The sequence below is a fragment of the Myzus persicae genome, unplaced genomic scaffold (genome assembly GCF_001856785.1).
Source record: "Myzus persicae strain clone G006 unplaced genomic scaffold, MPER_G0061.0, whole genome shotgun sequence".
Taxonomy (NCBI): domain Eukaryota; kingdom Metazoa; phylum Arthropoda; class Insecta; order Hemiptera; family Aphididae; genus Myzus; species Myzus persicae.
Genome location: NW_019103489.1, coordinates 5,928 through 150,106, shown reverse-complemented (window position 1 = coordinate 150,106; position 144,179 = coordinate 5,928). Strand labels below are relative to the sequence as shown.

Genomic DNA, 144,179 nt, shown 5'->3' with positions numbered 1-144,179 from the left:
TTAATAAAAATAAATTCGATTCGTCAATCTACATGTTATGATGCCATAATAATAATACATAATACATAGGAAGTGCGTATAACGTGTTATATGTCGTGCTTTAAGCTTTTCACGGCTGCATTTAATTTCCAATCTCTTTGTGGGCGAAAAATGGAGAAAAGGTTCACATTTTCTTCCGTCATCCCGACCCCTACATCGTGACCGTTTACTTTCAATATCATAACAGCTCAGCTGTATAGACATAATATTATACAGTATAAGCATACATTTTTAAATTTCTAACATTATTCTTCCATGTTAACCTCACATTAATACTTAATAGAATAGGTGCATTAAGTCCCCATGAGCTATTATAAATTATAATGCTTCCTACGTCCACGCCTTTATGCACCCGTGAAAAGCGTTTCTTCCGGTTTTTAGGTGATTGTATTTATGTTACTGCGAATGTCCGCAATTGGTGAGTGTTTAGTGCTGACAATCACCTTATGAATGTCGACATACAACTACTAAATTGGTGAATGTTGACAAATTAAAATATTATAGACTTGTACTAGTGTATGTTGACATTTACATTAGGATTTCGGTCAATGTTGACATACACACACGGTTTTGGTAAATATTGACAAAGGTTACTTATTCGCACATAATATTATAATATAATACTATAGACAATAATATAAAATATAAATTATAAGTTTAGTTATAAATATTAACAATTACTTTTATTAATTATAATTATTGAACAATATATTATACCTGTATTATTAAGGGGCAGCATATAGCACGGCGGTTATCCAGGTATAATGAGTCGGAGGGTAAGTTATTAAAACATTTTATCGAAATAAATTATCAACTTGTACAATACCTTGTATATTAGTTAATAGAAGGTACTAGAATATTAGATGAGGTCAGATTAAATAATATCGGCATTACCAACATTCACCAATATCGTTACCATATAAATGTCGACATTCGCTAGAAAATGTTTACAAAGAGTACAAATTTAATCAATATTCCAACATTCACCAATGACTTTGGTGCATTACGACATTAGCCGGTGACTGTCAGCACTCACCAATTGCGGACATTCGCAGTAACATATTATAAAAACCAATGCGATTATTCAGAAAAAATATGACCCACTCGCGGAACGTGCGCTGCGCAATCCTACGGATGTCTCACACGGATTTATCTTTATCGTTTAGCCGCATCCCCATAGTACAATAATGCACAGTGTATGATTTTGTGTAATTGTTGTTTTTATTCGGATAACGGATGATTGTTATTTACTCAAAATTAAAATGTCGCTTTTTACCGTCGGGGTGTACCTAATAGGGTTTGAGCGAGAAATCGGCTGCAAATATTAATATTACATTTAATATTAACACAAAAGAAGCGAAAATCGCATCATTCGACGGTGGCGGCGGTACCAATCTATTTCGTTTTATATTATTTATTATTGCGTGACCGTCGGACGACGACTGACGTGCAGTTATGCGGTGGTATACTGGCAGTACATATTATACATATACACGTGCGCATATACATATAACGATATAACACACTATATAATATAATACCACTGCAACCTGCACTGCGCGTCGAGAGTATTATTGTAAATTGCGTATAGGTACTCGTAAAAAACGGCGCGGCGTGTCCCGGCGGCCGGCCGGCCCAAGGTGAAACGCGATATTATAAACGGATGAATTTTTTTTTTTTTTCCTTTAATTTTATTATCATCGTCGTCACTGCGCGTCGTCGCCGGAGCTTTGTACGACGGTGTTACCCTCCCAGCATAACGACAATACGCCCGACGACGACTATACATGACGCATATGCGATAGGTATGTATATATTATTATTATTATTAATTTCGTATTAATTCAAGCGTATGCTGCAGCACTGTAAATGATGAGCATATAGGGCGCGGGCACAGCTATACAGCGTGTTGCAACAGGGCTATTTTAACACCATCAAAAGTCCGATCATTATTAGAAATTAAAACAAATATGGTGTGCCTTCATAAACATTTTAAATGTTATGACTTAATAAATCTTGTGATTGCAGGCTGTCGTGGTCGTGCGATCCACGTGAGTAACGCTGATAGTACCTGATATATAGAGATATATTCTTGTTAATTGTTTTGACAATTTTTATCATGATTCTGAAAACGCGGTTAAAATGCAAAAATTGTTCTGTTTTTTAGGAGCTAGTGCTCAACCCTAAACACACGATTTTATGAAATGTATTGAAAGTCGTCACTTATTATTTTTACTTTTTTGAAAGCCGACATACAAGAGTTAAGTTCATATTCCGAAACAGAATGTTTATCTGTGTATTTCAATTCTCAGACATCAGATTTCGAATGAGTAATGAGTAATTAGGTACTTACCTATAGGAAGTTATAATTTATATTGTAGCAACAGTACCTGTATGAAGCTTAGACGATCAGAGTAGTGAACCAACATTTTGCAGGGTACAAAGTGTAACTCTTATTAAAAATTAAAAAGTGATGACAATGAAAAATTAGCAAATAATTTTGTTTTATAAATTACTTTTAATTAAACTTACGTAGAGGTACGTCTCACAGTTCTCTGGCACGATATTTGTACATGTACATGTGCAGTTCCCTGATAAGTCTCGAACTCGGTTGGCCCGTAAGGTTTTCGGGGACACCGACGACCGACCGAGTGGTTATAAGGTCGGGCACGGGCGAGGGGCCTGTGGGACACCGCGGTCGTAACTCAATTCATAAACAATAGGTTTCCGTATACACACATATGTATATATATTTGCGTGCGTGTTCGAGTGCGTTCTCCCTCGACCGCGCTCGCCGTCCCTCGCGCGTTCCAAATGACATACCACGCGCAGCTTCTGGTTAGTACGATGATAATAATAATAATAATAATAATAATAATAATAACAACAACAATAATAGTAATAATAATAATAGTAGTAATAGTAATAATAATATATACGTTTTCACCGATCGTTTGCGCAGATTTATAGCGCGAATTTCGAGTAAAAGGTTTTTGTTATTGATGTATATATATATATATATATATACACACAACGCACACACACACACACACACTTAGGTATTGTACATAAACCTATATAATATTGCACGACGCGTTGTTTTCAGTGTAACGATTAGTGCACTACTACACGTATACAATACGCATATACACCTACATTTACAATATATTGTACGCACCTCTATACACACGCAAGCCTATCGAATAATATACACGGGCACGTGTGTCGCATATTTTGGTATATACCTATGTCCTATACGTATTATTGTACTGTTGTAAGCGATTACAGTATAACAAATGTTATTAATATTATTGTCCAATCGCAATATTTCTCCGTCAAAGACCGCCGCGCACAGTAGTGGGACGTGTACTCCAAGTCCTGATAGTGGAGACATATTATATTATATAGAGATCAAACTTATAATAATAAATAATATATAGGTTATGGCAGCCGATCGTTCTCTAAATTCTATTGCGTTTGATACACGATGTATCGACGATAGATCTGGGCACAGTATAATATATATTTTGTGCTCTATGATGTTTGCCAAGTATATATGAAGCCCCTTGAATGCCAGTTACAGTGGTCCGATCCGCAGAGGTACTGAAAACCCCCGAAAAAAAAAGATTATTTAAGATATGATACTGAAATATAACCCATAATGCTATGTAGATAATATTAAATGTAGTTACAAAAAAACAATGCCAGTTATAGCTATAGTACAAGAGTATAAAATAATGAAGCCCATATATATATTTATAGACACTTTTATAATACAGTGCAGCCTTATAGGCATAAAGACGTATAATATAATAGGTAGTCACTAAACTGTTAAATAGTTTCGAAACGCCTTCCCCGAAAAATATCGACAATAATAATTGAAAATACGCCACTGAACGTATAATAACAATAGAGTTGCACACTTATATGATTATTCATTTATATAACTATTATATATTTATATGTAAGTCGCAACGTATACCGTTTTCCCGGAGTGAAAAGAATTGCTGTCTGACTTGAGAGTTGCACTGTCTATACTGTGGAGGGTGGATTAAAATCGTATTACTTATCGACCGAAAATCGAGCCGGTCGGAAAGTACGGGAGGGGGGGGGGGTGTCGTAAAACGGCCTCATACAAAATACGAGGAGCGTCGAAGCGAAGTCGACAAACGAGACGGTGGGACTCTTACAAAGCCATCAGAGCCAATTACGTAAGTACATTTGTCGCCGTCGAAAAGCATGAAATGTGGACGGAGGAGGTGACGACGACGACGCCCGCGGACCGTAACCTAACCCGACGTGACAAGTTCCGCCCGAATCCATTGTCCACGGCCGCCGACTCGGTCGAGACGATAATATCATCGGCACCCCACTGCCTCGCCGTTGCCCACCCGCATATACCGCTCGTCGCTGCAGTACAAACGCGTGGGCCAGTTGGTCGTTTTGATCCGATACGATGCGATGCGACGGCGATATAATGATGCCGACAACGTAGACGACGACGACGACGACGATGATGACAACGGACTCGAGAGCCGTCGCTGATGGAAATTAATTCGCATTCACCATAATATGTATATACGCAGTGTGTCCTGTACAGCGATATTATATTATTAAAAACATCACTCGCTGGTCTCGAATATTTTGCGCGCTGTTGAACTCTGCATCGTGTGTAGTGTTCGACGTCGTTTCGATTAAGACGAGACTGACGGCAAAGTATATATTCATGTGACGATATGTAATGTAAGTGACTTTCCTCATAAACTTTTTACGCATATTATATCCAATTATTACAATCAGTGCAAGCATACCGACACACACAGACATTTCCAATGGTGGGGAAGGGGTTATTGTATTAAAAATATATGCACGTATACGTATTATATTACATGTGAATGTATTTTATAAAAACATTTTAACGTTTTTAAAAACGTAAATACGTATACGTATATAAATAGCGTACAGAAATCCGAGGGGTGGGAGTTAAACAACCCCCCCCCCCCTCGGTCTACGCTACTGATGTTAATCTAAATTTTAAAAAAAATCAAATACATCGCAATAACGTACTTGTATAGAGTTATAGGTAGGTACATCAGTACCAATTGATGGTTAATCATTGAGTAGTTGTAGTATTTGAATTATGTTTAGATGTTCGTAGGTATAATATAATATTTAAAAAAACACAAAAAGCTCAACTCATTGGCATAATAGAAAACATTAACAACAATCCAAAAGCCTGATTCTCCTACCCGTTGCGGTTTGTATTGTGTTATCGTCGGATTATAATATTATGTACGTTATATTATTACCTATACATTTTAAATGTACGATTGTGTACAAATCATTTATAATAAAATATAAGAATTTATTATCATTGACTTTGTGGGCCGCATTAGGTACTTGCATTGATATGCGTTATACAACGTTTGTATATAATCAAACACTGCAGTATACTCGTGGCGTATCTCTATACGACTCCACCATAGAAATACGTATATATTTTACGTAGCACATTATATTATGAAGATTAATTTGAATTTATACTCTGATGATTCAACATTCTACGAGTCAACATTTCGTCGAAATCGTGCATCGCAGTTCAAAGTAAATCACCTGTGGGGCATTGGCGTTAGTTTACGTGGTGCGCAGTATTCTATATCCGTTATAATTATACAGTAACTCCTTTACCAAAGGCGATTTTGAATAGGTCGTACAAAGGATGACTTTTAAAATATCAATACGTAATCTAAACACACCCGCCTTACGGGTGCCGTTGCGTCGGTGTAATACGTAAATAAAATAGGGTCAGTCGAATACATATTATACAAACGAACTTATGAACGGGCCAAACATATAACTGCGCCACGATAGCCGTCAAAAGGACGTGATAGCGAGGCTGAAGTAAACATAACATTAAGGATATCATCGAACCTGCAATTGAAAAGTGTGTAATATTTTAGTCCACATCGTGGGTTGCCCTGAGAGAGTTCATTCGGACTATGCTATAATAATGTAATCGCTCAAAAATTGCGAAATTATGATCGGATCCTTTGATATGTCGCCATTGAAATTATTACGGGGCACTTTAAGTGATTTTGTGAGCCGACCATGAATCTCAAAAAATGTGTGAATTTCGGGGAAAGAGAACTATCAAACTAATTTTCTATCATCGCAAATACATGCTCATTCTATTCCTGCTGATTATACTTATACGAGTATTCATTTATTTCGTACTTATCACTTCAGACTCAACAAGCTTACATGTTTAATACCTATATTAGTACACTTACTGTAAAGATACTGAGGCAGATAACAAAATAACTGTTGAGCTAATATCACCAATGTGGCAATATGTATGTACAAAATATATACTCGAACAATATAAAATGTAAATATGGACATTAAAATGGATAAACACGTATATTCTACCTACTATTTATTTTAATTACAAACCATATAAATCTATATTATATTTCATAAAACGAACTTTTTTTATGTAATTTATAAATTTGTATAGTATATAATTTGTTATTAAATAGTATATTATGTATGTGTTGTTATTTTTAATGTTCAAAAAGGTCGTTTTCCCAACTAAACCACGGGAGGGAAGTTGGGAATATTTGGACTCTGGCCTATACTCAATATTTTCAGGCTAGATCCGCCAATGTTTATTTTATACACTTTTGTACGACGTACAGAATACTATGCAGTTAAGCAGTTCAATACATTGTTAAGTACTTAAGTCTATGGCTAACTGTTGCAGTGGTTTAGTGAACGCTGCAAATCGTTTACACTGTATACAATATTATCGAACATTGTACGTAATTATAATAGGTAATACAGACTCACCAGTTATTGGTTATTTGTACGAAAACAAAATAATATTAAAATGTATTTATACAATTATGAAAATATTACAACGGCACTCGAAAAAAGACGCCAGCTGTAATCTTAACAAATGATTTATAAATTATATTATTATTGTAATATAGGTAAACCGTAACCGTATAATAATTACGACGATATTGTAATGACAGCTCGTCGGATGTTGCCGGAGCGACGACGAGCACTCGAGAGGCAACGCGGACGACAAAGGGATCCCCGCGCCCCGCCTCAATAACGTTTCATTATATAGACGCATGTCCGCCGAAGCAAATGCTCGCTACACGTATACAGCTACTAATAATATTAATAACAATATAATCGTAATCACAATCATATTAATTATTATTACTACGCGCCGTTATATATATATTAAGGCGACGACGACGCCGCGGTGCACTTTTAGAGGAGTCGGTTTTTGAAGTGTTTTAAGTGCGTTTGTGTATAATACCGGTGCCGTTCGACAGTTAGCTGCAGCAGCAGCAGCCGTTCCTATAATATTGTATGTATATCGAGCACGGACGAAGAAAAGTTATGTTCGGAGGCTGTGGCGGGCGGCGGCAAACCGCTTTTGTGCGGCGTATATTTAATTTAATAATTTAATCCTTCGGCGCTGTCTGCAATTACCCCCATTGTTCGCGGCGGGCCACGTCCTCCCCCGTCCGTCGTCCTCGAACCCCCTCCACCCCCTGGCCTAACTAACCGCGAAACTTTCTAATAATAACAACACCATAACGACCCTATATATCTCTTTAACAGTGGCCGCCGCGAAAGTGACTTGATACCTACCGCCCGCCCGCCACCCGACAGCCATGACTCTGTTCTATACGGTCGGGTGGCCGAAAAATGAGGAGGAGGGGTGGGGTGACCCTCCTCTAACCACTACATATCATTCCACTCCGAAGCCAATTCGGCGGTATTTCGTTTTTATTTGAATATACAATATATTATACTTGATGAGAATTAATGAATTTAAAATGTTTCCATAAGGTAACTCTGTGAATTGGTCATTTCAAATTTTTCTTGAAAAAATTTTGAACACTAATTCTAAGATTACGTTTTCTGAGTAATACCATGAATTCTACAATGAATTACTAATAAATCATACAATCATTTATGAAACTTCTCTAATACAGTAGGTACCTAATAATTAATAAGTTATACCTAAGTGATATAGCTACCTATTCAAAAGCAACGAATTTCAAGTAGATATATCAATTTCGAAAAAAGTTATTGACGCAGCAGAAGTCTCAATGTGAAATTATTACGAGCATTTACGAAAAATTACGAGTAATTTTTTACCGCAGCACTGCGTGGCGGTTCGTAACAATTTTCAGTAATATTTTCTTATAATTATATCGATTCAAATTTTCTGTGCCAAAATCGTGATTTATTTTTCCTAACCTCGCAAATACGGAGTATTTGAATCGCACTGATGAATGGGTGACTGGCAATCGACAACGGAAAAATGTTGGTGAACAGATTTTGACACACCGCCGAGATAGGGTAGACGGCTGCGTAGTAACCGGAGGCCTCGACTCGCCACGCCGTTTGGCAGCAGCGACTTGTTGCTATATACTTCTACGTCTGACGATACAATACCGCCACTTTATATTAAGTACATCTAAACTGATATTGTATAATATATAATTTAAAATTTAAAAAAATCTATAATTAAATCGGTTGTAATGCAGATAATAGCGACTCATAGAAATAAGCCCAGGGCTCGGAAATCTAGGGCTTAGTCGTTAATAACCTATAGCAATTCCAATGATAGATAAATCATTTATCCATATTATATTATATGATTCAACTACTATACAAATTATAAATTATATGAATATAATGTAGGTGGGTTAAGTTAGGTTAGACGTAGGCTACGGATGTCCTTTTTTTTCGAATGTTAATTCTATATTTTAAATTTATGTTATTGCTATGTGGAGTTAGCAGTTAGTACCGTAAATTATCCACGTTGTGTGTTATGGGTGGCAGCTAACACGCGAGTGCACCACAACGAATTTATTCGTGTTTTATGATTGATATGAATAATAATTCTATATTATTTATTTCTATCACATACGTTCAAATCGATTTCAACAATATTTTTTGAATCACAAAAATTTGATGCATAAAAATAATAGTTATTAGTACCTATATGTATTACCATATTAGTAACTAGTCAGTGTTTTAAATTGTTTAAACAACTTGGTATAACGTGAAACCACTGTGTAAACTTTAAACGCTTCTTTACCCTCATCTCCGGGAACTACTTTTCGTACAAAAGTAAATATATACTTATACGATAACCGTAAATTTTTTGTGCGGGTTGCAGTACTCACCTATATATACCCTCGCGCACACAGAGCACCCCTCGCCCCTAGGATTTGGCGAACGAGTGGAAAACATTAAAAAACACATATTTTCGACCATATATAGCTCGCCCTCGCCGTCGCTGATTTCCTCACCGGAACAATGGACGGGAGTGAGGCAGGAGAGATGGGCTCGCAGTGAGTGTGTGTGTGTTTTTTTCCCACTGAAGAGTAGGGAAAAAAATATGACCGTTTCATCCCCGTGTACAGTGTCTATGTATATACATACGCGTATATTATAATTTTACACTTCATCTATTTATTTGAAAAAGGGACGTTGCATGCCCTTTTTTTGTACCATCAGTAGCATTGTCGTTTGTCGCCGCCCGTGTTCTCTGGTGCACTATACACCCTTTACCGCTGTACTGTCACACGCTGTAAAAACGTCAACGGTCGGCCGCCGTGTAAGGATAATTACGTAATAAAAAATACAAATATAAAATACAAAAAAAAAATACGTCATATTATACCATAAATAACAATAACAATGTAAGTTATACTATACACATATAATGTTAATAATATTCGACGCGGTGCTCGTCGATAGTATAATATGCTCTACGGCTGCGGATAAAAAACGCGTTACACAGCGAATCCTATCGTTGTAATATTATCATCGCACTGCCTGAGATTGTCATTGCTCATTAGACACGTGAACACGGTACCTATAGACATAATATTTTGTGTTTTACCGGTTCGCTTATTTATATAATTATATTATTATTTACGCTTTGAACCCATGGGCTAAAATGTGTTTTATAGATTTTAAAGAATCAAACGGTTGAAATGTTTACTTATCGATTACAATTACTAAAATTTAAATTTAAAATATTACAAATTGACATAAATTAAATATTGTACAATCTACTTTATGCCATAGAAAATTAATCATCGACAAAGGGAAATCCCCTTAGATACAATGTAAATAACTCAAATACCTACTATACCTTCTATACATATGTATGTAGCTTGTAGCAGACTGCACTTCTGCGAAAAGGCATCACTTCAAAAGTAGATGGCGTTTTTAGTATTAATAACAGTAGAAACTGTGAGATTTTGCTTTGCTAATATTATAGGAAATCGATACTAAGGTCTGACAATTAAACATTTCACAGTGCAAACTCCGGATTACCGTCATTTGAAGAAGTTTACCAGTCTGAAATGTCAAAACTTACTTTTCGTAGAGAATTATATACTTTAAATTTCAAGTAGATACATATACTTTGGTGTAATTGTTTAACGCTGTATCTAGAATATAAAATGACAGCAGCGGTCGCAGAGCATTAAAATATTAAATAATCAGATTACCAACCACCGTATCCGAACATTTTATTTAAATCCGCGACATTGAAGGGTTCTAGACTCTATAGTGCTTTACGTATATTGGTGTACAATATAATGCGTATTACACAAAAAGTAATGTGGCTAATAATTGTACATATATCGTACAATAATAATTAATACAGACATATTTCGTCGTACAAGTGCCTACGATTCATCTATTTGCTTATCGAATAACATCGGTAGGTATATTCGACATGTAATAAATATCATTTAGGAACTTTTGATTTTAACTTGTAATGTATGTAAGTTTTTATCGGGGGGTTTCAGTTTTTTCTACAATAGGTATAGAAAATTAGGTATATTACAGCTTCCTGCGGCGGCATTAAAGGTCGTGTGAGTGTCTCCTTTCCTACGATGTTGAGCCTATTCCGACGAAAACGAATTCGGTCGTGCGACGACGACCGCGCGGGGTGCCCGTGAAACTGTAAGACGATGATGTACGCACAACACACTCGCCCGGTTCTCCGCACGACGTTGCTGCGATGTTACGGGAAACACGTTGTATATCATAACGCGTACAGATACGTTTATAATATAATATTATTACAGTATTACGAAAAAGCAGCTCCCCGAGGTAAAATATGACGTTATAATTTCGTATGCGTCGCCGCGATAGCGATCTGATATAATATAATAATAATAATAATAATAATAATAATAATAATAAGACGTACGCGGTGAGAGACGCGTACAACGACGACGACGATATTATTATAATGTGGCGATTCAAACGTATCCGATTCTTATGTTTTTATTACTCATAGCCACGCACACACTCACACGCACACACACAGTCACTCATCATTATGTGTCGGCCGAACACGGCGAGTCGTACTACGACGACGACGACGACGACGACCAGCCGTCGTTTCCTATGTCATATTATTACTATTATTATTGTACCTATTATACACACTGGCTCGGCGTTTCCGAATCTCGTCTCGAGTAGCTCGCGATAAATCACGTTTTTACTACGCTTCCCGCTATTAGAGATCTCGAGGAGACAAAAACCGTGTACAGATCGGAGATTGGGATGCATACACGACTGCGTGGACCGCGATGGACGACCTGAACACGGTCCGAAAACCCGCGCCAGATAATACGCTGCAGATGGTATCGGAATAATAATAATAATATTATTATCTATGGCCGCCGCGGATATTGTATGACGTGGAAACGGCGTAAGAGTCTTTTTCGGAAACCGCCGACGATAACCCGGTCGTCGTCACGTCGCGTTTTAATATCATAACGAATAGGTGCGTGGCTGTGATTTATCCTCCAGTGTCGGTCACACGTGCTTAACTCGACACGCGCTGTTCGGTATATTATTATTATATTATTTAATGATGCTATATTATAACATGACAAAATAATATTATGTGCGCCGCCGTAAGCTTAGCAGCACGAGCTGCAGTAGCAGTGTATTATATTATTATTATTATTATTATTATTATTATCATCATCATTATATAGCGACATTATAGCCGCAGCAACCGGCAGTCTGTAACTTATTCGATAGGTGTTGTTTATTCGAACCGCTACCGATTCCATAGACTTATCAATATATGAGCTGCGCTTCTGCAATCACTGTTGGGCTATCAATCACAGGTGGGACATTTCAAATTATTCGTTTTGAACCAACGACCACGTCTGTCTTATTCCAACACGCGCATACAACATTCAAATACGTTCTTAATAATAAACTTCGTGCACACAAGTTGAGTGTAAATGAGAACAACGAGCATTTTAAAAAGTAAAATTTGATCTTCGATATGACATAGGTACCTAGTCCTAAACATTGTATAGCCGTACAGGTATATTATAATATAATAACTGAAACGGATACATTTTCCGTCGTCCCGCCGCGTCCATATATAGATATATTATATACTAAATAGACCACTTTAACCACTATCGAAATCGTCATTTTTATTCCCAGTAATAATACAGGCACCTCTGGATTGTGAATAATATGAATACAATTTTAAATTTTACTTACTTGTTTCTTACGTTTAAATCATTAAAAATATTACTAAACCTATGATTTTTAAAATACCTACCATTAACCAGTTTTTTATGAATCAACATTAAAATATAATCCAGAATTGTTGCAACTATTGGTACATAAAAATAATTTAAAAAATTTATTTCTTCTTATACTGCTGGTAGGTACCTATATTTATTTTAATTTTTGAAAATCCAGATTTTATGACTATAACTGGTAATTTTTGATTATAAAAATCAAACCATTACTCAAACAGCGAGACAAAATTTTGCATAAAATAACTATGTATAACATAGGCGACAGTCAAAACAGTGAATGTAAAATTATATATATGATTTATGCAGTAGTTCATAATATTAAATTAAAGATTAAAAGATAAAATCTTATATTATTATACATTAACATGTTACATGTAGACATGTAGTTGGAGAACTAGTAGTTTTGGGCTTTGGGAATAATCGTAGGTGTTTGGGCAAGTTAAGTGAACCGCATAGTGTATAGGAATAATAGCAAACCATGATAAAATTAAAAATTCCACTCGACGAAATCTATATTTTGGATATTTGTATTCTTTATATTTTTACCAGTGAAACAGCAACCGTCTGGACGTCACGGTAAACGACGACAATACTTTTCCCCGCTCCAGCATTAACAGTTTGCATGTTTACGCCGTCTCGGAAGTGTCGGAACAAATGATGAGCTATTATACGTGATTTATGTGAATGTGGGCGCGTGTGCGGCGGTATATGCATAACAAAAATACAAACACGAGCCCAGGTTTTACGGGAAAAATTGAATAAAATCACTCACAGTGGTTAGTTGTGTGTGTCATAATAGAAGGGGGAGACGAAAACGAAAAAGTATAATCCGCCGACGACGTGGGACAGCGATGAGAAACGATACAATCATTTTTCACCAATACCCGTCGCCGAAGCTTTAGTTTTCACGTTATGATTATTATTAGTATTTTTTTTTTATCCCCGGATTTCAATATATATCATACCTCTCATTCCGTCCATTGCCACCGTCGTCATCACATCAACCCTTTCTGCAAACGTTTTCATCATGTATCGGCCGATGGGAAAAATAGTTCGAAAATTGATGTATATTTTATATACTTTATAATTGTATATTATATTATTATATCTATGTATTATAATATTATATACTATTATAGTCTATAACTATATCGATGTACACTTATTAATAATACCAAAATCGGCCAAATCGACAAAACGTGTTGTAGTACGTTTTTCGCTATCAAATCGTCTGCCGATCGATTTATATTTTTACCCGAAAAATTTGTGTACGATTGCTATGGCATGCGTCATAAAAATATATACATGATTCTGGTCGTACACATAATAGCTTTAGTATAAATGGTATTTAGTAATTAATACCACGGAATGAACGAGTTCTTTTATTCAATGTTTTAAACAAAATAATGATGTTTTGATGAACTTGGACTTTATTTTGGTATTTTCATATTCATTTTGCTTCAAAGTTCATATTATGCTCCCCAATAGGATGCATAAATTAAAAAAAATGAATATCAAATATCAACAGATTTTAGTGAAAACATTTTTTGACACATTGACTACCTTTATATTTTTTGGACAACAAAAGGTTAGTAAAAATACGTAATTAAAATTTGAGTTTTAAATATTAAACATATAACAGCTAAAGACTAAAGGCACAGGAATTTTAAACTAATTAGTTAATTATTTCCTTATTGTTGCTGTATATAAGTTTTTAATTAAAACTATTTGATTGGTATAGGTACGTACCTGCAGTACGACGTTTGTTAGAATCATTAAAACGAGGAAAAGGTAAAAATAAAAACTTCACCTTCCATAGTAATAATAGGAAAAAAATAATCCTCTATATTATATTGACTACGATTATGTACATTGGTCTAGACAGATCTAGGCCACTTTTGCAAACATTTGTGCTTCCGTCTAGCTCGTGGCACGTGGACCGATTACGTTGTTGTATAATTATATTAAACCTTGAAAGAGTCATACATAGTTTTTCTCTCTCCGAAGGCGAACGTCCCTTTCTACGTTATAATAATTCGCTTCAACTTACCGTGGACGCGGCGGCGGTATCGTACCCGTACATATATTTAATAGTTTTTTTTTTTTGACCGGCCTCCTGTCGAGTCGTAGTCGTCGGCGTACCGCGTGCACATTTTCCCTACGAATTTTGGGGTGGACTAATGCGGGACAACTTACGAGTGTGTAAACATAACACAACGAACGTATAAGACTCGATTTCACAGCGTCGTTACGCCCTCCGCACCCCCTCGTCTTTGCGACAGCAATAATTAAACTGACGTAAGCGATATTTGCAAATTACTTTGTTCTCCGCCATAAATCATAATACCTGTATCGTTTCCTTATCCTCATAATTTTAGTAATAGAAATACACGTCGAGATGACGTTTTACTGCAGGTATTAGGTATACCACCATTATACCGTATATAATATAGGCACCTATAGATATTATAATTATAGTCATATTAGAGACGAATACGAAATACTTTTGCAACAGTTATTGGTGTTTACACCTAGTTATACGTATGTTTTTGGTTGGCATATATATTGTCTTATTATTTTTATTTTTGTCTACGTTTGCTATTAATGTATATAAATACGTCTGATAGTCATGTCCAAATAAGTGATTGCTAGGACTGGGATATTGATGACATCAAATATGCGATTAAAATGTAAGCTTTTTGATTAGGGCTTTAAAGTTAAAACAATTATAATATCTTCTTAAACATTATCAGTTTCGAGAACATTATATTAATTTTTGTTATTTTAGCAAAAAAACATATTATAGTCGTAATGTGACGTAACGACAGACGTCGACGTCGAGGGTCGTTTATGGATAGTGTGAGTACAATGTAAGAGAGTAGGCTTTCTGTAGTTCTGACGTGCTGTGTACGTATATAGTTTCCAAAACACAAAGCTTATTCAAAATAATATTCGGGATTCATCGATTTCAAAAACGTTTCAAAAAATAAATAAATGCTTTTAGTGATCAATAATAATTATAAGCCATATACCTTCCCTCCCCACCAAACTAAACAAATTTAACTCTTAAAGTTGAAACAACATTAACAAAGTACATAATAATAAAATGATTATTGTTTTTTTGCATTGATTTAGAAACACGTTGTTATATATTATTTACCAAGAATACGATATTTACTAGGTAGTGGTGTTCTGATAATACTATAGGCACCAGAGGCACCTATATACTGCCGATTAGTTCGGTTTCCAATTTCGAATTACGGTTGTAGACTGTCAACCTCAAGATATTTATAGCGCTATAGAACTATAGAAAACAATATAAATTATAACATAAGTGATAAGTTATAACTAAATATTACTATTGACGTTATTATCATAAATATATAAACAGAACAACAAGCTGTTGACATATGTGATACGCGCAGATTGTATTTAAGATATTATATGGAATAATTTTCTTTAGAATTTAGAAAACTAAAAATTCATTTGATTTCATTGAACATCCAACTCCCCTTGGTATTTTTCTCACTGTACGTAATTGCTAAAAAATATTTTTTGAGTCGGCAAATTGCTAGGTCTATCCCCCCTCCCCATGAATTGTAGTTCAGAAAGGTTCTGTGTTAACCCCTTCCATTGAAAATAGCTGTGTATGCCACTATTGATGCAAGTACGTTGGTATATGATGAAAAACTGTATTATAAAATCTAATGTAAACAATTGTTTAGTAATAACAAATTCAAAAATATTAAATCAAGTAAAACATGATAATTATGTATAGTAATAATTTAAAACTTAATGTCACCGTGCAGAGCAGTTGTAGGTACCTATCTAAGTTAATATGTTGTGTCGGAACACGTCTTGTTTGCTACAGCTTCCAGTCGCATAATGTTTGTAAAATTTGAGCTTTAAAATTAAAGCTGATCGATCTCGCTCCTCCCCCCCCCCCTCTAACACAAACATAACCGGCAATTTAATACATTGAATATTGTATTATAATATTATACCCAACCTATGTGTATTATTATTTTATACCGCATAATATAGGTACGCAGCGATCGAACAGTATATGACCGGCATATACATACCCATATTATAATAATACTATTACATACCTACCTACCTATTATACGGTCGCCACGGTATTATAATTTTTTATGTGATATTATATTGTGTAACATGGCTGGAAACGGCGGGCGAGATAAAATAATAGTAATAATAATATTATTTTAATATACGCGCGCAAACGTATCATATAATACGCGAGCTGGCGCGAATGATGTTTGGGTTTCGCGGCCCCGACGTGTTAATAACTCACGCGGCGGGAAGTACATAATAATATAATATTATAATGAAATATATATACGTGCGTGCGCGTGTCTGCGTATTTATTCGATTACACTGCTCGTATATTTATTCTGGTGCGGTTATTTTTCTCTTTCCGTCGTCGTCTTATCCTCGTTGGGTGGGTCGCTGTGGGTGGGGGGAGGTATTGAATACGAGTTTTGCGCGGATGTCTGCGGTGGAGAAAATGTCCGGAAAGTACCTATATATATATATACGTACAACGCCGCGAACGCGTGCAATATATTAATATACATATTATTATTATTTAGGCGGTGCATCAAGTATGTCGTACATAATAATATAATATATATATATATATATATATATACAGGATGTATCACGAGGATTTGACAGTTTCGAGTATATAATATTATAGCAGTGTATGCCTACGTTTTACAACACCTCGAAAATGTCAAATCCTCGTGCGATACACTCCTCTGCATCGTAATAATTGTGTCCCGCGTGACGTTTCGCGACGAACTAGATTATATTATGCACGCGCAGTTTCGACACCATATTATTATATACAAGCGACAAGCCCGACCGTTTTTAATAACCTACGTCATGTACCTACCAGAAATCTCCGACCAGTTACTGAGCGAGATGAAAACTATAGTACCTGTATACTAGCTGTCGTCTTGAAATATAACTCATGAGTTCGATTTCTAAAAATTTGAAAGTTGAAAAATCAATCTGCAACATATTGTCCTCTGTTTACTGTTCGCATAAGCGCAGACGACGTTCGTGTTCGATGCTTTGAAGTTATTCAGTTCGTTCTGTACAACAGCCAAACAATATTAAAATAATAAACAAGAACCATTAACTGTACTTTTTCTTTTTATGTCTATTTACTCATTTGTATCTCAATACTCTTGGCTAACAACCTGTGATGTTGAAACTTGTATGTATTTAATAACAAAATAATAATAATAATATCATATTGTTGTCTACATCTATATATCTGCAATTAGTACTCTACTTTCCACATGGGTATATGTGTATTACAAATAATTATATTCCTTTTTGATATATGTATCTTGGGAAATAGCCAAGAAATAACAATCGTCTTTAACACCCCTAAACACAAGCGAGGTCCACTTTCATTTTTTCAGAGATTTCATCGTCGCCCTTCATTTAATTAGGCGAGAAATGCTAGAAACGCGTCCTCCCCGGAGATGTCTACTTCTGAATGGTGTATTTGAATTTTGTTTTCAATAATTTCGAACAAAGTAGGTACCCTATGGCTATTTTTTTCACAGGAAACGGTTAAAACCATCGACAGTCAATACGGTACCGATAATAGTATAGCTGCATACTTAGTTATTGACTTGTCCAACATACCTATATTATTTTCATAATTTTACTAAAAAAAATTGAAATAGTTAGAATTATTTGAAAAATAGACTATCGTCGATGACGATCAATGATGGTATGAAATATAGCTACACACAGCACTGATATTATTTTGTTTTCATTTTTTTTTTATTATTCGAAGTAATTGCGGAACCAATTTCTCCTGGATTCAGGGGCAACGCATGTCACAATATTACAAACTGCGAGGCACTAACCAATAAAATATAAGATGTGTCTAAATATTAAAATATTGTTGTGTTATCTATTTAATTTACTATAATATGTGTAGTGGGTACGGGGGACGAAGTCCTGGAACGGTGTTTCCAGAACTAAAATCAGCGTATGTCCTCAATTTTTGTTCCAATTCTAGCACTAGATATAGATATTAGCCATTAGGTACACTTGCTTTCAGACTACTATTATGGCGCTTGACATTTGCGGTGTTCGAAATAATTTTTTAATGGCGTTTTGGTGGGCTTCAGAGATGGAGACAATTTAAGACCGAAAACAAAAAATATTCATCAGAGGGTCTGCACGAATAGACCGGGATGGAAAAAAAATAAAAACCCCCTCAGCCCCAGCCGAATTCGAACGTTAGTCGGTGGTTTTAATTTACGCGACACAGCAACTTGACCGGTCCCAACTCACTCACGGGTCGCAACGAACATACCGCGTGCGCCGCATATTATGCAATATTATATGTAAACGCGACGACGGCAAACACAATAATAACGTTTGGAATAAAATAATATTATATGACATTAGTATGCGCGTACGCGACGAAGTAATTCCGTGTACGTATGCATCTGCGGCCGGCCCTCGCGGATTTTAATCCCGAGACCTTTTTCCCGTCCTCCGGTACACCCATATCCTGCTTTTGCTCCTGCTCCTCCTCCTCCTCTTCGTCCTTATCCAGCACGCGGCGCCCGAGCTCCTCCGTCGGCACGCGGTGGATTTTAAATCTGACGGCCCCGGAAACCATTAAAGCAGCCATCACGTATACGATGCGTTTAATAATAATAATAATAGTAATAATAATAAGCGCACACCGACTGTGAAATGTCTCCGTCGCTGCCGAGGACGACTGCAGTGGGGTGTATGTGTGTGTGTGTGTGTGTGTGTGTGTGTGTGTGTGTGTGTGTTTGTGTGGTGAGTGGTGTGTGTACGTCGCGCCGCAAACCCTTTCGCTAATTGCGACCGTTACACGACGGTTTTTCGTTCGGCATCCGTTTAATGATGTCGTATCATAATTATTATATAACGCGTCCCGTCCGTCGCGCCCGACGTTCCTCCTCATCCTTCGGGAACATCTGTGACGAGGACGCCTGTATTTAAACCCGACGCGGTCGTCGCAGTCGTCGTATAGCAGTCGTCGGGGCCGTTCAAATGCGCATTAGCCGGAGCAAGCAGCTACCGCCCGCTGCCAAACTTTGGCCCTATACGTGCGACTGCGGCAAATTACATCACATGCCGCCTCTGATATTGAGATTATGTGTCCTCGAAATTATTATTATTATTATGATTGTGGTTGTTATGCAGTACGGTCGTGCATGAATACGTTACGCTAAATATTACGTATAGGGTTTAGTGGTTGAACGACGTTACGGGTTTTTGCGATTAATATTTTTCGAATTACATCAAAAAACGAAAATCGTATGAGGAGAAATCTCTACATTCGAATAACCAATTTTGTCAACCTTTGCACTTCTGCAACCGCTCTATAAAACGATAATGACATGTAGTGAGGCTACTTTGTTTTTAAATGGTGGTTCGAAAATCTTGTGACTTATGAGTAACCTTGAGTACTGCATATGCTTTTTTTTCAAAGTGTATTTGCATTTATAAATTATGACTAGCAAATATTTTTCAACATTTTGTGGTGTAATCAACTTTCTTCATGATTTCAATTTCAAACGTTAAGTAACTAATACAAATAAATTGAAACTACCCATGTATTTTTTTATATTTTTATTATTTCAGAGATATAACTGCTGTCCACACGACTTATGAGGAACATTTTTCCTTTTAATTTTTCACTTTGAAAAAAATGCATCTAAAAAACTTTAAAATTCCTGTGATAGTGTAAATAGCTCAAAAATAGCCAAAATATTTTTAAAAAATCATAACATGTCTATTGTCTATTAAGAAATAGATTTAAATATTAGGGATTTCCAAAATTTACGGAATTATTTTATTATTATTATACTCGTATTTCAGTATACTTGCTATAGGAACTACAAAAAAAAATCGATTATATCGAAAACTAATTAATGGAGAAGCCGATTATTTTGAACAGTTCTGTGGAATGATCTTTTTTTTGATTCCTTAAAGTACCAATTATATAACTTTTCTCTATCAGGAACCATACCCCCAATGATGACCCATTTTCACTGCGCCAAAGCTCGATGATAGGAAAAAAATTAATTAAAAAACACACATAGGTAATTGTAAAAACAATATAATATTCATAGCTCCTCTAATCCACTCTAAATTTCTTATGAGTACTTACTATTATGCACCTATTGTCTGCAGACATTGTATCTAAAAATGGAGAAACGAATACAAATTATAAATACATTTTTATGAAAAAGTAAATCCAGTGGTTGCATAATAGTGAAATTAAAAAATAGCGATATAACAAATAACACTTACAAAGACGTTAAAAACGGTAACCTAACCGTGTAAAGTATATAAATATAATATATTATTATTCCTAGGTATTCATTCTACACAATAAGGGTAAGGTATGTACAATACGTGTGAGTACATATTGTTCGTGTATATATATATATATATATATATGACACGACAAGTATTATGCCACCGTAGCTCGGGAAATTAAGGTTTCTCCGCAACTTTCAGCTTGCCGGGGGGCGGCGGCGGCGGTGGGTCGGAGCAGGCGCCCCCGACGACGACGCCCACGTAAAACAAAAGCCGTTGGCACATTGGTCGACGCGGCGCGGGAGGGGTGGAACCCGACGCCTCCACCGCTCGCCGTGGGCCGGACGGGCTCAGGTGGCGGTGGAGGAGAGTCCCCATGCGGGTCGCCGCCGAAAACGAATTCGTTTCGATTCGGTCCCCCTCGAGGGTGTGGGTGGGAGGGCGACTCGCGGCAGTCCGCTCCTGGTAGCGACGAGGTGGTTCACTTCCGTTCGCGGCGGTCGAAACGCACCTGCACTGCGCGCACAAGTCCCAGCAGCGACTATATAGGTAGCTATATATATATATATATCTTTGTTTTACGCGCGTTTATGTATTTCAGTATTATATATATATATATATATATGTATTTGATATTGCTCAAGTGCACCCCATTCCTCACCGCCAACCACCCTCAACGAATACCCCCTCACCCCCCACAATGTATATAGATTTGCGAAAACATTTGAAACTGCTCCACGTCTTCCTGCACGCCCACCGGCGTAAGCAGCAATGACGTGTAACATATATGCACACGTGTGTATATATAACATATATATATATATATACAACCCCCTAAGACGTGACGGCTATATACGTATATAATAATATGTATACGTGAGCGAATTTGTTTTTCCGCGATCGGTGCCCGCCGAGCAGGGAAAGTAGACCGGATAAAAGTATAAGACCACATTTTTCCCCATTCCGACATCCACGACGACGTGTAAATCCCTTACTCGTAATAGTTATATGAGGGAGGAAACTTACAGCGCCTCTTCGTCGTTCTTTACTTGTCCGTATAAACTTGTGTGGGTGTACATGTGTGTGGGTTTGTGTGTATAGGAATGGAATAAATTGAAATGCACTCGCCCCCGACCTTATCCACGGCCACCGTCAGAAAATCCCTTTCGGAGGTGGCTGCGGAGGCGGGCATCCCAAATCACCGCAGCCACATCGATTCAAAAGCTATTTTGGAGGACCACAAGTGCTCCGCGTAAACATAGATCCCAGATTGAGAGGCTGCGGGGAACGCCTACGCTCGATCATTATTTAATAGTTTCTCGGATGTATAATATTATAACGAGCCATGATTATACCAAACAAAAGTTGTATGATATATTCGTTGAACGCTTTTCAAGATTAGAAGCCTAGAGAGATTAGTATTTAGAACGACAAACGGTTTTATTGTATTCACTAGTATTTGGTACCTACTAAAAATCTCTCTGGAAGAGATGTGAAGTAATTTGTCACCCATCTAATCTATAGCATCGTGAAATTATTTTATACTGAAGTCAATAGATGCACTGTACGATAGCGGTAAATGCACAGTTTCGGCTGCGCTGACGACTGACTGCTACTTCAACATTTATTTCGGCAACTTAAATAGTTTCCTACATTTTCAATAGTGATAACGGTTACCACACGCTATGTACCAGTGGTGACTGCAGAGTTGCAGGCTTCTTGCTGCTGATATAATTGACACCAACAACCAGCGTTTTCAGTTATGCGATATACCGGATTGTAGAGCTGTAAACTGAATAATAGTGAAAAGGCCTTTAGAGGGAGGGCTAACTAGGGGCTCAGTGATGTGACTAATTTGGCGTGGGCAGCTGTCCGTCCTGTCCATGGGCAACTATTTACAAGACAAGAGCACTCGGTCGATTTCCCGCGCAATGTACCCACACATTTGTGACGTCACTTCTAAAATACAACGGCTTTACGCTGCATGTCTATTCGATCGGGCTAACGCTAAGCGCGTTCTCTCGAAGCAGCTGCTTCATTCCAAAATTGGGGTTCTATGGGTAGGTACCCTTTGGGGTAAATGACTGCGTACGTTGAGTTATTACAATTATTTATTTTCACAATTGTATTCATTCATTTATTTGTTTATTTTTTTTGAACATAATATTTACATAATGTGGGGATAAAATATGTATGCAGTATCCCCGGTCCAAAAATAATAATCACAGACCATGGATGGAGAATAATAATTTACGCCACCACGATGACCACAGTTACAAGTATTAGGTATATCGTATATATTACGTATAATATACTTGCTTGTACAAATTTCTTACTCCACTATATTGCTTCGTCGTCGATCTCAGGATTGCTGAAGCAGGAATAACTTAAAATTGTTGCTTGTAAAAATAAAAAACATATGTTGCCACTATACAAATTAAATAAGACATAACTTACAAAAATAATAATAACATAATATAAAGAATATCATAAAAAAAAAAAGTAAAACACAATAATAATAGTAATAATACACAATTGACATTAAATAATTATAGTGATTTAATTTTTACTACCCCATCACCCTGATAAAATAAACTCTATATCTACGATCATATTACTGGCACATACATTTTTTCAAAACTTTGATACAAAATGTTGGCATTTGACCCGAAAAAGAACACACGAGCTCTGTATTGTATATATTAAGTTACCGCAGTCGTCTATATCATGTACGTATCCGTATGATGTACCTATGTATACTAAATTACACTATTTATAAATTACATAAATGTTTTTTATTTATGCACAATCTAAGCATGATTTTCAATGTTTCGTGTTCCGTTTACCTATATACGCAAGTAACAACAATTCGGTACCATGTTATCTATGCAAAGTATACAAGTTGAGCTATTTTGTATTAAAAATCATCACGACGTCGTTAGCAAAAACCCAGCGCTTTACCACTCACTCATCTGCTTGGACTACTTACTGACTAAGTAATACTTTATATTTAATAAGTTTTAATATATGTCAACACTGAACCGTATTGTTATAACGCGTGCGTAATATATATACTTAAGTTTGGATTGTACATAATATTGTCGGTTGATAATATTATGTAAGTGGACTCGGGATTTGATTTTTGGAGGGGTTCCATAGTCCAATACAATTGTTGAACATTTTAAAATGCCCCCGTGGACTTAATATACCCGAGCGTATCCTACTGTATAACATTGACTTTTCAATATTTCGCGTCTTCCTTTTAAGGGTAAGTCCACGAGGCAAGGACGCTATAGTACTTAACTAGAAATAAATTGTTAAACCGAAAACTGGTTGGGAAATGGGAGGGTTGATTCGCATAATGTATTGGGGGACACTACCCTTATGCCTTACATCCGTGCCCGCCTAATACGATGTTACGTACTTAGATATACCTATATCATTACGCTTACGTGTGTGTGTGTGTGTGTGTGTGTGTGTGTGTGTGTGTGTGAGTTAAATAGAATCGTGTGCACGTATGTGAAACTGCGGCGACAAATGAGATTTACTACTCGAAAAAAATAAAACACTCCCCTGCAATACCGCGTTTAGACCCGACTAGTCGGTGTGACATAGCGGGCCGAGTCGTGTAGGCCATTGTACGATGGGCCCGATCGAAAAGGTCGTTCGAACATTAGTGTCACTGCAGCGACAACCCCCCTCGTTAACGCACAAAACACCTTTGCCCGCTGGTAAATATATTATTATCTACGTGTTCGCGCGCGTGCGTTTCGACGACTCTGCGACGGGGTGCGAGCTGTACGGGCGGCGATTATCATATATATTATTATAATATGCCCGGCGACCGGTTCCGTCTACAGGGTGTATGCGCAGGATTTGACAATTTTTCAAATAACGATCCAACCGACCAGTGATTCATTCAACATACGACCAGATACGACCCAATAGAATATACACACCGCCAATCTATTCCCATAATATACGCACTTAATAATATATTACAGTATGTATAACGAACATGATGATAATGCGATAATATTGTTACAGTCACCACGCCGCGCCGTGCGTGTACCGCCGTATTTCTAACGAACGTTCTTTGGGTATAATATAACTAGGTATGAAATGTACAAAACGACGACAAATTGGAGAAAGAAATCATCGAGTCACGTCATTGTTGACGGAAAAAGGTTGTGAGTGAAATTTTAAGCTGTATAATATTCCGAATTCCGATAGTAGCAAATCCACGTCGTGCGCCTATACGAGGAACTCCTCGTTGTTTACTCCACGAGGGCAAAATATTAATAGCTATGTTCGGATCACTTTTTTGGGTGACGTTTTTCGGCGCACACGATTGTTTTTTCAATGTTTCGAGACGTTTAGTAGTTAAAGAATAATATTAATAATATACGCTTTAATAAAAGTTATTGAGTTCAGACGTGTACCTATATAGTATATATATATATATATTCCAGGTGCCTTATGGGGCTGATGAAATTATATAAATATAAATACCATTAAGCATTAAATATCAGAAAAATGTTTCCTCATGTATTATATTATAATACTTTATCCAAAAAATGTGTATGACTAAACAAACATATAAATAATAAGTAGAATAAGGCAAAGGCGCCTAACTCTTCCCCTGTTAGCAAACGTATTTAAAATAGCATCGTCTGTACCTATTTACTACTTTATATTATAGTATACACCTACTATTCGATATCATACACTATTTTAGTGACACATTTTTATATCGAGACACGCAGGGGGTGAACCGATTATCTGCTAATTCGGAGGCTTTACAAAATCGATAATATTCAAAAAAAAAAGTCAAGTAATCTAATCTATCATATCTACCCTGACTATATAGGTAATACATTTATGGGAATTTCATATAAATACCATAAAAATATTTGTGAGGACTCGCTTTTGAATTCAATTGTATTTTAATACCACAACAATGTTCGCTTAAGTAGAAAAATACATAGACAAGTGATATAGCAGTATAGCACATTATTTTAATATTTTATATATAAGATCATTGTACAGTTGGCCCTTAAAAAATATATCACAGTGTTAAATGTTAAGAGTGTTTGTCCTCAACCGAAAAAACAGAGAGTAAAGCGTCTAGTATTTTCGCGAGTGTACAGTCTGACCAAATGTATATTGAATTGTTTGCAACAGAGCTGAATACCTACGTACTATCACAATATGATATTCTCAATCGTGCCACTGCCATCGTCTCACATTTTTAAACATTTCACGTCCGTCGTTTTTTCATTATGTTTTATATTTTCATCACGACTCACACACCGCGACCTTATAGGTGCTCGCTCCACATGTGCCCACGTGCAGGTGCATACGTCATATTATAATAATACATTGTATGTGATACGATATATTGACATTTTGTAATATAATAGGTACCTATATTATACGTAGTGCGAGTTCAGTTTTCCAGTGGACCACGAAAGTAATAATCCCTTTTCGGAATGTGTCGGAGCGGCGGCCCGTCGTGGGTGGGTGGATGGGTGGGTCCTGTGCGAAGTTTGCGCATCCCGACGACCGCTGAGACAATATTTTTACAACTGCCCCGGTGCAATATAAAAGATCAAATGTGGACCGCGATTACTTTTTCTGTTGTTAACTCGGCCGGGAAGACTTAGGCAATGAAAAAGGTCGATTGCAAAACTCGACTCGATAATTTCCAACAATAAAACATGATAAGTATGATATAATTCAATCTAAAAAAATAATAAATAGCATATAAAACGAATATTATTATATGATTTAATTCTGCTATAACGAATTTGCATACTCTTTTAACATGAACTTGAAAATAAAACGAGAATGCCTTCTCGCGGTGTCCTCTGGGTTATGCCTATATTTTATGGATCTCAAAAATATTATAAGATCAATTATGAATTAAATATAAGGATTTTATTTTTATTCAGGCCGAGTTTATAATACGTCAATAATTTTTATCTGAAACAACAGGGTGGAGTTTACAATATACGTTTTGAACTTTGTTTTCCTTCGATCCGAGTTAAGTTAACTCAGTTAACAATCGTCCATATAATAAAAAATCAGTGCAGTTTTCGTGCCGTGGAACGAAGCCGAACCGAAGTTCCGCCGGGTACCTGCTTCCGATGGCCTACTATAACTATACATTATGTACATTGGCAACACTATATTATTATATATACACAATTCCAATTTACGATAAATATATATATGTATATAACACGGTACACAGTATAAAGGTATGACACCTGGTCGGTTGGCGTCACACCGGCTGGGACGAGGTTTCGGCGGCGACGACGGAATTTCCTCTCGCGCCGAATATGCCCGCGGGCATTGTCCTCCTTTATACAACCCGTCGGATATATATATATATGTGCTCGCGTGTGTGTGTGTGTGTGTGTGTGTGTGTGCGTGTGTCTACCGTATACACTTCGGGATCGTCCTTTGTAGTCATTCATTTCTTATAAAAATGATTGTGTGCGTGCGTTTGTAAAAATACGTATTCTACGACTTACCCATATGCATATATATGATAAATTATGTACATAAAAGGTACTATATATATGCACGTGTATATATGCGCGCGTTCTATAATACACGCGGCCAAACGCGCGTAAGAGTGTGTGTGCGTTATTATAATAATATGGTGTATATAATAGTATAATATGATATTATTATATTATATATTATATTATACAGGACGATAATCGCGCGCGTATACACGACGGGGGGAAGATAAAAACCCAGGATGGAGTTTGACGGCGGACAACAATGGGGATGACGCTGTGTGACTTTCCGACGGGACCACTGGCACCGCCGACGATCCGCCGCGAGGGGGGTAGTGGCGGCGAGGGGGCGGCGGTGAGGTAGGTTAGGTCGCCGCGGGCGCATTGTCGCGAGCACATGATATACGTACAGTGTCGTCCAGAGCGTTTAATGCCCGTCCTCGTAACACATGTATATCGTCGCCGTATGTATGCCTATACAGGGCGGGTTACACTGCAGAGCGGTCATAGATACGCACCTTTATAATATACAGTGCGTTGAAATCTCTTGTCCGCACGGTCGGGCGCGTCTCCGTTGCAGTAGAATACGAAATCGCTGACATATAAACAGATAATTATAATATGAAATACAATTTTAAATTGTATACCTACTGGATATTGGGCCTTTTCGAATGGTTCCACATAGCCGTTGGATATTACCATATAATATTTGCGCCGTTTGCGCACCCCTTCAAACGCACAATATACGACACACAATATGACACGACGGACGGGTTATTGTTCTGGTGGCGATCTAGAACAGTAATAGATAGGTATATATAATACTATGTATAGGTACTTGTGATATACATTTGGGTCTCCACCCCTGCGGCGACTGATCTGCCGCTGTGCACACGCCGACAAGCACTCTGTAGATACGATCGTCGTCGTCAGAGGGTTGTGCGCGATGAGGGTTGGGGTGACGGAGGGTGTGTGGCATGCGTGCGTGCGTGCGCGCGTTACCGCGTTACCGCGTATTGTCGTCGGCGCGCGTCCAGAGTCAGTTAGTCGCCGTCAGTGTCCGCCGCGCGATGACCGATTTCACTAGCTCTCGACAGCAGCAGCCGCAACAGCCGCAACCGCAGCCGCAACCGCTGCGGGTGTTGCCGGCCACCGCGGCCAGACCGCCGTATTTCGATTTTAACGATATTTTTGGGTGCTCCGCAGGGAAAAAACTGTCGCCGCCCATGACGACGGCTCCGACGACGACGCCGGCGGCCAACGGGAGTGGCTCCACGACGGCCACCGCGACGACGGCCGGGGTCAACAACAACAACAACCACAACAATAACAACAACAACGGGTCGTCGATCAAGCAGCAACAGCAGCAGCAGCAGCAGCAGCAGCAGCAATCATCGGCAAGCGGCCAACAGCTGATGTCCGCGGCCGCGGCCGGTTGCTGTCCCGTGTGCGGCACGGCGCTCCGCACGGCCCACGAGCTCGAGTCGCACTTTATATGGGAACTGGAACGGCTGTACAAGCAGGCGGCAGCGGCAGGACGCCGGCACCGGAGAGGCACGCCCGACAAGTTGGGCGACAGCCACCACATGCACGGTCTCATGGTATGCCCCAGAGACGGCGGCCGATTGTCGCCAGTCGCCGGCGGCAGCAGCAGAGACGCGACGCTGCACGGCCGATGGGAGGTACGTGTACTACGTCATTATTGCATTGTATTATATCATAATTTTAAGCATACAACTAATATAATTTAATATGTGGCTGATCCTGCACGGAGCTTCCCGTGACTAAAATTCCCGTGGACTTGCCCCCTCCTTAAATTACTCTAAACATAAACTCCTCAGATTTTTAACACAGTGATTGTGGCGGTTTCGACCAAATTATAAAATACGGCTTGTCTGAAATCATATTCAATCACAATGACAAATTTATTTTCTGTACCTATTCAATAATCTATATTCACAAAAAAAAATATTTGTTCTTCGTAAAAACACGAATCTCACAAAATCGTTTCTCAATGTACCTAAACACATAATGTAGTAATGGCATGGCTACATTCTCTCAAAATCTCAAATTAATCGGTTCGGTTTTTTAGGTTAATATTACTCATCATAATCGTGTTATTAAATGCGCGCATGTCAAAGATCCCGTTAAAAATATTTTATTGATCTTCTGCTTAGCTAACCTCCTCCATCTCTCCTGTCACCAAATTTAAAATTTGAAACCGCTAAAATCCGTTTTAGAGCCTCGTCGTCGGAATGGTTACCGGTGATTTGCTATCTGCCTCCCTTCGACTTCTAATTAATTATATCATTTAATATGAGTGCGTAGAATGGCGCTATGCCTCTGACAATAATATAACTATTATTATTCTTACTTATTATCGTTTCAATCCATACAGACATATCAAAAAGTCAAGGCCAATCGACACAACCGGTTGAGGATCAAAAATCGGAAACGGAAACCCGACGAGATGCTGCTGACGCCAACAACGGCGACCTGCTGCTGTCCCGTTTGCAGCGAGCCCGTGGCCGCGGCCACCCAGGAGCAGATGAACGCTCACGTGGAAATGTGCCTGAGGAACAAAGTACGTAAAAATATTATATTGTTCACTTGTTGTTTGTGAGTAGTGACCTGAGAACTTGCCGGTCCGGAAAGTGATCACAAATCAAATATGTATTAAATCGTAAGTCCCGATGACTAGAGGTTATTTATTTCCTAAACATTATTGTTTTTCCGGGATTTATTTTAGTCCAGTTTACAATTTCAACTTCAAAAACCAAAAAGTTTGATGCTGCAATACCAACACCAATATTAATTATTTATACTTACATTGGTACTAAATATTATTATTATAGGTATTCAATATTGTTTTAAAGTTATTAATTATTTAAAAAAAGAAAAGATGACGTTGATTAAATTGTCGTTAGAGAATTAGAGATTTGACAAACGTTTACCTCTCTGTAGACATCTATAAGGCTGCGTTATGCCTTGATGTGAATTCGAAACGACACTCAGTTGGAAAGCGTAGGTGAATACAATGAATTTAATTTATGTAATACGTCCTACTTAAAGACAAAACGTCATACGACTCACACAAATATTGAGGTAATCGTGTTCGGCATCGTTTTTGAATTCCGTGCGGCAAATTTAACAAATGTCCAACACTCGGTCACCCAATCCCGCTTACCGTCCAGTCTTATTTTCAACCATATTTCTGGTACCATATTAAACCTAGTTACCACGGTAATTCGCTTCAGCGGTTTTCCCGGACGTTTTTACTTATATGTTCGGCACGCCCACTCTATTTTCCAGGGACATCCAGCAGTGGCGACCGCGGGTAACGACGACGAAGACGAAAACGTGGACGTGGAAGGCGACGCCGAGACGACGATGTACGACATCGTGTACGGAGGCGGAAGTAGCGGATGGCACGGCCAACAACCGCACAACAGGATGAGACAGCAACCGATGCTAATGCACGCAGGCGGATACAACAGAGGTAAGACCCGATCAGTGTTTTCAGACTCATGCTATAAGTTTTTCCATAATTTCTCTCATATCTCTCTCTCTATCTATCTCTCTGTCTCTCTGTCTCGGTCTCTCTCTCCCCTCTCTGTGTTAACAGTCGTATATAAGAATTAAACAGTTCCGTATTAAGGTTAAGTCCACCCCTTGGTTGTTATTTAAAAATCGTAACAATTATTATGTGTGTACAACTTATATTAAACAGGCTTACTTTAACACGCACGTGTACCATTTAAGGAAGAATTAATATTTTGTAATTGATCGGCAATTCTTCCTTGAAACGCCTTTACATTCTACCTATTGTACGCTCATTATATTTGTTATTTTTTTTTTTTTACTATTAAAAATGATGCTTTGAATTATTATATCGTTCTTTTGGTTTTAACAAAAAGTTTAATGTAATATTACATTTAATTAATTTTAAATACGTTCTTTTTTACGGTTTCATATAATATGCTACATTAACACAAATGGTCAAATCAATTAGATAATTTATAAATCTTCGATAAGTACTTACAATTAGTTGTATTCTTATTTATATTTGACATAAGTTGTCTATATATGCTTATATAATGGTTGTATTAACCATACAACATATTGAGCTCAATTGCATCAAGTAATTTGATCATAATCTAAATCTGAATTCTAATTGTAAATTATCTGCGAAATAATTTTTTTTTTATTATTTAAGAAAAAGCTTCGATAGCGTCACCATAGGCTTATTTTTTACATGATAATATTATGTTCTTAAATAATTTAAATTAAATTGTACGATTCAATGTCTTTCATAAATCAAATTATATTTTTGATGGATTCTTCGTCGGGGCCCAGTGCGTCGTGAAGGTGTTCCGTTATGTTGTGTTTTTATCGGGCCTCTTTTGTGTCTCCACATTCGGTAAGGATATGTTTGATTGAAGCTGTATATCCGCATGTAAGGCCGAAATAAATTGTTTACAAAACGAGACAAGAAAAATATTTATTTTTTTTTTTGTTATTTTGGTCAAAAATTGACTGCAAATGAAATCAATAAATATTTACAATCAAATAATCTACACGAATGATCAAATACCAACATTTTTTACCTGTTTACAATCATTTTAATTATAACAACTGAATTTAATTTTTACGTAACACGAACAACATTCGAGGATGATATTAAATTTTAAAATGAAATATAAATATCATGCTTTTTTTGTAGAACGTGTTTGCAGATCCCGCAGAATTATATCCCGTTTTATAAACGTATTAAATTCTAAATCCTAGCTAGATCATATCGTAGGCTAACTTAAAATATTTCTACAACTATAGATATAAATCGGTTGGCGACGGTGACGATATCGCTTTTAGAAACCACTTAACTGCCACAACATAAACCTTAGCAGCTACGACCTGCCAGCCACCCACCACAGTTTTACGCGAAATCCTCTGGATAATTTATTCATAGAAAATAAAGCAACGGATAGACGACAACAGTATAAACAAGGGGAGGCTCTAGGGGTGAAACATAAAATAAATATCGTATAGATCGTGTGATTATAATATCTACACAATTATCCACATTATATTTTGTACTTATTTGTTCTTTTTAATGGCTACTTGAATTTTCCTATCAAATATAATATGAATTATTCACAAAAACATAATCAGCTAGACGGCCCATGTGGTTGACAATTTTATACTAGTTAAATGTATGTGATAAGTATATATGATTATTTATGTGAAACAGTGGTGAATTTTTTTTTTTAAACTAGAATTTGGACATTAGGAAATTTTCCTGTCCCATGGTCATGTTTTTTTTACTTCAAATGCAAACTATTTCACATGGAAATGTGGTCAACTCGATTACGTAAGGTCAAAAAAATCGTCGCCACGACCGACATCTGTCTTAATTTATTTTAAAAACAAATTTCAATTCACCATTTTGGTTTTGAATATCAAACAATTTAATAAAATATTACCTAATCATATACATCCCTCTAAACGTAGGTTTATTTCTAAAACATAAAACTGTCCATTAGTTTAGGACACCGTATGCATTTTCGTGGCAATTTCTTTTATAGGCAATTTCTACACTTATTTTCTGCAGTAAAGATTTCTATACTGACCCACAACATGGATATTTTATACCTATATTACGCTATTATTCATAAATGTACGTTAGTATATTGTACATATTATTATATTTCATTAATTCGAATCGAAATCGATGAAATCAGAATAACCAACTAGTGTTACGACATATAAGTAATATATATTTAAAGTTACCTATTTTATTAATATAATCACACATTCATAACTGTATTGTATAAGTTCATAATAAATCAAAATTAGATCGTATTATGACTTTAATTCCTCAATTATTACGTGCAGAACACGTGGTGATTTTCTAACCATACACTCACTGAAATCAGAATTTTTAATTACCAATATAAACATACTTAGGAATCATAATTATAAAAACTTATAATTTTCATACCATTATCATAAAATATTTAAGTTCTTAAACAACTATGTTATACCTCAAAATTCCAAAAGTCATTAAATAAATATTATATTTGCGTTATTATGAGAGTAGGTGAGAAATGCTCGGTGAATCGCCCTGCACAGATTATTATGCGATCTATCTCCGCCCCAAGATCGTTATTAGGGCGGTTGTTTTTATTGGGGAATTTTTTTTGAAAACCTTAACTTTATTATAATTTATATGTAATAATTATTATATGATTGGGTGACACACCCTCTCCTTGAAAAAATAATTTTTCTTAAACAGCGTTCGTTTCTTTTATTTACGTATAGGTTCCGCAGTCTTGGCGATCAACTGTACAGGCCCCGGAAATCCGGCCCAGCAGCCGCCTCCCAGACAGTCGGCGACCGGTGGTGAAGACTCGGCCGGTGGTGCCGAAGACGCGGTGTTGGTGGTCGACGACAACGACAACGAAAACGGCGGTAGCAGCGGCAGCTTATACAACAAGTACGGTCCTAACCAGTACGCCGAACGGGACGTAATCGTCCCTTCACGTCCTCCTACCGCTTCTTCGGAGAGCCGCCGACTTACACCCGCCGAGTAAGCGTCGTCGCTCGAAATTTCCCGAAACCTCCAACGAACAAGTGCCCGTTTAGGTTTTCGTTTTTTTTTATTTTTTTTTTTCCATTCTTGACTCCTCCTGCACCCCCCCCCCCCCAACTAAAATCTGGCCATCCTCTCACACAGCTACCACGCCGACACCCGCCGACTTGTAATGTGTTTTGCCCGGCGTGGCGTCATCACTGAACCGATTTTATGTTCTTATTTCCGATTTTTTTTTTTTATTATTATTTTAAACTATACTGTTCTATTAGGCTCTACCCTCTGAGCCCACCCTCAGCAAAAACTCCCTCAATCACTCGTACATAATCCGCCACGTCCAACCGTACAGCACATCGTCGTAATGACATAATATTATATTATCTTGCCTGCAGAGCCGTACACAAAGTGGTACCTATATATACATATATGGAGGTACCTACTTAATATGATTGTGTTATGCAATAAGGAATAATTGATAGTTATGACGCATAAGATTATTGCGTTACGAGTACGCATTTGTGACGACGCGTCTCGAAAATAACGTGCCTATAAATTATAATCATAAAATATCGTAATAATTGTAATAATTAATAATATTGTGATCGTTGGTTTGTGTTCAGGCTGAACGATCCGAGCGCTATGGAGGCGATGGACTCGTGCGAAAACGTCGGGCCACTGGACGTATCGATCAAGAAGGAAAACACACAAGACGAAGGGACAGTGAAACCGAAAATGGACGTTGACAAGTACTGCGCTCAGTTCAACAACAACGGTCAGGTCGTCGAAGCGCTAAAAGCTCGGATCCGGGAACTGGAGTCGGTGTCCAAGACCGGAAGCGATAAGTTTACTTGTCTATTGTGCAAAGTAAGTACATCCACAGTATACCGAAAAAATCCTTTTCATGACACTAACGGCCCTATCGGCTGTATAACCTCCGATATCCGTATCAATAATATGACGTTTTTTACTTGATGCGGTGGACAACCGTCGTATGGACAATAATTCGGTTCCACTTCTCGAAATTACTGATGCCTATCAAATGCAAAGCCCGCTGCCTTCCACGCCTCTCCAAACTACCATAAAAGGCCATAGGTATCGGATAACTCGCGTTTATTGACCCTTCAGCGCGGATAACATCGAGTTGGGTCCCTACTCCCAAAAATAGCACGAATTGTGTCCAGACGTATTTTACCGAGTACTTGAATTGGGTCCCAATATATTTTATCGAGTACCTACCTACATAAATTTAATCCAGCCAATTAGCGTTACTTGGATGACACCACTTGGAGGTTGACTAGAAAGTCTTCCAAAAATGTTGTTTTTTGTTATGTAAAATTTATTAAAATATTAAAATTATTATTCAATAAGCATTTTTTTTACGTCTGATAAAAAAAAAAGATCGATTTGGTGAAAACACGGTAAATATTTTTGTGTGAGGCACAAATAGGTGGACAATGGGTGTGTAATCTCCGTAGTGTGTGATACGGTAAATCTGTGCCCTCCGAGTGGAGCATTCCAGCTTGAACAAAAAAATGTACAGTGGAAAAACAAACTGTGAACATATAAATACATACTACTAACATTGAAACATTTACCGTGGACCCAATTCGAGTATTATCAAATAATACCGTGGACCCAATTCGAGTATTATTAAAGAATACCTCGGACCCAATTCAAGTTTTCCCCTCAGTGCAGTGGGTGGAGTTTGTACATTCCAAAATTAGTTTTACAAAACCTATATTATAATATGCATATTCAATGTGGTTAACTGAATCGACATAGGGCGAGTCAAGTGTTCAGGTGTTAGATATTATTTGCCTAGTTATCATAATGTATAAGAAATTTAGATAAAGATATCTAGATATTATATAAATATATTGTCCATGGTTAAATATTATTATATTTTCGAACAAAAAATAATACTAATATTGTAATTTTATAATAATATTTTTATACTACACATTTCTGTCTAGATTATTACTTATTTACCTACTTGAATAATATATTTTACTATTTAGTTAATACTTTCATGAAAATATATTTAATTATTATTTATATTATAGTATAATACATACAGTACTAGGTATGGAGTTAGGTAAATTTATATTTAATGAATATCCAATATGATAAACATTAAAAATGTAATGAAAATATAATGAAATATTTGCATTTTTATTTTAAAATAAATATTAATAATACAAGAGGTGGTTTTTACTTATATATTTTAATATTTAGTAAAATAATAACGAATTTATTAATATGTCCGGTATAGGCTCATAAATCATAAATTCATAACTATTACTTCACCGTCCTAAATAATAAATCAATTACATTTCGTTTAAAATAAAACATATTTGTTTGCTTGACTATTTTAATACGTAACAAATGAAGTATTATACTCTAAGTGATTCGTTGGACTATAATTTTAAAATGTACCCAAATATCTTAATTTAAACCTAGGAAATTTGACATTTTTGTATGTAAATAATATTATTACAATATATTTAAGCATATTTTAATATCTGATGAATTAGGCATTGTAACACACTGTTGATAAGAATACCATCTAAAACCTGAACACATTACTAACCCTATCCGCAGTGGTTATACAAATTCCGTTCATTGCGGCTCCACTGAATCGTCCTGGGACGGGAAAATCGGGAAACCCTCGTCATCGTCCTCCCACAGGGACGACCCGTATTCGGATTCCGCGTCTGTACAATATAAGACAGTTCTTAAAAGCGACTTTTCACTTTTCCAGGGAAATTTCAAAGATCCCGTCGTGTCGACGTCGTGCTGGCACGTGTACTGCGAAGTGTGCTGGCTACAGATACTGGTGAGTTTGAGGTGTTCACTGCTCGCCGACATGATATTATAACAACACAGACCCGACCATGGGCGCTGACTTTTATACATTAGCATGGGGGCAAATGAAAACCTTAAGCTATACTGTTCATAGACATTACTCCGATTCTCTGGATATTGGCTTCAGTTGAGATTTAAAACAAAAAAAACATTTTTGTATGAAAATATTGTCTGCAATTATATTCATCTCGGTGTAAGAGTATTTTTTCTCGGCGATCACTCGTCGACAAACATATGTCCTTGAACATCGCATTATAAGTCCAAAGATTCTACAATCGTTTCGTGGCAATATTTTGAACCGCCAAATCATTCTTCGACCTGTCTTGTGTCATAGTATACTTATAGTATAATCTTCTTAACACGGAAAAGTGTACATTTCAGTAGTGCTAGTGTATGTAATAGTACCTTTTGTTTTCAGTTTTTAACCGACGACGCCGCGGGAACTGCTTTCGCATTTCATCCGCGGCGCCGCCATCGTTTATATCGACAATATCAAATATGTATACATACGCGGGGGGTAGACGGGACACCTGCCCGACTTACCCACCGTTCATGCATTTTCAAAAATTAAACATTTTGCGTTAACAGTGTGTAATAGTACCTACAACTGGTACTGTTAATGATGTGACTCAACTGTGAAATCGGCGCCTACGGACCCGACTGATACATCGTGCCCACCAAAATACGCAGATTTATCGTGATACTAATGTCTTCTTCGTGTTTCAGGGTGCTAAAAAGCTGTGTCCGCAGTGTTACGTGATAACGCTTCCGTCCAACTTGCGTCGCGTTTACCTGTAAATCGGCTGAAGCGCAGCTGCAGAACGCGCCGAAAATATATGTCTCGGCGGGACTCGTCTCCTCCGCGTCACCTCCGCGCCGTCGCATATTATTATATTTATTTGTAAATTATTTCATTGTAATTTTTATTTTTCCCGGTTTGCCGCGTGTTCTATTTCCGATTTCGTTTCCAAATTATTGTACAAACATTATCGCAACGTCGTATAGTATACGAACAATCGCCACGTGCAACGTACCCATACCATACACCCACATTATATCCTATGTATTATAAAACATCACGCGCGGCCTTAGGTCGTACGTCGTCGCCGCGCAACGTACGGGGTGCCTTTGTAAATAATATAATATAATAATAATATGTGTGTGTGACATTTACGCGTTTTCCATTTACCGCATCGTGCATTCGTGCCCCTTACCCCCCCCCCAAACCCACCCCGCTACCCCCAGGCCCACCGACGACACTGACGTTCCATGCACCCTCTCTCGGGCCGCCAAACCCATCATAAGCCATGCAATAATATCGACATATCAACAATACATATGCTATATATCGTACGAGACAAGTCGGTCTGGCAAAATCAAATATATGCATAAAATATATACTATTTGTATTTGTACATAGGTATACCTTTATATATGACCTATATATTATATATACTCACGCACCACCATTACTGTCGTGTACACACCACCACTCACTCGATAGATGTATACCACTCGTCATGATCTCGTCGGATGACTTACATAATAATAACATATGTGCCTGTATTAAATTATGTCACTCGCTCGACGTTGTAGATATAATAGGTACCTACCTACTATAAGCGTTGTAAATATATTTTCTGCGTTTACCCAAAAATGTCATACTGTGGCTGCTATAGTCCGATGTCGATGGTCTGAGATCGCAATAAAGCTCTTATATATATATATCAATATATCTGGCCCACCTGTTGCGGAGTTCGGAGATCGAGATCGTAGGGTGCGTAGCCCTTCCTCCCCTGGCCCGGTGACTGTCGCACTGAACTTTACACTCGCCTCGCCATGCGAAGGCATATCGTGGTGTATAGACGAAACATCAAAAAGTCTCAACCCCACTTTTATCGCTGCAGTGTCAACGAGTTTGCACCCTCGAAATATACGCGCGTGTGAGTGTGTGTGGGTGTGTGCGTGCGAGTGTGTAGTTATATATTCTCTGGCATATGAGTGTTAAAAATTATGTACATTAATTATTTAATATTATAACAATAATATACTTACACGTTATGTTTTTTTTTCTTCTTAGTGAAAGTAGATGTTTAACACTATTATAATATAGGGGTAATCGCTTTGTCGTTTGACGTTAGCAAAAAAAAAAAAAGAAAAACGTCATCATAATATGTGTTATGACTGCGAATCTTCATTAGTCTTATTAGAAATAATAAGTTTATATATATATATTATATAATATGAAAATTATTACAATATTACATTATTAGAGTTAAAATTTAAAAATAACATTATTATTATATATAGGTACTGTTAATTTAACAATAATGTTATATATTATTATACCTAAGCCCAATATGATATTACTGAAAACCGTACTGGAACCGGTGCATTTTGTGAAAACCGTTGACGTGACGCGTAAGCTATTGCGAAAATTAAAAAGTAAAATTTTGAAACACTGAAATTATTAGGTAGTTCCACGAGTACAGGATAATGCCCGTCGTTCGCGCGCGTTAAAGTCACAACCGGACAGTTGTTCAAGTAACGGTTCTAAACCACGATAAATAATGATAATAATAATGATAGGAAAAAAAACTGGTAGAAATACTCGAAAATAAATTGCCCAAAATGCAAGTGTGGACGTATCGAACATAGCTGGGGCATAAAAAACACTAAGATCTGACAAATTGTATAAAAAAAATAAAACTGTGATGCTCCAAGAACAGCAAAATGATAACGATAATAGATACACGCGGACATCGCTGCGAATCGTGAAGCGAAACCTTTCTGGTTTTTTTCCTTTTTATTCAAGACCAAGTTTTCCCGAAATTTGATACCCCGTTACCGGCCGTAACAGTACGTTTTGCCAAATTTAATGTGATGGGTGAATATCATTACTATTGAAATTCTGGCTGTAGAGGAGTCTACAGTGAAGACGATTTTTATCTCCGTTTCGATACGTGAGCCGCGTTGTGATGCCAAAACAAATTTTTTTTTATAAACTACCTAATAACTAAACTATCAAAAAATACCTACATACTATTATAACCGATAAAATTATAAATCTTTTATTATATTTCATTATTATATTCATTATTATTCAACTCTGTATATTGTGTTTCGTCTCCTATATAATATATCTGGCGTTTATCATAATGGGAAAAACGTGTTATTATATTATTATTATTATTATTATTATTATTATTATTATTGTAATTATTATTATTACTATTATTATTATTATTATTAATATTATTATTATGATTATTATTATTATTATTATCATCATCATTATTATTATTATTATTATTATTAATTATTAATTAATTATTATACTTGATGTTTCTTCACAAATATTGTGGACTGTTTTTTGTTTAACTCCATTCATTAATCAATCACAAACGGCAATAGCTGGAATTTAAATATATGCATACTCAGTGTGGAGTGTCCAAAATTTTTTTTACGTGGTTACTTCACTGTGTGTACTTGAATTTCTATTTTCTGCTACACTGTGCAGCAGAAACCGAATCTCAAAGCACCTTGTACATTATCGGCGTAATTTTGGAAATTTATATAGGAGGGGGGCTTAATTTACTGACTTAAAGTATATCCACTGATTAGATTTAATAAATCTGAACATAATATCTGAGCTAACTGTTATATAATAAAAGTGTCTATATAATTAGAGGCATCTATATAAAACTCAATAATGCAACTTGATTGAGTATATCATACGAAAACATTCCTACTACTATATTATATCTGTGTATAGAGTGATTCGCCAAACATGATCATGAACGTCTTTCGTCTTATAATGAATTTATTTAAATAATAATTTTTGAAATTTTCATGTATTATACCTATCACTGGCCAGATGTTCAAATACTTCGTTTTTTTTTTTTGAAACCATAAGAGCGTGTCTTATTACGATAAAAACTTATTTCTTTCAGACTAAAATGAACCTATTAAGCTTCCTTTTTTGTATATTGTGAAACAGATGATTTTCTTTTAAAATATAGATGTATCTTCATTGAAATGCGAACTGGTAGTTTCTGAGTTACAAAAATGATACAAATTATACTAAGGACAATATAATATATTATAGATACGTGTCATTTACTCCTTTTATGCGACTTTCACAAAAATGTAAGATGCAAGTATTATTTTTAATCTAGTGTGCATTAATTCATTATGTATTTGTTTTTTTAGTTTTTATGTTTTAATTTTACGGTTTTTACAAATTATCAAATGTTAATAGATTAATATTAATTAATAATTATATGTTATCATTTTTAAGTCATCATATCTTTCAAACCTATAATCATGGGCCTACCCCTACAATCATTGGTACACAAAGTTTAATAATTCAAAAACTACTTATTCGATGATTAAAATATTTTTAAAAAAGTCATCTACTTAAAAATTAACAGGAAAAGGGATGATTATAATTTGAAGAAAAAGAGTGGGTACTACGAGTATACGCAGTCGAAGTAATCTGAGTGGTTGAGTTGATAGAATTTTTAGCTTTAAATACCTCATAAATAACCGGCCAATGAGAACGTTTTGAGTGAATGCTATGAGTCTATGACTTAGGATGATGGTTGATAATATTCTTGAAACTGAAATTGCATTTGGATAGATGTTATGTGGCCCAGCGATTTTTTTCCAGAAAATGTGTATAAAAATAAAATTTTCATTTGTTGATTAAAATATACATAGGTATACACATTTTAATGTAAATTTATATTTATTATAATTCACTCACAATTATACAAACTTTACTAATTGATAACAAAATTAGTGAAGGTGTAAAAAATTTGAATACCAACTCACAATTGGTAAAATTACGAAAAATGTCTTGTTTTAATTTTCTGGCGCAAGAATTCTGTCGGTAGGAAATGTTATGAAGGTAAATTGATTATCTAGTATTTACCTTTAATAAAGACATTTTACTTCTAGAAGCTAGTATGTATTAAGTATTACCTACATTTTTCAGTAGTTAATCGTTTAAAATATTTTACTTTTCTGAGTAAAAACTCCTACATATCTAAAATGCGGTTTTCGATAGTATTTACCTAATTACAAAATATACCGAGGAAGTCTTAATTTTAAGATAAGGATGGTTTCCACTCTCACCACTGTTACGCACGTATATTATACGCCTATGTTAACTACATTCTGCAGCTACTTATCACATGAAATGTTCTTCAAAAATAATTATAACTAGTATATATTTTTAGTGCCTATTTTTTGAACAATATTTCAAAGTAAATACTTCTTAAAGTAAAAGTTTTTTTAAGTATTTCTTAAAATTCACCAAAAGTTTGACCCTCGGAAGTTAGCAGCACAACCATAACAGGTAAACACCTACAATAATGTTAAAATAATAAAATACGCACACATTACAGTTTTAATATTAAACATAATAGTACCTACTAATGAGACTATAATTGTAATTCTTTTCAATGAATTATTCATATGTAATATTCTTGATACAGTTTAAAAGTATCAAAATTAAGTACTTTTTTTTCTGTTTATTTTATTTAAACATGTAATAGAAGTGCCTGTAGACGTTTAATTTTTAAGCGCGGAAAAAAATAATATTAATAATATATTAATAAATATATACGTTCCAAGCTTTAGAAGATAGGTTAATTTTACTCACATCTGAATAGCATCAGTATACATGTCATAATACACATAGCTTAAACAACTAAAGAAGTCGCCTATTCTGTTGCAGATTATACTTTACGTGTAAATACCTCATAATTGAGTACAAAATCGTGTAATTGATTTCTTAAACTTTAATCCAATACAAATAATAATCATCGTATACAAAAAAATGGTTCTCAGTGAAGGAAACGAATAAATTAAACTTTCAAGTTCAAATGCTAATCAAAAAAAAATGTTTAGTTACAATGCAAGGACATCATACGAGGGAGCCATATTAGTCGAAAAAAATTGAGCATTTTCAAATATTAGTATGCAATATACATAAATATTTACGTTTTCCTTTAGCTTTTCCCAATTATAAAGATAAGTACATGACATTTCTTATTGTTGACCTTCAAACAACAAACTAAATCGAAAAATCTAACAGAAACCAACAAGCCAGACTTTATATTGATGATTGTAAATTGAAGCAAATCACTCTGCTCAAAAACGTGCTCCAAACATAAAACTCAAATCATCATCAAAAACAAACATACGACTCGCTCATCAGCTCTGAATCTGTAATAAATCGTAAAAACTCGGTTATTATTTTAAAAGTTAATTTTTATTATCACATTAAAACTGGGATCAAAACGTCAAGTACAGGTATCCGTTTTCATTATTCTGTTGGTTATCACAAATAAATATTTAACAGTTAAATATGTATATAAAAATGTAAAAAACAAACAAACATTTATTTAGGTATAATATATAAGAGTAATATAATAATATAGGAGGTATGTGCAGTTGAACTGCAAAAAAAATAAATAACCAACCGATGGCCACACGCAGTCAGTCACACCTGTGACCTGTCGTGCGTAGGTACACAGCATTACGAGATCACAGACTAGTATCACGTTTCTGCAAAAGTCGGCGGGGCGGCAAACAGTACAATAAAAAAAAACGCTACGTATAAAAGTGAGCGAAAAAAACAAATATTAACAGATAGATGGACCACCGAAAGAGTTACATCCGAAATCCGTCGGCTGCGGGCCGCGGTGATCAACTGAAGTCCAGCGAAGTCTTCACCCTGCCTCGCTTCCGGCGGAACTTGCGTCGTGGGCTTTCGTCGCTGCTGTCCGTACTCCGCGGCGACATTATTATGCGCTTCCGCTTCCGTGACGGCGACGGCTTTGACGGCCGTTCGTCCGACGTTCGATGCTCGCTCGTGTTGGTCGTCGAAAACGTGCTGTTCAGGTCCGACGCGTCGTCCACACAAAACGAATCCTGTCGACCGAGAATAAGGAATATTGATTACCACGATTACCATACTATAATTATTAGGTTAAGTAGTTACACCAATGACAGGTCACCAAAGCCAACGTAATATTATATATTTTAATGAATGATGGTCCATTAATATTTATCATTTATTATCACCATTGACATTATTTTATGTCCATTAAATTAATAAATAGTTATGTAACTATAACTTATACTTAATGATATTATTATATATTTATACACGACTGTGCGATGGAACAGTACATAAGTCCCGATCGTGGGAAATGGGCGCCGTTAAGCTAATCGAAAAAGCCAATTCATAACAAAAAGTGTCAAAATTTACTATAGATCTATGTATAAATTATATTATAATAACGTAACATACTAGTTAATTATAATATTAATGAACGCTTCAAAGATTAAATTAGTGTTTTGATTTACAGCAAAAACAATTAAAATTTAAAATACAATTTTTAATACGGAAAAATAAATCTTTTTAAACAAATAAAACTAAGTAATTTTAAGTGGGTAGGTAATCAGAATATTATTACATAGTTTTATGTGTAAAATTATATACGTAAGCAATATACTTCGTTAATTCTAAACTGTTACCTCTTCGTAGTTATCATCCATGATCCTATCGCCCATCTGTGAGTAAACGTCAATGTTGAAATGCTGTCTTGTTAGCTGAGGTATCTTGAAAACTCCGAGAGTGGCGGCCTGGCTCCTAAACGAGAAATTTTCAATTTATTATATAAAAATTATTACCAATTTCTAATCGTTCAACAGTAAGGTCTATTCGTTGTATTTAATCAGCGCATTCTAACCGATTTATTAATGTATGCGATTTCAACCTAACTAACACTAGCGTAAATTTGGAAGACTAAACTCCATAAAAATTATTATAAGCTTTCTCAAAAAGAAAAAATATTAACTTAAAACAATGAATTTTATAAGAAAAATTGTACAACATGTATATGAAAAAGACAAGACACTAGTCAAACATTTTAAATCTTTAAAAATAACTAGAAAATAGCCAAAATATTATGAAAATTATAACATGTTAAGAAAATGTTAGTATTGTAGTGCGATAAGGTGATAAAAACTAGTGCTGCGTCGCGCGTCGGCCTGCATTACCTCTACTTTTAGTCTTGTCGTTACATTATAACGATAGGTTATTTGTAATTTAATTAATTTAAATGGTTTCGATAAGTGAAAAAGCCCGTGTGTACTTGTGTACTATCCTAGACGTCAAGGCCCAAGAGCCACCTACAGTTCAGAAGTATAACAAGAAACAGAACAACTTATGTCATTTTTCTATGGACACACAGGACATATATTTACAAGACGATTATCATATATACCATGTAAATATGATAACCACGAAATGGTTGTCATTAAATGAATACCATGCGATTCTTTTCCAGGCGGTGCAATTCTTATCCAGTTAATAGTTTGTGTAAAACACAGCATAGGGTTTTTAGTGATGTAAACAGCACATCTTACAACATCCATTGAGTTGTACAACCCCAATTCATAAACAGTAATAGCATATGACATAAATAAATCTTATTCTCAAATTACAGACATATTAGGGAAGATTTTAGCAAAGTGATTTTAAACCATTTACAGGATATAATAATAAATTATCCAGTCATTTCTCGTAATTCGGGGAATGATAACGATTCATAACTTGTTTCATTTGCATTGTCAATTAAAACTATTTGAAGGAACCCTTGAATAACTCTACAATCTTGAAGAGCATTTAGATTCTCAGCTTTATTTCGAATATCTTCATTCTTTACTTTGATATATTCTCCCAGTTGAGAAGTGCACTCCACTATTATTTGTAGGTTGTGTGACTAGTGGAGTTAAACTTGTAATTTGTGTCTGGTGTTCAGCAGATACTTGACTGACACTAAAAATAGCAACGCACCATAGGACTATACAAGTTACTTGACAAGTACCTAAAATTATTCATAAATCACCATTTCTACAACCTCAGCACTAGGTTAGCTATAGGTACACTATATTTTATCTTTATTAGTGCGAACACCCTAAAAACGGCTTAAAATAATACTAAATATTATTACACTGCGTGACACATACTTCACCGATTGCAAATATTGTTTAGTCATACTCTTCGACGGATCGGACTTTTCATGATCATCATCGATGAAACTGGAATCGAAATCGTTTTCGTCTTCGTCGCCTTCGTCGTTGTCGGAGCTAGTCTCACTGAGGTTGGTACCGTCGCCGTAGCAATTGCTGACATCAGCTTCGTCATCGATGAACAAGAGTTTCTACGTCAAATAAGATAACAAAAATGGACAGTCAATAACATGATATTATACTATACATATTTGCTATATTCAACAGGAGAAAGATAGGGAGTAGGGTAGCAGTAGACAATAAAATTAAATGCAAAAATAAGGGTAAAAAATTATAAATATAATATATCCAGTAGAAACCTTAAGTCCCAGCTGAATTTTCTGTATTTTTTGTGTTTAGTTTTATAGAACCTATCAACCTACCTACGTTAGAAGCATAATCATAAATTGTAAAATGTACGCAATAAAGAATTATTGTTATTATTATTACAATTACCTATAACTATTAATACAACCAAACTACGTGGTCCCTTTGATGTCGCGTTAACCAACTTCTACTGAATATAGAAATTGATATTTAATAAATATTGTTTCTGAGTTACCTACCAAGTTAGAATATAATAAAATATTACTTTTAAAAATCGACAAAAGTTTAGAATAATGAGAATACTAAGAATAATGTTCAAAATCTTCAAATATAATCCTTACACCCGTAACATTGAACTCATAGAAAATAATTGAACAAATTTATTTTTTGTTTGAAGAACAACTTATGAGTACTTATGTATATATTATCTTATATTTTGTATTCAAGTATTTGAACAGAAAAATAAACATTTTATCTACATAAATCAGAGGAGAAAAAAGCGGGTAAGTGGATGTCGCTCTGTTGTTACAAGTGGGTCACTGCAGTAAAGGATAGCTTTAAATTTGAATTCGATGATAAAACCATTGTATACATAAACAATTCTGAACGAAGACAGTCTGTCAGCCTATAATATCACTTAGTATATTTGATGATAATTAATTGATTTGATTGAAGTCATTTATTTTACTATTAGGCATTAATATGGTAGATAAAATTCGTTTTTACCAAAAAAATTAGATTTGGAAAGTCATTGCAAGTGTATAAAATATAATAATTACTACAAAAGTTTCAAGTATCCACGAATAATATTTTTAAATTATAACAAAATAAATAAGTAAAGGGTTAGATTTGGTACAAATATGTCGAAATAACGTAAAAAATTGAACTTAAAATAACTATACAAAACTACAAATTTTTTTTCTACAAAATTAACTACTTAAATGTAACCTTATTTTAAATTTTCAATCCATAGCAGTAGAAATTTAAAATTTAAAAAAATTTAAACTACAAAAAATAATATGCACATTTTGAATTTAATAAATGTTGTCAAAATTTTAACTTTAAATGCTTAAAGTTGAAAATGTTGCTTAAAATGAAAAAATTGTTCATATGTACTTTTAATGTTTTTCAATTTTTATTGTAACAATATAACAGGACCATTGTATTAAATTCGCAAGCTATTTGACCTAACGAACAAAATTGTATTGACATATAAAGAAAAAAAAACCAAAATAATTGAAAATTAAAAATGTCCGTAAACAGGTCAAGACAAGTCAAAATATTTTTTAACTTTTCAAGTATAGAATAAATAATAAAACAAACATTTAGTGTAAATTTCAAACATCTATGGTTATTCGTTTTTTAATTACAACAAAATAAGATAATCGTTTAATGAAAAATCGAATGAATATCCTATGTTATAAAAATTTAAACTTCAAACGCTCATAAAAATTGAATTTGATTTCCGGTAGAAATTTTGTTTTGATAAAGGAAGAGAAACTTCTGAAAAAGCTTGTATTAAATTTTGAAATCTTATATTTAAAAAGAAAAATTTTTACGAATTTCTAACTCAAAATAATTTGCAAACTTTCGTAATTTTTAAGTATTTTGTCAAAATTTGAAATTCAGACGCTTGTGAAAAAATATTGTGGATTAAAGCTCAACTTTTTTTTTAATTTACACTAATACAAACTTACAAGAGACCTTGTATTATAATTTCAAATTTTTTGACAGAGTAAAAATTTGATCATCAATATTAATTTTAAAAAATAAATAATAATTCAAAATTTCACATTCCTACAAATAGCACAACATGAATTAAAATATTTTGAAATTGTATGGTGTATAGAAAATGATAATTTACACATTCAGTGAAAGTTTCGTGTATGTGCGTTCATTTGTTTTAAAGGTGCACCAAACATTAAAATCGATTTTGTGTAAATCTCCCGTTTTTTCTTAATTTTTTGTTCGTTTTTCCCGGCACTTTTGAAAACTACTGTGAACTTTAAATTTTGACTTCCCGAATCCACCAACTAGATTCACTTTCCACCGTAAAAGACATACTTAAGTTGAAAATCGAAGCATTATTTCGACTACTCATCGTGTACATAGACACAATTTAAAAAAAAACACATCATTACATCAAAAATCAAAATCAATACATTTATCGCTTTCGTTTAAAATTTAAATGTCAACAATTAAAAATTATGTCTATTATGAAAAGCTAAAATTTAGTCTAAATATTTTCAAAATTTGACTAAGTAAAGAAAATGATATATAAAATGTAACTTATAAGTAATACTGAAATGTTAAAGATTTTAACATAAATATATTTGAATTACATTAGAAACATCGTTAGTTTAGTTTGAATTTGAATATCTTATTTTTTCAAACTTTGAATCGTCCAAAGTTAAAGATGAAATCAACACTTCTGCTATAAAACGTGATGATGGATACACAAAAAACACTTAATAATTATAAAATCTATAAATATGTACACATATAATACGTATAGTACGTTACACCGGTAAGACGTGAGTAGCTCATATTAGTTTATCTTATTGTCTTAGTTTTATTACCTACTTCTATTTGTTTATACGGTAGGTATTCTGTAATCTAATGTAATCAATGGTATCAAAACTGAAACTGATACTCCAATTAAAAAAGTTAAAAACATCAATTCTTTACTTTAGTATATATTATAGTAGTACTACAAACGTCTAGACTTTTTTTTGTTAGTAATTATTGTCTTTTAAAACAATGCAAGAAAAACTTACTGGAAATGATAGATGTTTTAGTAACTTGAATTATTTAATAAATTATTTTTAGTAAATAAAATATACTTATAATACCTCCGAAAAATAATAATAATTCTGAGATCATTATTATTATCAAAGACATTATTTCATAAATGGGTCTAAACATGACTTTAAGTAATTTTTATTAAAAATGTGTATTAGCGAAGAGCAAATATTATATATAATAGATAAATATATTTATTTTGTACATATCATTAATAGGGCTCGGATTTGAATTTTTTGGGAAGTCCAATGCACAAAAGAATGACATTCAAGAACAAAATTTGTTTTTACATCCAAGTGTTTAAAACTTAAACTTACATTTTGCATTTTTTTATAATTTTTAGATTATTTTTATAATTGTTAGTGCATATTCATACATTACATGCATTTTATTGCGGTTAAATTACACTTTTTGCTATTTTTAGAGAATTTTTAGATAGCATTTAAATCCAGGCCCTATATAATATATACTTAGCCTTATGCGGGAATCTTGTAATTAAATCATAGCTACTGCAAACGTTGAAGCTAGTCGAATAATAATCATCACTTATTAGTGAACTGACCTTTTTCGGTCTCCTTCGGCGTTTTTTCTTGACTCGGCGGCAAGTGCTGGTCGTCTTTTCTGTGCACCCGTAGCCGATGAAAGCGTCAGAGTCGCTACTGGACGTCAACAGAGAGTTTACCTTTTTGGAGGTGGGGACTGTGGTGGCAGCGGTGGTGACGGTTTCTCGTTGTCGTTGTTTCGAGTGCACGGGAACTTTAGGAGTAGACTGTGAAAACTGAGGACGCCGCCGTTGGCCGTTCGGAGGACGTATGGGCGACATGTCGTCGGCTGGACTTCGGCAGTTGGCGACTTTTCTTTTCAACATCAACGCTGCCATCGAGCCGTTGTCGAACTGTTGTTTGATCCCAGCCACCGGTGAGCAGTTTTCAACCTGTCGTTTGGACATGGACACCGGTGAGGCATTATTGACTTGTCGTTTGAACGCCCCCGACGAAGAGCCTTTGTCGACTTGTCGTCTAAGCGTAGCCACCGGCGAGGAGTTGTCGACTTGTCGTTTTAGCGCAGACACCGGCGAGGAGTTATTGACTTGTCGTTTGAACGCCCCCGATGAGGAGCCTTTGTCTACTTGTCCTTTCAGCGTAGCCACCGGCAAGCTGTTGTCGACTTTTCGTTTAGATACCGCCGTCATGTTCCTCTTCATGCTCAAGCCCGGCTTCAGCAAATCAACAAGACGTGCAGCTTTCATGATGTTGAATGGCATCATACCGTTGTCGTATGATTGTGTGGGGTTGCAGGCACGCTTCGCCACGTCACCCTTAAGCGATGATTTCGCTGCAGAAGCGACAGGGGATAACGGTAGACTGACCGCCGCCTTCGTTTCGCTGCCGCCCTGTTTCTTCCGAGTGAAAAAGTCCTCATCACCACTGTCCCGGCATTTTTGCGTAAAAACATCTGCATCACAGCAATCCGGCTGTTTCTGCGTGAAAACGTCTGAATCACAGCCGTCCCGGTCTTTCTGCGTAAAAACATCAACAGCAGCATCACCGTCACTATTGTAATCGATGAACATAAAATCCATGTCATCATCGTCGTATGTCTGCAACAGACCACTGCCGCCAACATGTGAGGCCGAGACACTGCCGGTCGGAATTCTGTCTTCTACAATCGGCAGACTGATGGCGGATGTGGCCGCGACCGCGGTACATGACGATTTTGGTGGCGGCGATGATAAGTCGATGATATCGATGGGGCGGTCGGCACGAACATGATCCGTCAGTTTCGTCTGGGTGGTCTTCTTTGGCAGTCTGCAACTGAAAAATTCTTGAGAACTGTTTATGGAAATAACGTCGTCGTCATCGTCGTCGTTAACCCTAACATCCCAGCTCGGCAAACCATCCGCCACCCCGACCTTTTCTGCTAAGGTCTTATCCGCGTAGTCTTCTGTGTACTCGTACGCCCGTTGGCTCTTGATCAGTTTCTCCGACGCTCCACCACATACGATGGGACTTCTCCGTCCACCCTTTACAATCGATCGACTGACGTTCGATTGTTTGGCGGATATTTTGTCACTTTCATTCTTTTTCATACACTTGGCAGCCCTTTGACCTTTGAAAAGTTTTTTGGAATCAATATTTCCCATCACTTCGTCGCTTTTATTCTGGTCTTCATCGATGTGGAGTAAGACGCGATCGACTGCATTCAACTGACCGGCTCGGGGTCCAGCGTTTCTCACCATGAAGTCTTCAATGTACCCATCGGACCTTTGGTTCTTGTACAATGCACTGAAGTCCATCTTTCCGATCGACAGGTGGCCGGATGTCAATACCTTTTTCCCACCACCACACATGACAGGACTCTTCCGACCACCATTGGCGATCGATCGATTGATGTTTTGTAATCCGGTTTCTTTTTCTATACAGTTATCGGATCTCGGAATCTTGTACAGTTTTTCGAAATCAATTTTTCCCATGATTTCGTCGTTGTCCTGGTCATCGTCGTCGTTATCGTCGGGTATAACGTAGTTACCTGCATTCGACGGCCGAACTCGGGATCCCGTGTCGCTTACCAAGTCTTCGATAGACCCGTCGGATTTTTGACTACTCTCGAACAATACTTCGTTGTTCATTTTTCCCTCATGGCACATTTCGGCTTTTTTGCCACCACCATTACAAACGACCGCTAGATCAACTTTGGGTCGTTCAGCTGCAATTTCTTCGCTGTACTTCTCGATTAACCTGTCGGCTCTCTGGCTCTTGAATAGTTCTTCGAAATCAAGATTTCGTATGACTTCATCGTCTTCGTCTTGGTCGTCGTCCCGTTCTATAGCTCCGGCCATGATATCAGCTGGAGAACTGTGGTCGTCGTCGCCGACATTGAAGTCATCTACAGAGGATGGGCGTACAGGGAAACTCGTATTCCTATCCATGAAATCATTGGTGTACTCGTCAGCCAGTGGGCTTTTGAACAGGTCGTTGAAATTACATTTTCCCGTACGGCTGTTTTGTTCGAGTTTCGTTTCGTGACTGCCACCACAAATTGCAGACGTTCGTATACCGATCGGTCGCATGAAAGTCGAGTAGTCAGTGTGCCCATCGAACATATCTTCGGGGTTTGAATTGTCCGTGAAGTCATTGATTTCATGAGCTGTAGATGTGCTTGCCACTTGTGAACCACCTAGTCGTACATCATCGCGTAATCGGAACAAATTATTGGCATTTCTCATCGGCTGATCGTTCGTGTGGACCGTGCACCCTTCACTAACCGACGGACCTTCAAGTATTTTACCAACGTCAGTCTGCCCAATAAACATGCCATCCATCGGTTTGCCATTGAAAAATTCAGTATCACATGGGCCACTATCAGTAAAAAAATTTAACAGTTCCGTAAACTTGCTGTTCAACACTACGGTATTGGCCCTCATACATGACTGAAGCCATTCGTTAAACACTTTTTCCTCGTCGACGAAGTGGTCCAAAGTCCTTTCGGTTACATCATGTGCATTGATTTCAGATGCATCATAATAGTTATCATTTAAATTATGTTCGCAATCTAGGTCGGTATTTTTTTGTTTGGACGGTCCGATTTCTGAACAGTCATTTTCGTTTGTATCAAATTCAACGGTTTTTCGTTTTTTTGATCTTTTTTTCGGTTTATCTGAAACAAATTTTAAACTTTATATAAATCTATATTTTTTTATTTTAAATTACTCATTTTACTAGAAGAATCATCAACTAGTATAAGATATAACTTGAATCTGATGCTTAAAGTCTAACCATGGATCATACGATAGAGTCAACTGCAACGGATGGTGAACCAATATTACATCAGTGTACAAAAATACATCAAACTATACAACACTATCAATTACTAAACTACCTATAACTGAATACCACCTATCAAAATAACACTAAAGTAGAACAAATACAAATTATTCATTAAAATATATACCTATTAGATGTTTAATACCATCCACACATATAACAATTTACATATATGTATCTCATATACAAAAAAATTAATTAAAGGTGAACATCAATTAACATTACAATACCCAGGACATACTACCTTTATTTATTGTTGTTTTATGTATAAATTGTACTATGTACTAGGTATCAATAACTATTTGGAGGTATACGTTATGCTGTTATTATATTATTATATTAATATGAACATGTTTAATGTCACTACAAGTTGTTAATACTATTGATTTATAGAATGAATTGTAATATTCTTGTAATTATAATATTGTATAGTAATTAAACACACAAAGTATTCGAAAAATTTGATTACGCTTTGATAAACTAGATAGTTGGTATTGAAGGGTGAAGAAATATAAAAATGTATAATGTAATATAAATATGTATAATATAAATTGCTAATAACTGTTGTAGTGAAATGAGTCGTTTAAAATAATAATTACAGTGAGTTCTTAATGAGATCACATTGGTTCACATAATTTTGATTCTATTAAACGGTTGTTTCCATAAGACATTTTTTTTTTTAATGATTCATGTTTATACGTATACTTAAAATAAAATTAAAATAAAATAAAGTAAAAAAACTATATATTTTTGATTGTCTTTAGAATCTACTAATTTCATTTTCATATGAGCCTAAGATTTCCTTATGATTTTTCAAAATATTGTTTAACGTAGGCTCTAGAATTTTCAGAGCTTATGTGGAATTTTTTGAGAACATTTCTCTAATTTATCAAAACAAATCAAGTACATATTTTTTCTTTTATTGTTAAGTTTTAACGTCTGCTCAACATTTAAGAAAAATGTTTGATCACAAACTACATATAATAAACTAAACGACACAATTACACAACGTACAAAGATAACTGAACAACGTGATGTACAACAATACACTATCTTACTTTTACAAATTCAAAAATAAAATTAGTATTATAAATTAATCAGTTTGAAATACAATAGAAACGATAAGAATGTTCACAACAGTGATTAAATTATCCTGTACTTGGTGATTCTAATAAAAGGTTAATTTAACATTAGTAACATAAGATTTGGTTTGGGATTTTCAATTTTTATTCCAATATGTGGTTGATTTTATTAACCAGCGATCATATTAAGCAGAACTCACTATATCAAAGCAATAATACTAGTTACTGTAGGTCTATACTATTAAATAATAATCTTGCAATTATTCTATTATTTATAACTAGTATATTCAAGAAGTAATAACAATTTTATAAAATAAGTAATAACTAATGATTTAGAACTTATGCTATGCTCTCTAAGACTTATACCTATATTATTTTGGAAAACATCGAGTCCGTCTTCTCCATCTTCATCTACTTCATTTTGGCCATCATTAGGTTCTACATATCGCATGATATTATCAATTGCTTTTCTCTTGCCTTTTGGTTTTTTCTTTTCCGGAAAAAGTTTTTCTGGTGCTTTTACATGAATCATTAAACGTTGTGGATGGATATCTAAAATATTGAACATTTTTTTTATTTTATTGTAAAATATACCAGAGTGCACTTATTTCTAGGTTAAAAAGTTAATTTTACTAATTTTAATTCATTTTTTAAACATATATTATTTATAATATAAGACACTCACGTTTTGGCACCAACCTTGGTCCTTCAGGAGCCAACTTAGAAAGTATTGTTTTGTTTTTTAACATTTTCATTACAAGTGTTTTACTCGAAGAAACACTAGAATTGTATTTCTAAACAAAAATAAAATATATTTATTTAGATAATCATTCTTTAACATATTTTAATTGTATAGGTCAGGTGAAGCTGTGAAGCCGAGTGGTAAAAATTGATATTTTTTAATCAACAATAATTTTGTTGAAACGTCTTAACTATTCTAAATAAATATTTCACTATGTCAGTATTACTTTAAGTCTCATTATACAATAATATACTTAATTCGGGGATTTCTGTAATAGTTATTTATTTTTTTAATTTTTAGTGTGGCATGAACTAAAAAGTAAAAACATTTGGGAACCGCTGGTATAGGTTAAATTCAGTATGGTAATATTTTAGCGCAAATGATAGAATACTACTGGTTTCTAACATCTACCAATTTGGTTTTACATGTCATTAATATTCAATAACTGCACACACAAAGTTAAAATTAATCAATAACATAAACATAATTTTGTACAATATATTTACAATTTGTTCTTTTCCTTCAGTCAGTAAAGTAATACATTTGCCTGAACGTTTACGTCCAGTTCGACCCAGTCGTTGTACAAATTTTATTGGAGATTTGTTGGCTTCCAAGCATATGATCAGGTCAACATCTCCAATATCTAGGCCTTCTTCAGCTACACTTGTAGCAATTAATACATTGAAATCTCCACTCTTAAACCGACTCATCACCTGTTCCAAAATATTTGAATGATCGACATTTTATAAATAGCTATAAATGATATTATGATGAAATAACTTTTTATTCTCATTCACCTCCAATTGTTTTTTTTGCGGCAGACCACCTTTTACTTTATCGGATTGCCCAACAAACATGACCGGTTTTACAGATGAACCAAATGTTTTTAAAAGTTCAAATACTTCTACTACAACCAACCGATACTATTAACATAATAATTTTAAAGTATTTTAATAGGTAACACATCAATGCAATCTCATGTATAGCATCTTATATCAAATTCCCACTGTATAATCAAATTTGAAATTTAAACACTTTACCTGGCAGAATATTATTATCTTACTACTTGCTTCTACATTTTCATTACCAAAATAGTTTTGAACAATTTTTTTCAATTCAAATAGTTTGGGGTGACTCCAAGTCAAGTCCTATAAAATAATTTTAATTTAAAAACATTCCACACAATTTAAATGATTTATTATAACTAAATTACCTGAGAATTTAATTCTTTGTTAATACCATTCAAGAGATTTTGAAAATCAGCATCATTTGATAAACATTTATGATTTTCTTTCATTTCTAAATAAAAACCAAAAACCAAACATTAAATGTGATCAAAACTTATTATGTAACATCCAATGCTTTAAATACCTAATGATTGTAAATAAAATACTTTGACACCATAAATTGTCAATAACTCTAAAGCATATGCCAGCGACATGCATATGGTAAAATCATTTATTAAACTTCCAATAAGAGATTTGGGCATATCACGGGCATTATTACTGGTTAAAAATTTTTGTTTGGCGGTGAATATCTGAAAAAATTACAACTTTCATTGAACTAAAAAAATATTAAAAATACTACTTATAAATATTAAATATCTTTTGATTTTAATGCTATAATTATTTAAACACTACACTCACTTGAAATTTTGTTAGATTAGCCACGTTTCCATTAAGGGCATGGTACTGTTTTAAACGTCTTAAGTATTTATCATAAATCTGAAATAAATTGTATTAAAATAACTACAATATAAGTGGTTTTATAAATTAAAAAATAATGACCAACTGTAACATTTTTTTTTTTAGATTTCTGTATATATTTTGTATAATATTATTATAAAATAAATAATAATAGACTACACTAACCATTAAAAATTGAGTGCGTATATTCAAAATAGTATTTGTAAGTTTCACTGGTATGCATTCAACATCCTTTTTATTTGTATATTTTACCACATCAGGAGATTCATTAGTTCTGAACTCTAACTTTGATATGCTTAGATTTTGTATGACCTCAGTTACCGCTTCTATATTAGTTCCAGGAGTAGCTGATAATCCAACAATTCTTATAACTCGGTTTTCTTCAGCTAAACGCTTTAAGACCTATAAGAATACAAAACAATTATCAAACTAATATTTCTCAAACTTGTATGATAATTTGTTTGTAATATTTATTATGTAATATTTAATAACCTGAACATAAGCATAATCTTTGGTAGCTCGATGTGCTTCATCTACAATAATACATCTGAATGTATCTGATGGACATTTATTTAGGCTCAAATCATTGGCCAGAACTTGAGGTGTAAGAAAAAAGACTCTGTATTTATTCCAAGCTAAATATCTTTGTTCTGGTGCAATACTACCTAGAATTTAATTAAGTATTAGGAAATATTTTAATACTTTCATAAAAATATAAAACACAGATAGGAAAATGTGTGAAATAAGATTTTAATCAACTCAATAATATCATGAATACCCAAAACAAATAATCTCTAGAAATTCTTAAAAATGTTTTGATCCCATATAAATGAATCATTAAACTGTATAGTTAATAATAAAATACTCTCTTCCTCTCTCTTTATAACTAACCAGTCATTTCAAATGTCATTTCTCTAGGAATACCCATTATCGAGTGACAAGCTTCAATTTGTTGAGCAACTAATGGTCTTGTTGGAGCCATAAATATAATTTTACCCATTGGATACCATCGGTAAAAGTTGTACATGACTACAGCAGCTATGAATGTTTTTCCCATGCCTATAATAATATAAGAAAAAATTAAAACTCAGTAATTTAATGATTTACAAAATAAAAAAATTGTACACATAGAAAAATACCTGTAGGCAAGCTGACAAGAGTATTATGAAATAAAGCTGTTTTGATGATTCCCATTTGATATTCTCTGACTGGAAAATTTGAGGGGTACACATAATGTGAACCAGATGATAAATGAAACCCATTTGCATCCGGTTCTTTATAGAAAATTGCTGGTCTAAAGAATGAATCAAGTTGTCACAGCAATATATTGATAATGAAATAGATTTGATTAAAAAGGAGCATGTTTTTTCGTAACTTACGAACTGCTAATGCTGACATTATTCTGTACTGGTGATGAATTCATTTCAATACATAATTCGTCAGTTTGATTTTCTAGTTCACTATTAGTTTCTTCCTTATTACATATTTTATCACTTTTAGGTCTTGTAAAAAAATGTGATAATCTACTTTGAACAGTTGTACATTTTTTGGGTGATTGGCACAGGTCTATTACTACTGGTGGTGCATCCCTGCTTAATTTAGGTACAGAATTCGAGCCATTAGACTGCTGTGGTGCTTCGTACTGTAAAGGCGGTAGTTCATCCTCAATAATAGACTTTGCAGGAGATACTTCATTAGCAACAATAGACCGTAACGGTACTTCCACTTCATTGTAATGTCTATAAGATAAATATGTGTTGATATTGATTAAAAAAACAAATTTGTTTATTTATTTTAATATTTAAGTATTTAATGGGTGTTGGCCCAATAGTACAATGCATGACATAAACTATGCTATAAATTAGAAATAATTTATATTTTATGATATGGAATAAATGTAATTAATAATACAATTTCACAAAATAGACTTGTAAACCTAATATAATTCTATAATATTCATTATTAATAACCACTAAGATAAATGGGATGCTCATTACCACAAATACAGCCAATTGTTTGGTTCCTTCTGTAGTTAGTGATATAGATGGGGACAATAAAAGAAACATTGTGCTTTGTTGAATGAGAAGAAACTTTCAACCTACACAGGAATACTAGGTTAGTTGTAACACACTTGTTGGAGCTGATAGTTATGTGGAGTATGGTCTACATTTTTTAATGCTTTGTTAAAATTTGTGAAAATCGAGTCAACTGAGATAGATTTTTTACAGCCACAAGGACAATATTATTAAAAACAATTAGGTTCATGACAAAGAATCTAACAGGTCTATAGTTGTTTAATAACAATGGCTATGATAAACAAACTAATTTAAGACTAATTATCCATTATAATCTGTACCCAAACGCAGTAATTGCTATTGATGATGTGTTTAAAACAAGATAAAATAATTTTGTGAATAAAACACTGACAATATTAACTTAGAACCCCTTAAAAATAAAAACAAATTAAAAAATAAATAATTTGTTTACATTTTAATTTAAGAAGGAGCTATGAACATATTATTTTTAAATTCTAACAAATGTATTGATTTTACAATGATGTGTGTTTATTTATGTATCTGTGTACACGGATAAATAATCAAAATAATACTTTGATTTTCAACTTCAGTATCATTTCTGATGGGTAAATGAATCTATTTTGTTTAATTGAAAGGTTAAATTTTAAAATTGTCAGTAATTTTCAAAAGAGCCGGGAAAAACAAAAAAAAATTTAGGAAAAACGGGAATTTTCAAGAAAAATCGGTTTTTGACATAATCGAATTTGGTTTTTGGTATAACTCTAAAATAATTACCACAAATACATGACATTTTGAATGTTGTAATTAACGTTTTCTATACACCATTCAATTTTCATAATATTTTGACTCATGTTGAGCTGTTTATAAGCGTATGAAATTTTCGATCATTCTTAGTTTTTTTTTTAATTAATGTCGAAAAAAATATTTGCAATCTATAAAAAAGCTTGAAATTTTAATAAAGGTTTCTCACAAGTTGCTGCTAATGGAAATTTAAAAAAAAGTTGAGTGTAAATCCACAATATTTTTTTATGCGCGTCTGAAGTTCAATTGTTTCAACCAAAGCAATTCCCTGCTCAGAATCGTGTATTCATATACAGTGATATTATATCATTGAATTCAAATTTAACACCATACATTACAATGACCTACTTGTTCCTACTATACAGTAGAGGAACATCAACTTACCCAGTTTTTTTGGTGTTGTTATTTTCATTAGGAACATTATGGAGCAGTAAAAATGTATAATTTTAAAGTGGTTTCTACAGTAACAAATTGGATCTAGTTGGTATTTTGATAGGTCAAAAGTAAAAACTTCAATAGCCTTATGATGAGGAACACTCAAAAGCTAGGACCTACAACCTATTCAGCAGAGCAAGTATTCCAATATTTGTATACATGCAATTTGAGTATATGTTAACTGCTTTGTGAAATAATATACTAATATGTCATATGTGAATATGTAATACATTGCAAAAAAAATATATACGCACCTACTTAATAAAAGAAGCTTAATCAACTAACTAGTGCTTGAATTATTAGTGTAACAATAAAAACTATTTTATTTGTATTTATTTAAAGATGACATTCAAATTCACCTTAAACTTTCTTCTAATATAGCCGCTAATATTTCATCATCTTCAACTAAAAATTGGTCATTTGTGTCAGTCATATCAATGTTCAAGAACCTGCAACAAAAAAAATATTTTAAATTTTAAACTTACATTTATTTTTAATAATTTATAAAAACTAAATTCTAAATCCACATAAGTCTAAAAAGAAAATCACCAATTTGACCATTAATCAAAAAATATAATCATTTATGTTTTTTTTTTTAATTTTTATATAACGTATAGACTATAGATCGTACATAAAAAAATTGTACACATAATTATGATGCCAATACTTTTCAAAAACAGGTAAATATTGTATAGAGGTAAACCCAGGAAAGGAGGAGGCCACTTGTATTTTAATGCACAGGTGTAGACACGGAGAAGATATGGGTGACGGATCATCCCATAACTTTTTTTTACATTCTGAGTGTATTGATCTTACAATGATGTGTGTATTTTCTTGTCATCGCCTTTTCATCAGTAAAAGTTCTTTTATTTTCTACTTCAGCATATTTTCTGATAGGAAAGTAAATCTAATTGGTGCATTTAGGAAGTTTTCGTGTAACTCTAAGAAGCTCAAAATAGTTTGTCTCATGTTGAGCTATTTAGAAGCATATGATATACAAATTTTGGCACAGGTCCAATGTGCGACCTACACATACATTTTCGGTCCAGTGTGCGACCTACATATACGTATTGACCTATACTGCATTTGTAATAGTTATTATAGTTATTAATTAATTAGTTATTTTATCCTTTAAATTTATCCATATTAATAGTTATTATAGTTATTAATTCATTTATAATTATTATCTTTCTTGTCTGATAAGAATTCATCGTAATTTTATATATAATTTATGTCATAAAAGCATCTTTCATGTCTGATAAAAATTCGTCAAATATAGTTTGCTTGTTTGGGTGAAGAGATCTCCACCACTCCTCTTTAAGTTGTCTCGGTAATAATGGTGATGCGCCGTTTACTCTTATTTCATATCGCTTTTTCACTATTTTCCACACACATTCTATGGTTTGAGTATTGGCATTTGTATCAGGATCAATAAACCATTTTTGATGATTCACAGTACTGTGTATGTACCCTTCATTGTTTAATGACGAATAAGCTCTCCATTCATCACTATGGATTATACTTCCTAGTTCTACTTCATTTTTAATTATAGGAAGTAATGTTGCTTTGTCACGTTTTTCTACGATGAATAAACGTCGTTCCAAAATATCATTTTTTTTGCAACAAAGTCCAAAAACCCACGGTCCAGATACACGCGTTCCATAATTTTTTGCACCCACTGTGTTATTACTATTGTTATCTTCTTCTGTATCATCACTATCGTCACTATCATTTTCATTTACCTCATTTGGTCTAATATCACCACATTGAAGACGACCACGGTTGTATTTGCGTTTTCCTTTGAATAATGATTCATCGATTTGAACTATCACATCTTTTCCACCTAATTTTGATCGCTTGTCAAATTTATAAATAGCCACATCGCGACATAAATTAAACCAATCGACAACTGTATTCTTACTTCGACCAGTAAATTGTACAACTTGATGAACTGGTACCAAATGTGTCCAATGCCATACTAATTCCATGATCTCGGTTAATGATAAATTACTGTGACATCTATTATTTAAATCTAAGTAAGAAAAAAATTGATTTTGTTTTCGAATTGAACAATAAGTTTGGCAACCTCTTTTTGAACACTTAAAAGAAATGTATTTTTTAAAGGTACCATCTGAGTTTCGTTTTTTACTCGTTCTCTCACATTCCTTTAATATTCCACCACACTCTTCGTTGTTTCTCACTTTGGTACAACGATTATTATTTTCATTTAGAGATGGTAATAATTCTCGGTCTTGCAAGAATTGTACACACATTTTTTCATCGTGTATAATATGTCGATATAGGTATCCTAATGTAGCACTCATAATAAAAAACACAAATTTACTAAAATCACTATAACGCTGTATTTAAAATTACTAAAACTCACAATAACGTAATTCGACAAAGACAGTGAGACCGTTACTGAATGCCGAACGGTTTACAATTATCACGTTTGTATCTCTATTCTCTTCACAAAAATAAATATATTTCCCCATGTTATATAGGAAAAAACACACATTGGACGTAGGTCGCACATTAGCCCGGCAAAGATAAGGACAGGTCAATTATCAGTTGTAGGTCGCACATTGGACCTGTGCCCAAATTTTTTCGCTTTATCAAAAAACTTGAAGATTGAATACAAAGTTTATCATAACTTATTATTATTGGAAGTTAAAAAAAAATTTGAGCAAAAATCCACTATGCTTTCCATCTATGCCACTGTTTGAATGTACATAAACATGACATGTAAAAAGTATATATTATTTGGCATTAAAGTAAATTATAATCATATTTAACTGTGGTATATAACTGTGGATTATGTACAAACTGAATATAGAAATAAATATTATTGATCCCAGCCCAGCGTCAAAATGGAGGATGGGAAAAGGCCACAGGGAAATTTCTCCCCCTCAAGAGATTTTTTTACATTACTATATAAACACACACAACTTTTTTAAGTCATATACAAGTATTATATGAATCTAATGAATAACATTAAATAAACATTTTTCTTTCCCCCCCTCCCCCTCTAAAAAAAAAAAAGAAATTTGTACCCGAATTTGTTACAAATAATCCCTACCTCTCAAGAAAATTGACTGGTAGCACACCAATGTTGTATAAGCTTATCAGAAATAATATAAATGTTTATCACGGTTTAAAGAAATAAAAAAAAAACAATAATGTAACAACCAGTTGTTACAATAGTACTAATAATAAATTAATAAATAAACAATGGAATTCACAAAATTAAATATAAGAATACAAGTAATGGGCCTAAGATATAAACGTTTCTATGTAGTAAGTACAATATGTACATTTATGACATAGTGTACTAATGTCACATACACTTGTTGTTTCAACAGGAGAATCCTCCTATTCTATAATTTAAAATCTAAAATGATTTAGATTGACACAAAATAAAATGTAAATTTATAAATACCAAAAAAAAAATGTAATTTATTATGTCAATAATATTATTTTAACTATTATATTAATTTGTCAATATAAATTCTAAAATGTGCTTAAATAAGTATTTAAATTCTAAAAATCCAAAAATATGCATTGTATAGTATCGAAACCATGACATATAAAGTAATACACAATATAAAAATAAAACAAAATTTACATCTAGATTAACATGAATTTAATGAATTTGAAAACAATTTCATGAAATTCCAACCTCCATAATGAATAATTTTGACTGGAATAAAGAAACTATTTATAATATTAAACATATAGGAATAAATATTAATCAGAAAAATATTCTTCTATTGTAGGTAGATAGTTTTAAACAGTAACAGTAATTAAGCATCTAAGCTTTTACTTTAGTAAATATTATTTTGTTTGGTACCCGTCATGCAGAGACTGTAAAAGCAGGTAGTGCAAATACATTATTATCATTGGCCTTCTAGTCAACAATGTCTCATAAATAACTTTTAAAAGTCCTGCAATATATAGGCACACAATATTAAACTACAGAGTACACATAGTGAATCATTCAATTTTTTCCAAACTCGGTTTAAAAATATTATCTAATATTGAATTTGGTAATTTAAGCATATTTATTACAATGATATGGGAATATGATTGAGGCATAGAGTTTGGCCCATAAAAAATTATAGGGCGTGTCTGGGCACAACCCACATACCCTGTGCGCATGCCAATGGTTGGTACCTACTTTACCTTCATAGTGAATCATTCAATTTTTTCCAAACTCGGTTTAAAAATATTATCTAATATTGAATTTGGTAATTTAAGCATATTTATTACAATGATATGGGAATATGATTGAGGCATAGAGTTTGGCCCATAAAAAATTATAGGGCGTGTCTGGGCACAACCCACATACCCTGTGCACATGCCAATGGTTAGTACCTACTTTACCTTCAATGGTTATAGACTATAACTTATAGTAATTATATAAGGATTGATTCATAGTATATGGAAGACATCCACTTACTCGCTTTTTGTTTTGTGCGTAATTTTCATTAGGGACCTTATGGAATAGCAAAATGTCTACTTTTATAGTGGTTCTAGTAACAAATTGGTTCTAGTTGGTATTTTGGTAGGCTAAAAGTAAAAACTTCAATAGCCTTTTGATGAGGAATATTTGATAAGTATGAAATTCTACCTATTCTGAAGAGCACATAAACAGGTAAATATTTCTTTTACTAGATAGTAAATAAATTGAACAAAAATAATTCTTAATAAATATGCATTGGTATTCTTAATATAAGATTCAGCCACACGATTTAAGAATAACTGCAGTTAATTTTGAATGGATATTCAAAATGTAAGCTAATATAATTTTTTCTCAATTTTTAGTTCTTAATTTCAGTATATAATGTAACTGTAGGTATACATAATGTAACATTTTATACACAAATATACAATCATGCAAATGTTATGTTCAACAAATTTAATTAATCTGTTATAGAAATATGATTTATAAGATATTCCAATTTCATGTTCATAATAACAAATTAAAGTTTTTTTATATGATTTAAATATATTTAATACATTGTCTTAACAACATGTACTAGCTTAATTATATAATAAAAAAATTTTGAAATTAGTGAGAGGTTTCTTAAGGATTTCCACTTTTTTTTCTGATAATATTGCTTATTACAGGAGAAGTAGAATTGGTCAATGGGACTTGCTTTAATCCATACTTGGAGATTCCATCACGGATTTCATACTCGTTTAGGTCATTTGTTGTAGTGTCCTATAAGCAATGTATATTACATAACAGTGAATATAAAAATTAATAATTATTAACCACATTCTTAAATTTCAAATATTAAAGTTAATTTTAAACGGATTAAAATGTCATTAATAACACACTTAGCTGCCTTCCAATACGGTCTACTAATATTTGGAATTCTAACTATATATTATACATTATATATGACTATGTGAACATATGATTGAACAATGTATTGTGTTCTTCTATAGATGGGATATATACATCATTATGATCACCCAGTGTTAATGTAATAAATTTAATGCTATTAGAGAGTATTAGGGTACCTATAGGTAACAAAAGCTAATCGGTTTGGTGCCATTGGTGGTGTATGCAAATTATTCCAACTAGTTTGACTACCACAGTCCATTGGCAAACCTTGAGTCACATTTTCTTATTATATTTCATTGGTTTTTTTGATCTTATTTCTAAAATGTACTTAAACCTTTCACATGACTCCAAATCTTGTAAGTAATAAATATAATTAGATATCAATATTATTACATTTTGATTTTTCTCTGAATATTAATTAAATTACTTTTTGAACTACATGTTCATTAAATTTATAAAACATGAATATCAAATGATTTTTTTAGTAACAATAGTTTAGCAAAACATACTTTCATTAGACAAAATTTAGTTTTTATAAAAGCTTAGTCATTCCTTTTACACCAAAGCCATAAAACCAATTAATTAAACATTAATACTTAAATAATATACTGCACTATTATAATAGTACAGCAATGTGAGTTGCCGCCATCTCTGACTGAGCTGAATGTACAAAAGACAGGTCTAGTAGCATAAGGTCTATCCATATTATTATTTAAAATATACGCAATACGTCATCACTCATATTATTTCAACCACAGACCTCAAATGTATAGTTAGTGCATAAAAACCCTAGCGCATATAGGCAAATAGGCAACAATACTAATGACATAAGTAACTCATGTTTTGAAAACATTCAAAAATGGCATTTAAGTCATATTCACACAATATCTGTGTATATTCCATTTCGTATAAAATTAAGTAAATAATAAATTTTAATATAATTAAAATTTTTAAATTATTAATAAGTACCTATTGAAATATATTTACCATTGATTCGCAGCCAAGTTTAATCGATTCATTCTTTTGCTCCTTTTTAGAATCCATTTCTAATTTTAAAAGTTTTTTATGCAGAACAGCTCTAGTTGTCTTTGTAATTGGACTATGTATACCAAATTGTGCCAGTCTAGATTTTAAATCTGCATCATTATTGCTTGATGACATAGTTGTATATTTCTTTGTCTGTTAATATTAAAATGAATACATTAATGATAAATTATAATTGTATAAATTAAATATTTAGTTACTTACATAACTTTGTTCATTATAATTAATTACATTTTTTGAATATATCAAACAAACAAAAATTTCTGAGATGATGAATACCTTTTTCCGTGGAAAAAAAACACACAATATTTTGACAATGAAAGAATACAAAATACTGATAGTTATCACAAACCAAATTATGATGAATAACTATATTAATTTAATCTGCTTAATGCTTAGTAGACACCTAAATATTTCAGATGAACAGCAATACATTTTGCGATACAGAAATTAGTTTAACACAACCATTTGTCACTGATTATAAGAATGAATAATTTTTTGTTCACTCACTTAAAACTTAATCTCATTTCTATTCAGAACACAAATTAGTTCAAAAGAATCAATCACAAAAAAAAAAACCTGAATAAACAATTTTGGATTAACTCTAAAAATATTACCTCTAAAATGTAAAATTGTAATTTATTTTTATATTTTTAGAAGTATTAAGAAGATAATTTTTGATAGTTAAATGAGGGGTAATTGGAAAGGATAACATTCTTGAAAATTCATAATATTACACAGCGCAATGCACTAATAAGACATGTCTCACTGTTGTCACTTTGCAGTCCACACTCATATACAAAAACTGTTGCTTAAAACTATTCACTTATTGATTTCAATAAAAAATATTATTTTATATTTATTATATACTGCAGATACAGGTTTTTACTTATATGCTCTCATAATAACATGAAAATAACTTCTAAGAATGGACAAAAAGAGTCCTGTTTGAAGTTTATACAATTTATTAATATCAAAATATCAATGTCAAAAATCCCGGGAAATACTAGTGATAAGTACATTTCAAGCTTTGATTATTAAAATATATACATATACCTACACCAGACATTATTACAGTTTTTTATAATTCCATTAAATCCAAATTCCTATTTAAACTACAATTCATAAATATTATGAACTTGCAATACAAAAATTATTAGATGTATTGACGTAGATATGACATAGTGACATGTGCACAAACACATGAGATTTTAATACGTAATGATTCCATTAAACGCTATTGAGTGATTAAACGTTTAAATAGCAAGCATGCATGCAATTATGATTTTAAGTCAAAATAACTTACTTTCTACGGAGCGAAATTGACGGAAAAAAATTCAATAAAACATGGTCTAAGATAAACCAGAGTTACTTATCAACATAATATTGAATACACAATTATAAATGTAACTATCTAATGCATATTTTATACAATCCGATTGCGTAAAGTGAACAGAAACAACGATGAGCAGACTTCAAAGTAAAAATCAAAAATGTAATTTTACAATTAATGTTATCACCACCGCGGTTTCAAACATTTAAAGCCCGAGTCCCAACGTAACGAAAGATAAACAATTATTTCTTATCAGTTATCACACAATGATGTTCTATGGTTCGATCACGACAGAATAGAACCACAGTGGAACAGTAACGAAATTCTCCCGTAAACATTTTCAAGGAAGAAATTGGAGTGTTTCGATACGTATCTGTTCAATTTTGAGCGTTCAAGAAGTTACACTTGCAATATCAATCGAAACGCACCTACCCGTATCGGACTCAGACTTCGATACGAGTAGGTACGTAACTATTCACTATTCAGTGTTTCCCTATTGATACGTACAGAATTTTTCTTCTTGAAAATCTTGATTCTGCCGTCAACTACATCGTGCTACGTAGTTTATGTATGAGCATAGAACAGTGTATTGTGTTCTACTATAGCTAAGATATATACATTAATTACAATTACAATTACATTACAATAAGTTTTTGTGAAAGCATAGCCATTCATTTTTAACCTAAGCCTTAAAACCAATTCATTAAACATCAGTACATCAGGTCTCACTCGTCCCAGGGATCAAAATAACTTAAGCTACCCAGCATTTTTTTTTTTTTTTGAAACATACATATTTCAAAAATTTAAAAACAAAAAATAAAAATTGTGCAAATCATTATTTCGGTAGTTATATTCTTACAAAGTTTGAGATTGTACGCTTCCGCAGTTCCGCCCAACATAGTACTTTACTACAATACTACAGCGCGTAGAGCCTGAAACGAATTTTGATTTTTCTTCACTGTTTTCATTGAGTCAAGAATGATGGTAAATTGAGGTATATTTCTGATTTACGGGACATCCTTTTTTTTCAATTTATTTGTTTTAACGTATGTAGTGAAACGTGCTGAAAATATAAGGTGGCGTTCGGCATCGACGGAATCAGTGAAAGCTTTTGATAAAAATAAGTGTTTCTGTTTTTAAAAATGTTTAAATAAAACCGGACCAATCATAACAAATGCACAATTAATCTCCGGGACACCTAGTTTATTAGTATAATTTCAAATATGCGCAAGGTGACAGTGATGTGAGTTGGCTGTTTATTTTAAAACTAAATAATAATTTTAAATATTGTTGAAAATCTGTTTGTGATTGATTTATAAATATAATAAGCATTAATATGCTCAAAATCTTTAAATATATATAATCACATATAATTATTAAAATATTCAAAAATATTATGAAATATAAATTTTTGTATTTCGTGCCTGTCATAAAACAAATTTCCATCAAATAATATTTTGAATATGAAAAACTAAACTAAAGATATAAGGAGCACACACAAAACAAAAAGATGTTTTTTCAAATTGTTATATAATTTTATAAATTGTTGTATAATATTGAACTATTGTAATAAGAAGTATAAAAAAAAATTTAGTCAAAATTCAATGAAAAAAAATATTAGAAAATTCATGAAGTTCGGAGCCCTGCTCAAAACATTTAAAAAATATTGAGCGCCGTAGTTACTAGTTAGTGCCGGTTACCAAAGTATGCATATTTAGCTGCCATACACATACCATTTAAGGGGAGCTGCAAAATGTATCAATAATTAAAATTTAAAGTTGGTTCTAACTGCAATCTATTACACTCCATATTCCGTATAAAAGTGTGATTTTTAGAATTTTTTTGTTAGTTGTAACTCAACATATTAATATTGTTTGCGACAAACGACTTCACTAGTCATTAATAACCCCATCTAACCCACTTTACTCACTTCAGAGTAGTTAAATATATTCAACTATTATTATGGTATATTGTGTTATTTAGGTAACGGGCTAAGGGAATCTAAGCATACCTATTTTTATATGTGTTTCATACCTTTTAGACCAATAAACGGTGTTAAATTACACAATACACATACTTCGGAATGTCTGGTTTCAATGTTTAATTGGTATAAATATTATTCAGAAAATTATTTGGAAAATGTAGGTACTTTTAAACAGTTACAGTAATTAAGCGTCTAAGGCTTAGACTCTAAGCTTTTATTTTAGTATATATTATTGTGTATCTGTATTAAATACACATTTTAAATTCATCTGTGGGTTTATATTCTGTAAAATAAGCAAACAAATTACATCTGTAAAATTTTTTATAAAGAGTTAACAACTGAAGACATGGTTACCACATTATTATTATTAAAAATTAAAAAACTAAAATAAGGGTAAACTGATCAATAAACACGCATCTGTAAATATGCATAGAAAATGTGTTTTGCAACTGAATATGTAATTTAAATGCATAATTACCAAAAATATACAAGCCAAGCTATGTGCATTAAATCGTTGAACGAAGTTTGTTTTGAACCATTCATATTTAATTCACTTAAATTAATGAAAAATCCTATCCCATCATCACAGATCACAATTAATTTAACAATTAATAATTTGCCCTTAAATCAGTCATTTTGCGACGGTACATACAACATACCTTATCAATTTCAGGGAAAAGTATCCGAAGAAATTTCACGAAATTAATTTTATTTAAAAATCAATAATACACATAACACATTATAATATTATATCAATTAGTTTTAAAACATTACACTTACTATTCTTTTTGTTGGTACAAACCTTCACAAATAATATCATATTCGATATAACTATAGACAATATTATGTTGTATAATATATTAATATACATTTATACTATTTCTTTTTATAAATATGGATAGTCACGACTATTACAGATATTATTATTTATTATTAATTATCAATTATTGTATTAATGGTGTCTCCTTTTTACATTAGTATTTTGTAAATAACAGTCAAATAATTTTAATATATTGTATAATATTATATTAGAATATTGCTCGATACTTACATCCTACATGGATTTTATTGAATAAAATGTTAAAACTGCTACTGAAATTGTAAGCTACATTGTAATTGTATACATTTTATTTTAAATTATTACTATTTAGCGCCATCACTCCAATTAGCTTGTTCCTATTCGCATGAGTACTAGAAGTTTGCTCGCAGTAACTGATCAAAGGAGCTTCATCCGTTATAATATGATTTAAGGTTAATTTACTACCACTCACGCATCGACGCAGCCCAAAAATGTATATTCATGTGAATTGCCTAAATATTACTCCTTAATACATGATACGCTCTAGCCCACAGCTTACATTTTTCGGTTGATCATGGTTAGTGAATGATAACTATGATTGCAACTGCCAATTATTGAAATATAATGTATTATTGTAAATTAATGGTCAATATCAAACGTCAATAAAATATAATAATAACACGCTCCCATAAGTATTATGTATAAGTGAATAACTATTTATCATTTTATTTATTCTTCAATATCTGAACCCAAAAGTCCTAAATGTATTGTTCTTGTTTGATACCAATATCAAGTCTAGGAATTCACATTATGTTAACGTCTACTTTACCCTAATTTTTTAGAAATGTTTTATTTGTGCATTAATATGCCTAAAGATAAGTGTCAGTGTCACTCACTCCCACTGTTTACACACCCGAAAAGACGAAATATATTAAATTCGAAAAATAGTTTAAAATATATTATGATTAAAGAATAATAATTTTCAACCGAATGATAAAATCAACCTTTTTCTCTCTTTTTTATCAATGGTTTTAATCCACAACAATATAATTTGGACAGGCGTCCAAGATAACAAAACAAGTGACAACATCGGTTTTTACAACGTGTTTTTAATTTGTATTAAGTTTCAACAAAGTTGCTAAATGTTTCAATATGTCCTGTTCATATAAGTCGCAAGAACCAACAGTTATTATTTGTTTCCATTTTAATTGAAAAGCTTCAACATGTCACAACGAAAACATGCGTTTCTTGTACTTAGTAAATAAGCAAATATTGTTTCTTGTGTTCAACACTTGGTGGCAAGAAACACTGTGAGCAACAAGCAAATGGTTGCTATACATTTGTTGATAATGACGTCACTATTAAGAAAACCAAGACAGGAGTCAACATCTGTCATCAATTCATGTGTTACTTAGTGGCGTCATTTGTGGCCTTGCAGTATGGGGGGGGGGGACATGTCATGCATTTTCCCAAGTCTAATTATCAGCTTAACCTCAAGTCATCACATATTCACATTTAAATACCTACTAAAAACATATTTTTTTAAGTAATTGGCGTAATTGTTAGACAGAACAATTTGTAATTGGGTACTAAATTAAAAAAATTCTGTTAACTGATAATTATTGTGTTTGATTATTTTAACGTGTGAAATTATTTTTCGTATTTGAGTTACCACACATCTTTTCTAATAACACTGGCCCACTACCGTCACACAGCAAATGTAAATATAGACGAATAGTATCTGATCATTAATATTGTAAAATTAAATATAATTAATAATAATATATTATTGTATTGTCATTTTTAATTTATAATTTACTGTGCTGTCGTATATTCGTAAAATATACCTACTATACTCTATATTTATATAATACTAGAGAATAATAAATTATATTTTTTAATGCATTTTAATGTAAGACGGCAATTTTTATCTATAAATACAGCAGTTTCTTTATATTATTATAAAAATAAAATTGTATTTTACTTTTGGTTGCGTGGCGCGCACATCGATTGTCGATTGACGAGGACGAAGATGTTGGGGAATGGGAATAAGTACAATAACACCGATAACGATAAATATTATTGAGTATATAACATTATTAATATTAGATTATCATAGAATGTCTTAACTTTAACATATTAAAATATTTTTATTTTATTTTTATTTTTACATATTAACGCAATATTGTATATATTTTATATTAATTGTGTACTTATATTTAGCACGAATAATTTGTACGTATAATAAGGACGAATACGTGCTTATAATAAGCGTTATTATAAACCTAGTTATGATTTTCAGTCGGCACATTCGCTGACTGCCAGACTGCCATTTGACGATAATCGTAAATCGTAATAAAGTAAACAATCATATTATGTCATAATCGTTGTTTTAATAAATTATTACAATATTATTATGACCTTGCTAGTTTCTACAACATAATATTATTCAGTTTTCATTTTCAGGAACAGTTCCAAAGACTGCATTATCGGTACAGACATTGTTAATAAAATATTATTGATTTATTATTGACTTAGCGCCACAGTTTTGACTTTCATGATACATATAATAATTATACTCATAAGATATTAATAGTATAAAGTATACAGTCTATACCTAATAAAAACCATTTTTTGTACATTAATAAGTAGATAGTAAGTTATAACTAATTAGTGATAAGTTTTGTAAAACATATTATAATTAAATCAAATTAAATAATTATTATATTTATATTTGTTTGATAAAAAAATAGTATTGCCACAGGGTTGTATTTTGAATTCACGCTTTCTATTTACTACCTTAAATTGGTGTACTTATAAAAGGATTAAGTAAATTATCCATGGGCGCTAAGAACTTAACAAATGTGAACTGAAAGTCTGAAACGCGAGGCTATATTTTTGACGGCCTCCGAACGGAAAAAACGACGCTCGCTTCGCTTGCAATATAATATATTTATTTATAATTTAATTTAGTAAAAGTCTATATAATTGTATTGAAATCAATCGACCGTGGGTGATTATAAATTAAAAAGTTCGTATTTCAGCTATTCTGTACGGGTAATATGCCATTATAAAATAATATATTATATTATTATGCGTGACAAGCGTACTGATGTCTGTAGGTGATGGACGATGGTACGTTCATAAATCTTATTTTTTATAAACGTGGATACAATAAGTTTTTACCACTAACTGTAGATACACTTCCCCACGCGCACGATGGAATGGATACGATAATAGACAACAAAAATACAATAATAATACTTGCATTAAAAGTAGATACTAGATACCTAATAATATCCGACTTGGGTTTTTCGTATCAGAATTTGACCGTTTGATGTACACTGTAGGCCGGCGATCGGTCTGATATTTCGGTCTTCCATCAACAACAATTATTTTTGTTTTATTTTTATTAGCTTTTAGTTTTACCATTACAGCTCAACAATGATATAAAACAACATTACTGATAACAATAAAATAAACTACAATTATTTATAATATTTTAACTTAATTATTATTCTTAGATATTATTTTAAATCTGTTCAAAGAGTAAACACTTGATGTGGTAGGTGGAACCTACTCCACTTATTATCAAAAACAACAATAATTTTTAATTTTAATTTTATCTTTATGGTTAAATTATTTTATTTTGTAAAAAATGTGTGGGGAACCAACGAGGGGCCTACGAACATAAATCTAAACAAGGACCTACAAGGGATATCCCTCTTTCCACCCCTACATAGGGGTATACCTCCGTGTCTTCCTACAGAAATTTGAAAAATGAAAAATCAACGTAGATAAACTATAAGCATTATATTATAACTGTCGATTTTTATTGGATAAGTGCACCATCACAAGTATGTATTAAAATGTAATAATATATGTATGTATACTTTAAGCATAAAAAGGGCAAGACTGGGTGTGCAAAAATCGCCGTGTGTGACAGTGGAACGTGAGTTGCTATATAAAAATGTATCATAATTATTAATTGGGACCTTGAATTTTGAAAGTGTACATACAAGTATACTTATTACTTATATAACACACTAGTACACTACAGAGACATATTATAGTGCACTGTATGTCTGTATACGTTAATGAAAAAACATCATGCCTGCAGGCTAAAGTAACCATTAGGCACAGTGCATCAATCGCTACCGGAAAATAACTTATTTATTACCGATGTCAATTTCCAATTTACTATGCCACTATGAACTAGGACACTATATGTGGTGGTGGTCGGTATTACTATTGTCTATTAAGTATATTACTATATTGTATATATTATATATTTATACTCAATGGTAGTACACTATTACTCATAATTTATGGACATTATACACTAATTATACAGTATTAAATATTTAGGTCTATGTCTCGTGGTATCGCATTATCTCTGCTGTACATCTATTCTGTGGTAAAAAAGTGTATTTTAACACAAATATCTACGTAAATTATACCAGCGAAGCCAGTGCTCTATTATTAATTGCAATAAATATACACATTTGCAAACGTTGAAAGCTACAATATTTTTTTTTTTATATACACTTTAATCATACTATACAGCCCCTACTTTTTTAGTGAACCCCGAAAAGTGCGTAGTCCAAAATTGTAAATGTGCACTAAGGATTCAAGAAGCGTGTATTAATAAATAAGACTACCTACTGTTTACTGACCTATAGTTTACCTATTACCTACACTATTCACAACAATTGAACTTTTTTTATTTTTAAAAAATAAAATTTCCTATGGTAACAAAAATAGTTTTCAGATAAATTTTTCCAAACAGATCTTTAATTCTCTACTGTTCATTGAAAATAGTGAGCACGTCGGATATAAATACCAGATATATTTAGTATTAGTATTGTGAAGGAAATTCCTCGTCATAATTTTTTTTCAATGTTATCTATATATAATGTAGCCTGTAGGTAAGTACGTTGCCAAGGTACAAAATAATATAATATTACTAACTGATTATCACTATTAAAATAGGTAAAAACTCAAAATAATAAATCATTGATGTATTTACTTTATTTGTTGAAAATACGGGCTGGTAGCATAGTGATTACAATATGACAAGATACATTCAAAGACATAGTTGAAATATTAGCATCTAATAAAAGATAATAATTAATGAGAAACAAAAAACACCAAAAATGAATAATGAAGAACAATTATATTATGTTATACTAATAAATACTACGAGGAATCAAATATTATATTAACTAAATTTTAAATTAAATATCTTTCATAAAATAATGTATTTATTCAATGTTAATAGTGCCATTTGTTTTTAGATTTATATTTTATAAGTATATTATTTTAGTTTGTAAAATAAAAATAGCTCGGTAGTTAGTAATTACCAATCAATAATGTATCATATGATTGCAGGTACATAAAAAAATGTGCAGTTCAATTTTTATGAAAAATAGGGACTGATACCGCTATACATAATAAATAAATATTTCAGCATTATTTTGTTTTAAAACTTTAGTGGAACACGTCTTGCTTATTTTATTCTCCAGCTCCGCGGCATGAAATCTGAAGAGCATTCCCCGCATTTTGCAATATTTCGTATTTCCGTGCTCTACGTATCTACACAATGTTGGCACATAACACATAAGTGCATAACAACATCGATTATTGATTGTTAATAGATTTATTATAATATAATATACCTAACCCTATACGGTGATACTCGTTTCCACCAAATTAATTTCTATATTAAATATTAAAATGAATTAATTGAACGGACCACTTAATAAATAATAATTAGGGGACCATTAGCTCATTATTAATATTTAATACAATAAATGTTTAGTGATTGTTTATAGGTAGGAATAGATACAATAAAATATTTTTGTCAAAATTCTAAGTTTAAACGCTCATAAAAAATTACTGTGGATTTAAGCTCAACTTCTTTTTAATTTGCACTAACAACAACTTAAGAGGAACCTTGTATTACATTTACAAGTTTTTTGACGAAAAAATGTTTTCGAATCATTCGTCTAAATTATGTTTAATAAAGCCTTACACAATAGTATATTATTTCATTAAAGTGAACTACTTCAGTCGTGGCCGATGGATGTGCCTTGGGGTACGAGCCTCATTCGACGACCACATTTCGCCCAAGACTGAAAATGCCTTCCCGCACGAACCACACATACTATTTCTTGTCACACCTCTGAGTTCATAGATCTCGACAAAGGTAATACATATAAGATGTAACCAAAAGTTTATGTCTTGTTAGGATCGTGGTATAGATTTTAGTGTCTGGTTCAGCAAGGAATACGCCCAAACTTTTGGAGGTTTCCAGTTTTCCGCCCAGCACTTTTAGAGATTCTAAAATAATTTATTGCCCGCTGAGGTCACTTTCCAATTGTTCAACCGAATCGAAAACTAAACTTTTGGTGCAGGTGTGACAAAAAAATATTTTCAGCAGTGACTCAGTGGTGATTCGGTATTAAATATTTTAAACCATAAATTATGATTCCAATAAAAACATCAAGATATTAGGTAAATTATACGTTTGTATCTGGATTCTGGACTGCATGTCTGACATTAGACTATCATAATATCCATAATCATTGTATATAATTGTTGATGTACTTACCTATTGATGCATAATGCATATAGACGTATTTATGATTTGTTTTTTCTACGGATTGTGGTTTCTTAAATTTACGTAATAGCGTGGAGAAATATAGACATAATTATAGACGCTATTACTGTGTATAACTACTATAATCTGAATTACTGAAACGAAATACGAAATTACGTCAATACCTACCCAGTACCTAGGTACTAAACCTACGTTGATCAATGTACACTTCTTGTTCGTAAACTATTCTTAACAGATAAGCTCTAAAGTAATTTTATAATGAGGTATTAATGAAATATAAATATACATTATATACCTATAATATATTATAAATTAGGTAATAGAAACAAGCGTTCGGAATTTGAGGCAATATAAATAATAAAATAAATCGTAAAATCTGAAAAAAGGCAACAATTATGATTTAGGAATTCATTATTCATTAGTATAGTTAAAAATTAAATCAAACTCATTTTGATAAAACAATTATCTTTTTATTATTTTCCAAAATAGTATTTGTTTTCCAATCCGAACTCCAGCTATAACTTATAATATGTATTTATGTTGTAAATTGACTAACACATTACACAATTCCTATGAATTGTATCTATTTAGTAGGCTTTGCCTACTAATTTATTTCTACAATTTGTAAATTAAACCCAATAAAAATCATTGAAAAAAAAAAAATTTTAAATATTTTGTTTTGTGGACTGTGGTACAGTATTACAGATAACTGGTAAAATAATAATACATTCCAGCCATATAATATTTTACCACACATATATCATATGTGTATTTGTGAACTTATGATATTGTTATTGAATGTAATTCAACGAATTCATAACGTAGTTATTATGAGTATAATAATTTGTACTTGTATGTCTAACTATAATTGGCCAATTGGGGACTATGCCCTACGTTTTTTTTTATCAATATTACTGGAGACTTACATTCCACCAAATAATTTGGAATATTTGCGCCTATATGAATTGATTGAATTTTAAATTTTACAATCCACCATATTGTGACATATACATTGATTAGTAGTGCATTTAATGATGCATGAAAATATTTTAAAATATCTACCACATGTATTATCATTATTATAGGTATATAATTTAGCTTAAATAAAAAAAAAAGGTATATAGGTAATTGGTAATACAAAATACAACAATTAATGTACAGTCTATAGACGGTAAGACCATAAGCACGAAACATATTTATCGAAAATTATAAAAGGTTCATGGGAGTAGGTATTATGGCATACAAGACTCAATCTCCATTTAAATGAAATTGTATATAAATACCCACACAGTAAAACTAAAAAATTAAGAACATCTTATATACAATTTTATATTATATGTCTTATCGGTTTTATTCAGATAGAGATTTAATAGTAGGTATAAAGTTTTACGTTAACTGGACAACTGGTCACTGACGGATAGGTATACTGACATACCTACTTTATATTATACTAATATACTAAACATATATTTCCATTATTGTTCACTTCACACAACCACACTCCATAGACCATAGGGAACAGCAATAAAATTCAAATAAAGGACAAAGGTGTTAGGTATTATTTAAGTTAATATAATCAAATATTTTATATAATTTAACATAGGAAATTTTTACAGTGTAAATATTAAATACTAGTATTTATAATCAATGATTGAATAGTAGGTGAGTATATATACTATTACTATACAATATTATGGTATAAAGAGAGTGGATACCACTTAGAATCTTGGCTCAAGGAGAGAGGTGACTAGTGAGGCGTCTTGTCCGGGTTATTGTGACAACAGGAAGAAAACTTTTTCAATGATAATATTTGAAAATACTGAACGTACATTTTTTAAAATTATGGTAAGTATAAGCCATGGGTGCATCGTCAATGAACAATTTAAATGAAATACAAAATTGTTGTCACATGTTATTGATTCGGCTGTATAACTTAATCACACGGGCGAAACTGTAGAAAGAAGAGGTTTTGGTCGTTGCTTACTGAGGCTGACATATCAATGAAAACAGTATGATAAATATGATTTAAATCAAATTAATATTCGAAACCTGTACCTGTGTGAGTGTGAACTGGGAAACACCGAACACTAAATACACGTTACGTCAAGGCTATTCGTAATATCCCCACATCTCATCAAATAACAATTTCCGTTTAACTAGGAATGTCGGATGGCAGATAAATTAAGTAATTATTTAATTATTAGTGGTGTTTTATTAACAGCCGTGCGTCGGACGTACTTAGTCAAAATTTTAAAATTAAAGCGATGTTTTCGAACTTGTGATTTTCATACCTAGGTAACGATAATCGCTTCGAGATAATGTTGTGAAAAAACACTTTAAATTGAAAATGCGTATTTTAAATGGTTAGGTACACTGGCACCGTAATTTGAACAATCGTTGAATCGTGTGCAATGATGAAATGCGTAGATGGTAGATCACATTACTGCCTCCAACAAAAATTACTTATTAGGTAGGTACAAGTGTACAACTTAAGAACTTGTGGTCTTGTGACCGTGAGACAGCCTATTTCATATAGATTTATAGGCTGTCCAAGTGTACAGCCATTGTTCATTATATTGGTATAGGATATTATGCGCTATACGTAGAGTTTAAAATGCATTGAAACCAATGAACCGTTTGTACATATTTGTATTTTTTTTATGTATATTACTATATTTGTATGATATATTATATAACATTATAATATCATTAATATCGGTGTATTAATAAAATAATATTATAATATGATTGTATCCATATCGAATATGTCGAATATGATAACAACCATAGTGATAGTAAAACGTAAGCAAACAACACTGCGTTTGATAATGGTTATTGTTTTTTTAAGGCATTATTTTCTTTCATTACCATAGTTTTCACTTTTCATTATTATTTATTATTGCCAAATGGCGATGCTATGATAACATTATTATTTTTCAGATAATAGATATAGTAATACTGTTATATAGTAATAATACACAAATTACATGTCTCTATGTTAGATCAATGTGATGATGTTCATGCATTGTTACCTACAGTAAAATTATTTTATATTGTTTTATTACTCTAAGATTATTCACAAAAATTAATTAATTAGTCACGAATGTTTAGATTATTGTGTAGATTTGCACTATTGTATTGCGATTTAGTACTTTTACTTAATGCAAAATGAACAACACTACCAAGGGTGGGAAAAATAACAACGATTACACAAAGTATGTCTTCAATAATTCTTCAAATGGTAACAAAACGTGTGTTTTTTATCCATCGGCGTTGGATCAACCATTAGATGATGTCCCTTGGAAATTGGTCAATATGTCATTTAAATTATTAAATGTTGACTCAAAATTGGTGTTAACTTTACTCGCAAACCATGGATTTCGTGAGGTGAGAAACTAAAACCATAATATTCAGTTTGTGTAAAGTATTAAGAAATTAAAAACAAATTGCACACATTTTTCAATACAAATTTAAAAATATGTATTATAATCTCAAAAACATTATTTTGTGTGATTACAGCAGTAGGGCCTGTAATGCCTACCTAATATGTATTATAATGGTGGTTTTTTTAGTTATAATAATTGTAGTTAAACCTGTGGTAATATTTAGTAGAGGTTTGTATACAGAAATGCAGGATGTGTCTGTATATTTTGGTCTTGTACATCATATTACATACATTTTTCTATCTGAACTTAAGTAAATTGATTAATTATATGCTGCATTAAAACTTAGATTTTACTTATAAAATGTTCCCCTAAATTGGATCTTACATTAAAAAATACCATTGTTTATAATCATACTGTGGATTTCTGTAGAGTAAACATTTTAAAATGTTGGAAAAAGATACTTAACAAGAAGCAAGTTACTAGTTAGTGAAACATCATAAATAATATCATTAAGTATATGAATACAATATAATATATTCAATGTACAATTTAATATTGATACTTGAAATTGACTATTAAGTATTAATATACATTATATAATAATAACAAATATATCATTAACTTAAAAACCTTGATAACTTTTTTTTTGTCCCTTGAAGTTGTGTAAGTTTTATCATATAAGTTATATAAGAGTTATAAACTTCCAAAAATATGTTAGTCAAATTTATTAATATCCTTCTAGAAATTTATGTTATCGAGACTATTGAATTAACTTTACTTGAAAAATATTATAAGCTAGGAACAAATGTTTTTATCAGTATAATAATATTATACTACCTATTTATAATCATTGTATAATTTCATTAAACCAAACTATTTTACCCACATAGGCAGAACTACGGGTCAGGCCAGTCAGGCCATAGCCAGACCTAATACTGACTATATACCTAACATATTAACTTAATACAACTAAAAATTTAAATTAAAAACTTATTTTATAATTAGAATTTTTTTTCATATTTATCATTTGGCCTATCCTAATAAAAGTTTTAAGTTTCACTTATGTTTACCCACAAGATATACATATATTATATATATATACAGGGTGATTTTTGAAGCATGCTTACCCCATTTTGATAATTATTATTCGGTTAGGTAGTAATTATTGACAAATATCTTATATTGCATACCGAATTATAATTATTGAGCTTATTTTACAAAAGATTTTAGTATAATAGTCTATTGTCCTTATTCCTTAGTATGTAAAGAAGAATAACTAAGGAAGTTTTTGTTCAAATTTCGACTACAAAACGTCAACATTTTTAGAAAAATTATCTGAATCACATTTTCCTTTGGAACATATAGGTTGTCATTTGAAAAACAAAAGTTGGTATTGCCACAGGATAATCCTTAAATGTTGTGAAAAATCTAAGTACACAAAAATATTGTATTTACCTAACTACACTTAAAAATTCAAAAAATCAGAATTTGAGTATATGCATAATTTAAGCATAAAAATGGGATGAGCATGCTTAAAAAATCACTCTGTATATGTTAATTAAAAAGCTCTTGTTTAGTATCTAGTTAATTAATGTTTTTTATAAGTGTTTGTCGTCATCTTCAATAGGTATCTATCATTCTATCCATAGACCATAAGTGCCTAAATTTAAAAAAAAATGTTGGATGCTCTATGTGAAAAGCTTTCCCTTCCCCATTAAAAAAGTGTGTAAAGGATTTAACCATCCATTCTAAAGTGAAAACATATTAATACTTGCTAATATGAATTGTATGTTTTTCATTTATAATAATATTATCTATCAATTTATTAAATTTATTTGTTAAATAAAAAAACTTTTTCATAATAATTTTTTTTTTACAAAATTGTCTTTATTTTTGAAGGAGTATATTTATTGTTTTTAGAAGATATATTTTTATTTTTTTTTTTTTTTACAATACAGGACGAACCCTTTAATACATGAATATAATAGTATAATAATAATAGTTTTAATAGTTTATGGAAACGTGGCTCAATATTAGAGAGAGAATGAAGGGTCAGTGTTGGCAATGCGCATAAGACGGATGATCAGTGAGTTAAGATAGTAGTTTGAGGAAGAGAAAGGTATATGAAATGGAACAGATGATCGTGTACAGCGAGAGGCGACCTTAAATGAGACAATATTCAATTAGTACTGACCACAATAAGAATATGTGGTGGATTTGTGAATATATATTACAGTATAAATTGCTTGATCGATGAATCCACCCAATTTATATCACGATTCCTATTTGTTTTTAGTTTTGAAGAAATTTAAAAAAAATTGCTGAACATAATATACAATTATGATAAATAATGAATCCTGAATCAAAATGTGCTCATTAATCAAACTATCTAATAAAAATAAAGTTTCTCAATTTTAGTACAGATTTCATAACTGTTAATTGTTAATTTAAAATAGCTATTACTTATTACCAAATAAGTATTATTATGACAATAATAAAATTTATATTATTTTATGTTTAAAAATAATTGTATTTGATTAGATAGACTTCTCTGTTGTTGACTGTGTTTCTTTTATTATTTTAATTTTCTCATTTTGCTAAAATCTATTACATTCTAAAATATTGATGACATCTCACCCTTAGTATTGTCTCCGTCTTAAAAGTGTAAAACATTTTTGTTGAACTTTTAAATGTACGTATAACAGTTCTTATTTAGCTTCGAAGCTTTGTTAGTTTTAATTTGAGTAATTTAACATATTAGCAGGTTTATAGGTAGCATCATATTCTGTGGTGTATTGGGAGTTTTTTTGATATTTTAATTTTGAAGCGAGTTATGAGGATTTTTATACTGTAGTAATGTTTTACGCACTTATAACTTGTTTCAAAATTAAAATTTCAAAATAATATTTCCAACAAGCCACATGGTATGTAGTTGTATTTGAGTTTAATAATGGGTAAATTCACTGGAAATGTAAAACGAACAAAGCTAAATGAGAATTCTAAAAATTAATTTGAATTGCTTTATTGCTACACACTTGCTATACAGAGACAACACATGCAAGTGAGACAGTGAGACTTTCTCTTACAGAAAAATCATAATACACATTTGTATACAAATATCTAATATACTATTGTCTATTAGTCATATATTATGAATTAATATTTGTTTTATAATAATATTCTTATAAAATATTATAAAATAATAACCGTACAGCTATTGTCTATATTCCACAACTAAAATGAGATATTTTGTCAGTAGAATCATTTTTACCCACTACTGCCCTTCCAATAACTGCTTTTGACATTCAGTGCAACAAACTATACTATCATTTTTATTTTTTCATAGAAGTATTTTTTATGAGTAATATTAATGATTTAATTTATGATTCATTGCAAAATAAATTGTGTATAATATGATATAACATACCTTATTGGGTTACATTGTGTAAGTAGGTAAATATTCAAATACTTTTGGTGATGTTTGTTTTGTATCTTAGGCGTGTAAAACAAAAATAATATTAAATAATATTTTGTGTACATAAAATGATACTGTTGGAAACGTGACAAATATGTAAATACCTTTTACTTACTATGATGTATCGCATGGTAAAAGAAGGTTAAAAAACAGATTACTGCATAATGTATGTACTAGGTACTAGTAGGTGACTCATAGCATAACATTTTTGATCAAACAAATAAAATAGTAACATTACTTTCACAGAAAACAATAAATAGCTATTGTTGCTTTTTAAGTATGTGCACAAACAATACATTTTTTTAATGTCTTGCAAAGCTGTATATTATTTTAAATTACCATTGTAATTGTTTTCACACTTTGATAATTTGTTTTGAAGTAAAATAAAATTGTTGATTAAAGGTAGACGATACTTTATTAATTGATATATATTTTTTCCATTTTATGTTACAGTAAATTAAAGTTTATTTATTTAGATATTTTTATTTACTTGCTCCTAGTCCAGCATTTTGTTTATATGTTATTACCAAGGTTATTGGGCCTCAAATATATATATTTTTAAAGAATATCAGAAATTCAGTCACTTGTATATAATTATTAATATTAAATATGAACAAAACACAATTTTTTTCAAAAATAAAATATAAAACTATAATATAGTTATAGTAAATTTTTAATAAAGTCACATAATTATCAATTATTAGTCAAAAACAATTGTTTTTTTTCATAATGTGATACAGATTTTACAAATCTGTTTTGTCTCCTTCATTGTAATCTATTATATATTAATAGTTATCATTACATATCTATATGACTATAATTATTAATTACTATGTAGTATGTATTATGTATATATAATATGCATGATACAATTTTCAATATAACTGCCTAATAGTTTTCACAATGTCTAATATATTTATACATATAAAACAACATTTAAATATTTAATAAATTATTATTTTATGAAATATCATAAAATAGGAAAACATTCTGAACAGAACCAATGAGAATTTGCATGTAGTTCTAATTTAAAATTATTTTGTTGTTTCCACATATTCAACTCTTTTATCTCTTCTTGACTAATGTCCCAATTACTAATATTACCAATTTTATTTATTTCTGGACACAAATCTATGATATATTTAACTGTATTAATATTTCCATGTGGCAAATCATTAATATACAGGCAGTTTAAACTTTTTGAAACTTGTTTTGCTGGAATTGTATCTTTAGAATTAAGTAATTCTATGAAATTTAAGCTGTTTAATCCCAAACAAGTATAGACATGTAATACTTTCAGTTCTGGTGTATATTCTATTAATCGTTGCAGAGTATTTGGATGGTCGACTTTACTGAGTTGGATTTTTTCAAGTTTTCTTAATGTGATATTTGATGAACTTGAATATAATGATGATTCCACTCCATCAATTGATAATGTTTCGAGATTGGCCAATTGAGGTAAGAAAATACTCAAGTCAATTGTTAGTGAAACTTCATCTCTTCGAAATTTTAAAAACAATTCTTTTAGAATTTTGGATTGTGGCCCTACAAGAAATGTGTACAAGCCATCTAACCATGCTTGCTTAGTAGGAACGTTTTGTAAATTTATAATTGTTAGTGTTTTTGGGAGTTGACTTAGCATGAGTGGTGAATGCAATGGCTCAGTGATAGTCAGTCTGTTTAGTTTTGTACATGTGTTGCAAAGTACTTGAAGTCTTGAGGAAGTTGTACGACATGCATTCGCCATTGTCAGTTGAAGTTTAGTTGATGGTATTGTGGATTTATCCAATAATTCTAAAGCTTTTCCAATATGGCAGTATTCACCTAAGGTTTCTAAATTTGGTATATTCTGTAAAGCTATTAAAATGCCATTACTAGTGACACTAGTGTTGGCAATATTTAATGTGTTTAATGTGGAGCACAGCTTCGTTGATTTTTGACAATATTCCAGGAGAAACGAAAAATCGTTTAATTTATTTCGTCGACCAGTCTTAACTTTAATTTTTCTGAAAACATAATAACATTAATTATTTATAAAAATTAGATAATAGATTTGAATAAATTAAACTGGTATCTAATTACTTTGATAGTGTTTTTAAAACGTGCCACCAAGATATCTTTGTTGTTGAATGACTGTTACGTTTATTGAAATTGTTTGATTTGTCTTTAATCTCAATTTGTAGTAAAAGGTGTTTAATACCGTTATCTGTTACTTGACTTGAATGAGATATATCTAGTACTTCTAGCTGAGAACACGATTGTCCAATTGTTTTAAGAATTTTATCGCAAGCTATATTTTTTAAAACTAAACGTTTCAAATTACTCATTGATAACAATACCGACTGAAATAATTGTGTATCTGAAAAATACCAACAATAATTGATTTAAAATATATGCACATAATGTTTTGACATGCATTATTATTTAATCTATTTTGTTGTTTTCGAAAAAATCAGTCCACCTTTTTGTTTCCATCAATAACTTTTTATAAACTTAATATTAGAGATTCTAAGCGGAGAGACGAAAGTATTGATTTTACAATGTGTGTTTTTTAATTTTTATTCGTTTTGAGTCTGTCATCACGTTCTGGGACAGTAAAAGTGCTTCGATTTACTTCGACAGCATTTTTTCTGGTAGGAAAGTGAATCTAGTTTGGCACTTTAGGAGATCAAAAGTAAAAAATTCCCAATAGTTTTCATAAGCGGCCGGAAAAACAAACAAATATTTAAGAAAAAACGGGAATTTTTACTGAAACCCGGTTTTTGATTAAATCTATTTGGGTTTTTGACATAACTCAAAAAAAAAATATTGTAGATACACGAAATTTTCCCTGAATGTTTATATCGTAAATTGTTGTTAATGGAAATTAAAACAAAAAATTGAGCGTAAATCCACAATAATTTTTTATGAGCGTTTAAATTCAGAATTTTGACGAAATTTGTAAAAATCACGAAAATGTGCAAATTATTTTGAGTTAGAAATTCATAAAAAAATCTATTTTTATACCCAAGATTTTAAAATTTAATACAAGATTCCTAATGTGTTTACCTTTATCAAAAACAAAAAAAATACTTCTGGAAAGTCAAATTAAATTTTTATGAGCATTTGAAGTTGACATTTTTGTAACATTGGATATTCATTCAATTTCTCATACAGCGATTTTCTTATTTTATTGTAATTGAAAAAGGATTAATTGCAGATACTTCAAATTTACACCATACGTTTATATTATTAATTCATTTACATATATATACACATATCATTTATATAATTTTCAAAATATTCTGATTAGTTTTGAACTGTTTACGGACATTTAAATTTTTTTTCTATAGTTGTCGATACAATTTTATTTGGTGGGTTAAAAAGCTTGAAAATGTAATACAAGGCTTCTAAATCTGTTCAGAATCGTTTTTAGTATACAATGATAGTATATCATTAAATTCAAATTTAATACCACCCATTACAGCGACCTTCTAGACACCTAATGTACAGCAGAGAGAAATCCACTTACCCGCTTCTCTTTATGGTCAAATGTGGATGAAATTACATATTTAAATACCAAGAATGATGTTTTATGTTACTTTGTTGTAAATTAAAAATATAACTCGCGGGAACTTGAAACTTTTAAAGTATATATATATGTTTTATACACAAAATGACTTTTCAAATGTATTTTTTTTCGGCAAAAATGAATTTGATCTACTGCGTAGTACTAATGCTTACTAGTAAAATAAATTACTTAAATCACAATAATATCGTAAATTGTAAAAAATTACCAAGAAATATTATAGACTAACAGAACGTCTGCTCTCAGAATCGTTTTTCGTATAGGTACAATGATTTTATATCATTGATGAATTCAAATTTAACACCATCCATTACAGTGACCCGCCGCACCCACTTGTAACCTACCGAGCAGCATAATGACATCCACTTACCCGCATTGTGGTAGTATGATTTGTGAAGTTCATTAATCAAGCATAAATATTAATGTACTTAAAATACCTTATAAATTATAATCTATAGACTATAATACACCATGAAAAAAGACATCAATGAGTTTATGAGTTATGACCTTAAGAGGACGGCAGCGCACCGTATTTTGTTTCCTCTCTCTCAACCATGTGCAACATAGCGAATTTATGTTTGTCAGAACCCACCCTGTGCTATATTACTTTTAATATTAGAGTGAATTATCAAACTTTAAGCTAAGAACATAACCTGTGTGCTGTGTCCCTACGTTGGATTTTTTACGATATTTTTATTCAATCTATATATTTTATAATTTATAAGTATTTTTCAAACTTATATATAAAATAAAATATCATAAATACCCAACTCAAGGATACAGGTTATATTCTTAATTTCAAATTTGATATTGAATACACTCTAATATTAAAAGTAATAAGACTAATAACACTGGGTTGGTTCTACTAAATTCAAATTTGCTATGAGTCAGAGAGAGAAAACAAATAGTACCTACGCTGACATCCTCTTAAAAAGTTAATGTTACATTTTACAGGGTCGAACGTCGACACATAATATTGCATTAGGGTGTTATCGTGTAAAAGTCCACAGACACCGTTATTGTCAACCATTTTTAATTTAATAAATAATCGGCCGCTATTTAGAAATCCAGAACTTAAGTCAAATAAAATCTTTTAGTCCAAAATCCCTAAGAAAAATTTAAAATGTAAAAGTATTATAAACGACCAAAAATACATTTATAAAGTTATTAAGAGGGCGCCACACCCGCATGCGTTGTCTCCGTCTTACAAACGAGTAACATACCAAATTTACGCTCAGCAGTTCAAGTTTTATGCCGTTAGCTTATAAATTAGAGTGAATTAACCTATTATGAAACTTGATGGTAAGAACTTTATCCGTGTTTTGTTGGAAGCTTTTTTTACGATACTTCAGTTTTTAAGCGAGGTATGCTTGTATAATAAATGTAAATTAAAAATGCTCATAACTCACTTAAAAACTGAATTATTGTAAAAAAACTTCCAACAAAACACAGATAAAGTTCTCACCATCAAGTTTCATAATAGGTTAATTCACTCTAATTTTTATGTTAACGGCATATAACTTGAACTGCTGAGCGTAAATTTGGTATGTTACTCGTTTGTAAGACGGAGACAACGCATGCGGGTGTGGCGCCCTCTTAATACAGCTGCAATTATAAATCTACACTACTTAAAACACATTTTGGTGATGTGCAAGTATTCTGTGGAAAAAAATCCATTTAAAAACCGTACTCTTTACAATTAATATTATAGTATTAGTAGGTGACTATTATTAAAATAATTTATTATATTTATTGCCTTGTTGGTTGACTGATAGTCAATTTATGTAAATATTTTCGAAGTTTAATTAATGATTTGAAATTTCCATAAAATATTCAAACAGTTATCAACGTTTTAAAGTTTACACTTAATACAAATACACATAATAATATACAATAACTATAAGGAATGCACTTATGTACTGCTATAATGCTGTGCACTGTCTATTGTTCTCAGTTGGGTTATATACGTATATAATCGATAACGAGACGATCGACGTCGTTGATCACCGCCCCGTAATAACAACAATAACAATTAATAGTTGGTCGCCGTGGGCATTGGGCTTTGGGCATGTAAAATACACTTAGAGCTCGGATGTTTATGAAATAGTATGTTTTCTTCTCTTCGTCCAATTAAATGCTAACTTATAGTCTATATAGATACACATTTGATTTATGTTCTGCTAAATCAAATTATATCATTTTTATTTTGCGTCTAACTACATATTTTTTGATTTTCGGATTATAAATATACATTTTCGGTATTTTAGAATTGAAGTGCAAATAGCATGTTACTAAATTAGTGTAATATATTTACGTTTTAGTATTTTCTACTTTAAAATGTCAATGTAATATTGCTATGCCTAGCTAAATAATTAACATTTTTAAACGATTTTTTGTGTGCACATTTTGGGGTTTTTTTCAGTAAAAGTTTATTTGGTAATTTTAAGTTCATAAGCATCCGAACCTTTATAAAATAGTATGGGCGGTACGTAATATTATAATATATCAATATACCTAGACGTAATAGCGTCGGCCTAACTAGCTCCAGAGACGCCAGGCCTCGTGCCTCTTGCGCCAGCAGTTTGAGCAAAGCGGTCTGGTGACTACACCCGTAGTAACAGCACAGTTGGACCCGCAGTTCCCTGACGTCGCCGTCCAGCATGACGCCAAGCAGGTACAACGGTACGTTATCCGCCGCTGCGCTGACGGAGTGGCCCTCGCGGATTGCATCCGCCAGCACGGCCATGCACTTGGTCAACAACTGGCGGCGGACGAGCGCGGGGACGGCCTCGGTCCAAAACGGCCGGATCCGGTGTCTGGCGAACTCGAACGTCTGCGACGGCGACGCGAACCCGTTGCGTCGGGCCAGCTCGTGCATCTGGTAGCATGTCTGCACCAGATCGGACACGACTCTGTCCTCCGATAGGCTCAGCAGGCTTCCCGGCTGATAACGACAAGGCATTTTTCTTTTCGCTGTTCGATCACTGAATTTTTGACCTGTAAGCACACGTCATCATTATTATTATAATAGTATCTGTTGATTGTTATCAGCCCACGCTATTCAATTTTTCCGAGGCGAAAAAGTGTTTGTAATTTGCATCGAGTAGAACAACAAGCTTTAATTAATTTGTCGAATTGAAACATTTAAAATATATTAAAATTATAACAATACATTAGTACATTGCTACACAAATAATAAATTAATAATTATAATTATAAGTGGTGTATCGTAATTCATAGTCATTGCAGAGAAAGCAATAATTCTCCGTTTTTGATGGCTAACCCTAGTAGTAGTCTGTAAAATGTCGTGGCGTTTGGTTCGTAAATTGAAATAATTACATTTATTGAAGAACGGTACTACAGTAGTACGATATTAGTTTGTCATTATTAAGGTTTAAATGTTGTTTGAAGCAACTGTAGGAATAGGAAACCAATAAATATTATACCAATGAATATTAAACATCGGCGACCGACATTCGGTGACTATCCTACAGAAAAGTGGAGAATTGATTGTCTATATTTATGCGTATTATTAGTAGTATAAAATCAATGCTACTAACTAGCTCGGAATATATCGTAACAAAAAATTTAAAATACCAATCAAATCCAATGTTTAAATATTTGTCAAAAATAGATATTGTAAATTTGAAATATCGTACCTGTATGGCTAAAATAATAATACTGTATTATATCATTATAATTCTTGTTATTTACAGTAATTATGTTCTTAAAGCTTTTGTTAAAATATTAAGTTTGTTAAAAAAAAATAACTAGTTTTTGATTAAATAGTTACCTATATATCACGGTTTTATGTTGTTGGTATTTTTAAAATGTTTATTTACTGCCATATGATACGATACAACGACAACGTACACTTTTCGAATGACAATTATTATTTTCATATAAAACGTAAATATTTATACTTAGGTTAAGTAAATGACGTAATTATATTTATTATACCAATAAATAATGTGAGATATGTGAGTTTTGTGAACTGTTGATTAAATTGTTTTTTATTTTTTATAATTAATGATTACCTAAATAGTAAATAGGTACTTAATAGATTCCTAATAATTTTAAATAAAACACGCTCGTTCTGATGCGTAATATAGATAATATACGATCTCTGGAATTGTTGTTTTACCCAAAATCAATCAAAATAATTGACAAATTAAAATTTGAACTGTAAATAAAAAGCGAACCAATATGCGAGTCCTGCTGTAGAAAATTCGTTACCAGTTACGTGTCTTATATGGCCATATACCTAAATTTAATTTGGTGACTAGGCCAAATGTAGTGGGATAACAGAGATCACAATATATTTCTAAATACGAGACAAGTAAACTTCAAATCCTTCTCTCCGGTGGTAATTGCGATCTCGGAAACTAGTATATTGCTTACATTTTCACAGCCGTCGAAATCTATTAAGCTCTATATACTTTTTACAAGTCTTGTAAAATTAGATGTTTAGTAAAAACTGTGAACACAATCGACCGTTCACTCGTTCACACTTGCGCTACATTAATTTATGTAATTGAAAAAATATTATAATATATCGTGTGCAGGAGTTAGCTGGCTGTGTGCAACAGCTGTAGGTGCAAGAGCTCAAAAAAAAAAATATTAAATGCGTACATGGATGTACACTAAAATGTATACACGGTGTCACGGTACACCTATTATATTATTATAAATTAAAATATCGTCGAACACCGTATCGTATTTTTCTACCTCTACATTCTACATAATAATATAATAGGCGCCTACAGGAAAAATGTTAAATCTATAAGCTCAATGTAACAATACAAATGCTAAAATGTCTGTGAAATTTTATTGTTTATTAATAAGCACGCGGCATACACATTTTAGCGTACGTGTGCATCATAGTAATTTACAGGGCATTACAGACAAACACATCATCTCCTTTATCGTAATACGCATATCGCGTGCAATGCACGCATAATAATATTATAATATTAGTAAGGCGGACATAATATTTTATTATCATTTTACGTAGGCTATATAGTCAACGCCGAAACAATAAAAGCTAATTTGCACAAAAAATACTTCCGTGATATTTATTTATCATTTTAATACGATTCCGGATATGTGTTCAGACTTCTAAATTTATTAGTTATTACTGTGAATAGATGTTGTACTTTTGTATATTATGTTGTGTTCCGCGAAGACATATTGTAATCATTTATCATCACAGGTCAGGTTCACGAGTTGTCCGCTCAATGTTAATAATTCTGAGCTCAGTGACGCCGTTTAATGTTTTATTACAGATAACGTCCAAGGTTTATTGATATACTTTGACGGCCCACACTCGTGGTATTATATTTTTATGTTTCAAAATTGTAAAATATGCTTAATGCGTGCTATATTTTTAAATATGTTAAAACTTGCTGGCCTCGTCATACCAATGTTACGTTTATTTATTATTGTGTTTTTATTTAATAGTAAGTACGCATCGCTATTATCCGCCTAAATGGTTAATGCAATTTTTTTTTTTACTTTCTTGAAATCGAATCAAAATTATATCTCCATAATATAATATAAATAATATTACTAGTCGATGCTTGTGCCATAGTAAAATCTTCAACTATAGCTGCTTACACGGAAAACATTACTGTCCGATCTATTTTTAGATACTGGTGACTCGTATTCATAATTTCATATTATTATATTTATAGAAAAGGCAAATGACAATTATTTTACACAAATATTTAGTGAAGAAATAAAAATATTAAGATAACACATTCAAATAAAAATATGATATAAAGTGATTTTATTCATTAGTCGTAATGTTATTTCTTGTGCTACTTTTCTTGCCTGTTCGTATTATTTTACGTTTGTCAATAAAATAAAACCATAAACATCTTTCATATAGATATTTTAAAATCAAAAAATTAGTTTATTAATGAAATAAATTATAGTTTGAAGCTAAATTTTTAGTTTATACTCGTATTATACGTAAATTCAAACTTTTATTTTATTTAATAACAATAATATTATTGTAGTTTTATAAATTACGTTTTATGGTATTTCTGATAAACAAGAAAAATTAAAACATATTTTATTGTAATACATATTTTAAATTAAATGCATAGAATTGTCTACAGAATAGAGTATTATAAATTTTGATTTTTAACGGCTAGTCCGTATATCTTTATACTTTGAAGCGTTTATGATTTTGAACCTAAAAATTAAATATAGTTAACATAAAATATGTTTCCACAATTAATTTAAAAAAAAATAACTATTAAAATCATTCAGATATTTAAATTACGGTATACTTTATCAATTGTAAACATATTTTTATACTTTTTATTGGTACTTATCAGGCATCTTATTACTTAATAATATGATTAATATCGCTATCAACAATAATGCAATACAGAGTAGAGTATCAACGTACACGAAAGTCAAGGTTCCTTTATTATAATATAATTTTAATTCATATTATTTCAATAGTGTACACTATTGTAATGTTCTTATTTTCATATTTTCAGTTATAGAAAACTACACAATGATGCACTTGATTTAGCATGCGATAAGCATATGATTATATAAATAACTGGTTTAAATTAAATACGGTTTATTTTAATATAAACCTCTATTTCGTAATATTTTTAATTATTTATGTTGTAAAATTTAAATTTAAAATACATTGTTATAGACTTTTAGACATTTGGTTTATTAATATTAGTCATTAATTTCTTAGGATGTTATTAGATGTTTAGATTTGAAAAAGAAACAAGTTTACAACTGGTTTGTTGACTTATGTCCATTGTACGGCCCCGGCAAAACGTACAAATGAAAATAAATTATATAATACGTCATATAGAATGTAATAAAAATACCTAACCAAAAATAATTGATATCAGTTTAAAAGATGTATGATTAAAATGAAGAAAATTATATGGATAGTATATACTTTAAGAAATACACTTATCATGAAATTTACAAAAAAATATTTTGAAAAAATGATTACATTTCAAATTAATTTACTCGAAAAATATTCATATTTAAAAAAAAAATTGTAAAATATAAACGAATTGATTTAAATAAATGTTTTTACCATCAACATTTGTCTGAAAATTATATTTACTAGTTGTCAGATCTTGCCGTATAAATAATAAATATCTATTATGGTAATATAATATAATTTGTCAATTACAATAACACGAATTATTCGATCGACTAATTTTAATTTAGAACAAGTGAATTATATTTATTTAATTAATAACTTTTACACTGATTCGTACCCATTTATAAACACGCATCTAATAAATTACTAATGTAGGCAGACCAAAATATAAGACTGATTTTTACATTTATAATATATTTTGCTAAAAATATTCATTCATGTCATTTGCCATCTTAATTTTTATAAAAACACGTCTTGTTAAACAACGAACATTACGAACAAGTTCAAGTTTAAAAATACAAGGTGCTCTGGTTAGGTGGCCACTGTCTCTAATTTATAAAGAAATGATAAACTACTGCATTAAGAAATGATTCAAACAAAAAGTGATGAAAAATAATCAGCATTTCAAGCATATATTCAGTTTTAAAAACATTGTAAAATCCGAAAATTATTTAATTATTTCTATTAACCACTATTCGTTTCCAGTGAACATAATGCATGACAACTTTAAGTGCTCCAAAAAATGATGAATGAAAAAAAAAATCTAAAATCTGTATAATATTATTATTTGATATTTTTAATGTTCCAAATACAGCTTATAAATTGTAATAGTAATTTTGACAAGTATTTATTGCATTCACATTTTGTTTTTGTCACTAGGAACTACTGATGATTTATTAAAAATATTAAAATATGTTCATATTATGTGTTATACTTGCAGTAGATACCTATATTATTTTACTGCAATAAAGCTAGTTTTGATTTGTATTTCGTAGGTTTGGTATGATTGTATATTTATTGCGATTCTTGTTTATTTTGTTTATTTCAAATTTAAAACACGTGTTATTAGTATTTTATTTGTTCTATTATTTCTGCTTTATTTAATGCATCCTTATTTGGTTTATAATCGCAACAAATTACCAAGTACATTATGTTGATATCATTATCATTGATATCTATTTAAAAAATGTTAGAATTTTTAATTATTAAATATGCTTATAACAGTTACAACTAATAATGATTATTGAGTAATTGTTATGTTTTCAATTGATAAATATTCAATTTAGCTAATTTTGATAATTATTGTATAAAAACAAAAAAAAAATCGATTTAAAGATTGATTTTTTCGTTAATACAATAATACGTTAAGTATAATTTTATCTCGAGTGTTCAACTACTCTGATAGTTACTTAATTTGTTCCTTTTCGTGTAGAGCATTTTTTTATTATTAGAATAATATGATTTCGGGAATTATGGTGACATTTTATATAGGATTTGTGTACCATTGATATTAGTGATATTACACTACAATATGGTATTCTATATTATGGAACATTAATCAAACGTGTATTAATTATCTGTTATAAATGAATTCTGTATTAATTATCAGATGTCGTTAACTAACCTACAATAAGGTACCCGGTGTCTCCCTCGACCATGTTGCGTTCGTATTTATTATTATTATTAGTTATTTTGAATTAACAATGATTTATTAAATGATAACTATGGTGGTATTGTACTAGATACTAAGTATTTGCCAGTTATTACCCAAACTAAGACCAACACTAGACTATACCCCTGACTACAATACAACTAAACTTCTAAATTATTGTTGAAAAAAGTTTTTAATTTATTTAAATGTTCTAGTTCTTTATAAATTAAGTAAGGCCAGTAGGAGACCCTGTAAAATATCAATATTATTTCTATACACCATCTAATTAAAACTGTTTAATAAAAATTAAAAATAAACTAGTTAAATTTTACTTAGATATCCTTACTTTTGAACATCGAATTTATAACGTCAGTATCCGGTATTCATTATTAAAACTAAAAAATAGTATTTATTTGTTACTATATGACGTATCTGGAGAGAGTAATAATAATAATAATAATAACAATTATTATAACTTAAAATAATATTTTTTTTAATCGTACAATATAATATAATATAAATAAATAATGTAAACTTACTAATGAAATAACCGTCATGTATTGATTCTGATTTAACAATACAAAACGTTAACACAGATTTTATTAATCTTCCTGACTTCCAACAAATTAAAAGAAACTACCAAGTTATTTACGAATTCGACGCACAGACATATTCACGGGACCACCTTATTGACTAATACTAGTGTCAGTTGAACCTATGTTTAATTCAAGTTCATGATTGTTGTACGTATTACCACTACTCTTTAAAAAGTACGTTGCACGTAACAAATAACAAATTGAACGATTATAGTGGGTAATAATAAATATCGGGCCGAGCGAATCGTAATTTCGTTTTACTTCGGATAAATTGGTATATATAAAAATAATGAAAAAATCAATCTTTAAACAAAGTTCAACGAATTCCAATTTAAAATGAATTATTATATGTGAAGCAAAATAATATTTCACTTAATTTAAATGAATACTTAAAAGGAATTGGTCCCGTGATTAGTGATAATAAACGTTAATTACATTGTTGCTTTCAACAAATAAAATATGCAGTCCCGAAAACGGATAAACATGATTAATAATAATATTTTAATACACACATGGATAGGGAAATGAAGCCTTTCTAATTTATAAATCGGCATACTCTATTTACAATTTTTAACTCTTTCGGAATTTCAACGAGCAGCCTTTTGTACAATCAAATCGACAATAGTTTATATAATATCTACCAATTATTAATTATTAGTATGGTTTATTGTTTGCGTGTCGTAGCTCGTACGACAGTACCTAATGTATTGAATATGTGTAATAATATTGTCTTCTATAATATTATGTTCATTGGTAATATTATTATTCATTGAGTAAAACAACATTATCATTTACGGATTTCCCGGTTTCGGCACTGAAATCATTTATATTGTTAAAAATAGAATATGGTGTGAAATGCGTATTTACTATATTAGTCATAGTACCTATATGTCAAAGTATGGTATATACTGCATAATTAGTTATACTATTAGTTATACTTATTATTTATGTGTACAGTGTACACGAATGTGAAATTGTTTAGGCGTGTAACATACCAATATATTTTGTTTGGTTTTTTTAATGTGTAAATTATTTTGTTAAAAGTTCTCCAAAAATATGACATTTTTAAATTTCAATTTTTTTAATTAATTAACCATACAATTTTAATAGAAGCAAAAATCAAGAATCTTAGAATGAAGTCAATCTTAAGAACTGAGAATGCTTGACGACAGATTTAATATGTTTTCATAATTCTTAATATAGCTTCACTTGTCAATTCATGTATGCAGGCCACAAACCCTGTCTAGAATATATCCATTTTGCAGGCCAACCAATTTAATCACAACAATACTTGATTTTAAATACCCAAATGTATACACTGTGCGGCCCAAATGACGGGAATGGTAAACATTATTTAATATGTAGGATAATACATTAATACTATGTTAAATTATAATTTATACCCAACTAGAGTATAAGAATTGTAGGCAATTCGCAGTTGAGGCTAAAAAATATCACAAAATATGCAAAATTAAATGCTATAAGTTCATCTAAATATAAAACGTGTTTGTTTCGTACTCTACATTTTTGTTATTGAGTAAAATATGCAATCAAAATTCTACAAATCCTCTACCTAATTATTAGTTATTATTTTAATATTGTTGATTTTTTTAATTAAGAGGATGTCAACGTTCTGTTTGTTTTCCCACGTGCAACCAAGACTAAACGCGTTTTCGCAGAATTTTTTTTTTATGTTTTTGAGTAACCTTAGTGTAAAATTACCCATTAGAAACACGATAGCGAATAATATTTTTGTGGATATGACATAGATTTGTCTAAATATTGTCTCAAAACCATTTGAATTTACAACATTTTTATTTTATTTTGAAAGTTGAATACAAAGTTAAATAATAATAGCATATAAAACCGTCACACCGTCAAAAGTATTATCCTCTATAATTTTTGTAATAGGTTATTTCACTCTAAGTTCCTCAAAAATCATAAAAACGATTTTAGGGAAAAGAGTTTAATTTATGTTGCTCGTGTGTCTGAGAAAGAAAACAAATATTGCGCCGACATCCTGTTAACATATTGAATAATACTACAACTATTAAGCGTTTATCATAATATATTAATAATCAATGGTTATTACTTTATTAGTTACTAATCTTATTAGTTTATTACTCTGTACTCATAAAGTTGTACAATATCAAATATTATGAATAACAAAACATTTTAAAATTAGAAGTAGAACATAATATTTACTTATACATTATTTTTGTATTATTACAGGTCAATTCTGATTCAAATGATTTCAATTTATTATGGTCAAATAACCATGTTAATACAAAAATCATTAGTTCATTGAGGTCTTATCAACGTATCAATCACTTCCCTAGGTAATTATTAATTTAACTGGATATGCGTTAATAATTAAATTATATTTTATTATCAGTACGAAAACAAATTTGGATAAAATATAAAATAAAATGTAGAGAGAAAAAAAGAAATCTTTTCGTTTTTATAAGAATAGTACGGCTATTTCATGAATTTATGTTACACAATCAAATAATCAGACATTGGCTCACCTTCGTATAATACAATTTTCAATTGAAATTGAACCAGAACAAGTGCATAACTGCTTCCTTAAGTAATAACCAAGTGACCTTATGTCAACATTTAATTTTAAAACAAGTTAATATTTATATATATTTTTTTTTTATTAGGTTAAAGGGCTTCAACAATTTATATTTTGTTGAACCTATATGATCTATTACAATTATAGTATGTAGTTTTAGTTATTAGTGTTGACATAAAACAATTATTCGATCGTCATAATAAGGCAAAAATAATATGATTAGGTACATAGTCATAATGTCATAATATACAATCAAGTGAATATGTTTTACCTACTGAACAATTATTTTAATAGTAAACACTCGTTATCTCGACATATTGTAATACCCGTTTTTAAAAATATTTTTAATTTATTACTGAATTATATTTATTACTATTTTACTATCATTTTAGATTCTGAGCGGAGCGATAAATTATTAATTTTACAATGATAATTGTATAATGATTTCTTAGATATTTTAAAATTCAAAACTTCCTTTAATTGTTTCATAGTAATCATTATAGTTTAAAGTAAGTACAAAATACCAGTTTTCATTATTTTATTTTTAAAATCAGCCATCAGTCCAACAACTCCAACGGTTATTTTTTGATTTTCCGATATTATACAACCTTCAAAACTTGTATTACTTATATCAATTGTACATATTATTATGTAATAATATTATATGCACACTAGTATTTTATATTATAAATATCACTGATTACAATATTGTTTCCGTCTCGGTTTGGTCGGTCTATAGTTGCCCCGCTCGTTTTTAAAATGACTGCTTAGTGTATAGTGCATAGTGTGTAACAATAAAAAAATATTTAAACAAATATAATATTAATTAATTCATTGAATTATAATAAATGTCCAATGTCCATGAAATCCCATAAAACAAGATTTTACCATTAAGTAGCGTTAAAATAATATTCGTACTGTATAACAATAAAATGTGGTTTCTTATAATTTAAAAAATAAAAATTCTATTACTCGCTTCTCATGCTATGTACAATATTAAAATTTTAATTATAATTCAAAATGTTAAATGTTTTCTATTAGATCATGTGAATTGACTCGTAAAGATAAATTATACAAAAATATTGAAACTATGAGTCATCGCAATGGAATTAAAAAGTTCTCTTTTGTTCCTGAAACATACATCATGCCGAAAGATTACAATAGATTTATTTCGAACCAATATCGACATCGAGGTTTATGGATTGTAAAGCCTTTTGATTTATCTCGCGGAAGAGGAATAACAATAATTGATTATGTAATTTCTAAAAACCGTTTGCTGTTATTGTATCATTAGTTTTATTATTACACACCTAAATAATAATATTTTGATATTGTTTGCAGTCATTTAAGGACACTCAATCGGCGTTGAAGGAAAATGTCGTTGTTGCCAAGTATATTGACAATCCGCTGTTGGTGAATGGATATAAGTGGGATTTACGTTTATACGTATTAGTTACATCATTCAATCCACTTGTTGTATACCTGTACGAAGAAGGTTTAGTTAGATTTGCAACTGTTAAATATGTATGTGATAGAAGTCGAATTAATAATCGACGAATGCATCTTTGCAACTATAGCGTCAACAAAAGCAGTCCAAGCTATATTAGGTAGGTCACCTTCTATAATGCACGGTATTATATTTTTATCTTGAGCGTTATTACTCTTTTTAATTTTAAGGTCTAAACTAATTAATTTATGTTTTGCTTTTGTTGTTAAGAGGACGTCGTATTAGCATGTGCTCTGTCACACGCGGAAAGCCACGACTCGTGTACTCCGGCGACATCATAAATCATAATCGTGATGGTCGGGTATTATATTTTGATTTCACGATTATGTCGTTCCTACAACCCACGCCACTCGTATACTCGTTTAATTATTTCTTTGACTCGTACTACGTTTAACGACAACCACGAGTGACTTGGCAACTGGCAAGTAAAAATAATCGATATGTCCTACGATTAAATACCTCCCATATGACGATTGACGAATATTCGCTGAACGTCGGCTTAAACCTACACTGGAGGCGATTTAACGCTTCTACGATTCCAGCGTTTCCGCGATTTTTAATAAATACATCATGTTCTTCGAGGCGGTTTTGATTGGTTTGTTTGATAGAAAATTACCGAATTCTGACTGCAATTTTTACTTCAATCATAATCAATATTCAAATATTTAAACTTATTATTAATATTATCTTATAGTAATTTAAGTACTTAAATACATGTAACTTGTTTTAAAATAAATAGATAAATTAAAAAAAATTCCACTCGACTAGACTACAGTTTATATCTTCTCTATAAAAATTCGATTGTAACTTATAAGTTATAAGTAAATTTGTATTAATATTAACAATAAATAAACCGAACTATGAAATTTTAACACATGTGGGTACGACGTCTTTGTGTTTTTCTGAACAATAATTATAATTAGTCAAATTTAATAAGTTTAAAAATAAGACTACACATTTTAACATTTGTACATATTTTGTACATTATAATTTACAGTATTAATTTATTACATATTATTTTATACATTTTATGATTCAAGATGATTTTTTTGTAAGTAAACACTCATTTTCTGAAAACATTAATACTTTTGGACATAATTTGGAATAATGAGTAATCAGCATTTTTTAACAAAAAATTCAATTATTTACCATTTTTATCGTTTTAGTTTTCAATGTCATTATTTTTGACAATGAACATTTTTTTATTTAACTTTCCTGAGCAAAATATTTTTTATTATTGAAGTTCAAAATAATATTATACAATTATCTACAGTTAAACAACAATAATAAGTCGCTGTAGGTAATCCCTAGTATAACTACTATAACTATATAGTTGGTGGTACAAGCCACAAGGTACCGGCGGTGAAGCGTAGATAAACTGTAATAGCCAAATTAAAAAAAAAAAAGAAAACCCGTCCATTATAATTAAATAAATAATTAAATAGTTGTAAAGGGGTGTTGGTCTTTTATTTGTAACCTCTAATTTGTTTACGTCATAATAATAGATCAGAAAATGTTGGTCGACGGATGACAAACCATAATATACAAGTAAATTAAAAATGACCATCGATAAGCGCGAGACATGCTGGGGACTGAGATTATGATATAAAATATAAGATATGGTATAAAATAATAGTATAATATCACGTATTGTACATAACATAATAGCAACCAAGTGAACCGTTAAAATAATAACCGTGTATAATATTATTATTATTACGACGTATTCCGCCTGTTAAATTATATACAAATTACGGTATAAATGCAGCGTTTTCCGTTACCGCCTCACTGGTGTAATAGCACATTCCAATTTAAAAACGTGTAATAATTGAGTAATTTTAATTACTTCAGCGTTTTGATGGTAAAACGCGGTAGATCACATTAGTCGCATGTATCCACTCAAATATAAAAAACAATGAATTAACAGCGAATCTGTCGGAAAATGCTGTGAAATACATTTTGGTGCGTATTCCGAAACCGTATATGGGCCGATACCGCGGCGGTCGATCTAAGACTGCCCACAACAAAGCTATTTTCTCTGTCCATAAAAATTCTCCGAACGTTTCCAATTTCAAAATTATTTACAATATTGCACGAACTAGAAGAACTAAAATATAATCGTAGTATCAAAAGTGAAACGTAAAAACTAATGAAAATAAATTATCTTGCCACTTGACTTTTAAACTCAAACATGACCAGCCCATGAATAACATAAAATAACATTATGTTTCTCATTACCCATTACTACCACTACAAAATATCTTAGGGTAAATTTAGACAAAAAATTAACATAGGCCTACAATGCCTAAGTTTTTAGCTCAACCTTCACGGCCGTGTTGGGTAGTTGGCTGGCTCTCACACATACAAACACAACTATACACTGTGAATGCAATAAACTTCGCTATGAGAGTGTGCGACATGTATTGAAAATATGAATCATAATATTTTAAGACTGTACTGAGACTTTACAAACCTATTCCCTATGTGTATACTGTGTTTGATTGTTTTTTATTTTTGACTATAGGGCACACACACATTTTGTATTTTTGTTACTGATAATTGATATTGAATTTTGTTTTCGTTAATAATATTTTCGATATACCTAAATAGTAAATATACATCCACCACGTCCTAAATCTACTATGTATAGGTGACGGGTATCATGTAAGTCCGAATTCTGGAGCCAGCGTAAATAAAAATTTTATTTAGAAAAATAATATGAAGTTGCCCTAATCTAGCAAAAACTGAAATTACGCCATTGCACAGGCACGAGTAACAACTTATTAATTATAAATTATACAAAAATTTAATTAAATTACCACCTAGCTTATATAGGTTGAAATCGTAAATGAAATCGAATACTAAATTATTTCTCCACTAAAATACTAAAACACTTTTCAAAAAAATGAGAGTTTACCTTTAAAAGAACAACATTATAATATTTTATAATTATTTAAAAAATATATTATTGTTCATTACTAACTATTATGGTTTAGGAATTCGGATCCTGAACGAGAAAATGTAGGCCATAAATGGTCCATGAGTGCTCTTTTGAACCATCTCCGAGAAGAGTATCTCATTAATACTGAAACTTTGATGGCTGAAATCGAAGACATTGTAGTTAAGACAATAATGAGTGCAACTGCTCAAATGTTACCAGCAATCAATTGCTTTGTACCTCACAATCAAAATTGTTTTGGTAATTATTTTTTTTTATAGTTATTTACCTATTTACATAGTAGGTAATCGACTTATTTTTTATAATGCATTTTTATGCATGACCATTGATTATTCAATTTTATTATAGAATTATACGGGTTTGATATTTTGGTGGACGATAAGTTAAAACCATGGCTGCTTGAAGTTAACCTATCTCCATCATTAGGGATAGATTCTGGACTTGATTCTCGTATTAAGAGTTCAATGCTATGCGATTTATTTACTTTAATTGGTATCCCAATCGTTGACCCTACTGTCTTCAACTTTAACAGGTAGTATTTAAATACCTGGGTTTTTAATTATAGACATTTGCTATTATGTGATGGTTCAATGATTTTTGTAGAAATGTCCGAAGACCGAAATCTGATATTCCGAGAAACAGAAATTCAAATATTAATATTAATAACCTTAGTAGTGATGAAAAACGGTTATTGAAAAACACGATGGATCAAAATCAAAGGAGCAGAGGGTTCATACGGATTTTTCCTACATACCTATCATGGAAAAAATATTCCTCTTACTTAGGTATGAATGTTTTATTTTAATTTAAAATAAATGCCATCCCAATCAATTTAATGTTTTATTTGCAGATAATATCAATGGCATTCCTAGAGGATCCACTATACCACCATTTTATGTAAAACTAATAAGGAATTATAATTATTTTTTAAACGACCATTTATTCAGCGAAAACTCCTCATTTTATATGGATATAAGCAGACAGGATCGTTATGAAAGGTCTTTAAAAGATTATAAGCAGAGTTTAAATGGTTATAAGAATATACAATTAATTATATTACCCCTTACAAGAGAGAAAAAAAGTTAATTAAAATAACATTTGTATTTCAGATAATAAAGATGCAGATCAAACAACTGATATGTTAAAGTTAAAAAAAGCAATCGTAAAATATTTAAACGATGGATATGTATTCAGGTAAACAATTAAATAAAAACTATTGCTGTATAAATTGTACAGATTATATTTGGATACGCACATGTTATACTAATGAATTAACTATTAATTATTGTATGCTACTTACTAACCATAATATTTAATTGTATTTTATAATTATACAAATACAGAGTGATCATTTTACAATAATAGATTAGGTACATTATTTAGTCTATAAGTCTAGAGACCTATTATTTCCTATATACCTATTAATTTGTTTTATATTTACATATTAGTTCAATAGTACTACTGTTTGTTAACAATAATATAATATATAATAATGGTCATTTATCTTATCATATTTTTAAAAGCATCTTTCTTGATTTTTAAGTGTTTATATATAGCTGATCCCTTTTAAGTACATGTACTATAAATTATAAATTATAAATTATACATATAAATATATAAAACTATATAGTTTAAAGATTGTAAAAATTCAATTATTTTTAAAAAATGTTACCTACATTGTAATGATTCAAATTATGTGAATTTGAGAAAATTAATTAAAAGATTCACCCTGTATAAAATGTATTATTAATTAATTATTACTACACTTATTTATTTAAAGAAAAATAGTGTTAGGAAAATTATATTTGCTTTAGAAATGTTTTTTAGTGCAGTATACTATTTTTAACAGTATTTAAAAAACATACGTATTTTATTCTATTTTAAATTAAAATATATGTGTTAAATATTTTGAAACTATGAATAATATTAAGTAAAGCATTTACAGTAGATATACATTATATATTAAATTAATACAACATACTTAATAAATAGATGATCTAAATAAAAAAATAACTAATATTATATTATGATGCTTAAAAATGATCACTCTGGTTAAATATTTTTTTCTGAATATTTCCATGTAATAATACTAAATTTGTTAACCCATCTGTAATATTGTATATTTCAATTTCATATTAGTTATTACCCAGACGTTGTCAACCTTTCTTTGCTTACATTTCAGTAATCTACAGGCTCGGCAAACCTTTGCTCTATACTTGACTTACATTTCTGCTTTATTAAAAAAATGTGCTTTGGAGAAAAATTTTGACAATCCATCAAGTAATCTTGTTTTGATGTTTTTAATAAAAGCTTCAAAAAACCTCAGTGTTCCTTTAAAAATTGAGGTTAGTTATTTAGTATAATAATTAAAATGTCGTGTTGTATATGTTATTATAATGTGTTGTAAAGTTGTAAACTAGAGGAACTTAAAAAATATTGGTTCTTTTAAATAGTAGTTATTGTTGAATGATGAAAATTAGTGCTTAATATGTAGTACTTAAAAAATAATACTTTGTAGTAATTCAGATACCTATAATCTGAATATTTTATTTTTTAAACATAATTTAGCTTTAGGTATGTTAAACTATATATGAACATTTTAATTTATATTGTCATTACTCATTACACACAAACACACAATTAAAAAGATATAGTGTCTTTTATAATATTTGTATAATTTATAGATACCTACATGTAATTAATGCTTATCAAAATATTTGAAATATATTAAAGTAGAACAACATTGGAATTTTATAATAACATAATTATGTCTGTTAATCGTAAATGTATTATAGATTATAATGTATTAACTTATGGTAGGTATTCAAAATTATTTTAATAATCTAATATTATTTAAGCTTATAACCGTTGTTGATAGATCGTAACCCATAGTATTTGTTTTTTAATTAATTGATAATTTTTTATTCACTTCATTCTACAACATTTAAAGTGTTACTATTTTTATCTTCAAAGTTAATATATATTGGTAAATATGCAAAAATAGATGTCTTAAAACTAATGTCAAACGTCAATTCTGCCAAAACTAATGTTATTTTAATTATCCAACCGAAATAAAAACCTACATATATGTGTTAATTGTAAACAAAAAGTATAAACATGTATGAAAAATTGAATGCTTCTCTTTTTAATAAATATAATGCAGATTTGTATGTAATACACTAACAAGTAACAAGTATTAAAATATGACACATAAATATATACCAAACATGCAGTCAAAATGTGAAAATATGCAATAAATATGTAAGAAAAAAAAATTGGGTAATGTGGTAAAAAAGTGCACAATTTGTATTAGATATTTATTATTAATAGTTTATACATTTATAAAGTAGGTAGGAACCAAATAATTTAATACAAATCAAACAAATTATAATTAACAAACTTATCTTTATTTAAATTACTACTAAGTGCCTATAAAATTTATTTTTGAATTTTCTACTTGACAAAATATATTTTTCTTTTCTTTTTTTTTAAAATGTTCACTTTAATATGCAATGAATTTTGAACTTTATCAAAGTATGCAGTTATGTGCAAAAAAATTTTTCCATGTGTTTCAAACCATTATTATTCGTAAAAATACTAGTGAAAATCTAAAAAAGTCGGTACAATTGCATACAAATCCGCTCTCTAATTATAAGTTAGAAGTGTCTTATTACAATTACACATTACACTTGTCACCTACACTTAAACCAACCAACTTAATTGAAATAATAGCTATGGAATGTAAATCAATATACATTTGACTAGTTAAATTATTTTAAATGTGAATTAATATTACTATTATTTGAAAATAATTGTTTTAATCAGTCATAAGTAGTCGTTACTGGCATACTCTGCCATATTCGTTTATTTTAATAACTTGTTTGAGAATTTATGGATTAATGGGGGGTTTGGTGGCCACAAGGTTGGTTGAGTCCAATATTTTTAAGTAATTCTTATTCTTTTAAGTCACCCTTTTTTATTTTTCCAATTTGAGCACTGTATAGATTAAACATTTTTTACATTTTAAAAGAAAATGTGGTAAGTTTTTCTTTATAACTTAAATCAAACAATACGTAAAATGCATACAAATGCCTCTGAAAATTACGTAAATAGAATTTTTTATTTCTTATGTTTGTATGATTTTCCATCACTTATTCAACTTAATCCAATTAACCAATTTGTCATAAATTAGTATAAAATATTCATGAAAAATTATTCTGAATGGAAGCATATAAAATACAAATTACATAATACACACTTTTATATTTTATAGGTTTCTAAATCTTCGCTATCAAACAAAAAAGCAATGGAAATACTGCAATTATTGGAAAGCTTTTTATTGAAATACAACTATGATACTGTAATGTATTTAACCCCAGAAACTACAAAAAATTGTTTGCCACATAAGTTGTTTAATTTATTTCTCACGCATGCCAGGTAATTTTTAAATTTTTACAATCAAATAATTTATTTATTTGTGTATAAACAGTAAACACGTATTATTTGAAAGGCTACATGTTTATTTTTGTGAAGTTTATGAGAATTGTGCAAGTCTAACTATTTATACTATCAGTGGCATAGCCCGGGGAGGTTTGGGTGTTTGTACACTGTACACGATAAGTACGATAAGTAGTCGAATTAATACTTCGGTATTTAACAACAGTATATTTTGTGGTGGGAAAGTGAATCTAGTTGATGCTTTGTGGAGGTTAAAATTGAAAATATCCAGTAGTTTTTAAAAGCGCCGGAAAAAATATTGAGAACGGACATTTTTACGCAAAATCAATTTTCTTTTTCGGAGTAAGTAAAATGCTTATAACTAAAGGTACTTTAAATTTTCGCTAAATGTTTATATGACAATGGTCCATACATAATAAAATTTAAAAAATATTTTGATTAGATTTTTGAGCTATTTATATTTTTCAAGCGTAAAAAAATGTCTAACACAGTAGTTTTTTTTTTTTTATTTAATTATTATCGATGTGGAAATCAGAAAAAAGAATTGATCGTAAATCCATAATCATTTTTTATGAGTATCTAAAATTTATTAAAATCACGAAAATTAGCAAATTATTTTGAGTTAGAATTTCATAAAATGTGTTCTATTTATATCTGAGATTTGAAAATTGTTTACAAGATTTAAATTAATTTGATTTAATTACCTTAAACTAACAAAAACTGTTAAATTATTGCAAACCCAAATTAATATTTTATTAGCGTATGAAATTCAAATTTTTTCGACGTTGGAGGATAATTCACCCAAAAATTAATGAATTCTCATCGAATGATTTACTTATTTTGTTATTACTCTAAAATGAATAACCTTAGTTATCTAAGATACGATAGTCACAAAATGTTTATTTTATTATTTTCTGTACGTGATTTAAAATTCTAAATATTTTGACTCTTTTTTATCTTTATACTACGCACCATTGTACGGCTCATCGGTAATGAATAATAACTTAAAAGTTACATGGGTTATTTCTTCAAAAATTAAGGCACCTAATCTACCGAAAATACTTGAGTGTATAATATGTTATATTATGTTTTATGCATTGATAATGGATATTATTTTAATGCTTAAATTAAGACGAGGCAAGTAAGTTGTAATGCACTAAAAATTATTACGCTGGGTATCATTTCCATTTGTCATTTCACTTATCTAATTTTATGTATTATGTATATTAATTATATAATTTACTTCCATCAATAGTGTATCTAGGATATTTACTTATATAATATATTTTATATGCTTATTTTATAGGAAAGAAGATATCGAAGAAATAATTAATGACTCGAAACACAATTGTTTGTCGTCTGCAATACACCCGGTGAATGATATTAAAAATTCTAAAGTAATAGAATCAAAAGTTTGGAAATAATATCTACAATGCTGTCGACGCGTTGACATTTATAAGAACTTTTTTTTATTAATGTCATAGAACTACTATTGAGTGTGGCCTATTAGGTATTCATACTCGTATAGTTGATTACATCTGTCTCCTTATATTTGCTTTTAACTATTAGTGCGTAATTACTAATTAATAATTAGTCTTAGATGTAGTAAATATAGTACATCTCTAGATGAACTTGTCATTATTTTTTATTGTTAGCATAGATCATATAAAATGTAAGCACTACCTATGCGTTTTGGTAGGACCGAGTAAAACGAATTAAAAGCAAATTACATTGGTTTTAATCGTGTTTGTCATATTATGTCACAGTGTCACACTAGTGGTTACACAGCGGGGTGATGGGGGGGGGGGATGGGGCGATTCGAACGCACGGATACCACTTTAAAATCGCTGTCGCGCTATGATTACACACCAGCGTTTTAATCACATCTTCACCAATTTCTCATACGTCTGTATAGATCATTGTTAACGTTTAGTGTGATTGTGCAAATGTATCGCGTGAATTGGAAATACATGGTATAATTTTAGCTTCTGAACGCACTAAACATAAACAGCCCACGATTTGTTGCGTACGATTGCGACGTTTATTCCCGGTTTTAATGACAAAATCCAGTTACCGACGTGTAGTATTTTGGGCGATTTAAAAATATCGATAGCGTGTGTACTATGGAGCCACGAACAGGTCAATTCCTGCCGCTGATCGATCGCAACACGATATTATGATCGGTCGGGAGCGCGGGACATCCGTTTTACTCGAACCTACCAAAACGCACTCAAGTCTCTATTAATAAGTGTAATATTCATTAAATTATTTGTGAAATATTATAATTTATAATCGATGTTGTTAAATATTAGCTATATTCGTATTTTATTAAGAAGACTGTACAAATTAAAAAGGCCAATTTCAAAATAATATTGTGATGAAAATATATTCTAATAATATCTTTAAGAACCATTGGTCATTAACTGTTAAAAGCTATTGCTTGTTTCAAACCCAAAAATCAAACAAATAATTTATAAATATGTTTTCTTCCATTCAGTTTACAATAGCTATGGTGACCAGACGCACTTTTTTATTGCGTTGTTCTAGAGTCCTCAACACAACAATAGTGTTGAGTAATTTATATTTTATGATTCAACCTTATCTAATGCACTTATGCATATTACTACATTATTAATAATATAATATGAGTATTAGTACTTAGTACAGATCGTACAGTATTTAGTAGTACACTAGTACGAGTAGTACCACATAATATTTTTCCTCTATGATGAATGAATCACTACAGTAGTTGTACATTTTATAATACGTGAACATAATATATTACATACCTAATATTTGTAGGAGGGATGAGATGTTTTTTAGATTTTCATATCTGGTCACCATAACTAGAGTAAACTTATACTGATATTGAGATATATTTATCAATTTAATTTAAGACATTGTGTATTTTGTGTACTGTGTAGTCTTAAGTCTATAATATAATCTACATTTTACAGGCATATTAATATGTTATAATTTTTTAAAATTTTAATGTATAAGTTATTCACTAATACACCACGAGTAAAACTAAAACTGAATGTTCATGATGTAGGTTCATTGTAAATAAACATAACATAACATTCCTAGCAAAACTATAATATAATATTATTATAAAGTTATGCCTAATAATTTTCAAATTATGAGATGCCAACATTTTCAATGTTCCTAAAATACAAAATAATTTGATTTGTATTTGCTAATATTACACCAAGTCACCAAACATATTTGCCAAAGAATTTAATCTAATAAATTATATTTCATAATTATAACATTTTATTTTTATGATAATATTTAATATATAATAAATGTAGGTATTTTATAAAATATAAATTATAATCTAGTAATAATACTAGCTTCAGTACTCAGTACTAAGTAAATTAACAACTTAATTTAAATTTGGTACATATTTTATATCTGTTACTAGTATTACTATATTATTTTGATATGATGACGCGGAGTTTAATTTACCCATATTTAATAAAAATTGGCCATTTTATAAAAAAAACCGTTTATAATAATAGAAATCACAATATATATTTACTAAAATATGTATTAAATGAAATTCGTTCATTAATTTTAGGAATCGTTCAAATATTTTTGATAGATAATTAAAACTATTTTTACCTAGATTGAGGTTTTCTGTGCAATTACTGTTTAACTGAATGCATTTACTGAAAGGTATTTATACCTTATAATGTACTAATGTCTAATATATATTTTTATTTATTTTAGTTTGTGTATAATATTGTGTGTTTATTCATAATTCATATAATTCAATTTTTAATAAAATTATAAAGTAAAATTTTTTTTATACACAACACATGTACTTATTACTGAGAATATTGAAAACTAATTAGCAGTAAGCATTGTGATATAATTAATTATATAAATGTACCTAGTTTAACCTTAACGTCCTTAATATAATATTAATAATGTTTGTTTAAATTTATAATTCCGACCACAAAAATATATTTTATTGAAAATAGTTAGTAATATGTATAACGTTTAATTTTTTATTTACTATTCAGGCAAGTTAATTGCAATCATAATCTCTGCTTAATTATTTATTTCGTATGCAGCATAAAATATTTTTTTCATTTCAAATGTTGCTCAAATAATGACCAATTAATATACATATTTTATTTTAATAATTAATAGGTAGGTATTGTAATTCACGTCGACTATTAAATTATCTTAAATTATTATTATTAAAAAAATGATAATTCAATTAAATAGGCATAGTTATAAGGATAACTCATAATCATAAATATTATGATGAATAATGATAATCAAAAACCCTCAATAATATATTGTATTTTCATTGTAATAGGTATTTATGAATACCATATGTATTTATGTCATATATTTGTGTTTAAATAATATTCTTCTAGTCTAATTTCTGTGATTCTAAATACATTAACATTTTTCGCACATTCTTAATTTTTCATATTTAATGCGTAACCATATCTACACAAATTGACACATTTAAAAGATTTGTAATTTGTAATTAGAAATTATGAAGTATAGTTTAAAATGTCTTACGAGAAATATCACCGTGACTTTATTGTATGCCCATAACGCCTAGTCAACAATATTCACAAATTAATTAAAACATGTTAATACCAGCTATTGTTTGAATGTTTCACTTTTCGAGTCTAGTAAATCAATTATATTATAATTTTTAATTTTATACAAATGGTGTTATATATACATAATTAAACTACACTAGGTAAATCACTACATAGTATGTCACATTTTCATTCATGCATTTTAGAACGTATGCAACGTTATTTATCATTATACTATTATAGTATTATTATATTTATTTATGTTATACACTCTAGAATTCTAAATATTTTATTATTTGTATTATATTACTCATTAAGCAATAAAGTTTTTTTTTAATTAATACTAGTTTCAGAATACTTTTTAAATGTTATTTATAAATTATCAAAATTTATGTATTATGATTTAACCATGTAATGGTTTTATGTTTTTAATATTGGTGCCTGATGATTGTTCATAATTGTTAGTAAAGATAAAATTACTAAATTATAGTGTAAAAAACGTCCTTTATTTTTAAATTTAAAGTGTAGGGTATTTTTGGTATTTAAAATAATCTAATTAGGTTAAAATTAAGAAATTAGTGATAATTTTTATTTCATTATTATTGTGTATCGCTTTTATTTATACCTATTATACATAATTTGTTTAAAATCATCACGTAGTACCTATTTTGTTTATTTAAATTTTGTGCAATATTTTTTTTTAAACACATTATTAAGTCAAATATATTATGTTTCAATTTTATTGTGTTGTTGATTTTTATTGCCTATTTGTTTTTTAAAATTAAAATACTCAACTGTGTAACAAATTACTGCTAAGGTATATTGCTTGTGACTGCAATATTACCACCGTATAACGTAACTATGAATTATATTATAATCGATTACAACTATTTTATGTAGGTAACTCTAGTCATTACATTATTATTATCACTATAACTATTTATTTATTTTTACGTTAATAGTGAACAAATTACAAAATAATAAAAAATTAAAAAAATTAATAAAATATGAAAAATACTAAATTTATTATCAATTATATTAACCGCAGTAATTGTCATATCTTGTGCAGATTTCGTTATCAACAGTTAAAAACTTATGAACGAAAATGAATAAGTTCATACCTATAGTAAATTCTCGTAAATTATTGTTGTTAATATGAATACCACATATTTTGAAATTAGTTGATAATTCCAAGGACATTTATTTAAAAATTTAATTTTTATTCAAAATCCCCTAAAAATAAATCCATTTATTTTGCTCCAATGGGAATATAATACGATTATGAAAATAAATAATAATTATACACTTATTTCATATCTGAAGCTATTTTGAGTTGTTATTTGTTTTCTTGTTAACGACGGCTGGCTGGTAGTTTATTCACAATAATATTATTTTTATCGTTTATTCGCCGTATCGTTGTATGTTATAGCTACATATAAATCGTATTCCATGTTGTAGTAGTAGTGTACAAGCGCAATATGAAACTATTATTAATATCTACGAAAAATAATGTTATTGTCCGACCACGATCGGCCGTATTATCGAAAACAAAAATACCGACAAATATTTACTGATATTATTACTTATTTATAATTTATCATATTATTATGCGTGACTGTTTCAGTTACATAGTTCGTGTAATCGTATCTCTCGTAAACTTGTTTTTAGTTTTTTTCGATTCATTTTGATTAAATTTTTATTGCCAAGATAAACACTGAACATATTATAAACAACGTTCCTCGCTGGTCTTTCCTACAATAACTAAAAAACTATTGAAAATACATTGACAAGTTTAAAATACAAACATTTCAAATTCAAATTTTAACGAAATGCATTTAATCACTTAATGTCTTAATCACGAACATTTTTAAATAATTAAAACTTTATTTTAATATAATAGTTTGTACTTGAAAATTCAAAAAATTACAATACTATCTGCAAAAAAAAATTAATATTTTTTTCTATACACAGACAAATTATTAAAACATTTAGTCGAATTTTAAGTCATGTGTTAATTCGTTACATTGTATACCACAAATTGTGTGAATCGTTTTACGTCGCCACGGACGTATTGACTTAAAAGATACATGATAATACCTTAGTTACCAATAGTATACTGTATACAATATTACAATATTAATTTAATGGTACTCTGATACACAATCCACCAAAATTTGACTATTGTACCTCGGTTTATTTTATGTAAGACCTTAGACTTCAGTGAGAATAACACAAATATATGAAAATACTAAGGGCCCAGCCGATTGCGTATAATCGAACCACGACACATAATAATATTTTATATATTTCCAGTTAGTCTAATCATATTTCGAATTATTTTTATCAAAAAGATGTAATCCTACCAACACTGTAGTAAAGCCTATCCTTTGGAATGGTTTGCATATTCCAATACTATAATAAAGAAAAAATAAATTCAAAAGTAATAATTGACACAACTTAGAAAACATTTTTAACTGTAATAAATTGTATACGAAACGTGATAAACAAAACAAAATCAAATTAAACACAGACGAATAATAATCAAATAACGTGATGTAAATATAATAATATGTTATATGAATTAAATAGATTATCGAATTTGACGGTCTTCAAATGGTCATGGGCGGATAGGTAATTTTTTTACCGTGAGATATTTGGCCACGTTCAACTAGGTCCTCTGTGTACAAAACCAGTGTGTGTGTTACCAGTACGCGCGCGGGAAGTTAAACTTCTTTTGAACGGTACACGTGAGTGAGTGAAAAAGAAAGAAAGGCATGGATAGACTGGAGTAATGAAGATAATAAAGAAAAGAAACAATGTAAATTATAATTTTTATATTTTTTTTTATTATTTTTTATGCTAATTATTGATTATCATTTTGCTCAATCTGTATAGTAGTTATGATTGGCATATGATGACTGAAATACGAAACGTACATTTGCGACTGAACATTATCCATATATCGCGTAAAAAATGCATCGATTGTTGTGCCAGATTAAGTAGTCGATATTGTTGAATCATTATGCAGTTCACAGTTGCAAACTGAATTTGTCTCGCAATAAAGTTACGAGAGGTGCTAACCGACCAACATTATAATTTTTAATACGTAATAACTAATACTATGTACATGACGAACTGATACGCTTTGCACTGCCGCCCCGACGACCGTATGAATGATCCCGGACGATCATTCCGTTTTTATCTAAATATTTATCTCATTAATATTATTGTTGAGTATTCTTTGTTTAATATCCCAACCAAAAACCCATAGCCGTTTACAATATACAGCTACGACAATCCGCGGCTGCGCACAACGCATGTCCGTGTTCGCTTTTTTTTCCTCACTGCCCTGCGTAAAGAAGTTTAACTTCAAAAACCCACATTTTTTAAGTCACATCTTAATTACACGATTACAGCCGGGATTTTGATGCACTTTGCATTGTTTTCCAAAGCCAGCTACGCTATGCTTGTTTTATAATATACAAGTTTCATATTGTGTTATTGAATCAGAATGAGAATAGTTTTTTGACAATTTTTAATCTTAAAGGAATTCCACACTACCGTTTTTTTACCTATTAGCCATAATTGCTCATAATGAATCAGTGCTAGTGTCGGTGTGTCAGAGAAAATTTTGATTCTCCAATAATTATAACATGGCAAACAAAAACGTTCAAATACTTTTAATTGTTTGTGTAATCTATGGGTAAATCTACTTTTGTCACTAAATTTACCATAATAATTTAATATGTATGTGTGTATGTGTGACGCGTGTCATCAGTATACGTATAATATGAATATTAATGGCATATTAATAGCACATACGTTCTGAGCTATTTTCGGGATTAGCGATAACGACGGACGACGCGGTAGCAAAACGGATAGAACGGTCGATCGACGACAGTCTCTATTCCAATATTTTAAATGGTTAATAAAAGTACGGAAGGAGGGGCGCGGCTATAATGGTTATCGTATGGAGTTCGTCAGACTTGTCTCCCCTTTGAAAATTGTGTTTACCGCCACTGACTGTAGTGTGATGGACTTGTTTTTTTTGACCGACCAGTAAACAGTGATAAAACTGACGTGCGTTTTCCCCACAACGTCTAGCCCGCGGTCTTAGAATAGTCTAGCCTCACTACGGCCGGTCCGGGCATAGGTCTGACGCGGCCTCGCTGTTTGACGGTCACGTGCCTACGCGCGTACTTCGACTTCCATTATCTAAGTCGACGGCTACGACACGCATGCGCGACCGTGAATTCTATTCTGACCATGCTGTTCCAAACCCGGCGAAGTACACACTGTTTCGTTTTTCGCCGCGTTCACACGGGACACGGCGTAAGACGAATATACTGTGTGGTTATTTCCAAACTTATTTTATAATTTATTAATATTTCAGTGACCGGTATCGCTCACGGTTACTGATACGTTTCTTTGACGGTGAATGCATGTCCACCGGAAACGTAGTAGTGCTTTTGAAGTAGTGGGGGGGGGGGGGTTAATAATCAAATCATATATATTCGTAATTTAAAAAAAAATGTTTTTATTAATGGCTTTGGAACTAATACTCCTGGTTTTTGATGTGTACCTTTACGGTGTAAAATTTTGACAAGATATAGTACAATAATTACATACCTATCGCTCCAGAATGTGGCATATTAATGTAACATACCAAAGGGAACCGTTTAATTAAATTTTATTTTTATTTCAGATTATGAGCGGAGCCATGAATTTATTGATTTTACAATGAATATGTGTTTCTATATTTATTTATTTTTTGTGTGTGTCTGTCATCACGGTTTCTTGCAGAAAAAGTGCTTAGGTTTTCTTCAACAGCAACTTTTCTGGTAAGAAAGTGAGCAAATTATATTTAGTTAGAAATTCATAAATTTTTTTCTACATGTATGTAAGATTTAGACCGTAATATCAAATTCAATTTTTATGAGCGTTTGAAGTTGAAATTTTTATAAAATAGGATATTCCCTCCATTTCTCATATAGCGATTTTCTTATTTTATTGTAATTGATAAACGAATTACTGTACACTTGAAATTTACACCAAATTTTTATTTCATCAATTATATGAATTGATAAAATTTTCATAATATTTTGACTCATTTTAAGCAGTTGACGGACATTTTCAATTTTTATTTTTTTTCATTTTTTTTTTCTATAAATATCAATCAAATTTTATTGGTTGGGTCAAAAAGCATGCAAAATTTAATACAAGACTTCATAACTTGTTACAATAGTAGTTGACAAATATTAAAAATACATAGGCACGATTTTTTTTTATAAGCATTTAAAGTTCAAAATTTGACAAGTTCAAATTGAAAATTGAAAATGATTTAATAGTTAAAGATGTATACAAATTTTAATTTTTATAGACAAGGATTGAAAATTTAAAACAAGGTTCCGCTTAAGTAGTTTTTTCCGTAACTTAGAAATCTAAAAAATATATGAATACAGTTATTTTTTACAGACATTTTAAGTTCAAATTTGTACAAAATTGCATATTAACACTAAGAATAACGTTTATCATTTTGTTGTGATTCGGATCCAAAATAGCCCAATTTTACATAGGTATATTTGATATTTTTCCAGCAACACTAATTGAAGAATAATATTAATTCAACTTACCGGCTACCATATTAATAATAAATAATGACAATATAAAATATTCTAAACTGACATACCGTCTCCGTTCAGAATCATTTTTTGTATACTATGATATGATATCATTGAATTCAAATGTAATACCATCCATTACAGTGACCTCCTAGACACCTAATGAAGAGCGGAGCGACTTCTACTTACCCCTTTTTATTTCCCTTACTCCCAGTATGGACAATTTAACATTTTCATCAGTCGCCTTGACATTATAGTAAGTAATTTTTACCTACTTTAATTCATCACTGGTTTTTGATAAAAACATCAACCAATATCGGCAATATCATTCATAGCATTTTCTGTTATAATCCGTCTAATTGCAGTCGATACACGATATAGAACTTGCAGTAGGTACTTGCTTCATTTGCATCATGAGTTGTTTATTCTTCATTAAAACAGTTACTATATTAGCATTTAGCACAACTCCTCTTACGAGTTGACATTATGATAGTATATTACATTTAAATTAATATATTACAATATTAATGTAAATTAGTGAATAATGAATAATATTGTTGGTGAGTACCTCGCTGAGTGAGTCACGAATGCACCAGAACTGAGACTAAATAATCCGTAAAAAAAATACATACACATTTATCTTTTTATCGGTAAAGTAAACAGTAATAATAAAAAGTAATAACAAATAACTTTGTTCATAGTTCTTGAGCAGGCGACACGATTACATGAACATACTAATCGATATCTGTGTAATACTGTCGTGTAATAAATAATAGTTGACAATATTGTGAGTACACACTACACAGCAAAGATAGTAGCATGTCATATTTCGGGTAAAAATAGCAATAAGGGTATCGAGGTATAGTGTTCAATAAATTATCGTCATCCTTCGAATTGTTTGTGACATATTTATTATACAAAGCAAATACCAACGAAATTCAAACTGACATGCGTATTTAATATTTAAAACATTTATATATTATTATAATATAATAGGTTGAAGGTATAATAATACAAATAATATAATAATATACTAAATAGTTTTCATATTATTAATATGGAGAGTGGTAAATTATTTTAATTAATTTAGAAAATAAATATTTCATTAGGTAGGTACTTTAAATAATATTTTATGGCTTTATGCTATAACTATTTATAGTCCATGGATTTTAAACAAACATTAGTATTTAATATTTATAAAATGACGACGCCGAAGAAAAACCACAATCCATTCCATTAAACATAATAATATATTAATGTCTTTAAATACTTTACAAAATAGGAACCAATTATTTATAAAACTATTAAAACTACAGAATAATTAAAAATTCGTTTTTCCATTTTAATTTTGTTAGAGCAGTAAAAGTGTAAAAGTATTCTTCGAGATCTATTTTTGAGTTCTGTACAAAATTATAATATAGGTTTTTTCGTTTACTAGAATTTAGAATTTTAAAATTATATTTTGAATAATAATTCCGATGTTTTATTTCTTGAACAAATAGTTATTAATTATTTACAGTTAATGAATATTGAATATCAATAATTTAGTATTTACAATATAACATGTAAGAGATAAGAGAAAACTTAACTACCTAAGTACAATAATATAATACAATAATTTGTCTTACTACAGTCAACAGACTTAAATAATAATAATAATAAAAATAATACCTATAACTATAAATTATTGAGTATTTCATTAAATTCTCAATCTGATTTAGTAAAAAGTAGAGATTAGCGTGACGAAATATGCAATTTTCCTATGAAAAGTGTAGTGCTGGGAATTTGAGATTGCGTCTCCGCTTAGAAAAATAAACCAGTTACGTCTTATAAATAATAATAAATTCAAAATAAAAATGTATAGAAGTATTTATATCTGAATTTAAAATATATTATATCGTCTATTTTTTCCTTTATAATTATTATCGAAGGCTATAAAATCTAAAATCTATAAATACCTACCTAGTTGTTTGGATGGAAATATTATTTTAGTAATTTGAACGACGGTCGTCGATTCAGATACAATCGTAACATATTGTAATATTATAGCCGGGTGGACGGAGGGGGCCGGGGAGAATTACGTCGTGTAATACGTGAATGCTGTAAGCGCGTGCGAATTCTTTTCTGGACATGCTGTTCCGCCGCTTGCCACGGGTCCGATGTACCTACAAACTGTTTTGTTTTTCGTCGCACGCGCACTCATCGGATTAAAGCAGAACACTGCTTTATAGGCGCTATTGTAACTGGGTTCCCGAAAATATAATACTCTATCGATAGTCACTGTTCGCGGTCACAATTTATTACATTTAATTTACATTTAATAATTCATTGTATGAAAAAATGATGGCTCTATAGAAACGAATTAAAGTCTCTCCAAAATATTCATTCACGAACCGCTACTGGTGGAGTGTTATGTCCGAGCTGAGCGTCATGTCCTGAGCTCTATGTCCTGCGTGACGCGAGCGACTCAGTGAAAAACAAAATAGCTGGTATTTTGTCGCTCGCTCGAGCGACGAACAGCATGGTCAGAATAGAATTCGCTTGCGTTCGCCGCGTTCACATAGGACATGGCGTTTTAGTGTGTTGCGTACTAGTGTGTTACCGTGTAATTGCTAAAACAATGCTGTTACGCTGTATCCAACGAGAAACGCAGTGAACGCGGCGAACGCGAGCGATTTCTATTCCGACCATGCTGTTCGTCGCGAGAGCGAGTGACGAAATACAAGCCGTTTTGTTTTTCGCTGCGTCGCCCAAGTCACGTTGAACACAGCGTTAAGCTATGTCACTATACCAGTATTTTGTCGTATTGCAACTTACAAACACTGAATACTGATCACGATTTTCAAACTTTCAAACTCAAGATCCCCATAGGAATATAGGATTACTGCTGGAGTAAGCTCTTACAGATTTTGTAACAATTTTTTATATAAATAGGTAAATAAAAATATCAATTATTTTACTATTGCCTAGTACAATCCCGGGTATATTATGAGTGGTCGTGAAAAAAATAATGATCAACAATCGATTTGTACTATAAAAAAAGCGAGAACCCCTCTGCTGTACTGTGTGTATCTAGATGGGTCGCTGTAACGGATAGGTTAAATTTGATGATATAAAAATTATACAAAATCATTGTACGAGTATACGAAAAACGATTCTGAATGAAAATTGTTAGTCAGTGTATAATACTACAAAGTATATTATTTTATAATATTATTGTTATTAGAGTGATTTATTTTACTATTACACATTAGTAATAGGTACATTAGGTAGAATTAGTTTTTGCCAAAAAAATTGCATTTGTATACAATATAATAATATACTTTAAAAGTTTCAAGTGCCCACGAATAATATTTTAAATTACAACAAAATAACTAAAATAATTATTTTTCGTTTAAATTTAAACTTCAAATATCTATGAAAAAAACAGTGTTTATGTATACATTTTAGATTTCTTAGTTGCAGTATAAACTATTCATGAGAGACCATACTTTACAATAAAAACTTTTGAGCCAACAAAAATAATTTTAAGTAATACATTTTAAATGTTAATATAATTCCATTTCTTACATAAATAAACGACGTATACGTTTCGAATAAAATAATTCAAGCGTAACTGGTACGTCGTGCATAACATTTCGTATTAAATAATAATAATAATATATTATTATTATTAGCATCGAAAATATTTAATTTGGATGGGATTTACACAGGGAACAACTGAGCCACGCCACAAGAGGTTTGATGGAAAATCCCTCGGTCGTCGTTATCGATATTCTTACTGTGCAAACGTGTGTTCTAAATACTCCGTTTCGCATGAACGCGTATCATACGTGACGTTTTTACCGCGCGCGTTTTTAGTTTACATTGGTTAAATTCACTCCGACGGTGGCGCGTTTCTTCGTTTCCTTCGCGTGTATGGCGCTTATGAACTTAATCTATGTAAACTAAAAACGCTCGATACGTCCCGTATGATACGCGTCCACGCGTCACATGTGAAAAGGTCCTTATCCGTCCTCGTGGCTTTTAGCAGTATTGTAGTATTATTATACCAAAAAATATTTTTATATTTTATAATTTATATGCTGCTATTTTCTATCAACGATTTTATAGTAAATTAGTAAACCATGCAAAATCCTCTAATAAAAGGATTACATATTCCGTCACTTCCTGGAAATCCCCGTCGCAGGCTGAAAAGGAAATGATGGAGGAATCATCTAACTTAATTCTAACAAGTTATAAGTAATTACATAATAAACAAGCTAAGTGCTACTGATGGGTGGCTTCTTATTCACGTTACTCCATAATGTTTTGTTACCCTAATCTCACATATACTTATTGTGCTTAATAGCTTAATAGTATAGATTGCATATTTCTCATTAAAAAAAAAAAAATTTTATAATTTAGTTGTACCAAACATTTATTAATAAAAACGGGACATTGTATTTCAGTTGGAGATTAGAAAATATGATACAATGATACCTAGTAAAAACTCTCAAAATAAATAAACACTATAAAGTTTATTTATTTATTTTTTATTTGTCACATTTTCAATTTTTATTTTAAATATATCATTTATCATCAAATATAGTCTAAAAATGGTAAATTTGAGAAAAATACTTTTTTAATTATAAAATCACTAAATATGAATAAATATGTACTTTAAACTTAAAAAATTTTTTTCTTAGTGCCATGTAAATAAGTTTAAGCTTACTTAGCACTTAAGAAGTAAACTAATTGTCGACAAAAACATGCAAATGCAACAACTCCCGATACCTATATTTATAATGGACATTTCTATATTATTGTAATAGTTAATTTTGATTTTCTGAGTCTTCAGTCGTCCGCAAGAGCGCTGATGACCGATTCACATATCTCTCACTACATATAGATATAACTTACCAATGTTCTCTCCTGGTCTCCCTGGTGGCTCATGCCACAGCCACTGTCGGTTCACGGATTCACGCTTCAGTGTTCATTCTGTCTGTCGACACTATAGTCTAGAGGTCGCCGGACGCTACGCGTCACTGTTTTGGTGGTTTCTCGTCCTTTTTGGCTGCCGCCTGCCCGTCTTCTTAGTCTCGTGCTGTTTTCAGTTCATAACACTTTCGTCTAATAGGTAGGTACTTAGTGTTTTAAACATTTAATTAAAATTATTAGTTATTAATAAAACATTCGTCCGAATCGTAATTAGTAGGTCGTGCAAGAGCCGTAAAGCAATTGACAAAATTTTTCAAAAACAATAAATTGTCTAGTACATAATTATATTTTGTAAATTGGCCCTTACCTTTATTTTGCAGGTTGGACTAGACAGGAAAATGATAATCGACGCAGAAAAACAGCAAGGCCAGATCGTTTGGGCCAAAATACACAAAAAGTCCAGTATGTGGGCTGGTATGTTATTTTATTATTTTTCTAACGTTCATAATAATATATGGTAATAATTGTTTTAAATCAACGCGTATTACGCACATATAGGTATTATACAGTGGCGTATATACGAATTATTTTCACTATGGGCCGATTTATCAATTATCACTATTCAAGCATCATAGCCATAATTATACATTTTTAAGGGAGCAGCTGTTATATAATTATGAATTATGACGTATTATACAGTTCAAATAAAAATTGCGCAATTCAATTTTATAATTATTATGTAAAATTAATTTTTTGTTTCTTTTTTTAAAAATATTGACAGTGTCGTTTGTATATTTTAATGTTATCTTACTATGAATTTAACATCAAAGTCAATAAGTCATTAAAGCAAGTCCCGTCAATATATCTAACATTTCCTTGTAGATTACTCAAAAATGATTTTAATCAACCGGCTAACTTAATCATGGTGAAAAACTGTTAACAGTGTAAATATACATTTAATGCTTTAATTGATCCTGCAATTTCACTATGGGCTCTGGCCTAGGGGGCCTCCCCCTATATACGCCACTGGTATTATATTATTATTTTTAATACCCAAACTATGTCCAAATAGTACCTATCAATAATACCGGTTTGACATATTGGGGAAAACGTTCATTCGCTAATTACCTACGCCATGCAGTGTCTTGTATGGATTTTGATCACATATGGGCAATTTTTATTTGGTGCCAGCTTAGCAGTGGCGTGCTTAGCGTTTTTGAAAAAGAGAGAGGAGAGGTGAGGTTAGGTTATGAATTGTTGTTAACCATTTTTGTTAGAGTATTATATTTTTCATAAACTCCTTTTTTAAAAAAAAGGTTCTGCACATTGGAAGTCTTTTTTTATAGCTTTTAGTTATACTTAAACAGCTCAACAATTATATGTATTACATAACTAATTTACACTAAAATATGAAACTAGAAAAATACAAAACATTTTAAAACAGCAATCATAAAATTATATTATAAAACCAGCTTCTTAGATAAAATTGATAACTATATTAGCGAATTTTTCAGAATTGGTGTTGAGATTGTAGGAAAGATAGAGGAGATATTCATGGATTTTAGGGAATTAAACAAAATCACTCGTTTTGCGTGCAGAGAAGGTGAAAGAACTTTCACAAACTGTTTTTACCATGGGTTCTTCAAAGATATGTTCACTCTAAATAACTTAATATAATTTGTAATCTAAAATATCCTGTTAATACTATTGCCCTCTTCAAAATGACATTGTAATATGGATATGAAATATTTAATAAATATGTCTTGAATACAAATGATATTTCATGTGTTACATATACTAAGATTGATGGATAGTATAGAACTATAGAAACCTAAAACTAATGCTAATATTATTTTAAAGGGATGATATCCTTGTCACCTGTATTTTTTGTCTCTATCTTAAAGATGCATACCCTACCAAATTTTTATTAAGCATTTTATAATATTTATTTTAATATAAGAGTGAATCTATCTATTTTAAAATATATTAGTCTAATAAATTTTATATTGATAAAACACCACCAACAAAACTGACGAGTTTTTTATCTTGCATAGTTGTGTAATATGTGAGTAATGTTGAGCACTTGGTCAAATGTAGGTATTATGTTTTCCAATTCTTATGTAAGTACCTATTCAAAATTATTTTACATTTTGGTATGCTTTTATTAATATCTAGCGATGATTCTTTCTGTGAAGAAAATGAATTTGGCATATTTTGAAGATCAGCCTGGAAAAACATGCGTTTGGTGGTTGAGTGCTAATAGTATGTCACAGGTAATGATAACTTATATATTTACAGAGTAGTGGAATTCATAAGACTTGAGATATTTAAAAGACCACCAAACGAAATCATTCAACAATATTTCACTAAATAAATGGTTTCTCTAAATTTAAAACTATATACCTAACCTTATACAATTTTAGTTGAACAATGATTTAATATTTGAATTCACAACTCATATTAAATATGGTCTGGCCAGTTTAAGCGTATCGCGTAAGAAAAGTGTTGAACAAGCAATTTGTGTAATTACTTTTTTTTATTACACTATATTTATTATATTTTATTTAAAACTATTATAATTTGTATTAATATAATTTATAGATATTATCCGCTCAGTACAACTTTGTGGCCCCTCAACATAAAAAGATTGATTGGGCATTTGTGAATTTGCCTATTCTTGTGAACGGTAGGTTTAACTAACATGTTATATTAATTATGATTATTAATTATTTTATTGTACTTTAATAATATTGTGGTTATAAAATGATTAAACTGATACTTTTATTTTTACTTTTACTGTTAAATTATCTTACAATTACAGTGATCATAGTTCATATTTAATTCTTTTGTTAGCATCAGAAACTAATTTTGAGTAAAAAATGTAGTATGTTATAAATCTTAAAGTAAATACAATTGTATATATATTATTTTATGTGATAAAGTTAATAATTGCTGCCTCAATTATTTGCAATGTGGGAATTCTTAAAATGTACCAATTTTAAAATATTTACAATGATAAATTTCATTTGTGTTTTACATACTATGTTGTTAATATCTTTTTTTGTCCAACTTAACTTAGGCCAATAATTAAAATACAAAAAATTGCACTAAAAAAAAAAGAAGCAGTTATTACTTAACCATTAACACCTTGGATCTATACTCTGTTTAAAATAAGATGAAGACCAGGTGGCCGAGTTGTGCTGATGGGCGTGGCTTTGTTTATGTTCCATGGCAGCGACCTACATACTGCCATAGTAGGGACGGAATCTAACTGCTGCGGTACAAAAACTGGTCGCCATCTGGTCATCATCTTATTTTGAGCAGAGTATAGTTATCTATTTGATTACAAATCAATGATTTTACAAGTTATACTTCTTCAGTTGTGGTATTAACAAATATATACTAAACCAAAATTAAATTAAGAGGACACTACACACACACACATGTGCTGTCTCTGACTGTAGAACAGCAAGTTTTACATTCACAATCCATTTTCCTCAGTTATTTTTAAAATTAGAATGAATTAGTGTAGTATAGCGTTTGAAGGAAAGATTATTAATAAATTATTTTAAAGCAAGTTATTTGGTCAAGTATTGTAAGACTAACTTTTTTGTAAATTTTTATATGATCATAACTTGCTTTAGAAATTAAAATTTAATTAAAAGCTTTAAAGATGATCTAGATAATATTCATACCTTTATATTTTACATTAGGTTAAGAAAAGTCATAGGACTAATTCACTATAATTGTACGACTAGTTGAGTAGATTGGATTGTTATAATGATTGGATATTTGGTATGCCATACCTACAATTTAAGACAGTCAACATGTGTGTCCCTCTTAAGAATTATTTTCAAACATTTCTGAATATTAATACATTTTTTAATACATTTTAAAAATGTTATAAAAATACACTGAAAGTTGGAACTTACTTTTAAATTAAATGATATACAAAATAGTGGTTTAATAACAATACAACATGTAACTTTCTAACAGGAAAACGTAGACGAAAAGAAGAGTATATTATTCCAGATGAATTCTTACAAAAAATCATAATGTTAAATAACAACATTAGAAGAAGTATTGAGGAAAAGAAAAGAAAAAGTGTTAAAAAACCACGTGGAGTAAAAAGAAAAATTGATGGATCTCAAATTTGTAAGTGATGATTCTAATTTTTAAACTTATTGATTTTTTTAAATTACTGAAATATAAGAGTTATTATTATTCACTGGTGATATTTTGGAACTGTTGTAGGTGCTGCTTATGCTTACTACTATTATTTATTCTTTGATAAACAAAACAGCATTTTCATTATTCATTAACTGTTTCATATGTTTATTATTGTAATATTATTTTATAACTCGAGCTACATTATCTGGTGTTGCTGAGGAATAATTTAAAAAATGTTGAATTTTTTTGCTATACATAAGAAGTGCCCTGTGACAATACAAACTTAACCTTTTCACATGAACCCCTCTCCCCCCCCCTTTACTGTAAATTATTAAGTTGATAATTGTGATGAAACAATTTTAAAATTTGAACTGTTTATTTCTCAGATATTAAAATGTTTGCACTAAGGATAATAATCTTTAAAAATGGTTTTTCCAAAAATGTAAAATAAATGTAATATTGGATCTAGTATTTATAATAGGTACTTGAAATATTTATTTAAACTATTAATAACTAAAATGTTAAAATCTTCATAACTCCCATATCTTAAAAACGTGTTATCATGGACCTTATCTTAAATAAAGTTAAATAACTCAAAAGCTATTCATACAAATATTGATTTTAATACATCAACATTTTATGATAAGACTCTTACCCCTTAAAACATTTTCGAGTACCTCCAAGGGGCAAGCGTATCATAGTTTGAGAATCCCTGGCTTAGGTAACTAAAAAAGAAATAAACCTTAATTTTTATATATGCACACATAACACATAGGCATGTAATAAATGTGTATGTCTATTGTTAAAACATTTGAACTACCTACATTATTTCTGAGCCAAAGTTATTTATGATTTAGACACCAAAAAAAAACTCATTTTAATTATATTTTTATAATATCTTGAATGTACGTTATTTCATTGTTTTGACTAATTTGAATTACCTATTATAATTTAATTGTTCATAGCAAAAATGGAATACCGATATTGCATGGCATGCCGAATACCTGCAGATAAACTAAAGATTCAACACCCCATATTTAAAGGTTTTCTGTGTAATAATTGTTTTGTAAGTAGAAATTCTTATGGTATTATATTTCTGTGTATAATCAATGTATATTTAATATTTAGTACCATGTATTATTCAATGTTCAAACATTATACATATTCGTTTTTTGTTAGTGTTTTTTTTAAAGATAATATAATAGTTTTACCCACAACTAAATATACCATAGCAAGTAATGCATTTAAAGATAATATTTTGTGCAAATTAATTTTATCAAAAACTAAAGAGTGAAAAGGTTTGTTTTGCAATATGCTATTGATGTAATTTCTATTACTTATTAGTACGATATTCAGATGGTTTATTTAGAATATTATTAGCAAATATATTTCTAAAATTACTAATAATCGTGGATCTCCGAGTTACCTACATATATTATTTATGTGACTTCCAAATATATATTATTATTTACATTTTAATTTTTTTACTTTATTACTTTGTTAATTTAACATAGGTATTCAAACATTTTTTAAATTTTTTTAGACAAACGGGAAAGATATTATTTTATCAATAGCAAAGGACAAATCAAATGCAAGTATAGATCATAAATGGTTCATTTTTGTTGATTAAATATCATTAAATATTTTTTTGAGACTATTTTGATTATTTTTATCAAATTAAATTTTATAATATATAATATATATAATTATTTTAATATATTTTAACAGGATGGCTGTTGTGTTTGTCTTACTCAAAAAGACACATTGGTATTGTGTAGTTTTTGTATAAGGTAAAAAAATTTAATTCTGCAGTGTTTTAATCTACTATTTATATTCATTTTATGTTATTTAGAGCTTATTGTAACGAATGCTTAGAATTTTATTGTGGACAGAAAACTTTAGAAAAAATTCTTAATGTCATTACATGGACTTGTTTTGCATGTAATAGTACCACTTTAAGGACCAATAAACTAGTTCCAAGGAGTACAAATGAACAACTACGAAATGTAATCATTAAATTTTGTTTTTGTTTTGTTAAAAATCATAAACATCACACACACTATTACAGATTTTTAACTTGTATCCAGCTAACGCTGAAAAAAACTATGCCAGGGAACAAATTCAAGAGTTACATGTTATGAATTTAAAAGATATTCAAAACAATGGTAAATAATATTTAGATGACTGTTATTTCTTTCTCACATACTCACACATATACAATTTGGTTCAACTTAGCCCACCAAAGTTTTATTTGATTTTTCAAACACCTTCATCAATTTCAAATAATTGTTTAAAAAATTGCTGGATATTGTTAAATATTTTTTTGAAATATTTGTTTTGTTGGTAGTTTTAATCATTGAGGAAAAAATTAATTCCCTGGGAGAACTGTTTATAGCTATGAGTATATCTATTAATTTATATTGATATTAATCGAAATTATAAAAATATAGATTTTTTTCTTTGTACAATAGTAATTTTAATAATATCAAAAAAAAAAAAACACCGAAATATGTAATTATAATAGTAATATAAAAAAAATGAGTTAATGTTGAAAAATGCAAAATATGAGCGTGAGACAAATTATGTGCTCACTTAGAATATCATATGATTATTCAGAATAAATACACAAGTGCATAGAAATCTGCCCTCTTTGTAATATCTAACTTACCAACTAAAAATGTAAAATGTGTTTTCAAATTGTTTAGAATTGCAGAAAATTGGTTAAACCAGCTCTGAGACACCCTTATTGAAAAATATGTTTGTAAGCCCGAGTTTTTAACTGATTGATAATGTTAATATAATTTGTTTGTTTTATAGTACCAAAGGCTTTACAAAACCTAGGATTTCCATTTAAAATTCTGGAAACTACTTACTTAAATGATAACATCGAAGACAACAATGAGAATATTGCCAAGTTAGTCATTCAATATTATCCAAACAAGGAGAATTATAACGAAGAGAAATTTTTTGGTAAGTGAATTAAAAGATAAGTTGATTTATTAATGGTGATTAACTTGTTCAATGGCTATAATTTTTTTTTTTTTATTGTTTTTTTGGGTTTATTAATTTTAATTAATTTTATATACAGATCTGAACGATTGCATAAAAAAATTTTTCTCATTTTTGCAAATAAAAAACAAAATGGAAGCAATGCAAAAAGATGGTAAGCCTATTTTTTGGGCTTTTGAAACAAGTGCTGCAATCAAAATTGTAGAACAGAAAACAATTTCAAGGTAAAATTTAGTAACTATGTAACCATATAATATTATATTTTCAACTATTACATGTTGTTGTGTAGATAACATACTTGAGACCTGAAGAACATTTTTATGAATCATTATATTTTATGTCTATTACACCTTCAGATTAGTAACTTCTGACTAAACTTATAAAACAAATGAAAGAAATTGTTTTTTCTTGATAGATCCTGTACAAGTATTTTTTAAAACTTATATAATATATTAATATAATATTAACATAATATAATATAATATATTTACTAATAAGTTATTACTATTGCCAAAAATAATTTTAATGAATAATTAACATACAGAATATTAGTTTCAAGGGTGAGGTAACAATCACCTTTATTGGTTGCCCAAAACCACTATTGAGTATGCCTAGAATGCAATAACTCAATAGTTGAATTATAAAGGTCATAAGTTTTTGAATTTGTTTTGTTGTAATTTTAATTTGAAGTAAATCATTTGTTTATTTCTTAACTAGGTTTCTTAACACTCAACCAATAATCATAGGTATGGAGACAGATGATGTCCAACAAAGAAGCAGGTTAATTTGGACCAACATCACCATACTCAACAAAAACATCAAACAATTAACAAGTCAACACATTTATCTTCATAAAGTACCAAAATATGTTGGAAGAAGATCACAATTTTATAAGGATAATATAGGTAAAAACAATTATGTCTTTTAACATTCAGAAATAAAATGAATTATTGACCAACTATCCATAGCACTGTTAAAAATTAAACATTTAATTAATATCTAATTAGTAATTTTATTTTGCAGATATGCCTTGGTGTTACACTTCCATTTATGCTATTTTAAGTAGTTTCATAAAAAATGATATAGTATTTTGAATACATAAAATGTGTCCAATTACTGATGCCTATTGATCTATGATTTTATTTGTCCAATTTTATTTTCAAATCTTGATTTTAATTATATTGAAATTTTTTTTTAAATATATGCGAAGAAAGCATTTTTTTTTTATGTCGTTTGTTAAATTGTTAAAATACTGTATTAGCAAAGACCTGTTATTTTTATGTTAATTTTTATAATAATAGAAAGAGTTACATTTTTTTTTTAACATTTGCGAGAAAAGTTTTTATATAAATAAAAGGTTATTAAGTAATCCCTCTTGTATTTAATTAATTTATTATTATTAATGACTGCAAGGATGGCTGAACGATCGATCACAGAAGATTTAACCTTTTTACTGCTACACTATTTATGTTCTGCAACCTGTGTACGCTACCTAATGTTAATTTTTTTAATTTTTTGATATAAATTTTGAGATCTATAAGATCTAAATATTTAAGTTAAAAACATTGCGAAAATTGTATGGTTGCTGGCAAATGATATTAGTATAAAATACAGAAACTTAATGGTATGTCTGGAGCTGTGAAAGAGGTTAAAAAGTTGTCTCTCTTAGTTAGAATTGACTATATTATATTAGTAGCAGCCCTGTTATAAAAAAAGTATGAAATAGATGATGCATGCTACTGATGTAATATCATTTCTGTTGACTGGTGCTAGATACATCAGTCTTTCCTAACTATGAGATTTGACTAATCTGTGTGACATGAAATTTACTTATGTGGTTTGTTTCCCAATATTCTACATTGTATGATATTGAATGTATTACATACCAATATAATGTATATATTGATTAATTAAATCGTTTGGCTGATTGTACTTCAACATAGTCCTCTTGATATGTCAGTTATGTAAGGTACATTTAAATATGAAAATTATTTAAAATTTCACACAGGTGCTTACTACAAGATGTATAGAGTAGAGTTGTTGAATTTCAAAACATCTAAGTCAATACTACCCCAAAATATCCTATACTGAGAAATTAAGTTTGAGCTACTATACTACAGAGATCTACATTATGAGCAAATAATTCTTGAAAAATTGTTATTATTTGAAGTTATATTAAAAATAACTTTATCTTAGATACTAATAAAATTGTACATAATGAAAAAGTTAGTAAATGGATATTTTTTTCTGGAAGTAATTAAATACAATAATTTAAAGTTATTGTTTGAAACACCAATTTTGTCTAGTGATCAGGGCTCATTTGTACTGTTATAGAATATCTGTATCAAAATCTTTTGTAATAAATTTAACACCATTAAAATAAAAATGAATTTGTATTCCCATTATTTTTTATGAAAAGGCGGTTGCATCATTACTACTCCTTCACACATAAGTTATTTTGTATAGAATCTATCAGGACAAAAACACTTCGTCGAACTACTTGTAAGGAAGTAGAAAAAAAAAACAGATTTTTAAGCGCTTTAAATATGTGATACAAATAAATACTGAGTAAATTGAATTAAAGAACACTTATTTTGTTTCGGTAATTAATTTACTAGGCGAGAAATTATATGCTGTAGGCATAAGAAGTGGCTCACGAAATAACGTAAATAAATTCAACAAATGGCATTGGAAGTTCATTATAATTTAAAATATTTTAATAGACATTTCTTCTCTAAATAAGTACTTCAATTCAATGTACTTAGCATTTATTTATTTACAGTTTTTTGAGGGAATTTATTTTATCATTACGCTTATTTTTTTTATTCTGTAAGTACTTTTTTTTATTTTTCATTCTTTGTTGATAAACTTTGGTTTGCATATTTTTAATTTCGAAATACTGTTTAGTATACAATAGAGCCTAATTAATATATTGTAATTTTAAATGTATAAAATATAATTCAACTTCATAAGCGATAATCGTCAATTGATAACAACTTGAAACAAATAATAAATAGTAAATATGCGAATGTGAGATAGCAATAATTTTGTGCTGCGTACACGAAATAGAGTGGAGGAACCGGTCGGCACGATGATTCCAGATTTCATTATAATTTCCATTAAAAAGTTCGCACGTTTTCTTTAATAACTTAATTTATAACCCCACAATTTTGATGATTTTTGCTAAAGGATTTTAAGCAATTTGTCTGGTTTTTCAAGTTTATTAGGTATTAACTGATACTGTAGTCTGCAGTTAATTAGTTGGGTCTGGTTAAAAAAAGTACCAACATTTACATTGTTTAAGTAGGCAGCTTCTGCTTCGAGATAATATTATACACTGTCGTAGTGTCGTGCGGCTGTTATATATTTTTTACTTAGCTCGCTGGATACCTATTAAAAGCACTATATTTTTTTTGTCATCGCCGTCGGTCGGAATTTTTTTAGCTATTATTATAAGTAAATATCGAACTCTTCGCGTTGTAAACAGAAAATCCCAGGTCGCCGCCGAAAATGTACAAGAATTATCCCACCATGATAATATACTATAGTCTTGCACTCTTGCCACGCCGCAAATTGCGTACTGTTCAATTATTGTGCACAAGTCGCCGCCGAAAATGTGCTACGAGAAATTATCGCACAACAATAATATTAGGTATAGTCATGGCGTAACTAGGGGGTACTAGGGGTAGGGGACGTAGCCCCTCGATGTGTGTATTTAGCTACCTATAATATATAATGTACTTATTTTATTATTTACATTTTGTTTTTAATGATGAGTTTGTATTTTCATTTTATTGTTTATTTTTAATTTTGATTTTCGAGGGCAGTTACGCTTACTGTGGTGGAGATGTGGGGCCCCCAAATTTATTTTGAACATACATTTTCTAGGACTCTAGCCCCCGTTACTACTAAATCATAGTTACACCTATGGTGATCACTCAAGCGCACCTGTACCGTGTGTCATAACGTTATGTGGTTTGTATTACCTTAGTATATCTAGTGTTTGGAATTAGTATTATTATTTTGGAGCTACCTATATCTGTATAGTTGTTGTGTTGTGTATTATTACTTATTAATTTATTATACCTTGTAGGCGCATGCGTCTTATATACCCGTACGTTATTACACTGCGACTGCGAGGTAACACGTGAGTCCTAAACACCCCGCAAATCGTTTCCGCAAACCGAACTATTTGCAGGAGCGGCTTAACACTGGTTTTTACACATTTTTTAATAAATTATTTGTTTAACAATTTGTTTTCACATATTTAGACAATTTTACCGTTTTTATGAGTTTTCTTCAGAGTTCAGAGTGATTTATGTAAATAGTTCTGTAATACATACTTTTTTATGTTATATCATGGGCGTAGGTAGGAAATATTTTTGGAGGGGTTTTTTGTCTAAATCCTAAATAATATGCGAGTTAATAATACCTCGAACAAATTCACAAAAAGCTCAAGATTGTTTTATTTAATTTCGGGGGGTGTTTGAACACCCCCCCCCCTTACCTACGCCCATGTGTTATATAAATGCATATAAATCCGAGCCTTAGTTATTATGCGTTTAAATATAATTATGTTATTATCTGCGTTTAATTATATTTTTAGGTACCCATAACAGTCAAAAAATACAAGTTATTAATATAATATTTATTCAACAATTTGGTGTAATAAGCTATTGCCTATTTATCTATTGTATGATATTTGTTTATATTTTTTTATTATAAATAATAAATATTATCAAATAAAATAAAATTATGCAAAACTATTTAGAAGATAAAAACCGTTCCAATAATAACACTGATTATAAATAGTACAATATATATTTTATTAGTAGGTATATTATCTAATGCATTGTTTTTATTTTTACTAAAAATACAATCAAGGTATTTGTCTCCCATAATAATATAAAATGCTATTAAGATACCAAATACACGTTTTATTACTTTAGTAAACTGATAGTTAGATAAAGTACAGATTATTATGGCTGTATAACATTACATCTGTGTATAAGTGTACAACAGAAGCCCAAACGTATAATATTATGATAATCATTATTTATTGAAATTTATTAAAAATTAAATACAACATTTAAATGTTATAGGTTTTTTAATTATTGACACATAATTTTAAACGATACCACAAAATTCTTTAAAAAATAAATCATATATGAATCATATTTCAAAAATATAGGTTCCCATTTAAATTTTAAAAGTTACCCCTTAATCTCCACTTTTTAATTAATAAAAAAAATAATTGATATCAAATTAATTTTTATTATATGATTCAAAACCGTTTTCGCACCGGTCATTTTTTCCTAATTTCAATATATCATGCTGAAATCTGCTGTCACATGAAATGTGGAACACCCTGTATATTATAACACAGTTTGTAAATATTTATTTAACAATAAGTACAGGTGATGGATTTACTATTTTAATAAAATATGTTTTAAAATGTATAAGATAAATATATGTGTGGCATTGCCATAGGTAGGTACATTCGAATGCAATGGCAAGGCTCTCTTCACATCTTTACACCAAATCCGTCCGTATATTGATGTATACAAATACAATATATTTTAAACAATTAATAAGTTAAATAAATATTCGTTATCTGAATCTCAATCATAAGACATAAGTTAATTATGATAAAGTTGACTCGTTCCATATTTTAGTAATTGTTTAGCAAATCCTACTGGTATATAACTTCAGTATTTCGCAAGAATGTGATCTACGTTCTAGAGAACGTTTTACGTTGCCTATAGCCTATAGGATGTATTTAATAATGCATGCATAACAATTTAACTGACAATGTGTTATGGGTAAAATATATATGCATTAAGTGTTAAAATAAAATAAAAAAAAACAAGTATGGAATAATATCGAAATAGGTAATTAGGTATTGGTAATATTTAGACATTTAGTATAAGTATATAAGGTTAGGAATTAGGTGGGCACTGCAAACATTCACAATAAAATACTAAAAATATGAAATGTAGGTACCTACCACCTACCTATGTAATGCAATTATTAATGAATAAGTTATAATAAGTACCTAAAATCTGTTGGTTCTGGTCTGGATGGCTGCCATGGTTGGGGTTAAGTAGCAATAGCCTATAGGTAGGTACATAAGACGTATTGTGTAGTACACGTACACACTCTATATTGAGCATTATTACAGGGTGGTCACGTAAACATTCATATGAGTAGGTATTCATTACCTGGTCATTACTAAATAATTATCCACGGATTTCTAGTTGTTAGGTATAGGTAGGTCCTATATACATTAAACCAATAATCTTTACTAGATATTGCTATGAGCTGGCGTCCCGCGTTAGACCTTGATAGAGATAATCACGGAGTAATATAGACTAACGTCGCGCATTAGAGGTAATTACGGGGTAACAACGGCGTGTAGATCAGGTACAGGTTATACACAATGTATGAGGGATGCGACGCGTTTAAAAATAATAAGCATGATGATAAGTAAAGAAAAGGGTTAGTATATTTTAACCGAATCTGTTGTTTCTTGGAAATATTATAATAATACAAAATCACGCATATGACTAATAATTTGTTGGAGCATAGTAATCACGAATACCACTACCACATAATAGATATTCGACTATACACATTGCGACGCCTAGGATGCGCACTCAGGAAAGTCGTATCGAGGTGTGGGCCGCGGCCGTTAGTATTTCCCAGAACGATAGCTGGCGGACACAGCATCCGTGGGAATGATACTCGTATCAAGATGGCTAGGATAAGTATAGGTAGGCCTATATAGGAGACCCCCAAACAGACCATATTCAGATGTGATTTGACCAGACGAGCTAGAGCACCTTCACGCCAGTCAGTCTTTTGATTGTATTGTTTTGGACTTAGAATAATTTTCAGACAGTTAATTATTTGGACTTAGAAAATATTCGATTCAAACTGATATTTTCTGAACACTCTGAATAATTATCTGCGACGAATATTCTAGCACAGATTATTCAATCCACAGTTAAAATTACATTTGTTTTTATTAAATAATATTAAACTCACAGTACGTGTGTTACAGCCGACCGATACACACGTGTATTACCGTCTGTCGCTTATCGTATTCATTAGCTCTCGAATCCACCTAACTTCTCCCAACACAACAATAATAATTTCCAAGTATTGTATACTTAGCATTTTAAATAAAGTATGCTATTATGAAGAACCTGAATATAGTACAATGGAATATAAATAGCTTCATTAAAAAATGCCCCGATCTACAGTTAATAATACAAAAATGTGATAATAATAATAATAATAATAATACAATAATACACCCATGCGTATCAGCCTCCAAGAAACAAATCTAAAAAACAATTTCATACCCAATATAAAAAACTACAATATATTTTACACCAATCGACAAAACTGTATTGGGGATAGCGGCGGTGTCGCTTCTGTAATACACATTGACTATCTCTGCGAACAGATTCCAATCTATTCTAATATAGAAGTCATCGTGGTTCAGATAACACTAGAATCAAACATTTCAATATGTAACAAATACATCCCAAACCAAACATCTTTCAACACATTTGATGAAGACAACATCATCAAGCAACTCCCCAAACCATTTATTTTACTAGGATACTTCAATAGCCATAGCGAATATTGGGGCTCAGACATAACAGACGCCCGAGGCAAATCAATTGCAAAAATCCTAGATAATGACTCGATTACATTACTCAACAGCAGCGAACCTACCAGACTTAATCCGTCAAACGGTCATTTTTCCAATATTGACCTCTATCCCTCTCAAGTGTGTCGCTAGACCAAAGAATATCTTGGTCAATTCTACATGAGATATACGACAGTGACCACTTACCTATTCTAATGACACTCCTATACACCAAAACACTGTCATCCCCTCCCTCATACAGATGGAAGTTAAAAAACCCGGACTGGGTTTTTTTAATACCCTAGTTGATTCTTTTATGCAAGAAACTCCCCAATCTGATACCAGCACAATACAGGACGATACCACTTTCATTTCAGAGTCCATTATCAGAGCTGCAGAAATCGCCATAAGAACAAAATTTAACTCAATTAAAAGAAACCTAGTCCCTTGGTGGAATGACCAAATAAGAGAGTCAATCAAACAAAAAAACAAAGCACTCAAAACATTCCAAAGCTCAAAAAACATGTCTGACCTCATAAAACTTACACAACTCAGAGCGAAAACTCGATACCTAGTTAAAAGAAGTAAGACTGACTCTTGGAAAACTTTCACTTCCAGTTTGGGACCTAAAGCTGACTCAGCTCTGATATGTCGCAGAGTTGGGTCACTCCGAGGCTTCTCTAAGAACCACCACATTTACATCATGAAAGACACAAAATTATGCACCTATCCCGACGAAATATCCAATCTCTTAGGAGACTTCTTCTACCATAACAGTTCGGATGAAAACTACAATACAACTTTCTTTGAAAATAACGTACATATGAGGAACCAACATTTAATTTCTTACATCAACCCACACCTTAATGAACAGACAAAACTCAACTCCCCAATTCAGTTAGCTGATATGTACAGAGTCTTATCAAAATGTAATAGTCTTGCCCCAGGACCAGATGGGATTCCTTATACATTTATCCACAACCTCCCTATGACCACCTTAAATTCAACTATTCAAGTGTACAACAAAATATGGTCATCCAGACACATACCACGAAATTGGAAGCACTCCATAATCATTCCAATTCTCAAACCGGAAAAAACAAATTCGAAACTAAATCATACAGACCAATATCCCTCTTGAATACCATGGCAAAGATATTGGAAAAAATTATAGATTCCAGACTTAATCGGTTTCTCGAAAAAAACAATTTTTTGGACGCTCGTCAGAACGGGTTTCGAAGACATAGAAGTACCACTAACACATTACATGACATCCAAGAGGAAATACATTCAACACTCGAAGCAAAACAAATGATGGGCCTCATAGCCCTTGGCATATCAAAAACGTATGATACTGCATGGCGCCCTTGTATTGTAAAAATATTGTCAAACATTATCTGTAAAGGTAATTTATTTAAATTTATACAGAATTTCCTTACCAAAAGAACCTTCCAGGTGAGGTGCAATGAAAAACTGTCAAAAATATAAGTTCAAAACAACGGCGTACCTCAAGGATCTACACTTTCGGTATCGCTATTCCTATTAGCAATTAATGTTATACAACCTCCTGTTAAGTGCATACTATTTGCCGACGACTTCAATATATTCTGCAGAGGCATCAATACAAATAGAACTATAAAATACCTGCAGAATGCAATAACTGCACTACAAGACTGGTCACTTGTCTCAGGTTTCTCTTGAAAAATCACAATGTACCTTCTTCACTAATAAAAGAAATATTGGTAACACCACTATATCTATGAACAATATCCCCTTACCAATAAAAAAACTCCATCAAAATATTAGGCATACTGTTTGATTCAAGAAACACGTGGATACCGCATCTCAAGACTATCCGAAAGGACTCACTACTAAGAATGAATACGCTAAAATGGCTCACCCACAAGTCGCGGGGAAGTCACTCATCTAGTCAATTACAAATTTATAAAGCACTCATTCTATCCAAACTCGAATACAACTCATATCTGTTCATAAAAGCTAGGGCAACAGCACTTAAAATGATTGATACCATTCACAACACAGGGTTAAGACTCGTTACTGGGGCCTTTCGCTCCAGCCCGATTCCCAGCGTGCTTAATACAGCCGGAGTAGCTCCACTCGACATCAGGAGAGTACATACCGCAGCCAAGTTTTTATCCTTTTAAGGGCGGAAAAACTCCTCTCTGCCGAAGCTTTACTAATTGGAAAACTAGCTAAAATCTTTAAAAGTATATGTATTGTTGGGAACATATTTTTATCACAATGTTTTAATGATTTTAGAGCTGTATTAGGAATATCACTTTTTTCTCTATTCCAATATTCTTTCCACCAAATCATTTCTCCTTGCAACTTCCCAATAAAAGCTTCTCTATTTGCAAATCTGCCATTCAATCCATGTATATTTAGAAACTGGTTCCAAATAGATTCAAATATTTTTACTGTGTTTTATTGTATTTTAGAAATTAATATTTTTGGCACAAATATTCCAAGATTATACACGCCCAATGTTTCTTCTGTGAATCTGGATTTCATATCAGTTATCATAAAATCTAAAAACGGAATGTATACTGTTACATGGAAATAGTCTTCTACATTTGTAATCTCTGGATTCTGTCTGTGATGCTGTATTGATAATGTTCTTGGCTTTTTTACAGTAATCTCTAATTTATCCATTTGTTCCACAGCCTTGAAGTACAAATCTTTAAACTCTGTTTTGCCGTCTAATCTAAGTTTATTTAAAATTTCAATAGTTTTATTTATGTAGTTAACTGCAGACTGTTAATCAACATTTTTTTTTTGCAAAATTACGCTTAATGGTTGTGTAATTGAAAATATATGTGAAGCTACATAAAGAGTGATGACGAATTCGCAGTCAATTGAATTCAATAAGACCTTGGATTTACTAGACGATTCTCGATCATTTTATGAAGAGAATCCATAATTTCCGAAATTTCAGTCAAAAATTGCGTCACTGCTGTATGCCTCTCAATCCACCTAGTTTCACAAATTGACTGTAATGAGGAATGTAGAACAGATTGTAGTATAAAATTTCGTTTCGAACTTCCATGAAAAAATGAAATAATTTCCTTAATTTGTCCAAAACTATTCCGAATGGACTGACTTTGATAACCTTTAGAAATTGGAAGATTCAAGCCATGGTTAAAACATGGACATCTGACAGCACTGGGTATCTTTTCCAGAATACTTTTTAATGCACCACACACCTTTGAAGCCATAACACTACAGCCGTCAGTAGCAATACCAACGCAGTTATTCAAATCCAAATTTAAGTTGTTTATTAATTTTAAAACGGGTTTTCAATACTTTACTATTTAATTTTGATTCAAATTCAGAATTTTCGAAATTATAACTGTGTGGATCCATAAAACCAAGGAAATTTTCTTGAACAGTGTGATCCTCATTAATATACCGTATGACAAAACATAATTGAGATGTATGTGACATATCGGTTGTTTCGTCGAACATAATACTATAATATGGAGACCACTTTACTTTGTTTAAAATATTATCAATAATTAATTTACTGCATATTAAAATAATTTTATTTTGAGTAGTTTTACTTATATAAGTAGCTTTGGAACTTGTATTTTTTAAATGGTTTTCTAATTCCATATAACCAGACTCAATTCGAAATTTTAATATTTCTCGAAACTTTCCTTCGTTCAGTTTTGGAGATAATTCATTATTTTTCAACAAAGGTCCGTCATCCCGATGACCTCGAAAAGGTATATTCTGGCGAGCTAAAAATAATACAGACTTAATAATGTGGCGCAACCTATTTCTATTTTCTGTTATTTGTTTCAAATGGTTAGAATCTATCTGACTAACAACTTCAAGAGAAGGGTTTTCGTATGTCCTTATAAAATCCTGCGCTCTCAAAACTGATTCAATATGATATTTAGTTATTTCGTGGGAGTGATGATCTCCTGTGTTTCCCATTAAATGTTTAAAATTTTGTAATGGTTTATTTACTAGTAAACCAAGATTCATATAATTTTTTTTCCAGTATCATGACCACCAGAGTAAAAAAAGTACAATTTTTACAATATAGTCAATTTTTGCTTTCTGAATATATAACCCATGGATACATATCCAAATGTTTTTGTTGTAAATGTCGATGTATTTCTTTTCCTTTCAAATTTTGTAAAGAAAATGGATACACATAACTCTTTGGTGCAACCCAATGGTTTTTTAATAAATTATATCGAGTGTGATCATCTATAATTTGCTGTATGTATAAGCCAATTTCATATGTTTTAATTATTATTTCAGTATCATTATTAGAAGCTAGATGAGTCAAATTTGTAGAACTTGACGGTTCTAAACTACCAGTTAAAGACGTAAAAACTGTGGATGTTGATGATAATAATGTTTCGTCGATATAATTTTGATCAATTATTGAATTATTACTTTTTTTGAAGTAAGATAGTATTGAAGAACCAGAAGAACCAGAAGAACTCAATTTTCTTTTTTCACTCATTATTCATTTCTAGAAAAAAAATTTTTTAAAACAGTTTTCGTGGTGGAAAATTACGCACTATTTTAATCGATATTCGATATGTGCTTCGATAAAGATGCATTTGTGATGTCCACTGATAATTATAAATTATTTATTTAAAAAAAGTTAAAACCTGATATTACGAACAAAAACTGAAAAACGTATTTTTAAAGAGATTATTATTACTTACAGCAATAAAATTCCAATTTCAAAACTATAACAATGTAAAAACTAACTCCGATTATTGAAATTATTATAATATTTACCTGCAGTAGCAGTAGTCAGTAGTAATATGTTTCTTTGGTGTAGTGTACAAATTCTACTGGAACGTTGTATGTGGAGTGTACGGACACGAATGCGCTGTCTCATACTCGACAGTGTCGATATATTATGATGGTATTATTATAGTATTAATACAGGTTATTATCGTAATATCGTTATTGGTTATATACAGTAATACATATCAAAACAAAATTATTTTGTTATGACTTATGAACGTTACGACGGTCGACGACGCCAGACGCACTAGCGGCAACCAACGAGGCGCTATAACCATTTTAATACGGCATAATAATTTAAAAATAGATCGACTTAGTGACAGATGTTATCGAAAAATCGTAGAATAATATAGCAAGTAATATTATATAAATTTGTATGTGTACTGTGTCAAACCGCCTCAAACCCCATAAATAACCGTTTGTAGATAAAATGTTGCACCTCGGATGCCGTGATCACTATTATAAGAAAATACAAATTGACAATTTTAAATGGAAAAGTAATTAAATATTCATGGTAAATATAATTATGACCCTTTCTCAATAACTTGCATGAACAAAATTTTAATCACAATTACAAAATGGAATATTTAATACTTTTTTTTGTGAATGGGGGGGGCAATTGCCCCTATTGTCCCCCCTTGTATCCGCCCTTGCACCTTAATATGGATACCCAGCTACAATAAAATTCTGGGAAATGAAAGAGCTGACGAAAAAGCACGCCAAGCAAATAGCAATAACTTCCACTAATGGCATTAGACTTAATTGTTTTACCCTACACGACGCCAAATTCATTCCACACATGGCCCTCTCCACCAGACTCCTCAAGGAAAATGGAAACCTCAATCAACAAGTATCTGATGAAGTAGGAAGACCCACCCTTATGTGCCAGCTGCGGTACTCCTCTCTCAATCAAACACATCATAACTGAATGCAGGGACGGATTGGAACTTCGGACCAGCCCGGGAATATACCATTTTACCGGCCCACTATTTGTTGGGTGTTGGGGGGATGATTAAGTGAGGTTTGTATGGGCAGATATAAGATACCTAGTTGTTATCAGATGTAATTTATAAAAAAAAATCACTTTTCTTTTTTTTAAAAGAGAATTCTCTTTTTGTAATTCTTCTATAATTTTATCTGAATCTAATAGTGTTAATTTCTGTTTTTCAATGGCCATTAACATGAATGCTTCTAGTTTTGGATCCGAAAGTTGACTACGAAGTCTTGACTTAATGTTTTTTAAGAAAGAAAAAGATCTTTTATATGATATTTGGGTTGATAGTAGAGTAAGTACATATTTGTGTGCTAAAAATGAAATAAAAA

At 31.0% G+C, this 144,179-nt stretch overlaps 7 protein-coding genes across 15 annotated transcripts in view; 3 read left to right on the top strand and 4 right to left on the bottom strand.

Annotated features, from left to right (window-relative positions):
* Positions 1-39,870, top strand: part of LOC111034599 (protein Teyrha-meyrha-like) — a 132,546-nt gene extending 92,676 nt beyond the window's left edge. Inside the window, exons 4-10 of one of the 2 annotated variants that reach the window (XM_022315885.1) lie at positions 28,772-29,247; positions 29,964-30,149; positions 30,878-31,064; positions 33,887-34,154; positions 34,778-35,021; positions 36,919-36,993; positions 37,749-39,870. In XM_022315885.1, coding sequence (XP_022171577.1) covers positions 28,772-29,247; positions 29,964-30,149; positions 30,878-31,064; positions 33,887-34,154; positions 34,778-35,021; positions 36,919-36,993; positions 37,749-37,820 — 1,508 coding nt within the window. In that variant the 3' untranslated portion in view covers positions 37,821-39,870. The remainder of the gene's footprint in view (positions 1-28,771; positions 29,248-29,963; positions 30,150-30,877; positions 31,065-33,886; positions 34,155-34,777; positions 35,022-36,918; positions 36,994-37,748) is intronic. The other variant, XM_022315886.1, reaches the window with a different exon arrangement.
* Positions 39,871-43,280: 3,410 nt separating this feature from the next.
* On the bottom strand, positions 43,281-68,001 carry LOC111034597. 2 transcript variants are annotated; one of them, XM_022315881.1, is made up of 20 exons: positions 67,571-67,986; positions 66,208-66,399; positions 60,227-60,316; positions 57,975-58,334; positions 57,735-57,889; positions 57,487-57,654; positions 57,088-57,260; positions 56,761-56,997; positions 56,536-56,613; positions 56,261-56,426; positions 56,103-56,188; positions 55,930-56,037; positions 55,687-55,812; positions 55,396-55,602; positions 54,833-54,941; positions 54,514-54,699; positions 49,804-52,898; positions 46,071-46,264; positions 44,574-44,688; positions 43,281-43,964 (listed from the first exon to the last, which is right to left on the bottom strand). In XM_022315881.1, the coding sequence occupies exons 2-20, from the start codon at positions 66,237-66,239 to the stop codon at positions 43,740-43,742; spliced, it is 5,910 nt and encodes a 1,969-aa protein (XP_022171573.1). In that variant the 5' UTR covers positions 66,240-66,399; positions 67,571-67,986; the 3' UTR covers positions 43,281-43,739. The 2 variants fall into 2 exon arrangements, with proteins under 2 accessions (XP_022171573.1, XP_022171575.1); XM_022315883.1 differs by lacking the exon at positions 66,208-66,399 and having other exon boundaries at positions 43,740-43,964; positions 67,571-68,001.
* Positions 60,540-63,055, bottom strand: LOC111034598. Its single transcript, XM_022315884.1, has one exon. The coding sequence runs from the start codon at positions 62,189-62,191 to the stop codon at positions 61,097-61,099; it is 1,095 nt and encodes a 364-aa protein (XP_022171576.1). The 5' UTR covers positions 62,192-63,055; the 3' UTR covers positions 60,540-61,096.
* Positions 68,002-79,812: 11,811 nt separating the features above from the next.
* Positions 79,813-112,993, top strand: LOC111034595 (tubulin polyglutamylase TTLL5). Of its 3 annotated transcripts, XM_022315878.1 has the most exons (13): positions 79,813-80,039; positions 80,114-80,389; positions 98,842-98,948; positions 100,229-100,442; positions 100,529-100,794; positions 103,691-103,893; positions 104,002-104,185; positions 104,257-104,438; positions 104,504-104,683; positions 104,763-104,847; positions 105,836-105,998; positions 107,927-108,090; positions 109,418-112,993. In XM_022315878.1, the coding sequence occupies exons 2-13, from the start codon at positions 80,171-80,173 to the stop codon at positions 109,533-109,535; spliced, it is 2,085 nt and encodes a 694-aa protein (XP_022171570.1). In that variant the 5' UTR covers positions 79,813-80,039; positions 80,114-80,170; the 3' UTR covers positions 109,536-112,993. The 3 variants fall into 3 exon arrangements, 2 of the variants coding, with proteins under 2 accessions (XP_022171570.1, XP_022171569.1); XM_022315877.1 differs by having other exon boundaries at positions 79,814-80,389; XR_002604562.1 differs by lacking the exon at positions 105,836-105,998 and having other exon boundaries at positions 79,814-80,389; positions 109,418-109,529.
* On the bottom strand, positions 84,521-96,747 carry LOC111034596. Of its 2 annotated transcripts, none has more exons than XM_022315879.1 (4): positions 96,553-96,747; positions 89,946-90,428; positions 85,946-86,222; positions 84,521-85,869 (listed from the first exon to the last, which is right to left on the bottom strand). In XM_022315879.1, exons 2-4 carry the CDS (start codon positions 90,391-90,393, stop codon positions 84,834-84,836), a joined length of 1,761 nt encoding a protein of 586 aa, XP_022171571.1. In that variant the 5' UTR covers positions 90,394-90,428; positions 96,553-96,747; the 3' UTR covers positions 84,521-84,833. The 2 variants fall into 2 exon arrangements, with proteins under 2 accessions (XP_022171571.1, XP_022171572.1); XM_022315880.1 differs by lacking the exon at positions 96,553-96,747 and adding an exon at positions 91,225-91,242.
* A 10,223-nt stretch (positions 112,994-123,216) lies between the features above and the next one.
* LOC111034602 (DNA (cytosine-5)-methyltransferase 3B-like) lies at positions 123,217-131,617 on the top strand. 4 transcript variants are annotated; one of them, XM_022315889.1, is made up of 15 exons: positions 123,217-123,419; positions 123,601-123,694; positions 125,396-125,493; positions 125,644-125,742; positions 125,822-125,906; positions 127,217-127,375; positions 128,356-128,456; positions 128,934-128,981; positions 129,119-129,180; positions 129,243-129,396; positions 129,459-129,555; positions 130,208-130,360; positions 130,479-130,623; positions 131,117-131,304; positions 131,423-131,617. In XM_022315889.1, exons 2-15 carry the CDS (start codon positions 123,619-123,621, stop codon positions 131,491-131,493), a joined length of 1,536 nt encoding a protein of 511 aa, XP_022171581.1. In that variant the 5' UTR covers positions 123,217-123,419; positions 123,601-123,618; the 3' UTR covers positions 131,494-131,617. The 4 variants fall into 4 exon arrangements, with proteins under 4 accessions (XP_022171581.1, XP_022171584.1, XP_022171582.1 ...); XM_022315891.1 differs by lacking the exon at positions 123,217-123,419 and adding an exon at positions 125,275-125,313; XM_022315892.1 differs by lacking the exon at positions 125,644-125,742.
* A 12,251-nt stretch (positions 131,618-143,868) lies between these two features.
* LOC111034601 overlaps positions 143,869-144,179 on the bottom strand; it is a 4,521-nt gene continuing 4,210 nt past the window's right edge. The window contains exon 2 of the mRNA XM_022315888.1: positions 143,869-144,161. Within this exon, the coding sequence (XP_022171580.1) occupies positions 143,869-144,161 (293 nt within the window). The remainder of the gene's footprint in view (positions 144,162-144,179) is intronic.

What these genes read in the sequence shown, in the direction of transcription:
- LOC111034602 (XM_022315889.1), top strand. Translation starts at nt 123,619, where the DNA reads ATGATAATCGACGCAGAAAAACAGCAAGGCCAGATCGTTTGGGCCAAA. An exon ending in AATTGATGGATCTCAAATTT is followed by an intron (nt 127,376 to 128,355) that starts GTAAGTGATGAT and finishes AATTGTTCATAG; the next exon opens with CAAAAATGGAATACCGATAT. An exon ending in TAACGAAGAGAAATTTTTTG is followed by an intron (nt 130,361 to 130,478) that starts GTAAGTGAATTA and finishes TTTTATATACAG; the next exon opens with ATCTGAACGATTGCATAAAA.
- LOC111034596 (XM_022315879.1), bottom strand. Translation starts at nt 90,393, where the DNA reads ATGCCTTGTCGTTATCAGCCGGGAAGCCTGCTGAGCCTATCGGAGGAC. An exon ending in GCCGACGCTATTACGTCTAG is followed by an intron (nt 86,223 to 89,945) that starts GTATATTGATAT and finishes GGTATTTTTCAG; the next exon opens with ATACACAATTATTTCAGTCG. An exon ending in GTTTTAAAAACACTATCAAA is followed by an intron (nt 85,870 to 85,945) that starts GTAATTAGATAC and finishes TTATGTTTTCAG; the next exon opens with AAAAATTAAAGTTAAGACTG.
- LOC111034595 (XM_022315878.1), top strand. Translation starts at nt 80,171, where the DNA reads ATGAACAACACTACCAAGGGTGGGAAAAATAACAACGATTACACAAAG. An exon ending in CAAACCATGGATTTCGTGAG is followed by an intron (nt 80,390 to 98,841) that starts GTGAGAAACTAA and finishes GTATTATTACAG; the next exon opens with GTCAATTCTGATTCAAATGA. An exon ending in AGCAGTCCAAGCTATATTAG is followed by an intron (nt 100,795 to 103,690) that starts GTAGGTCACCTT and finishes ATTATGGTTTAG; the next exon opens with GAATTCGGATCCTGAACGAG.
- LOC111034598 (XM_022315884.1), bottom strand. Translation starts at nt 62,191, where the DNA reads ATGAGTGCTACATTAGGATACCTATATCGACATATTATACACGATGAA.
- LOC111034597 (XM_022315881.1), bottom strand. Translation starts at nt 66,239, where the DNA reads ATGAATCGATTAAACTTGGCTGCGAATCAATG. An exon ending in ATTTTATTTACAATCATTAG is followed by an intron (nt 56,189 to 56,260) that starts GTATTTAAAGCA and finishes GTTTTTATTTAG; the next exon opens with AAATGAAAGAAAATCATAAA. An exon ending in CTGAAGGAAAAGAACAAATT is followed by an intron (nt 54,942 to 55,395) that starts GTAAATATATTG and finishes ATTTTTGTTTAG; the next exon opens with AAATACAATTCTAGTGTTTC.